Source organism: Argentina anserina, chromosome 6 (assembly GCF_933775445.1).
Source record: "Argentina anserina chromosome 6, drPotAnse1.1, whole genome shotgun sequence".
NCBI classification, from domain to species: Eukaryota; Viridiplantae; Streptophyta; class Magnoliopsida; order Rosales; family Rosaceae; genus Argentina; species Argentina anserina.
The window spans coordinates 33,780,692-33,922,623 of record NC_065877.1 but is presented as its reverse complement, the minus strand read 5'-3'; the positions used below and the strand labels follow the sequence as shown (position 1 = coordinate 33,922,623).

The 141,932-nt window shown below is 37.4% G+C and overlaps 14 protein-coding genes, 2 non-coding genes and 2 pseudogenes across 25 annotated transcripts; 11 read left to right on the top strand and 7 right to left on the bottom strand.

Annotated features, from left to right (window-relative positions):
* Nucleotides 1–14,331: 14,331 nt before the first annotated feature.
* Nucleotides 14,332–14,405, top strand: TRNAE-CUC (transfer RNA glutamic acid (anticodon CUC)). The gene has a single exon. It is a non-coding gene; the product is annotated as a tRNA-Glu (tRNA).
* Nucleotides 14,406–14,468: 63 nt separating this feature from the next.
* Nucleotides 14,469–18,193, bottom strand: LOC126799033 (PI-PLC X domain-containing protein At5g67130). The gene is made up of 7 exons (XM_050526143.1): nt 17,828–18,193; nt 17,610–17,732; nt 15,652–15,888; nt 15,257–15,560; nt 14,925–15,148; nt 14,740–14,826; nt 14,469–14,606 (listed from the first exon to the last, which is right to left on the bottom strand). The coding sequence occupies exons 1-7, from the start codon at nt 17,927–17,929 to the stop codon at nt 14,577–14,579; spliced, it is 1,107 nt and encodes a 368-aa protein (XP_050382100.1). The 5' UTR covers nt 17,930–18,193; the 3' UTR covers nt 14,469–14,576.
* Nucleotides 18,194–29,153: 10,960 nt separating this feature from the next.
* Nucleotides 29,154–30,826, bottom strand: LOC126799999 (uncharacterized; annotated as a pseudogene).
* A 2,057-nt stretch (nt 30,827–32,883) lies between these two features.
* Nucleotides 32,884–34,797, top strand: LOC126800940 (COBRA-like protein 4). Its single transcript, XM_050528373.1, has 6 exons — nt 32,884–33,012; nt 33,115–33,194; nt 33,326–33,782; nt 33,869–34,016; nt 34,114–34,391; nt 34,492–34,797. The coding sequence occupies exons 1-6, from the start codon at nt 32,961–32,963 to the stop codon at nt 34,773–34,775; spliced, it is 1,299 nt and encodes a 432-aa protein (XP_050384330.1). The 5' UTR covers nt 32,884–32,960; the 3' UTR covers nt 34,776–34,797.
* Nucleotides 34,798–35,132: 335 nt separating this feature from the next.
* LOC126800939 (protein COBRA-like) lies at nt 35,133–38,410 on the bottom strand. Of its 2 annotated transcripts, none has more exons than XM_050528371.1 (6): nt 38,198–38,410; nt 37,169–37,248; nt 36,556–37,012; nt 36,305–36,464; nt 35,941–36,212; nt 35,133–35,775 (listed from the first exon to the last, which is right to left on the bottom strand). In XM_050528371.1, exons 1-6 carry the CDS (start codon nt 38,280–38,282, stop codon nt 35,483–35,485), a joined length of 1,347 nt encoding a protein of 448 aa, XP_050384328.1. In that variant the 5' UTR covers nt 38,283–38,410; the 3' UTR covers nt 35,133–35,482. The 2 variants fall into 2 exon arrangements, with proteins under 2 accessions (XP_050384328.1, XP_050384329.1); XM_050528372.1 differs by lacking the exon at nt 38,198–38,410 and adding an exon at nt 37,996–38,131.
* Nucleotides 38,411–39,607: 1,197 nt separating this feature from the next.
* Nucleotides 39,608–44,568, bottom strand: LOC126800938 (probable tRNA (guanine(26)-N(2))-dimethyltransferase 2). Of its 2 annotated transcripts, none has more exons than XM_050528370.1 (12): nt 44,247–44,568; nt 43,402–43,720; nt 43,207–43,294; nt 42,800–42,921; nt 42,423–42,562; nt 42,252–42,324; nt 41,880–41,968; nt 41,678–41,783; nt 41,001–41,213; nt 40,626–40,820; nt 40,367–40,444; nt 39,608–40,169 (listed from the first exon to the last, which is right to left on the bottom strand). In XM_050528370.1, the coding sequence occupies exons 2-12, from the start codon at nt 43,669–43,671 to the stop codon at nt 39,927–39,929; spliced, it is 1,617 nt and encodes a 538-aa protein (XP_050384327.1). In that variant the 5' UTR covers nt 43,672–43,720; nt 44,247–44,568; the 3' UTR covers nt 39,608–39,926. The 2 variants fall into 2 exon arrangements, with proteins under 2 accessions (XP_050384327.1, XP_050384326.1); XM_050528369.1 differs by having other exon boundaries at nt 43,402–43,701; nt 44,247–44,567.
* Nucleotides 44,569–50,184: 5,616 nt separating this feature from the next.
* Nucleotides 50,185–52,602, top strand: LOC126797367 (pentatricopeptide repeat-containing protein At4g02750-like; annotated as a pseudogene).
* Nucleotides 52,603–55,230: 2,628 nt separating this feature from the next.
* Nucleotides 55,231–56,555, top strand: LOC126797366 (transcription factor WER-like). Its single transcript, XM_050524006.1, has 3 exons — nt 55,231–55,378; nt 55,616–55,745; nt 55,829–56,555. The coding sequence occupies exons 1-3, from the start codon at nt 55,231–55,233 to the stop codon at nt 56,553–56,555; spliced, it is 1,005 nt and encodes a 334-aa protein (XP_050379963.1).
* Nucleotides 56,556–56,941: 386 nt separating this feature from the next.
* Nucleotides 56,942–57,015, bottom strand: TRNAI-AAU (transfer RNA isoleucine (anticodon AAU)). Its single transcript has one exon. It is a non-coding gene; the product is annotated as a tRNA-Ile (tRNA).
* A 79-nt stretch (nt 57,016–57,094) lies between these two features.
* Nucleotides 57,095–57,964, top strand: LOC126800069 (uncharacterized). Its single transcript, XM_050527352.1, has 2 exons — nt 57,095–57,227; nt 57,587–57,964. Exons 1-2 carry the CDS (start codon nt 57,115–57,117, stop codon nt 57,804–57,806), a joined length of 333 nt encoding a protein of 110 aa, XP_050383309.1. The 5' UTR covers nt 57,095–57,114; the 3' UTR covers nt 57,807–57,964.
* Nucleotides 57,965–73,324: 15,360 nt separating this feature from the next.
* LOC126800985 (agamous-like MADS-box protein MADS2) lies at nt 73,325–82,223 on the top strand. The gene is made up of 8 exons (XM_050528416.1): nt 73,325–73,509; nt 78,287–78,365; nt 78,551–78,612; nt 78,786–78,885; nt 81,404–81,445; nt 81,575–81,616; nt 81,896–82,041; nt 82,130–82,223. The coding sequence occupies exons 1-8, from the start codon at nt 73,325–73,327 to the stop codon at nt 82,221–82,223; spliced, it is 750 nt and encodes a 249-aa protein (XP_050384373.1).
* Nucleotides 82,224–92,058: 9,835 nt separating this feature from the next.
* On the top strand, nt 92,059–97,122 carry LOC126797576 (truncated transcription factor CAULIFLOWER A-like). Of its 2 annotated transcripts, none has more exons than XM_050524228.1 (8): nt 92,059–92,513; nt 94,579–94,660; nt 95,511–95,575; nt 96,151–96,250; nt 96,385–96,426; nt 96,500–96,541; nt 96,639–96,766; nt 96,877–97,122. In XM_050524228.1, exons 1-8 carry the CDS (start codon nt 92,329–92,331, stop codon nt 96,989–96,991), a joined length of 759 nt encoding a protein of 252 aa, XP_050380185.1. In that variant the 5' UTR covers nt 92,059–92,328; the 3' UTR covers nt 96,992–97,122. The 2 variants fall into 2 exon arrangements, with proteins under 2 accessions (XP_050380185.1, XP_050380183.1); XM_050524226.1 differs by having other exon boundaries at nt 96,857–97,122.
* Nucleotides 97,123–97,264: 142 nt separating this feature from the next.
* LOC126797575 (uncharacterized) lies at nt 97,265–101,320 on the bottom strand. The gene is made up of 8 exons (XM_050524225.1): nt 100,701–101,320; nt 100,420–100,613; nt 100,275–100,322; nt 99,706–99,778; nt 99,020–99,191; nt 98,005–98,436; nt 97,728–97,919; nt 97,265–97,593 (listed from the first exon to the last, which is right to left on the bottom strand). Exons 1-8 carry the CDS (start codon nt 100,936–100,938, stop codon nt 97,536–97,538), a joined length of 1,407 nt encoding a protein of 468 aa, XP_050380182.1. The 5' UTR covers nt 100,939–101,320; the 3' UTR covers nt 97,265–97,535.
* A 955-nt stretch (nt 101,321–102,275) lies between these two features.
* On the top strand, nt 102,276–104,971 carry LOC126799012 (uncharacterized). Its single transcript, XM_050526119.1, has 8 exons — nt 102,276–102,568; nt 102,769–102,911; nt 103,031–103,153; nt 103,271–103,314; nt 103,468–103,593; nt 104,241–104,325; nt 104,470–104,526; nt 104,607–104,971. Exons 2-8 carry the CDS (start codon nt 102,774–102,776, stop codon nt 104,685–104,687), a joined length of 654 nt encoding a protein of 217 aa, XP_050382076.1. The 5' UTR covers nt 102,276–102,568; nt 102,769–102,773; the 3' UTR covers nt 104,688–104,971.
* A 471-nt stretch (nt 104,972–105,442) lies between these two features.
* On the top strand, nt 105,443–106,858 carry LOC126800105 (uncharacterized). Its single transcript, XM_050527396.1, has 6 exons — nt 105,443–105,709; nt 105,806–105,855; nt 105,951–106,076; nt 106,273–106,357; nt 106,648–106,701; nt 106,781–106,858. The coding sequence occupies exons 1-6, from the start codon at nt 105,443–105,445 to the stop codon at nt 106,856–106,858; spliced, it is 660 nt and encodes a 219-aa protein (XP_050383353.1).
* Nucleotides 106,859–107,333: 475 nt separating this feature from the next.
* Nucleotides 107,334–110,611, bottom strand: LOC126798852 (E3 ubiquitin-protein ligase At3g02290-like). Its single transcript, XM_050525920.1, has 5 exons — nt 110,441–110,611; nt 109,353–109,703; nt 108,741–109,167; nt 108,254–108,363; nt 107,334–107,663 (listed from the first exon to the last, which is right to left on the bottom strand). Exons 2-5 carry the CDS (start codon nt 109,470–109,472, stop codon nt 107,637–107,639), a joined length of 684 nt encoding a protein of 227 aa, XP_050381877.1. The 5' UTR covers nt 109,473–109,703; nt 110,441–110,611; the 3' UTR covers nt 107,334–107,636.
* A 2,369-nt stretch (nt 110,612–112,980) lies between these two features.
* Nucleotides 112,981–118,494, top strand: LOC126798143 (AUGMIN subunit 5). The gene is made up of 10 exons (XM_050524993.1): nt 112,981–113,697; nt 113,919–114,461; nt 114,789–114,924; nt 115,171–115,329; nt 115,458–115,667; nt 116,057–116,242; nt 116,597–116,756; nt 117,401–117,596; nt 117,867–117,999; nt 118,123–118,494. The coding sequence occupies exons 1-10, from the start codon at nt 113,195–113,197 to the stop codon at nt 118,249–118,251; spliced, it is 2,355 nt and encodes a 784-aa protein (XP_050380950.1). The 5' UTR covers nt 112,981–113,194; the 3' UTR covers nt 118,252–118,494.
* A 3,590-nt stretch (nt 118,495–122,084) lies between these two features.
* LOC126799836 (uncharacterized) lies at nt 122,085–137,364 on the top strand. Of its 7 annotated transcripts, XM_050527098.1 has the most exons (5): nt 122,085–122,266; nt 122,399–122,785; nt 122,951–122,968; nt 123,134–123,481; nt 136,701–137,360. In XM_050527098.1, the coding sequence occupies exons 1-5, from the start codon at nt 122,089–122,091 to the stop codon at nt 137,123–137,125; spliced, it is 1,356 nt and encodes a 451-aa protein (XP_050383055.1). In that variant the 5' UTR covers nt 122,085–122,088; the 3' UTR covers nt 137,126–137,360. The 7 variants fall into 7 exon arrangements, with proteins under 7 accessions (XP_050383055.1, XP_050383050.1, XP_050383053.1 ...); XM_050527093.1 differs by having other exon boundaries at nt 122,399–123,133; nt 123,272–123,481; nt 136,701–137,363; XM_050527096.1 differs by lacking the exon at nt 122,951–122,968 and having other exon boundaries at nt 122,399–122,803; nt 122,987–123,481; nt 136,701–137,362.
* The last annotated feature ends 4,568 nt before the right edge of the window (nt 137,365–141,932 follow it).

Here is a 141,932-nt window from a genome sequence, read left to right as displayed (position 1 = left end):
TCTGAATCTCTTTTACCCGTACTCCTCTCTCTGATCGATGTTTTATTTTTCTGGGGAAGACTTCTGTCTCTTTCTCGCTTCCTTGTTTCTTACTTTTAATCACGAGGTAATTAACAACTCATGAATCCTTTGAGTGCTTTCTCTTCAACCTTTGCAGTTCTTACTCCGGCAAAGTCACCGTTGGTAAAGAAGCCATATATAAGTAGTAGTACTGGTAGCTCATGCTCATCAACTACCAATTTACCACTGGTCTGGAATTCTGTCGTCCCATCTCGACAATAGGGTACTATCATTTACCAAATCGGACAAAGGTGTTAGTTTCTTTCGACAAGTCACCTTATCCCTAGCTGGTCTGGTGTTTTACTTTTAATTTCACTGTGCCAAATCAAGTGTCAGATTAGTAAAATTTTGCAGTTCACCTTATTCGAGTGTCGCATGCACACTTTTCTTCGCAAAATTATAGGGTAGTTTCCTCCAGGAGCCAGGATAGCACCCTGTTTATTGTCGAGCAATTTTGGATATCATGTAAAATAATCATTATTTCCTCCAGGAGTACGATTACTGTAAGTTTATATATAATCCAGCTACATTTTTCATGATCTATAATTCATAATATTTGCAAGACTAGTATGGGTTAAATGGAAAACCATTAAGCCACCCAAATTAATTCATTTCCGGAGAGACCTGTTGTTGAAAATGCCATTTTCTATCCTATTGTACTTGCTCTGTGCTAGCTACTCGCAGCAGTACTACTCAGAGAACTGATCACAGATCACGCGTGCTGGTCTATGACTATACTACGCCCATGCATGGACCGGGTTATAGCCTCTAATTGTTTCAGTTGGACGTTGTACGTATAGATATTAGGGTTAGGTATCAGCTAGCTTGGCATAGATAGAATGAGTTCAATTGAACTTTCGGCTACTCGATGCCCACAGTAGCAAGTAGTAACCGACGCTACTCTTCCAGAAAACACCCAAAAACCCTAAAGCCAATCACCAACTTTCCTCTTCGAGAAAACACCCAAAAACCCTAAAGCTCGTCGTCAATAATGCAGACCTCACTCTACTGATATGCAAACTCGTGCGTTCGTCCCTAGCTATATCCCCAGCGTCAATCTACTACCTTTCTAATCTACAAAGTCCAGACAAATCTGTCGAGCTAGTGAGCCACCCCAGCTCTAGCTTCACAATTCCCAACTTATGGGTGTAGTGATGCACTGATGCTCCTATCTAGGAACTAATATGACGCGGTCGGGACTAGATTTTCGGTCGGAACTAATATGCACTGATTCCCTTTAGTACGCAATTATTATAGATTTCTGGGATATCATTTGTCAAAATTTTAATTTTCAGATCCAAACTTTATGAAATGCTCATCAAATTCTTTTGCGACAATAATTATGTACGTGTACAACAATAATTATAAAATGAATGTATGATTGAACTATGAGTGCCCTTGAACTATATAGTCTATATGTATCTTCCATGTTACGTGGTTAAATGTTTTGCTTTGTAATGTATCTATAATGCTCTAGGCTTTAAGCACATATGTCCAGTTGGTTAAGCTATGTTAAGTTAAAGATCAATTAAAATCGGATCTATGGTACGGAGGGACTTAAACTTAAGAGAAAGATGTGTAGATATACTATATATTAGTTAAGCTTGATTATGATGTTAAGTGAATGTAGTAGTATGTATGTGGTTCCAAGCGACATTTTGCAAAAAAGATTCTCACACGAAGCTTTAGGTAGAGACTCGCACCCCCACCCCATGTGTGAAAGGGGTCCCCTCGATTGGCCCTTGCATATATTTGTTTGGTGTATAATTGGATCTTTGTCTTTGCTCTTGTTTCTTTCATTCCCACTTTACATTTTTAATCCTAATTAATTCTCTTTGCTTTGAGTTTAATTTGAGACTTGATAGCTAAGGGTTCGTCCGCAACTCAACATTAGGTAACCTTGTATGTTGTGGCAGGCCGGGGCTGCCCCAAAACCCACGTGATCGGGTGGTGTGCTTGGCCACAACAGGGATCGAAGGATGGAGATTTGAGCTAGGGCATCAAATTCCATTGTAAAATGTGTGCAACTATGGTGGGGCTGGAATAGATCCGACAGAGAGATTGGGGTAGGGACTCATGAGTAGTCTTAGTTTCTTTAACAAACAAGAATGGAAACGATGGAGGATGATGATGGTGGTGCATGCCCCAATGGCATGTTACCCCCTCGTGGGTGTATCGTAATCGTCCTTGGTACGTTTGTGCATGTTTTGACAAGTTCCTGACAGCCACTTAGATATGTGTATATGGCTAAATGATCCATCCTCCTTCACCCCAACCCCCTTACCATCATGCCAAACCGTCAATTCCAAATCACTTTTGCTATGATGATCGAACAACAAAGTAATTCCGGAACGGAACAACGTACATGTACAATATATTCCATGTCGATCGTGACCATATATGTTGGGTTATGATTATTTTTGTTTCTCTTTTCACAAGAGCAATACATACCACTTCACACCAATCGTTTGTTTTGTTCGTCTAACTCTATTTCTTCATGAATAATTTGAGCAAACTATGTATTGATAATTGATAATTGATCTCATCTTATCGAAAATAGCAACATGTAGATTGCAAGATTCGACTGTATAGACAAGTGCACATCGATTAAATCAAATTAAGCGAGGAAATGCATCTATATAAGCACTTTTTTTATGTAACTAGATGAAACTTGCATTCTTCATGCATTCAGTGATTTGTGCGGTTATGAAGCTAATATCCCTCACAAAACACCCGTAAAAGATAGTTAAACCATGAAAACTTCTCACATCTGAAACTGTCTTAGGTGCTGGCCACTCTCTAATTGCACGCACCTTCTCCTCATTAACATGTATACATGTTAGATCATAATTTTCATATATTCTAATGCCCTAAAACATGGAATTTACTTATTCTATGTGTTTAATTTAATTTAGACTAATTGATTTCTATGTTTTGTAGAATATGTTAACAAAAAGAGAAAAATGTGAAATTCCGACAATTTTCCGAGCACCACCACTTTTAGCGGTACTATTATGGCTGAGTACCACCACTTTTGGTGGTGCCATGCATTTTCCGGCTAATTTTATGGAGGAGAAACACATTGTTCTATCACAACTAAATCTCATCTTTTTAGTTGAGATTTAACTACACCACTTTTCTCTATTTCTTACAAAATCATGGCTCTCCATTCTCCAAAAATCCACATCTATATTATGCAAAAATCTGATTTAATTTTGGATATAATCATCACCTCTAGACCCATCATTACATAGTCATTCACCCACTTCCTCCATGATCACCTACTTTCTTCTTTATCACTCACTTCTTCCATTATCATTCACTTTCTTCCATGATCACTCACTTCCTCCATGATGACCAACTTCCTTCTTTTATCATCTACTTCTTTCCATGAACACTCACTTTCTCCTTTATCACCCACTTCATTCCATGATCACCCACTTTTTTTCATGATCAATCACACACTTACTTCTTTTATTACTCACTTTTTCCATAACCAACCACCTCACTCACTACACCATTATCTCTCATTTTCTCTAATTTTTCCACCACCATTCTCCTCTATAAAAACATTCATTACCATCATCTTAAAACACACCATTTCCACCACCAATCAAGAGAAAGAGAGGAAGAGAACATTTCCAATTACCCATCTCATTCTAAAAACACCAAGTTTCATCACTTCATCATCCACTATTTTTAATACACCATCATCAAATAAGGAGGAAGAAAATGAGTCTAGCATCATTTGAGGATCTTCATCACCACCATGTCAAGATCTCCATGAGTTCATCCACATCATCCTCAACTTGAGATTCACTAGTCACCTCTCTACCATCTTTTTACTTTGATGTTCATAAACATGTTGAAACTTGTGTATTTGTTTATGAGTGAGTAGTTAATTTGTTGGGGTTAGGGTGAAAGCCCTAGCCAATATTGTATGACATTGATATAAATATTTTGTTTGATACACTTTTCATTAGCACTTCAATATGCTAGTTCAAATGTTAAACATTCATGCTTAAACTTAATCAATTTATGTATGATTTTTTTCCATGACATGATGAATGATTAAGGCTTGATTAACCTTAATTGTTTGAAATATGATAGCATATCATATGTGCATGTTAGAGTTGTGAACTACAATCACTAAGAGATAAACATGGTTGGTTTGCATGATTTATTCATCTCCAAACTTTATGCACTTAGGGTAATGCATTTGATACTTAACCGGATTCATATGCATGACTTGAGTGGTTAAGTACTACACCCGAGAGGGATTGCTTGATACCAGCAAATGATATTGTCCCTTGTCATACCCGAGAGAGATACAAGGAGATAAATTGGTTAGTTAGAGTGACATCATTCAATTTAGTAGCATCATTGTTCACAAGAGAAGCTAGATGTGGAAACCTTAAGTCCTAACTCTCATCTATTTCATCACATCTAGTTTAACATAGCCTAGTTTACATTTTAAGTGGTCATTTAGTTTTTAGAAGTAACTCCACATCCGAAATAAATTTAAATCACTACACCATCTTGCATATATCCACCATGAATTTAGGTTCACTTGTGAGCCTTAATTTGTGACTTGTACATTTCCATATTTTTCTAGCATCCCTTAGGTTCTCCTAGCTAGAGAGGGTTTTCCAATCCCTTAGGTATGACATCCCCTACTCACAATCTCACTACACTATAATTTGACCCTTATACTTGAGGGTGACCTTTGAGTCGACAATATCATCTTCTCCAACCACAAATCCTAAAAACAGTAGTTAGTGGGTGCAAAAAGTGCACTTCTTTAGGTTAATATATAACTTGTTAGCTTGCAACACTTTTAAGAACATGTCTTACATGCTCCAAATGCTCATTCTTCTCTTTACTAAAAATAAGAATGTCATCAAAATAAATAACAACAAAAGATCTAATGAATGGATGAAGAACCTGGTTCATAAGCCTCATTAAAGTGCTAGGGGCATTAGACAACCCAAATGACATCACCAACCACTCATATAACCCATCGTTGGTCTTGAATGTTGTTTTCCACTCATCTCCAGGCTTGACTCAAATATAGTGATATCCACTCCTTAAGTCTATTTTGAGAACCACTTCGACCCATTTTACTCATTAAGCATGTCTTCTAGGCATGGAATGGGGAACATGTACTTGATAGTTATCTTGTTAATAGCCCTACTATCTACACACATCCTCCATGTTCCTCCTTTTTTAGGCACCAACAGGACCGGAACTGCACACGAACTCATACTCTCTCTAATGAACCCCTTCCTCAACAGATCTTCAACAATCTCCCATAATATTTCACACTCCTTAGGGCTTATTTTGTAATGTGGCAAATTTGGTAAGCTAGCTCTTGGAATAAAGTCAATCTACTATTGAATGTCCCTCATGGGAGGAAGTTCATTGGGATCTCATCAGAAATTAACTCTTTAAACCCCTCCAACACCTCCAACACCTCCTTAGGAACCTCCTCACATTGCTTTTCTGATGTCATTAAACCATTAACCACTATAGGAAAAATGGTTTTGGATTTTTTTAAGGCATCATTTATCTCATACTCACTGTTGGTAATGGTAAGGAAACTCGAAGTCTCCTTTCTGGAACTGGTGGAAGTGCTTGTGGGGTGCCATCGCAATCTTGTGTAGATTCCAGGTAAACAACATTACATTATCCCTAACCTTTTGAGTAACATCTAGATCATATTGCCAAGGTCCTCCCTAATAGTATGTGACAAGTATCCATATCAATCACATCACATATAACCTTATCACGATAGTGCTTCCGAATTGAAATAGGAACTCTACATGACATTGTGACTTCGGCTTGAGGACTTTTCTTTACCCAACCTAATTTGTAAGGCCTAGGGTGAAGTTGTGTAGGCAATTTCATAAAATCCACTAGTTTATGCGACACAAAATTCTCACAACTTCCATTGTCTACAATTATCTCACATACCTTGTTATTCACTGAGCAGGCAGAACGAAATATGTTGTGTCGTTTTCCTCCCTTGGCGCCAACATGACTCTCTATAACACCAAAGTAACTTTCTCCAGCCCTTCTTCGATAGCAAACTCAGCCCCGCAGTAATCATCATCTTTTTTATCCTTTTCCTCTTCATCGTTCTCTCCTTCATTCTCTACTAAATTCACCTTCTTTCTTTCTGGATAAACATTAGAACAATGACTAGGTTTATTGCAACGATAACAAATATCTCCAAAAGGCTTAGCATAATGATTCGTCTTCTGGTTCAGATTAGGGTTCCTGGTCTGATCAGGATTCCCGGGCTTTTCAGCAGCTTTGCTACTTTCTCCTATCTTGGTAGGAATGATAGTCGTCTCATATGTAGGATTCTGCCTTCCTCGTACGGATGAGTAGAAAGATTTCTTTGCCTTCTCCATCATCTAAGACTTTAATGCTAAATTTTGAGCTGCAGGTACAGTCCACATAGTCTGCAGTCTGATTCTCTCGGGAATGGAAGGTCTTAATCCACTCAAATACCTCGCCACCTGTTGAGCTTTTGACTCTCTCAATTCATTACGTTTTGTTAGCCTAAGAAACTCATCAGTATATTCATCTACTATTCTATTTCCTTGTACACAGTCTATGTACATGTGATAGAGTATTTGTTCATAATCTACAGGGAGAAACCGATCCCTTAAGAGTTGCTTCATTCTCCACCATGTCTGAACTGGTTTCTTTCCTTGCCTCCAACATTGTTGTTGTAACGTATCCCACCACACAACATGACTACTCTTCAATCGAAAGGCCACCATTTTTACTCTCTTCGTCTCTTACACTTCCATCATATCAAAGAATCTGTCAACTTCTACCAGCTAATCAAGGAAATCCTCAATTTTCAGATGCCCTGTGAAAGTTGGAATTTCAGCCTTCATCTTATAATCAGTTGGATTAATCGGATTATCACTACCAACAACCGAAAGTTCTCCCTCCGACTCAGAGCCATCATCCTCTTCACGTTTCAGATTATTGTTGTTGTTTTGGCCTAGCAACACCAAAATCTGACCAATCTGATTTTGTAACTCAGTTATCTGAGCATTGAACTTAGCCTTCGTAACAGGTTTAGGGTTTATAAACAGCCTTCGTAACAGTTTGATCAACCATTGAATACGAATTGAAAACCACGAGGAAAATAACCTTCTCGAGTACCAACTAATGCAGCGGAACTAATCCGTTAAAATCTACTAACGACAATCTTGAATCCAAAAGACTAGGGTTTCTGGAATCCATGAGAAATTCTGGAATCCACCAGGAATATTAAGAGAACTCAAAAAATTTATAATATGGAAAATGTCTCATACAGCCACAAGAGGTAGCTTAAATATTAAAACGAAATCTTAGGGCGCTAACAAAAGCCTAATCAAGTCCATGGGTTAAAATAAAATAAAATCCAAAACAAATAAATTCCAAAATAAAATTAGAAAACACTAAAGTTATTTTTGAAAGCCTAAACAACGTCGGATGTCCGAAAAAGCACACACGTCGTGGCAAATCGACGAGTTTGGTTTCTAGCGCCATTCCATTTCTAAAAATGTATCATTCGCCTTATTATGAGCTCGTAGCCCAAACATGAACAATACCGGCTATCCCTTTCTTGCGTCGGTCCATTTGCTCTTCGATTCTTCATATCATATGTTCTACATCATTTTGAAATGTGCGACTATGAATCTTACAAATTCTTTCAAGATTTTTGTATGATTCCACTTAATGATATCTTTTTATTAGTATTTTAAATGAAAGATGTAAAGTGAAGTAGAATAACTTCTTGTAAGAGATTAAGTTTGCATGTAATAATTCAAACACTGTTTGTATAGTTTGTTTTTGAATTATTGCAAGGGAAACAATTTGATAGCTAGGTATCGATAAGATAATACCCTACCCGTACTATTCAACGCTTTTGAGCTATGCTTTGAAAATTATTTCGCATAATTGATGTTTTGGTGCATTTCTTAATCAAACTAGCTATTTAGTAGTGCGTTGACGACAAGAGTACTCCACAAACAATGCGCAATAGTCAAAATAGCATAAAACAACACGAGTACTTATATAATATATACTATTAAATCAAATCCACAGTATCCACTACATGCCCATAATCACATACATTTGAATCCAATTAAGAAAACACAGAGATCTCCCTCTTGTTCGATCATTGGCTCCCTCTTTAATTTCCGCAATTTATCTACACCAATAACATGAAGCCCATTATTCTATATTGCAAAGCAACATCGAAGCATGCATGTTACAAACTTAACTAGTGAAACAAATCATAACTATCAGATTAGGTAATCAAGCAGATCTCATCTCACTATTATTCCGATAACAAAATCCTAAATCACTAATAGACATTGATATTATAAATATATTACATTTTCAAAACTAATTTCTATTGATCTGTAGAGATTGTTAGCATGTGTTGGATGCCTCCTAACCTACCAACTCACATGCTGTTCACCCATTAAGCTTTACTTATTCCTATAATTAACCAATAATTATAAGTCTCATCAGATCGTGTATTATCTTTCTAACTTGTGATTCTGTTTGTAAATTCAACGATTATTGATCCAGGTGATGTCATGCCAGGAGAGCAGGATCTTGGATTACTAAAACAAGTTATTTATCCTAATCCCTAATTTCTATTTTCTGTACCAAGTCTAAACATGACTATCTAGTTTAGCGCCAAAGACTTCAGACTTTTCGGGAACAATGCGGCAACTCCATACTGTGTAAACAAAAATGAACTAGCTAGGCCAGTCACAGTCGTGATTCGTGAATTTGTTGCACACAAAATTCAAAGTAGACGGCCGTGGTTCAAACAACGTTTTTGTAGTTGTTATATCTTTTACCACTATGCTTCTTCGTTTGCCGGTTGATAAGTTAACTGGTTTTACCTTGACCACATCTGGGATGTGCCTCCTCCCAACTATATTATATCAATTAGTTTGGTGAGATGTGTCTTTTTCATTTATTGTATCTCACTGTTAGTGATTTTATGGCTCACTTACATTTGAATAGTTTTGTTATTTTGCTAGTAGAGTGTTAGGGGGGTTGCTCCTTTTCACTCATATTTTTGTAACATTCATAAATTCAGAATAATAAAATTTTCGAATTTATGGATGCTAACACTGATATAACTTCAATAAATGAAATTATGTTACAACAGCTGAATATAATTACCAAGTTTAACAAAACACTTTGATTACAAAATGTAATTACACGAATGTAAGTTGTACATAAATCACTCTCACAAGTCCTCACCAAAAACAGACTCAACGCTTTGCTATCACGCTGCTGAAAACCGTCCACCTATACTGTCTCGCATAACCTGCAGTACTACCCCCTGCACCAATAATAGTACACCAAGATTATAAACACAAACCTGGTCAGCTACAAAATTGGTATGAATAAACTAAAAGAAATACTTAAGGTAATGTAACATATTTCTAAACTTAGAAATATATATAAAACACTAACAACGTCAACCTCGCAACCAATGCCACAACAAACGCCACATATCGCAACACAAACATAATCACAACTCACAATCACATCACAACACATGCATAACATTTTGGGTTAATGTGACCCTCAAGTCGCACCCAGAAGATTGACATTAATACTAGAGCTCTAGATGATCATCCACACAACCAGCTGATGAGTGGTTCTGACATATACCTACGCCACTAAGGCAGAACATTGAAATACATTTTGTCACTTGGGCCGCCTCTAAGGCTAAATCATATGTGATGTGTCTTAAAATGTTACTCGCAAGCGCACAAATCTATTGTAGCACAAATATGCAAGAGCGATGTCGAACCCACAAGGAATATATGATATTAGGAAAAAGCTAATCATATATAAATTAATTTAACACTAATCTAGTTGAATACAATTTGGTTATGAAGTAGCTAAAATAAAGACAAAATAAAGAGATAATGATTATCTTGATGACGAAGTAACTAAGGTATCGGATTCCACCACATTAATCAATAAGTCTCGATATATTATCTACTAATTCCCAATTAGGAGTAGCAATCTATAAATCAATCTACTATTTTCTCAAGATTTTTCAATGAAGCACACATGAATAAATTCTAATATAGACTCTTCTTCGCTTCTTAATTATGAACACTAAAGCATCACTTGTACACAAACTTATTGAAACTATAAAAGATCAAAGTGTTTGCTAAGCATCAAATGTGAAACAAGCTCATTTGAATGACAAGAAATCAAAGGATTTCATATTAACATGATACAAAATCAAGCATGGATTAATAAAAGTGACTTTAGAACTACCAAAAATACATGACATTAGAGGTGAAAAGAACAAAGATTTTATTAATGCATATTGAAGCAAGATTCATAGGCATGGAATATGTGATTATGAGAATCAATAGATAATTGAATAAAACTTATTTCATAATATGGTTTCCTCCTTAACCTTAATTAAGGAAATTTAGCAATACATAATACTAACTAAAACACATGCTCAAAACTATAAAATGCAACATAGGAAAATAACTAAGAAAATGGAAGAACAAAGAGCAATAATGTGTCTCTCAAATTCTCCTCACTCTCCTCTTTTTATTCTCATGAAACAACATGTATTTATAGGGGAACAAAGATCTTCACTATAGCTCCATCTCGAAATTCTCAAGCTTGATGGTAGTAAGTCTTCACTCATAAATGCTTACATACATCACTCATCTCTTCATCAAATTTCATTTGCTCTCTCTCTCTCTTAATTTTCATGTGGAAAAGATGAATGCTAAGAACAAAATCTTTGAAAGAGTGAAAAGTTAATTCATTCTTTTCAAGCAAGCTTGCTTCTAGCCACCTTAGTTCATGAGAGATTATCTCATGCATCCTTCATGCTCTAGCTAGCTTCCATTTTTATGTATGTATCTATGATTTAAACAAGCAAAAGTAAATTCAACAATTGATGGCTAAGGTAATATTTTCAATACAACACACTTAATGCAATGAGAATGCATTCTATCAATTGTAGGCTACACATGTTATGGGAACAAGAAGAATGTGGTGAACTTATTTGCTTATTAAAATGGAAAAACACTCATGTTAAATCAAGGACTCAATTTATCACATGAAAATAGATAAATTGCTTCAATATCTTTCACTTTTTATTTATGTAAGACAAATACTTATAAGGATACAATATCAAACTAAATGACTCAAACTAATAAAAATGAGTCACTAACAAATATAAATAAGGGAGAATAATATGATATATAATGTGCTCATCAATATGTATTTATGTTCTTTTGCCAAACTGGCCGCCACTAAGGCAGAACAACTCACACAAAGTCTTTTGTCTCAAAAGGCCGCCACAAAGACAATACCACAACCCACCAAATCACACACGCAACAATCATACTTGAAGGTACATTTTTTCCCTTCCGGTAACAACATAACAACAATATAATTCAATAATGCTGAAAGGTACATTTTATTCACTTCCAGTCAAACAAAACAAACAACATTATCAATAATACTGAAAGACACATTTTCTTCCTTTCCGATCAAACAAAACATACAACACTTCCACGATACTATTATCCTCCACAAACCTCCAATTTACCGAGATGTACATTTTATTCTCTCTCGATCTCATCCTCCACGATTAATATAAACCAACTAAAAATACACAATATATTTTACAAACATAATAGCTTTATATACTTAGTGATAAATATATGCATATCCTATTACCATTTAGATATACGTACATAAATCACCAAATATATACACATTTATAGTTCAATCACACAACAAGTAAAAATACAAAATGTAAGTTCACACATCTAGTTACCGCCAAGGGTAGCTAGACCAAACGTGAGGTTTACTCACATTTTCACTCCCGCTTTTCAACTTGTAACTCCAAATGAGTTTACTTATGCGCTTCGATGAACTCCAAGTACCTAACTGACACAAATCTCACTTAGTAACAATTGAGTTCAAAACGCTAAACAACTCAACAAAACCTCAAAACTACTAAGGCCACCCAAACCAAACGTTTGGTGCTTTCACTCTCTCTCTACACCACTTCCAACACCCTTAACAACTCATACTGCTCCCTTACTCCCCTAACACTACTATCTCGGCCTCTCTCTTTCTCTCAACTGTCCCAATACACCAACAAGAACCTAATCCACTGCACAAATAACAACTTCACAATCTACCACAAACCTACAACCACTAGACTCATAAATCCCCCAACTCAAAGCCAATTAATAAATTTAGTAACTCACTGCCTCACGGTTCTAACCAAAACAAACAAAATAACAGTGGAAAACAAACCGGCTAAGCACAACACAAATTCCCCTCTTTTACACAACAAAAAACCCCCAAAATCTCAACTTTTATCAACACATCCACCAAAACATCACCAAACTAACTCCAACTCAGCAACACCACACTTCTACCCACATCTCAACAAAAAGAATCCCAAAATCTACAAGTCTAACTAACCAAATGATTGTGGAAATGACTCTCACTTTAATGACTGTCTAGTTGACTGAAAAGCTGTCAGAGACTCAGCTGTGTGTCCTTCCCAAATGCTGCTACAACAAGCTCGTGATGCAGCTCACAACAACCTCCCTAACTTGAAGGGACTTGAGCCAAGACTGCAAGGCTCAATGTCCTAGTGACCTTGAGCCCTATGACTTAATTGTGACAGAAACCCACAGTGGTGGAGACAAGGGAAGGAGCTTCAGTTACTGGTGCAGCTTCCATGTGGCGAAGCTGGGTGCGCCCCCCACTCCAAGCTTGAAGACCACTTCAGTGTGATTCCACAGTGACCAGCAACAGTAGAGAACTATGGAAGAAGAGAGAGTTTGGTGAAATGATGGTTTGCCGATCTGAGAAGAAAGAATGAGGAAAAGAGAGAAGAAGAAGAAATGAAGAAAGAGAGAGTTTTGGTGAGTGAAGAGGGGGACTCGGCTGGGTGAAAAGAAGAAAGGAAAATATCAGTTCGGTGGGAAGCTTTGGTGGGAAAAGAAGAGATGATAAGGTTAATTAGATATTTCCATAGTTTCTAATTTTCTTTTCCCGTAATACCTTTTTCACCAACAAACTTTTGTAATTAATTTCTCGTTCCTCCGACTTCTTAAAATTATGTGTTGAATGTCTTTGAACTCTTTTTGACAAGCTCTACAATTTTCATAAATGAAGTTTCCTAGAACGAGTGACGGGTTAAAAGTCAACTCTCGAGTCAATGAATTAAATAGTAAAACGACTTATTGGTTCTCGAACTAATTTCTACTTTGAATGAAGACTATTTAAAAGGCATAGAGTATGGATATAACCAAAATATTATTTCATTATACTCCAATAAATTACAAGAAATGAATAACGAAATTCAGGTTATTACACTTTCAATTAAAAAAAAAGCTTAAACAAATGAAAATAGATGGAACTGGTTTTGGATGTAAATGTAGCTAAGCATTACTCAATTATTGGTAGAGACACAACCTCGACTAACCAAGGTTTTCTAGAGGTCATCTAGTACTAGTTAGTAGTGGTTGATTCCCATTATACTGAACGAAAGGATTATTTAACTATCTCAACTCTTTCATTTGTAGCCCATTGTTTGCACAACACAACATGGAACATTCGAAATGTACTATAATATATTTGAGACCTTTAGAGACCTGCACATAAGTATTAAATGCTCATCCAACCGTACATGTTCATGTATATTAAAAAGTTATCTCCAAATACCTTAATGACCTGCATTCCACAAAATCCACCAAGTATACACTAGTAGAAGGTTCACTATTTTCTAAATTCCATCCACTGAAAAATGAAAAATTGTTCATCATTTGAAGCAGAACAACCAAGATAAATTTGTTTGAATGTTCTAGTTGTGTTTGTTCTAGCCGATATTTGTTTTCTTTTTAGTTACATTAAAATGATAGCTGGATAAATTATCACTCTAAGGTTGCGAGTAAATTATGGCCCTTCTTAAGGGATTTACCTTTTCGCAAGCTTGAGGTTCAAACAAGAACCTCGATCCTATTTCTAGGAGAATCCCCTTGCAGTGTTTTCCCTAAACTAACATAGTTCCACTAGACAAACCACATTGAATTCATCTGTTTCTTTACTTATGGGATCTTCCTATTCTGGTTCTGGGAAAATATTGCTATCCGTCGTAATGTCCTGATTGACAGAGAGAAGCCCGGCCCAGAATTAGAATTGTATGTAAATAACATTTAGTTTTATGTAGTCTAGTTGGTCAGGATATTCGGCTCTCACCCGAAAGACCCGGGTTCAAGTCCCGGCAACAGAATGAAGATATTTTTTTGTTCGTCTCTATTATTTTCGCGTTCGATTTCTCATAAGTGAAGAATAACCAAAATGTGAGTAATATATCTGATTCTGATTGTTAGGAGAGAATACATATGCGTGATAAGCTTATTGATAGATTACAACGCTCCCTTCTACACCCTGCACGCTCCCTTCTATACCTTGCAGGGTGTAATTGACCCAGTCTGCAAGCAAGAAAGAACCACAATTAGCTGAGTGATAATCTTCACGACCATCTTTTTGCTCCCTTCTAATTGCTCGTCAATTATATCAGATGATGAAATGGAATACGGTGAGGAATAATATTTCATAGCTTACCACACATGCATGGACATCACTACATCCGCATATTAGTTCTCCATTGAGTGTGTCTGTAGCTTGAAACGATCCTCCGCCTGCACTCCTCTGCATCACAAAACCAACAGAAATGTGAACTCCGATTACATTATCGATCTTCGGGTGGTCAATAATCACTAAACCAAGAGATGAAGTATGTACATTACTTTGTAAAAATCAACCGCGACAAAATTCGCCCATCGGTTTCCAGCAGCACCATAACAAGTGTTAAGCATGCTAACCAAATCCTCAGAATTGAATTCACATGAGAGCTGCTTAATAGGAACCGATCCAAAATAGTTAACCAACACCAATGATTTAGTCTTGTCATTTAGAGGCGACGATTCAGCTCTGTTTGAACAGCTTCCCGCTTTCATTCCATCATTTCCATCTGCAAAATTTTGTGCTCTTTAGTAAGTTAGACACAGAAATGATACAATAGCACTGAACCAACCGAAAAAAAAAGTCCCTAGTTGATTCGTTTTCAGTTGGTTCTTACACTGGTTTTCAACCATGTAGTTCCACTGGTATGCAATCCCTTCAGATTGTTCCTTCTCTTGTTTTGAAGTGAATACGAGTAGCCTTTGGTTATTGGCAACCATATCGCTAACCAGCGGCCAATCCTGGCCACTTTTGGGCATTTTTGAAACCGGAAACCAGTATTTCATCAATCCAGCAGCTTTGAAAACATTTGTCAATCCGTTTGGAGCTTCAACATAGTCCTCTAATATCAATGTCACGATTTCTTTTGGGTTTGCTGATAAAAATGCTTGGATTTCGTTCAGTGTATCTAGAGCTGGCTCCTGCAGATTTGAGATAACTAATAAGCAACACAAAATGGCAACATGTACGTACTGATACGAAAGTGAAATTAGGAAGTTTGGGTTTGCTTACAAATGCAGTGTAGTCATGGCATTTTCCTTTGAAGGAATGACACAACCAGATATTATCATCAAAATCATAGGTATCAAGCATTAGGGCTCTAACTCCATTATTCAGTTGTTGAGTGACAGTGTCTTCTTGATTTGTGAAGGTAAGGCGAGGGATTCCAGTATGAGATGGTTCTCCGTCGATAGCAAAAGCATTGTGGGTTGTCAAAAATGCATATTTGTTGAATGGTAGAGAATTATTCTGTAAATCCACAAAAAATTAAGCAAATGTTACTTCAGTACTACTTGATATTAGCAGTGGCCGGTGCTGGAAGAAAAGAAAAAAAAAACAGGTACCGAGTTTGTAATAGCAAACAATATCTGGGGACATGTCATGTATTCAGCTATGATGCACTAGTACGGGTACGGTACGACATGATATGGAGATACGCTTTTTTTAGTATGTAGTTCTTTGAATACGTTTTGTAAAATAAGATTTAATATATAAATATGTAAATTCTAGAATTTGATTAAAAATTTTCTAAAACTATTTTTTAGTCTTGGGTTGCTCAAAACCAATTGGGAGAAGCCCAAGTCTTCTCTCTTTTTGACCCGAGCCCAAGCTTTCAACCCAAAATCCACTTATTTAATGCCAAGATGGCCACATCATCACTTCCTCTTCTTCTCTTCTACGACAACAGAGAGAGAGAGAGTCTCACTTTTCTCTCCCACCGAACCACCGTCAATATCTTCAGCACTGCCTAGCACCGCCGCCAAGGCAAGTGTGACTCATGAAATCCCACCACCACCTCTATCTCAATCTTTCTTTCCAACCATACCAGCAAACCGTACACTTGTTCTTGTTTTCTCCAAATCGGTAAGTGAAGCAGAGCGGATCTTCTCTGGCCATAACTGGTAAGATTAATTTCGATTTCTTCCTCTCAATTTGATTCTACCATCAGTTCCATTAATTGATGCTTAACCCGAGTTTCCTTTAACCACCGCCGTGTTACCGTTGATGTTCTCCTTCCTCCTTGGCATCATTTTGGAGTTCCAGTAAACTCAATTTATCCTTTAAGGTGAGCCCAGTTCTACTCTTCCATCTCCAATTTGAAATTTCCTTTCATTAGCTTTGGGAAGAGTCTGAAACGTATCCAAATCTTGTTCGGATCGTATCCATTGAGTTGACTTTACACTATATAGTTAGGATACATTTTTTCGTTCATGGATACGTGGATATGGCGTATCCAAACCGTACCCGTATCTGACACGGGTACGATACATACACACCCAATTTTTCTTGTATCCATGCTTCATAGGTGTTCTGATCTCACAAACTAAGGTAAGACGGTATAGGCATATCATTTGGCACATCTATTTGATAAATCATACAAAAGCGCAAGTTATCATCACCAAGTATGTGATATAATTAATAAAACAAGTGACCACGAAATCTATGGTTTTCCGATAGAAACAGATGTAACTAGGACTAAATCGATCCAGTGATGTAATGATAGATCGATGCTTCGCCTTTATATTGCCCGGATCCAGAATAATCTGTCCTTAAGTTTAACCTCAATTACCTCATCGACGGGGAAGCTAGAAACTCTTAAATCAAGATGGATTAACAAAACCAAACATGCTGTATGAGTTTATCTGATTGCTAACTCTACCACGTGAAATCTAATCGGTAATTTCGGCAACATGAAATAGTGAAACAGCTGCTAACCCTAGATTTTGAGTGCTACTGAATTTAACATAAACATGGCTACGAGTCCATTTTTGACAAAGCCTATATGTGACGAGAAGTCCTTATAGTTTTCTCTACTGGTGGAACTTGCCCCGAAAAGTCGCTATTTTCAGTTTGATGGGCAATCGTACGTTGTGGAGAGTTGGAAACTAAACAAAGACAAAAGAGTGTGACTCACTAACTCGTGTGTGTCTGTGTTTGTGTCCATAAAGACTAAAGAGAGAGTAACGTACCAAAAGCTGGAATTGGTTGGTGGTGGTTGATCTCACACATTTGGAGCCTGAATACTCCAAAGCGCAACCGAAACAGTAAAGCCCCGCCGCACAGTCTCCGTCCACCGAGCACTGATCTAAGAGCTACGTATACCACGTTCGAACCAAGTTATATCCTTTGAAAAACTTATCATTATGATTGTAACCAAGAAGAATGAGAAGACAAGGGAGGTGCAAACCTTGCACTGTCCATCGGAGCAAGCCATGACGATACATGAAAACGTAGCAAGTGCCGTAACTAGAACTAAAACCAGAAGGAAGCTGCGGCGAGTTGTCTTCATGTTAGAAGAAATCTGATAGGGAGTTGCCGGCTGGGTTTGAGTTTTGAAAAACTTAAGTTTCTCAGATTTTGATGTGGCTGAGAAAACGAAGGAGCTAGTAGTACTGGTCTGCAGAGGTTTATTTGAAGTTGACAAAAATGAAATAATCGAGAGCTAAGCTAGAGAGAGTACTCCATATCAAGTTTATGGATTTATCATAGATGCTATAAGCTAAAGGAGGAGTCAGACCCAACAAATTTTATGGGAATACAGGGGATGATAAGATCATCCAAATACATTGACAACAAAAGTGTCGAAGACGTTTGGAAGTCGAAGGACATGATCAAATTAGAATGTTAATTAATAGTGTTTGATTTTGGCCACGAGGGGTTTTTATTTTTATACCAAAAATCAATGCAATCGTTACGGAACTTCCATCTCTCCCATGACTCATCATCAATTCTTATTTTGACTTTTAAAGTAAAAACAAAATTGTGAATCTAGGATATTCGAATCAAAGACGATGCCATTTATGAGGTTGATCCTTACCGTTCTAAATGGATTGTTTATATTAAATGAGGTTTTAGGTAAAGCCCAAAATCTCTAGCAAATGAAAACCAAACAAAACATCGATCTTCATTTCTTGTAAACAACCCAACGGGAGAGAAGTAAATTTACTGACCATAACTTGATCTCTAAAAAATAAAACTGAAAAGATCAACCATAACTCATCTAAGTTCAATGAGCCCTCTTTAAAAAAAAAAAATTCAATGAACCCAGATAACATCGGTGGAACTCTTCTCCCCCATGTGGCCATGTTCAAAATCTAAACCTTAAACCACACACAACTCATCCTAAACCTATCTCCTTAATAACATACTCCCAGCAAAAATCCTATTCCTCAAAATCAAGCCACCCCAACCTCAAATTGTCAATGTAACCTGAGTGGTAAGATACTGATTGTTTCTCTTGAATTAATTGATTGTATATACATATTACAATGGTATATATAGACTAATTCACACTAATCACTAATCACTCCATTACCCGTGATTTCCTCCACTATCTCTTCATTCACCTATTATCCTCCACTCACACTCCCCCTCAAGTTGGCGCATACATATCAACCATGCCCAACTTGCCAAGTGAGTCATAAAAAGTTTTTTTAGATACTCCTTTTGTGAGCATATCGACAAGTTTCTCATCTGTATGAATAAAAAGAAAACCAATGATCTTCGCGTCTAGCTTTTCCTTTATAAAGTGACGATCAACCTCCACATGTTTTGTACGATCATGTTGTACATGATTCTGTGAAATATCAATAGCTGCCTTGTTGTCACAGTACAGCTGCATAGCACATTTAGGTTTAATACCCAAATCTTGTAGCAAGTTTCTAAGCCATAACAATTCGCATACTCCCTGAGCCATACCTCTGTACTCTGCTTCAGCACTAGATCGAGCTACCACCTTTTGTTTCTTACTCTTCCATGTAACAAGATTACCCCCAACAAAGGTAAAGTACCCTGATGTGGATCTCCGATCTGTAATATTTCCATCCCAGTCTGCATCTGTGAAACCACAAATTTCAAGGATTTTATTGTGATTAGAGAACATTACTCCTCTCCCCGGAGCTGACTTAAAGTACCTCAAGATCCTTAAAACAACATCCATGTGGTCCTCGCTGGAATTATGCATGAACTGACTTACTACACTTACTGCATACGCAACATCTGGTCTGGTATGTTATAGATAAATCAGACGGCCAACTAGCCTCTGATAACGAGGTTTGTCAATAGGGACTTGATCTGGATACTCTGCTAACCGATGGTTTTGCTCGATAGGAGTATCAATAGGAGTGCAGTCCAACATACCTGTCTCTGTTAGTAGATCAAAGATGTACTTCCTCTGACACAAATAGATACCATCACTACCCCGGGCTACTTCAATGCCTAAGAAGTACTTGAGTGTACCTAAGTCCTTCATCTCAAACTCTGTGGCAAGCTGTTTCTGTAATCTATCCACCTCAACAATATCGTTCCCAGTAACTACCATATCATCAACTTATATAATTAGGGCTGTTACCTTTCCTTGTTGATGTCTGAGAAATAATGTGTGGTCTGAGTTACTCTGTCTGTAGCCAATTTTCGTCATGAATTGTGAGAATCTTCCAAACTAAGCACGATGTGACTGTTTAAGACCATACAAAGACTTTCTCAATCTGCATACAAATTTACTTGGAGAAGCAGATGCATATCCAGGCGGAAGATCCATGTACACTTCTTCTGTAAGTTCTTCATGGAGGAATGCATTATTAACATCAAATTGTCTAAGTGGCCAATTTAAGTTAGTAGCACAAGAAAGTAATACCTGAATAATGTTTATCTTTGCAACAGGTGCAAATGTCTCATCATTGTCTATGCCATATGTCTGGGTGAACCCCTTTGCTACTAGGCATGCTTTATACCGGCTCACTGACCTATCTGGATTATGGTGTGGATAGTAAGGCTGGAAATGACAGCCGGTGCCGGAAGAATACTCTCCTGCTGAGACTCATCCTTTCGGATATAGGTGAAAGCGGCGAGTAGGCTAAGTGGTTCGGTCATTCAGAGCAATTCGCCTTTCGCACTAGTATGCTTGGCGTCAAGACCTTTAAGGAAATGGTGAACTTGTTCAAGCTCATTCTCCTTGTGATACCAAACAATATCCTCTTGATTTTTTTATCATGCAAGGACGTTTCACATCAATCTCAGTCCAAATATTTTTTAGCTTGGTGAAATAATGCGCCACCGGTTGTCCATCCTGGTGTATGGCCAAAGATGTGCACATTAACTCATGAACCTGTATGAAATCAGAGTTATTAGTATATAAGCCAGTCAGTGTCTCCCATATTCCCTGTGCAGTAGCACATGCCTCCACCAGATCAACTATCTCATCATTCATAGCTTTCTACAAGATGGACATGACAAGACCATCGTCGTCGTCCTATTTATTGTAGGCAACAATATCCTCAGGACTAGGAGCCTTAGTGACGCCCGTGACATGTCTCATCTTGTGCATGCCTCGAAGATGAGCAGCCACGAGTCGTTTCCATTTACGAAAATTGGTTCCGTTGAGTTTGGTGCCCCCAAATGAACCACTGTCAGAACTTTTGACAGATACTTCGAAGGTCGGAACTTCAGGGAGCTGAGAACCCTCAGTTTCATGTGCAGAACCTATCGAAAAAGAAACAATGTAGTTAGACAGCAAAAAAACACAAAAAATGAGAACAATCTGTCACAGGTGCACGTGCACTGACGGTGAATATGCACCGACAGAATCTGGTCGAACCAGATCGTGTCGGGTCGAGAGCGGGCCGGGTCAAGAGCGGGCCGGGTCGGGTCGGATCGAGAGTTGATAAATGTAAGGGTTTCGCACTTTCGCCGAAACTTTCGTGAAAAAAAGGAGAGAGAGGGACAACGATGGATTGTCTCATCGATGGAGCGGACCACTGGAGGAGAGAGAGCACCGAGGAGAGGCAGATCCGGGAAGAGAGGGACCACCGGAGGATGGCGTCTCGGAGAAACAGCGACGGAGCCGGAAGAACAGAGCGACTTTGGAGGGACAATGGGCGATTAGCTCCGGGGAAGATCGACGGCGACGTCGAGCGGCGAGTCCGAGTGCGGAGCGGCCAAGCAGAAGCAGCAGAGAGGTGCCGGAGGTCGACCTGCCGGAAAAAGGAAAAAAAAGAAAGAAAGAACAGAGCAGGAGGCTCTGATACCAAGTGGTAAGATACTGATTGTTTCTCTTGAATTAATTGATTGCATATACAGATTACAATGATATATATAGACTAATTCACACTAAACACTAATCACTCCACTAATCACTCCACTACCCGTGATTTCCTTCACTATCTCTTCATTCACCTACTACCATCCACTCACAACCTAAAGATCAACACCCTCACCAGGTCAAGAACCACCGTACCTATATCGATTAGCAATCTCACCCATTACCTGCCAGTCTGCCACCAATATTATAAACACAAATCTACAACTAATAATGGGTGAGGTTTAAGGTGTCGATCAGAGAGCTAGCGCGGGACGAAGGTATCGAAGGCCAAAGGCAGGGCTTACCCAAGTTTTTCTGGAGTAGAAGAGTTCAAAATTAGGGTGGTTCATGAGGGATGAGAGAAGACCGAATCTGGTACATCAACCTAGAATTAAATGAGTTGAGGGGATTTGATTTTTATAAAAATAAATTTAAAATAGAGATTAAGTCAAATTTAAATCAGAAGAAATTATTATAATTTTATTATAAAAAGAATATATATATAAAGCTTCTATTCATATATCTCAAAATAATACTTAGATTTTTTTTCTATATAGTTATGACTTAGTCAATGCATATGAAATTACCAAAAAAAACAATTTTTAACTTATCTATTCTAAATTACAAATATAGATAATTATCTTTTATATTATTGCTAGAAAATCACAAAATGAGATATCAAATTGCATAAAATAATTTAATTGATTACCTTATTTTTTTGATAAATATCATAAGTCAAAAATTAAATATAGATGTTATTCAAAAAAATTAAATTAAATGTAGATGATTAACATCAAATTGAATGTAGACGATTGTCACACCCCGGGACCATTTCCAGTCCTGAAATACAGCAATAATCATCGTAGTCCTAATTAGTACCAATCAATACGAGATCATACGCATTGACAACGGCAACTTACGACTACAAGGCTATGAAATAAGTAAATAATAGTAAATTTCAGTTAAAAAGAAAGGAAGTTCAATTTACTAAATAAATACGAATAAGCGAAAGGTAGCAAATAAAATGAAAGTTCAAGTATGACATGAGAAAAGTGTGTCATCATAATAAATATAGGCCAAAGGAAACAACTGCACGATTGAAATCAAAAGTAACAGATTACGCGTCGTGCAATTGTTGAAGTAGAAACGGAGATCGGGTAACTAAGAAGTTACACCAAAAGCTGGATCCTCGGTATCGAAAGTGAACCACAAGCGATGCAACGCCACTAGCACCTAATCCAAGTCCTCGTGAACCGGTTGCTAGTGTAACAACCCCAAAATTTCGAGCATAAAAACTCAAAATTTCAAGGTCGTGAAACACCAAAATAATCTCAATAAATCGAAATCGTTTTAATGTCGCAGTGGATCATTACTGAGTTCACTATACAACTCAGACAACCAATTATTACAAACCAAATTATAATTTAACATTACATAAAATGGAAATGTAATAATCCTCACAAACTCTCACACAAATCCACAATAAATCCTCACCACAAGCTGGAAAGTGAACGACTTCGAGTTCTCAGAGTTGTCATTCGATTCCCGCTAATCGACAATTGCGGAATTATCCCCTACACCATCGAATTCGTGCACCGGGATTATAAACACAAACCCGGTAAGCTTTACAGCTCGTATGAGTAAAATGAAAATATAACTCGCATATCAATATATACGAAAATCCACAATTATAAATGCACTCATGAGTCAATAGACGGCCCATCTAGTTGTCCCAAAAATATGAAAATGAAAGTACTCATGAGAAATTGGGCAACCCCTATGTTTACCTAAATGCATATATAATACGGGTACTAATGAGCGCTGGTACACCTCTCTTACCCCTCAAGTAGTACACCACCGACATTGGACAACCTCCTCGCTACCCAACGCCCGACATTGGGCAACCTCCTCACTACCCAACGTCTAAAAATATGAGTACTCATGAGCTGATAACTCATATGTTACCTCACATGCAGTACTCCGGCAGACAGACTAGAGCTCTAACTGTATCGTAACTTTCGCCCGGCCAAAGGCTAGGTTCCGACATGCCAAACACGTCCGAAGACAAAAAATCGTCCGAAGACACAACGTTTTAACAAATCTCAACGTTAAAACCACGTATAATAATCTACTCATTATTTGTACAAATCGCATCAACATGCTCAATATATAATTCTCATCTCCACTGTGATCATATTCACAAACGAAATCCTAACAGTATATAATATAGCAAACTATATATATATGTATCTATTTACCATTTATACGATATATATATATATAATCCACTATATCATATACCTGTCATATTTCGTTCTTTAATATTTTGCAAAATGTTGAATCTCCGGAAGGGTATATTCGTAAATAAGTGATATTTTACGGTGGTCATGGGCTGTGCGGTGTGGTCCACGGAGGGACGATCGGCGAAATCGCCGGTGAAGCTAGGGAGAGAGGTTGAGAAATCGGGGAGAGGCGAGAGAGAAGAGAGAGAATGAGGGGAAAAGAGGGAGGGAGGCGGAGAGAGTGAGGAGAGAGAGGGATTTCCACAAATGGAAACCCTAATCAGAAAAAGTTCTTTATATATTCGTTTCCAAAATCGGAAACTAACTTCCGACGTTAATAACTTCCACGTTCGACGTCCGATTAGAACGCGTCACGTACTCACAAACTCGTATCGACGAGCTCTACAACTTTCGTGAAGAAAGTTTTCACAACCGAGCGACGGAATAAAAGTCGATATATAGGTTGCGGTAACGTCACGTTTTTCTAATTAAACGATCCGAGAACGTTTCCGTTTTCGTTTAGAAATGTCGCGAACCACCAATTCTCGTCTTGAATTAATTTCACAAATTTAACACTTTGAAAAATACTCGACATTTAGTTTCGAAAAATTCGGGTTATTACTTGAAAAGTATGGGTGATCACTCGTCCTCGCTAACACGATGCGGGTGAGACCACCCAACTGTAGTTAGGTTTGACAACCATTTATATATATATATATATATATATATATATAACAGTATATATATAGAATGTTAGCATAAAAACACGTAACGAAAGTCAAACTAAGACTATGACAAGTCTCGTAAAGTTTAGGGCAAGTTAAGTAAATCATACAAATGTAAAATATGCGACTCAGCTCGAAATATCAAATGTGCCGATGGGGTATATTCAACCCGACCGGCTCTAAGGTTCGCATTCGGGAATATACATTTTATATATAGAAAACCATAACCCGAAAGGTACTAGATCACCATACCTGATATAGCAGGGCCAAAGTCTGCGCCCCAAGTCTTGCTCCGCGTAGAATTACGTTCCTCAAGCTCGTCTCGTAACTAAACAATAATGAAAAAGGGAAAAGTAAGGTCCATGGCGTTTTTAGTCAATTTAGTAATTGAACGTCGGTTTGACTAGTTTCACTACCCGAGTCGAGGTCTCGGGATGATCGGTTTACTTTTCTAAAGGTGAGTATGAATTTGTTTTATAGATATTCGTATCTTAGATTTAAGACGCGAATGATCGATAAATAGAAATCTTCAATTTATTCTTCCAGCATTTAAATCTCTCACATTTAAGAGTTTCTCGATTTCCGATCTGGGCGGAAATCGAGTTTAAGGTTTAACCGTAAAGCTAAAATTACGCTTTAGCGAAATGTTACTAATTTTCTTTAATCCGATTTAAATCGAGAAACCAAAAGATAAAAAGGTTGAAATGAGATTTAAGTAAAAACTAAATTAATTATTGTTTAGGTAAAACAGTAACTTTTAACTTATTTACTGCTAGGGGCAAAACCATAATTACAAAAAGTCAATATGGGTATTTTGGTCATTTCACAGGGGCAGTGAAACAATAAAATGGTAACTTTAGAAGCGGTAAAACTAGGGTTTTTACCCTTTGATCTCCGATCAACTACAAAACTCAGATAAAAAACCAACAAAAATCAACATGCAATTATACCAAACGAATCGAAACAACAATACGATCACAACGACACCAAAACCAAAGGAATCGAAGTTCGATTGATACCTCGATGAAGCACCAGAAAGATCTCGTCGGCTCTGACGCTGTTGTGCCTTTGTCCGACGTGCTGCGGCATCGTCGTTGACTCCAAGATGCCCCTGATGCCTCTGCAAGCTTCTCTTACCACCTAGGACTTCGAACTCATCATCGTAATCGAAGGATGAGGCCGCCAGAGTTCTTAAACACACCGGCGACATGAAAAAAAGGAAAAGTTAAATCTTTGGACACCAATCTCGTTTCAAACCACCAGATCGAATATGAAATGAAGAAATAATAGAGTTTTTCCGAGGAAAGCTCCACGACGTCGTTGGAGCTGGGGATAATCGACAGTGGTCGTCACGACACTAAGATTCGGATTCGTCTGAATGAGGTTGCATGTGAGTTCTGCTGATATCGTCAGAGACATGAGAAAGAGAGGATCATGGCGGTGGTGGTCTCGAGGGAAGACGTCGCAGGATGGCGGTGCTAGGTGGAGGTCAAGTTGACACAAAGGGAGAAGAAGAAAAGAATCAGCGAAGGAAAGTGCGGAAGGAGAGAGAGAGAGAGCGAGAGAGAGAGAGAGAGAGAGAGAGAGAGAGAGAGAGAGAGAGAGAGGGAGCACGTGAGGGAGAAAGAGAGAAAATGTGAGGAAGGGAGAGAAGATTGTGTGTGGGAGAGTCTAGGGTGAAAGAACCAAATGTCGTAATGCATAAAAAAAAACCAAATGTCAAAAAAATATTCCGCGAATACTCCCACGCTCATGATGACGTGTAGTTCAACATGAAAATAATAAACTACATTTTGACATTTCGGAAAAATGTCGATTAGCATGGCAACTATGCCGGAAAGCTAAAAAATGTTTTCAGGGGCTCACAACGATTGAATGTATAAACTATATGACTATCTAAAATTTTTCTATAAACTTTGATTTGAGTCAAAGAACAAAATTCATTCATTAGAGGTTATAATATTTCATATATGTTGATGTTAATTCTTGGTGAGTTGTATATATATATATATATATACACACATGTATTAGTGAATGAAAAAATTAGTCTACAAATTTTATTATGAATTTATAAAATAAGTGGAAAAAAAATGAATTAATTCGAGAAGATAGTTTGTTTGATTATTATACATTTTTCAAGTTGTATATAATAAATGAATTTGAAACAGAATAAGAAAGAAATTAATTAATAGTAGTTTGATTTAATATACCAAATTAGATATTGAACATTTTAGGAAAAATATGGGGGTCTAAATAGCATTTTAGGTATTTCTAAAAACAAAATAAAGGTTCACTGAGTAAGAAGTTCTAAATACTATTTTTAAAGGTATGAATAGAACCTCCCTATATATATATATTTTTTTTTTTGTTAACTCTTATTGATCTGGTGTATGGGATAATCGATCTGGTGTTCTTAATGAACGAAGATTCTCTATGAAGGTTTATGTGGGTTGGATGGGAGAACTTGTGGTGGTTTTCTGATCTTGGTTTCGTCTTCTTCATGCGGTTAGGCGCGTTGTGCCGGTGTCGGGGTTTTGGCTGTGGCTTGGGGGTGGCAGAATCTTGGCGGCACAAGGGGCCATCGTTCTGCTCACTTAGATCTCACAGGAAGCGCCCATGACTTTCCAAGTCCAATCGATCGTTCCAGAAAGCGGAAAGGCACCGGTTCATGGCATGGGCGACGGTCGTGGTGGAGTACGAAGCTCGGAGGTTGGCTGCAAAATTTCCTCCTCCGTTGAATATGGCTCGAGTTTGGGCCATGTTTTTGGGTCAGGTCAGTATGTTTGGATCCAACGTATTGTATTTAATTTGGTTATGTTTGTCGTGGTTATTAGCTTTAGGTCATTTAGTTGGTAAGGCGTACTCCATTGTTGTTGGAGGGAGTCGGGGTGGTGGCCACAATATATGGGTTACCCGATGTAGATGATGACTGGTGGAGGATTGGATATGCTTTATAATAAAATGATCTTGGATCATAGTCCAAGTGTCATGATTTTCTGGTTTATGCACAATTGTTTTTGTTACTTTCGTTTATTTGAAGTTTTTAAGAAGTAGGGGTGAGTGGTGTCTCGGGATATGCACCTTGTGTGCTGGGTCTGCTCTAGGATGGCGGCGAGTGCCTTACTTTGTCAATTGGTCGATGCCTCCTAGTTGTAAGATGAAATCTAAGGTCACTGGATTTGTTGTTTGGTGGCCACATAGTGGAGAAACTGTTTGTATTAAAAACTTATCGCTCTAGTGAGCATTATTTTTCCATTATGTTGCCAAAATTGTAGAGCAAATGGAGTTGTCATTGTTGCACTATTTGCTGGTTGGTGTGTTTTAATAGAGTACATCAGTTGTTTGGTTGAGATCTCTGCTGAAGTTTTGGGGTTTTCTCTTTTGAGTGACTCTAATTTAGAGTTTAGGTTCTATGTTTCCCATTGTATTATGTGATTTCATCAATAATTATTACCTAGGGTTGTCGTTTGGCCCTACTTAAAAAAATATATTGTTAACTCTGGTTAGACGAAAATTTAAAAAAAAAATGCCATTTATTTGTTAAGTAGACATGAAGTTGATAAAGAAGAGTGATCAGTGAATTTGTTTTCCAAGACAACGACATCACTTGTGTCAAACCCCTTTATGTCAAACCTTGTCACCTATAACATTGCGCCATGTGTTACTTAACTTACCAGAGCTTAACCAGAGTTAAAACCCTCGTTATAATTCAATTAATCAATTTCACAAAACCCAACATGACTCTACCTCTTTCTCTTCCCAGAGGTACGTCTGTTCTTACCCTCCTTTCTTCTTTCTCCACATCTCTCTGCAACAACCCATCATCTGTGATCTTTAAGGAATATTTAATTTAGTTAGAAACCCATTATTCCAATTTCCCAATTGTGATTTTCGTCTCTTTTGACCTCAACAATGAGAGACATGATTCCAATGGGAGGAACTGCAAAGGTAATACCAGGAAGAGGACGAACCGATGAAGCACTAGTGCACTACAGAGATGCGTTGTGAATAGTTTTGAGTTTTCACAGGAATGATAATTACGAATTGGGTTGAACTTGTTGGGTTTAATTGCTTAATGAGCTACTGGACATTTTGTTTATGAATTAAGAATCATGATTTCGACTGAGTATGATTGGAATAGTTGGGATGCTAAAGTTCCCTGAGGAATTACTATCTTAGTTTTCTGGAATAAACTTTCACTAAACCCATCAGCTCTAAGAACAAAGATCAAAGCGTTTAGCAGTAAGTTGATGTCCCTTAATCCAGAGGGTCATTTGAATGATTTTATTTAACCGAAAAATAATGATGGCTTAAGTGAGTTAACTACGGTTAAGCTCTTTGGTAAGTTAATTAGTAACACATGGCGCAATGCCGCAATGTTATAGGCGGCACATGTTTGCATAGGGGCCCTTCGCACATTAATTTTTCAGATCAAATTAAAAATGAGTGCATACATGACTCATTCTTATTATATATATTCGAAACATACATGTAGAATTTCATCAAGAGGTCCAAATTAAGACATGTAGACCTACAAATGCAAACAACACAATCTAGTAAAACTAAATAGATATTTCAATTTCAATCATTTTCTGTAATGTACGTGCCTGCATGGATTGTAATCATTTATCTTCTTGAGAATGAGAGAAGAAGTGATTGATGGTGGGCCTCCGGCGGTCGGGTTCGGAGGAACTTCCGGAGGCCATGTTCGGCATACCTCTCTCCCTCTTCTTCGTTTTCAAGCACTGCCATTCTCCGGTGAGTTTTGTTTACTCTGCAACGCAATCACCACAGAATGAAAGCAAATGTTTAGGGTAATACTCCTCCTCCTCACCGATCGATCGATATGAATTAATTACTATGGAAGGATTATATATATTGTACTATACCTGACATCTGGGTTGAGGAATACATTCCTTGTAAGCTGAAATGCGCACAAACTCGTCACAAATGTCATCGCAGCCATTAGCGGGTAAACCTGTATGATTAAGTTTGTCAAAATTTCTATCATATCACAAAATATACATATGCATGTACTGAACGATGTACGTGGATATGGATATCTTAGGGCTGGATTGGTTGGTATACCAGTCTTAATTTTCCAATACCATATACCAACCAATATATATTTGGTATGAAAAATCCACAATTTATACCAACCAATAACGTTGGTATACCAATTAAGTGGTATGGTTGGTACTCGGTTGGTACGGTTGGTAATGGACTTGTACCAACATATTTAAGGCCCAAAAATTTTAAGGCCCAACCCAAATAAATAATAATAAATAAGTGAAATAACAATAGAATTCCAAAGTCTTATATAACTTCAACCAAATTACCAAATACAAAGTCATAAATAGAAAGTCAAAGTCCAAATAGTCAAACTGTTAAAGTACTTATGAATTCTCAAAACAATTGAAAAAATAAATGATAGGTTTAAATGCGATATATGTTGACATGTTGTAAGCAGTGATGGTGCTACTGATAGGTCTAAGCATTTGTACTTGGGAATTCGATTGAATCGATTCATTCATAATTAAATAAAGAAATTGAAGACGAGAAAAATAGTGTACTTGAGAAAGAAACTCAGAGAGATTAGATTAAGGTTAGTAGATATATATGGTTTGGATTTATTTTTCAATAAATCTACAATTGAAATTTAAAGATATATATATATATATTTTAATTAAATAATTTAATATAATATAAGTTGGTAGGTACGATATACCATGGTATATGGAAAATCTATACCACCTACCTACCATATTTTTAATATTGGTACGGTATACTGTACCATATACCATGTACCAAGTATTTGATATACCAACATATTTGGTACGGTTGGTATACGAATTGGTTGGAATGGTTTTCTATACCATTGCCACCCCTAGGATATCTTGCTCACCTCAGGCCTAATCCAACGCCCCATCTCACCACGCCCTTCTTCGGCTCTGGAACAGAAGTACGTTGGGTAGCTCTAGCTAGTGCTTCTTAGTGTGACCAAACTAATCACAACACCCCAATAGTAGTTTGCTTTTCTGATATTTCTTCTTTCTTTTGCACTGTTTGGAATGAAGTTCTATGTGACCCTAGTGTTGGTATATGTAGTAGTGTTTCATCGGATTGGAGAATCCGAGCAAATTAACAAGGAAAGGAATATGGAAAAAATCTTCTGCGCGCTATAAAAATCTTATTACTGTGGGCAGCATAGAGTTTTGACTTAACAGAAACCAGCGGCTCAGCCTCTGGTTTTTTCATTTAATCCTCCACTTTTGAAATCACGCGCTTCCAATAGGCCAATGGTGTTTGAAACTTTGAATATTATGGCTCTCGACCCTATCACTAGAATGTTCCAAGCAATATATCCTCAAAAGAATGAAAGGTGAACATCTTGGAAAATTGAGTTGGGAAATTTATTAATTTCCTGATTTAGACCCTTCATGCATGTGGATAACGATATGGTAAACCTATGTTTTCACTAATCCAAAGCCAGGCTGTTGCTTATTATCTCGAGGACAGCATCATAGATTGCAAAATTCCAACAAATGAAGTACAAAAACCTCAATTCCAACCAACATAAAATAGCAGACAAGTTTGCAAAATTTTAAAATTGCCACTAATTCGTGAGGAACATGTTCTCGGCCATGCCTTCTCGGACCGCTGTATCCCGATATAGATTCTACTTCTCTCTATCAAACTCTATTTCTCCATTTAGTTTGAATAAAAAATCACGGTTCTGTTAGAAGTTTTCCTTCGTTTCTAATGTATCACACAATACCTGTTTCACAAGGCCTGATCGAGCTAGGCTATAAACGTCTGCACCATCACATTTCACATCGGGGCAACATTCTAGAACATTCCACAGAGCAAGATGACTAACTTATGCTCAAGATACCAGCCAAGGACGGCCAAGAGGGTCGAGGTTGATGCGGCGGATTGGGGGAGTAAAACTTGGAAGTCGCCGGCCGGTGTGTGGAATTTGGGTGCCGAGAGTTTGAAATAGTACGTGAGCAATGGACCAATAAATAACAAATTTTGATGATTTATAAGGAGCTTTTTTCATAATTAAGGAAGAAAGTTAATTTGAATAATGACATATTCTCTTCATGTTTTAGTTTTGGAAGTTTTCTTTGAAACATGAATTGGACTTAATTAGCATTGTGGGAGTGGATTTTCGGAAAGGTGTTCAAGTTGACACCTAAAAGAAAATGGTATTGATTTGAGTTCAAGTTTGAATTAACTCCAACCTTTCATTTTCATTAAATATAGTTATAGATCAAATTAAGTTATCTTAAGATGTTCTCATCAGATGAATAAAAGCAGTGTATTTATTTATCACCTAGTTGATTCAATATTTTTGTGTGCTTTGCACACTAACATTTGATGCTAAGTTGCACCTAATCTTCTAAAAAAAACCCAACAAGTTGAATGATGGTCTAGAACAATTGAGACCGTTTTAAACTCATAACTCAAGGAACTGTACATATTTTCCTTCATGTACTTGTTCATGGGTTGGTCATGAACTCATGATTTTGATGGAGGGCCCAAATCATGAAGTGGCCTAAGACTCTGGAAAAAAAGAAGGTATAATCAATTTTAGTGCTCAAGCAATCCAATTCTGTTAATTGCAGATTTGCTGAAGTTGTTGAGTACTTGAGTAGTCTTTCTATCAGAAAAGGACTGATTACTCGTCCCTACTTTGCTTCCATGAAACTCATGCTTCTAAGTTTAAACATAGAGACCTGAACATAGTTCTAGACAACCTTGGAAGGTTATCAGTTGGCAGCTTTCTTAAAAATGATCAGTATGATCAGAAATCATATAATCAGTCAGAAATATTAGCATGTGTGGTTTGATTAGGCCTTAGTTTATTTAGCAATCTAGTTTCTTAGCTTCGACTGCCAAACTCACAACCTGTCAACTTCATTCCACATTATTTTTTTCATGTCTGGTTTCACTTAGAAGTTGCTTTAAGATTTGGAAATCCAAACAGAAGTCTCCAAATGAGACTAACATATGGTAGAACTTTGAGGAATGTTACAAGTGTCCAACAACTATTAGGTAACCGATCTGTATAGAAAAGCAAACAAAGTTTCCTTCATACAGTCTTTATATTCGTTAAATTCATACACAGCTCCTAATCGGTCTGCTACATCTTCAGCTTAGCAAGTTCGCATGAGCATACCATCATAGTTCAATAATCGACGAATTAACAGTCAGTCTTTGGGCCTAGATATGAGGTTTTTTGTATCAGCTCTATTTCTTCTTGTCATTTTTTCATATGCAGGTAAGCTCTTGCTCATTAGACTTCAGTTACATTATACAGGAAAATCATGACTTCTATGCTTGGTTATTAATCTTTTTTTTCGTTCTTTTTGAATCGACGCAGCTGCATATGATCCCTTGGATCCAAATGGAAACATAACCATAAGATGGGATATAATGTCTTGGACAGCAGATGGCTATGTGGTCAGTACACATAATTTTCTCACACAGAAGTTGTCTTCTCTCAAATTAATTTCCATATGTCCATCACTATTGCATAGTGATATTGTATCAATGACAGTGTTGTAAGCAGAATACTACTTTGTATTTTGCAGGCCACTGTAACCATAAACAACTTCCAAATGTATCGGCACATAATGAGCCCCGGGTGGACATTAGGTTGGACATGGGCTAAAAAAGAAGTGATATGGTCTGCGGTGGGGGCGCAAACCACCGAGCAAGGTGACTGCTCTAAGTTCAAAGGAAACATACCTCATTGTTGCAAGAAAACCCCCACAGTTGTGGACTTGCTTCCAGGCGTGCCATACAACCAACAATATCAAAACTGTTGCAAAGGTGGAGTAATAGGTGCTTGGGGCCAAGATCCTTCAGCTTCTGTCTCGGCTTTCCAGCTGAGTGTTGGAATGGCTGGTACTTCAAACAAGACTGTAAAACTTCCCAAGAACTTCACTCTGCTAGGACCAGGTCCAGGCTACACTTGTGGCAAGGCTAAAGTTGTGCCTCCCACCAGCTTTTTCTCACCTGATCGTCGTCGTAAGACTCAAGCTCTCAGTAAGTTCATCTGATTCAGAAGATCTTATTTTCACTTCATTTTATTCTACAATGTTTGATTCTGATATGTATCATATGTTGTGCAGTGACATGGAATGCGACATGTACTTATTCACAGCTTCTGGCCAGGAAAAACCCAAGTTGTTGTGTATCACTCTCGTCCTTCTACAACGAAACAGTTGTTCCTTGCCCATCTTGTTCTTGTGGTTGCCATAACAAGGACAGGTGTGTCAAGTAAGTCACCCTTTTGCATACTTTGGAAGATATATATAATCAGTGCAATTGTGCAAAGATAGGCACCTAAATCACATAATTCTTGATGGTATTGCAGAAGCAACTCCAAAATGTTGAGCATGGTGGGAGTTAACACACCAAAGAAAGATAATGCCCCTCTAATGCAGTGCACACACCACATGTGCCCGGTGAGAGTTCACTGGCATGTAAAAGTGAACTACAAGGAGTACTGGCGTGTGAAGGTTTCGGTTACAAACTTTAACTATCGGATGAACTACACGCTTTGGACTCTGGTTGTTCAGCATCCTAATCTCAACAATGTCACACAAGTTTACAGTTTTGATTACAAGCCTATTGTTCCGTATGAGTCCATAAGTGAGTTTGCTAACTATGCATTTTCCTTAATCTTTTTACAGATCATGTTCCGGGCTTAATGCTAGAGCTAGACTAACACAGTGCATTGTTACATGTGCAGATGATACTGGTATGTTCTATGGATTGAAATACTTCAATGACCAATTAATGGAAGCCGGGCCATTAGGGAACGTTCAGTCGGAGATTCTTCTTAAGAAGGACACAAACACATTCACATTCAAGGAGGGGTGGGCATTTCCTCGCAAAGTTTACTTCAATGGTGATGAGTGCCAGATGCCTCCACCTGATGCATACCCATTTCTTCCTAATTCTGCCCCTCAGAATCTACTTTCTTTCCCTGCGTTGGTTTCCACATTAATTTTGTTGTTGGTAGCTATTTGGTGATGTGGGTACTTAGAGTTTTTTACAGTGATTTGATTACATAGAATTTGAAGCTTAAGGATATTCTAACACTGTAACACAGAATGATGAAACACAAGTACTAAAAAAATCAATTAAACATGACTAATTGATATGTATCTTGTGCATAGAGATATTTTGTATAGGCTGGTATGGAATTTTCGGTGAATATTTCGTAATATGAATCATTTAGCCTCACCACTTAGAAGAATAAATCTAAAGACATTTTAGTGAATATTTTAAAGCTGCAAAGGTTCAATTTTAAGCAGATTCACTAGCAAATGAACACTCAATTAAAAGGCAGATATGAATCATGAGAATGGTAGAGAGATAAAAGCTACTTATATCCATAGAAACATCTGATTGAAATCCCTATCTTTTTTTGCCTGTTGACCATATATTCAAATCCTTCTGAAACATTGTAGCTGATACACAATGACAATTACAACACAGAATGGTAAATTTACAACTAACAGAGTTGCAACAAGAATGATGACTATACATCAGAACAGCTAAGCTGCAACCTTTATGCAGTCCAACATATGAGCATCAGTGGCACACTCACTTACTTCCAGTTTCATAGTTGAAGCTCTCCATAAAAGTGCACAAAAATTTAAGTGGCCTTTGTGAATTGCAAGGTCAGACCAATCCCTTTTAAAATCTCAGATATGATGCATTTGCGCGAGTAGAGTCTAAGCATACGCGTATATGAATGCAAATGTTGATACTGAAACCATGATCACAGTAAGCAGAGAAACATACTGTCGGAAACCAGCATTTGGCAAATGTGGAAAGGCATCCGGAGGTGGCATTACACAAGTATCACCATTAAAATAGATCCTTCTCGGGAACGCCCATCCCTTGTCAAAAGTAAAGGTTGCTGGATTCTTCTTAAAAAGCAGCTCTGACTGCACATTGCCGAGAGGTCCAGATTGCACTAGCAATTCATTGTAGAACTTGACTCCCCATAGCATTACGGTATCATCTGTTAGAAAGACAACATATTACAACTCCAAACTGCCGTACTGTATAAAAAAAAGGAAACTTAACATGTGCAGATGTTCTAGAAAATCCTTAAAACTTCAAATATCAGCTCAAATTGATTGCAAACAACGACAAACAAAGGAACTAATAAGTGAGGATAACATACTTATACTTCCATAAGGAGTCAAGGACTTTGCATTGAAGCTGAAAACTTCGGTCAGATTGTCAAAATTAGGGTGTTGGACAACCAAGTTCCAATTAGAATAGTTCCTCCTGTAATCAAAGTTTGTAACTGTAATCTTTACTCGCCAGTATTCCTTGTAATTCAGCTTGACATGCCAATGAACTCTGATCGGGCACATATGGCTAGTACATCTAACCAAAGGTGAATTCTTATCACCGGCTGAAACAACTGAAGCCAAATATGGAGAATCTGGCCTGCAAATTCACATCAAGTCTTTAGGAGAAATTAATACATCTTCGAAACTAGAAAGAAGTTTAGGAAGAAGTTCATGGCTGAGAGAGCTCACACTACACAGCTTCCAGGATGAGTTATGTTGTTTTGGCAGCCACACGAACATGTTGGGCAGGGAACTACAGTGTCATTGTAGAAGGAAGACATTGAGACACAGCAAGGAGGAGCTTTCTGAGCCAAGAACTGTGAATATGTGCATGTCACATTCCATGTCACTGCCACCAAAAAGTGAAGGTTAAGCCAAAAGGTATTTCTTAGCTAAAGTACTTGCACGTCAAGAGATTTATAAGACATTGATCAACTTACTCATGGCCTGAGAGACTCTTCTTTTATCAGCAGTGTAAAATCTAGTTGGTTTGACAACTTTTGCAACACCACAAGTGTACCCCGGCCCAGGTCCCATTAGGGTATAGTTTTTCGGAAGTCTAACTGTCTTGTTGGTGGTTCCAGATCTACCAACACTTAGTTGAAAAGATGATGCAGCACTCGATGGATCCTGCATCCATGAGCTCAGCACCCCACCTTTACAACAATTGGAATACTGCTGATTGTATGGAGTTCCAGGGAGTAGATCAACAATGGTTGGGATCTTTTTGCAGCAATGTGGCGGAGTTGGCTTGAATTTCGAACAATCCCCTTGCTCGGTGGCTTGTCCTCCCACCATGCTCCATATTACCTCCTTCTTTGCCCATGTCCATCCAACCGTCCAGCCTGGTGCTTGAATGTGTCTATACTGCTGGAAGTTAAAAAGCGTAACAACAGCCTGTTCATACAAAAGAATGCTCATTACCTCTTCCTATTACCTCGAATGCAAATGAATCCATGTTGAGAATCCTGATAAGAAGCCGTCCATGTTGAACATGCAACTAGTGTAAGATTGTACCATATATCATTTGCTAAGAACTCAAAAGGTACTTACAACATAGCCATCAGGGGTCCAGCTGATGATATCCCACTTGATTGTGATGTTGCCATTAGGATCAAGAGGATCATATGCATCTGGACATCAACAAGCAGGAAAAAGAAGACAGTGAGCATGATGGGAATGTGAAACTTGAGTGAGAAATTGTCCATAGCTGTCCATAGCTGAATTAATTTTTGTATTTCAGTATGTCTTCCTTTATTTAAACAACTTCAGAATTTTATATAGAACTCGCGACTGGTAAACAGCTTCAAACTTTTTATTGAAGTGAGAACAAGAACAAAACCATAGTTCACATGAATATCTATTTGCACATTGCACATGGTGCTGTATCTCAAAGAGTGGCATGAAACAGAAAGGATTAAAATCTGTATTGAGTATTGACAACAAACAGGAACAGAGGACCCTGTTTTGAGTTTAATTATATTGAAATGAGCCAAAATTGGCATAAAATTTCTGTTCTAAACTTCTGGTAAACAAGTTATCAAGAGAAACACTTCCTCTCAGAAGTTAATTTATCAGATTGTACTGCCTTTGACTATGGCCTGTGTATTAATAAGAGGTATGCATTTTAATAAGCAATAGAGAATTTTGACTTTAACAACACATTAACTCCAGCAATGGAAGTTAGGACTTTCATTACCGGAGAAAAACAGAGGACAATGAAATTGTGGACCTTCATGGTACTCAACTGTTAAACTTAACACCATACTGTACTTTCTGATACCCAGTTTTGTAAATTGATCAATACTAAAACATATAGATATAGACTAGATTACATATATGTAAAAGCATTACAAAATTTTGAGATGAAGAAAACAAACCAATTCCCCTATCTGTCAAAGTCAGTAGTCAATACCCAAAGTAGCCAAAACCCAGCTGAAAGCCATTGCTAAGAATGAGATACATGCAGGCCCTACAGAATTAACAAGAAGAAACCCACTAACAGAACAGTGATAACCTACACAAAGATTGAAACTTTGGGAACATCAAATGCAGATTCAGGAAGAAGAAGGCTGAACCAACCTGTTGAGGTGAAGAAGCTGCAGAAAGCAAGCCCGAACAGAACAACAGTTGCCAAACTGGATAACTTGGACAACAGGAATCCCATTTCGCTTCTAGAATATCAGTCTTCGAAGTTCTTGGGTTACACACAATTACACAAACAAGCTAGAATGAACAGGAAACCCAGGTGAAAAGAGAAGCTTGGTACGCGGTAGCGTGTGTATCACCCTGCAACTCTATATATGCAAAAATACAAAAAAGAAAAGAAGGTGTTGTATATGTGCCTGCCTAGCTAATCAGTGAAAACTAATATTGTATGAAAAAATTTGCTTGAGAATACTTTAATTAGAGTTTTGAATGGGAAAAAGTTGTGAGAGCCTGATCATCATGAGTCCATCACAATCAGGGGTTTAGATACCAGCATTTTCCTAATAGAGGAAAAGGTTTTGGCACCATGAAAGCAATTTGAAAAAGTGTTTAGGTTGCATTTGGAATCATCTGGGTATTACTGCAGCCATATTTGACTCTATTTGATGTTTCTCACACAGTTAACTTTATCTGGTAAACAGAAGGAAGCTAGCTAGAGCAACAGTCTTACCAGTTACCACATACAAGTTTTGACTTTTGAGATACTGATAGTATAAATTTTACAATATGTTAATGTTGGTGACTAATGTACTTAATCAAAAAATATTTTTTTGAGACTGTCAAATATCAATACTATTAAAATTATAGGAATGTCGACTATCAAGGGTATTTTTGATTGATTCAACTCTAAATTAATCTGACAATACTAAAAATTGACGTATTGATACATAAATGAACGATAGCCTTTCATCGAGGTATCACAATTCAATGTTTCCATGAGCTGACTGTTCATAATATATAGCACTCAGAAAAACATAGAATAGCTTGGTATGGACTAGACAGATGCAATAATATAAGGAATGATGATCCAGCTAGAGTTGGTGTTGATTGATTCAAAATTAGCGGCTGAATCTAATTGTAGCCTATTGTAAAGGTCTTTCGAAACAAATAAAAGGAAACCTACAGGTTAAGCAGTTTCTGTGGTTAAGTAAATGTTTAGGAAGTACAACAAGGTCAAGGCATGGATTTGTTAATCTAAATGTTTAGGAAGTACAAGACAAAGACTTTGTCCTAGATAGCACCCTACTGTTTGGCATCTTACCTCAGTTGGCACCAAATTCTTGTTCAAAAATTAATGTGCCAATCCATAAACAGCTCATATGTGTAAGCAGAAAGCATGGTTGGGATTAGGTCAAACACCAGAACTAGGCTACACGTTTGATTAGCAGTAAGTAAACTCCATATGAATACGAACTTATGGCTATGATCGATGTCACTGTTTCATAGAGACGAATTCTGGATTGATGTCACAAAAAGTCTTCACTGGAAAATGGAAAGTTAAACCATGCGGTAAAGGTTTAGCCTGTGACTGATTCATTTCAAGCAGCGTACCGTAAAACGTATAACCAAATTATTCAACAACAAACTTTGGAAGCTAATCCAAGAAACAATGGTTACAAACTCATATATAAACAAAATTTTGTCTTTCAAAGTCTGAATTACTAAGTTGGCTCATAAATCACTAGAAAGTTGCAGCTCCATTCGATCTTTACTTGATGCATCAAAGAGAGATCTCTCTATCTCTCTCTCCTCTCCAAATAACGGCGGGGAGGGCATGGAGCTCTAGGTCAACTTGATTGCCATACTAAGGGCCTTCATTTCATCAGCAGCTTGAAGCAGGATTATCTTCAGTCTTTTGACGCTTTGCATCATGTTCCTCACCATCTTCTTCCTGGTTAAGAATTCCATTGACAGCCTCTGGACCCAAGAGAGAAATGTGCTTGCTGGTGATTTGACGACCTGCCCTAAGCTTTGGACCCCAATGCCTTTCCGGGTTTGGAAGGAATCGTGCAACCTTCTTGACTTGTGCCTTGCTAAGAGACGCAACAGCTCGAGCAAAATTTGCCTGTCAAAAGGAAATAGAAGCAAATTTCAGCAACATGAAGGTTGAACAAACAGACAAATATGTGCCATCTCTATCACATATACACAGTCATATGACCACACAGAAAAGAAGAAGTTGCAAGAAAGATAAAATGCAAAACTATTCAAAAACAGAAAATCACTAAGCACAGAGAAAATATAACAAAGGGGCAAACATACTTGAAGGACAGGTTCTTTAGCAAGTATCACACTTCCTGAATGTTCCGGAGGTTGAGCTTTAACTGGATGATTTTTTACCTGTACATAAAATCCCACAGGAGTGAACAAGACAATCTCAGGGATAGCCAGTGTATTTAACAAGACGGGAGTTGCAGGATCAACGACAGAAGCACAGTGGCGGATCCCAGATTTGTCAAAGAAAGTATTTATATGCATCAAACAAGAAGCAAGAAAACTAAGCGAGTAAGAGAATCCTTACCCAGCAGCGCATGATGTCCCAAATGATATCCATAGGAGCATCTGACTTCAACCCCAATGGGTTTACATGCGTTCCAGATATACGATATCCTGCATTTATCACAGCAGAACGGAAAATAACCGCGGATGGGGAAGTGCACTTGAGGGTGGCACAGAGGCTGTGCAGACTTAAGAACAGAGGAACATCTGGCAATTCCTGCAACAATACAAACACACTACTCAAACAACTGCTAGCAAACCCGTGAAAATTTGCATTTGTTGCTATCACTATTTATTACTCTCCGAATAAATATACATTTTCAGTAGCATCCAATTTTCAGTCACAATGGCATGACTAAATGACTGTATAGGAAGATTATTAAAGCAATGTTCAGACCTCTGAAATTGTTGTCAGTACAGCAGAGATGCGATCATAAGCAGGATACCGATCCTTCATTGATTTCACATCTGAGAGTATGGAAGTAACCCATTCTTGATCATGGATAGGAGCAGACCATATAGGCCCACCCATGTTGAATTTCTTTCCACAATCAGTGCAATTTTGAGGAACAGTAGGACCAAAACCCGGAAGATATCTCACACTGGTGTTCTGACAAAGCAAACAAGTACCTTAGCAGGAAGAATTTTGCCAATTGAATATAAACTCAGCAAAGTAAACAAATCGACTGATCTAAAGCTATAGGTCCCTTCAATGACCATGTAAATTTCCATCAAAAATCAAAAGGACAGCTACAATATAGACAGAGACAGGTATATCAGTAAAGATAAAAAAGATCCAAAGCACCCCAGCAGAGACACAAAACAAGACAACTATTATAGATAACTATCTCAGACATTTAGTCATAACTTTCCAAGCAGTCTAACGTAACTTATCAAAACAGCGACACGTAATAACTTTCAATATAATTTTAAGGAGATCTTAAGAAATTTAAGTCAGAAATGTTTTCACAGTTTATACATCAAAGGTGGTGTACAAGGAGGAGTATCAACATCATGAAGGGGAGTGTCAACATCAATAGTGGTGTACATGCAAACATATAATATGCAACACACCTTTGTGACAGTCCTTCCAATAGGCTGCAAATGAAAAGAATCACATCCAATGCATTGATAAACGTAGGAAAGCTTAAGGGGAGTGTTCTTCATAGCACTTGCTGAGCTGCAATCAATTTTTGAGTTGTTAGTCAACAATAAAGGAAAGATTAAGTTCCTAGCACGATAATGCAAACAAGTATAAAATAATTAGGCCACCTACGAGTAGACTCGGACAAAAACACGAACATAAAAGTCCATCTGAACCGATAGCACAGGAACAATGTATCTTTTGTACCGATTTGCATGGCTCTGCATTGTACAAAGGTATGTCAGTTAGGCACTAGGAAATACTATGAAGAATTCAATAATTGAAACCTAAATATCATACAGCCGGGGAGTAACATTTTTTAACTTCATCGAAAATAATCATAATTACATACATCTCTCTAGAAAGACAACTGCTTCATGATGATATAAAAACTACATTAGTAGATATTTTCCAATGTGGGTTACACTTCTGGCAACAGTATCAAGAAAAAGTTTTACTTATGCATATACAAGGGACAAGGTACGATCAAGAGCATAATAATACCTCAATGCAGGCTAGGAGGATCCTGAGAGCCATTTCATGGCAATATTTCCCCTTTAATGGATAGGAACCATACCTGATACGACAAACAATTCATGATAGATGAGTCCATGAATCAGAAGTTCAGAACAATGATCACTCAAACTAGATAAGCATAAAGGTATGAGTGCTTACTTTGAATAGCAAACCTCCCCATTACCACCACACAGTACTGCCATATCTGTTGCGGTACACATGAGCATGCCTCCATCCGCAACAGCTTGAATTGCAGAATCCAAGAAGACAGAGGGAGAACCATATGGATCAAGATCAACCTGAAACAATGAACAGTAAATGTAAGTCAGTTGACCATGTTACAAATTAGTACCCTAATAGTTCAAACCTGAAGCTAAGGAACAGAGGTAAAAGTAAATCCACCCAAGCAGTAAAACTCCATAAATATTTACGTTAATTTTCTATTATTTCCAGTTTTAGGTATCGATATTACTCATTAGTCAAATTTAGATAAATAATTCTTAACAAGGTTTTATGAAAATACATCATATGCATACCACATCAAATTCTTTTGCGTGGGTGAGCATATGCACACGAGCATCAACAAGATGTGATTCCACCTTTGAACATGCAATTGAACCATTGAACTTGATGTTTCTCCTACAAGCTTCAACTGATACTGCAGGAACGCAAATAAAAGTTGATTTAGAAGCTAAAAATCAAGTGACACTAAGATATGACTGTACAAAATTTTATTTTATAGGGCGGATATCATTTCCAGCTACACAAATAAGCAATTTATAATGTTAATATGTATCTCCATGGGAACTATCTACTCTTTAGTATTATATATCTATTAATGCATTTCCTTGAGTAACAAACAAATGGTCCTGGAAAATGCCTTGAACCACAAAAATGGCCATGAACTTTTGAAAGGTTATTAAACACAGAATCTGAAAATTACCTTTATCATTGTCTAGGGCCACAACTTGACCAATCCCTTCTACTTCACGAGCATACCTAAGAGCTCTTAAGCCAGAAGCTGACAACGCCTGAAAAGCCAAATGACACAATATAGAACTGAGGATTTTCATCTTCCAAAACTAGGATTGCAGATACAAAATACCAAGATTGATCAAATCAAAAGTCCTGCAAGCACCTCAAGAACTCTTGGTGGCTTCAGCTCCGCTCGTCCTTTTCCCTCTGTGGTCTTGCTTGGTTCTTCCAGAATGCTACATGATTCATTTTGAGATTTATCTTCTGGCATTTCACAATCCCCATTGGAATGTCCATTGACAGCAGGTTCATTAGATGCATTTTGTACAACAGATTCTGAAACATCTTTCTCAGAATCCACTGGCGCTATCTTTTTCTTCTTGGATAATCGCGCTTCATGCTCCTCTTTGCGTTTGTCTACAAATGCCCGCATAACAGCAATCGAGATATCTCTATTGTTAACCTATAACAGAGAGCAAGAACTAAGGCCAAGTATATAAGAAATCTCAGAGCCAAGAAGAATTTAAATTAACATATCGCAGAGCAGTCAATAGCTATACTTATCACATCACCATCCATCTAGGCACTACATTGTATCTAACGATAAATAATGTGTTTGAGTGATCCTTTGCTCCCAATTTGTAACTTCACAATATTGCACTTGCACTCCATATCCTCAAAGTATAAACAAACTCCAACGATACTCAACGTAAATCATAAGCCAATCAAGCATACATAACTCAAAAGGCTACTACTTCACCCCAACCAAACATTCCCCCAGCCAATATTAATACCACAAAGACAATCTCCAAACTTGGGGCTTCTTCAATTCAAGACTACATATTTCTCCTCTTAATTTTCTACACTACTCTACCATAACCCAAAATTCTAATCTTTCCAAACTTCCAATCCAGAAACAACAAAGCTCACAAATAGCACAATCAATAACACCACCAATCCAATAAGCCAAAAACACAAACTCATCAAAAAAGAGAAGATTTTTCTCACCTGGGTCTTGTTGTAAAAGACTTGGTTTTTAGTATGCATGAGAATCTCAGCCTCCCCTTCCTTGATGACAATGAAATCACTGAGATCCGTCGACATTGTTGCTTCACTTTATACAGAAACAAGTTCTGGGTCTCTTCCCTTTAACTCAGCTTTGGGTTGGGACTGAAAAACCAGGAGGCTTTGTGTTCCTAGTTGAAGGTTCGGTCGAGTCTGAGAGTCTGTGCATCAAACTGAGAAGGGTTTTATATGTAGAAGAAGTGTTTGATATTTTATTAAAACCCTATCTTTGAAAACTGCTGCTCGATTTTGATTTTTGTTAAACCCTAATCTCACACGACTTGTCCAAATTTGGGCCGAGTGCTCAAACAGTCAACTCAATTTCCTTTTCTAAAATTATAATTTTTCAGGTGAATCCTCTATGACTTTCAAGCATCCCACTATTCGTCTCACGAATTATGATTAGCATCGATGTTATGATATCCTTTGAATTAAAGATCTTTTAATACCGGGCAAATTAGAGATTAATCAAATGATTTGAATGAAATATAATAAATGAATTAAGAGTATTCACGCTCTTTGTAATTTATTTTTTCTATAAGAGAATGTGTTCACGCTATTGCATTAAAGTGGCATGATGATTTCGTTATAAATATCATTTGTAAGATGGATTCTTTGATGGCTATTGTTTTCCCACGTAACCAGCGTCAACTCGTGCAAAAGAGCGTAAGTTGTTTATTAAAATTACCATACGTTACTTTTTTTAGAATAATATAATATATTAACATAGAATCTAAAAAATACAACCGGAGGGAGATTATAATGGTGAACATAACCAGTCACATATCCCTCCCTACTAAAACCAGCGATTACAGTGGACAATAACCTAAAAGATTCAACTATAACCTAAATAAATTCAGAAGCAATCGATACCTCCTCACAGTCAATCCTCAAAAAGAAAACCGCTTTAATAAACATTATATACCAAAACTCCAACACAAATGCATAAACAACCATCACCATTATATCAACAATAAGAAAGAAACCAAAGATTAGATAGTCCCCAGAGATGACATGCACCATAAAATATGGCGCACATGACCAACGACTCAACCTACCGACATCCTAAACCCCCACTCAAGAAGGAGAGACTACATGACGCCTTAAAAATAAACAAAACCTAAGGTCTGAGTCGATGACCCAAACCCACCTAATTAACCCAATCTTAGGCCTAATGAGCCCAGGTCCCACCTAAATTACCATACGTTACTTGTTATGTTTAGATTATGACTTTTATTAATCAAACTAATTTAAGCAAACTAATTTAAATAAACTATTACATCGTTGTAATAACCCGAATATTTTAGAAACTAAATGTCGAGTATTTTTAAAGTGTTAAACTTGTGAAAGTAATTCAAGACGACAATTGGAGGTTTGCAACATTTCGAGACGAAAACGGAAACGTTCTCGGATCGTTTAATTAGAAAACGTAACGTTACCGCAACGTATAGATCGACTTTTATTCCGTCGCTCGGTTGCGAAAACTTCCTTCACAAAAGTTGTAGAGCTCGTCGATACGAGTTCGTGAGTATGTGATGCGTTCAAATCGGACGTCGTACGTAAGAGTTATTAACGTCGGAAGTTAGTTTCCGATTTTGAAAACGAGTATAAAAGGGTATTTTTGTGATTAGGGTTTCCATTTCAGGAAACCCTTCTCTCTCTCTCCCATCCGCCTCCCTCCCCATTCTCTCTCCCCGATTCGCACCCTCCCTCCCTCAGAAAATCCATCACCGGCGATCTCCCTCACCGCTCGTCCGTGTCGCCCACCGCCGGCCTGGGCAGCTTCGCGCGACCCTCCACTACCGACCCCGAGCTCGACACGCCGTCCCACGCAGCGCCGAAGCTCCACTAGCTACCCCTGGATTCGGCAGAAAAACGTCTCCATCCTAGGCGCATCTCCGACGAAGCACGAGCACGGAGGAGGGCTTCTCGACGTCGACCCTCGCCTTGGTGCCCTCTGCCTTCAACTTGGAGGCCGAACCCCGTCGATCCGAGTGCTTCCCGAAGAGTTGAAATACCACCGGCGATCCAAGCTCTTCCAGAACCAAATCGGAGTTCTTGGCTTCGATTAAGGTATGAATCGATGTAATTGATGGATTGGTTGTGGATTTTTGATTGTTTTGATTTGATTTGGTGGAGATCGAGGAGGAGGAGGAATAGGGGGAAACCGCCTCTTTAGGCGGCGCGTGAGTAGTCAGGCAGGGGGTAGGGATGTGGCCGGTGGCATGAGGAAGAAGAGGGGGAAGAAATAAGGAGATTAGGGGCGGCGGTGGCGTGATACGCGCCGTTGGTGGTGTCGGCGCGTGAGCCCCACGCGCAGCCTGCCGGCGGGTGGCGCGTGTACCCCACGCGCCGCCACGTGCGGCGGCGGGAACGATGGTTCCGAGAAGGGTAAGTTTGTAATTTATTACGTACGGTAAATGTAAATATAAATTTTATTTACGTACGGTAAATGTAAATGTAAATTTTATTTACGTACGGTAAATGTAAATATAAATTTTATTTACGTACGGTAAATGTAAATGTAAATTTTATTTATGTAGGGTAAATGTAAATTTTATTTACGTACGGTAATTGTAAATGTAAATTACTTTTAGTAAAGGTAAAAGTAATTTTGAAAAGGTAATTCGATAATTTTTATTTACTGAGACAGTACGTACATTTAAATAGTATTTATACGTACAAAAATACGTAAACAGTATGTACTTGTACAGATATATGTATTGTATGTGTATTTGTACAGTAATGTACAAATAGTAAATACGAAACAGTGAATAGTGAAAATGACCGGTAATTTCATAAAACCGAAAATTGCTGAACAGTAACTGATTATTACTGTTTCAGCATTTTAAGGTTTACGAAACGTTTCTAAAATTCTTTTCTTATCTTTTCAAGGTGATCGATAAATCGAGGAAATGAATTATCTTCGGAAATTGTGGAATTACGCTCGAGTCGATAAGGTGAGTAAAATCTCACATATTTACGAATCTACCCTTGTGGAGATTCAGGATTTTACAAGAGTTTTTAATATTGAATTACGACATGTATACGATATAGTGGATTACATATATATTGTATAAATGGTAATAAGTACATATATATATAGTTTGCTATATTATATACTGTTATGAATTCATTGGAATTGGTCATTTCGATGACGAGAATTAAATATTGAGCATGTGATTTGATTTTTGTACAATAAGATGTGTGATTATTGTACATGGTTTTAACATGAGTTTGTTAAAATGTTTTGTCTTCGGACGTGTTTATGAAATATGACATGTATATGATATAATGGATTATATATATATTGTATAAATGGTAAATATGTACATATATATATAGTTTGCTATATAATATACTGTTATGATTTTATCGTGTTTTATGTCATTTTGATGACGAGATTTATATATCGAGCATGTGATTTTGATTTGTACAATATGATGTGAGATTATTGTACGTGATTTTAACATGGAGATTGTTAAAATGTTGATTTGTCTTCGGACTTGATTTTTGGTACAATATGATGTGAGATTATTGTACGTGATTTTAACATTGAGATTGTTAAAATGTTGATTTGTCTTCGGACGTGATTTGGTACAATATGATGTGAGATTATTGTACGTGTTTGGCAAGTCGGAACCTAGCCTTTGGCCGGGCGAAAGTTACGATACAGTTAGAGCTCTAGTCTGTCTGCCGTAGTACTGCATGTGAGGTAACGGGTGGTTATCTGCTCATGGGTACTCAGATTGTTTTGGATGTTGGGTAGCGGGTGGCTATCCAATATCGGCGGTGTATTACGAGAGGGGTAACAGATGTGTACTAGCGTTCTTGGTACCCGTAATATAAATGCATTTGGGTAACCAGAAGGGTTACTTAATTTCTCATGAGCGTTTTATTTCATATTTCTTTGGGACGACCAGATGGGTCGTCCATTGACTCATGAGTGTGTTTATATTTGTTTGATTTCTGGATTTTCGTATATATTGATATGCGAGTTGTATATTTTCATTTTACTCATACGAGCTGTAAAGCTTACCGGGTTTGTGTTTACAATCCCGGTGCACCAATTCAATGGTGTAGTGGATAACTCCGCAGGTGTGGATTAGCGGGAATTGACGGACCGCTCAGAGGACTTGAAGTTATTTATCTCCAGCTTGTGTGAGGAATTTGTGTGACTATCTTGTGAGGTTGTTGTGAGGATTATACATTTCCATTTGTTATAATGTTGAATTATAATTTGGATTGTAATAATCGGTTTGACTGAGTTGTATTTTGAACTCAGAGATGATCCGCTGTGGCATTTTAAATGATTTCGATTTCATCGAGATTGTTTGGTGTTTAACGACTTTAAATTTTGAGTTTTTAGGCTCGAAATTTTAGGGTCGTTACAATCGTGGTTGTTCAACGTTCTTTAGCATTGTCTCATACGTCATTTGTTTGACATGTTCTCTTGTATCACAAAGAATTTCTATCATTTCTTGTGTAGCAAAACTCGATCATTTTTTAGTACTATTATTGATAGATTTTTACTTTTGGTCCTGTTAAGTATTTTAGTTATTATAATTGGAGCCTTATTTACAAATTGTGAACCAAAAATTATCTAAATTTTCAATAATCAATATCACTTTGATGAAAAGTAAGGTTGTGTTTGGTAAGACTTATGACCTCTGGTGATTATAAGCTAAGCTCCCCATCATGTTTGGTAACTTGGCTTCTCCCTTCCAGCTTCCAAAAGCTGTGCCTTTTTCTTCATATAAGCAGAAGCTGCTCCCCACCTCATTTTAGAAGCTGAAGCTGAGCTTACACGTGGAATATTGTAGCGAAACTTAAATGAAATTTTCAAAATCTCATTGGGTACCCTCAACAACGTGATATAATTACATTATGTACCTAACCTCGAAACTCTCTCTCTCTTCCTCCACCATATGTGATGAAACTCCGAAGCCATAACCAAGCGCCTCTCTCTGTATTTCTCTCTCGCTTGCCTCTGTGATCCATCGCTCTGACGACGCATTTGCTGGAATCGAGGATCCGAAATCCCACCAGAATTAGATCCGTACCAGGAATTGAAGGTCCGGCCGACCCGATCAGATCATGCTTGGTATACACCACCCTCTCACCTTTCCAGATTTCTCTCTTTTCTCTCTTCTCCGATCACTCATTGGATTGTTGTTGTTTTTGTTACGCAATTGCGCAGCCTTTGACCGGAACACTCGTCGATTTCCAGCGTTTTCATCCAAACAACTACATGTGCGTTTTTGATTCTAGACTTCGGGTAGTTGATCATGTATTGATATGGTGTCTTTGCTAGCATGTTGTTCTTGTATATTCATTTGCTTTGACTCAGGGTTTGAAAATTTGATTTTATTTCGTGTTGGATTATATGCTCATGTATGAATTTTTGTACATAACCCAATTGGTCAGGCTTTTCTCAACTCAAGATGTATACGCTTGCAACCTCAAGATTGGCTCTTTGTTTCGAGCAAGTCAAATTGAAGATGCTCACCAAGTGTTCGACCAAATGCCCCAAAGAGACGTGGTCACATGAAACGCTCTAATCCCAAGGAATCCATCTCCATCATTGCATATGGGAATATAGAAAGTAAAGAGGAAAAGGCATGACCAGAAGAATTGTGTGAAATACGTGAATTTATCAAGTTGAGGCATTATTGATTGACAAACAATGATTCAATTCCCTCTAGAAAAGTAAGTTCTTCTTACCTTCTTGTACGACTAGTGAAGAACTATAGAGCGGTGTAGTTGGGTTTTGACCTCAGAAAAAGCATGGGAAAGGGGATGACTTGTGGCTAGGGGTGAAAGGCCAACCAAGATCGGATATAGCTGGTTTTCCGCGAAATCTATTTCAGTAGAGCGTATGATGTCGATGGCCCGAGGTAGAGCACTCAATGGGCTAGGGTGGCCCCATTTCGCCTTACCAACCCCAGGGAAACTCCGAATACAGGCCTAGATCGTTTGTACAGACAGACTTTTGGGGTGCTAAGATCCAAAGTCGAGAGGGTAAAATGGCCGCTTTCGAGAATCAAAGCGGTTGTTTGAAATGATGCCTTTCAGGAAAGTGGTGTCATATAACTCAATGGTAGCCGGGTGCATCGAAAATGGGATGGTTGATGAGGCTTTTGACTATTTTAAAGCCATGCCCAAGAGGAACACTGCTTCTTGGAATGCTATGATACCTGGGCTTTTAAAGTGTGATCGGGTGGAGGAAGCTAGTATGCTTTTTGAGAAGATGCCTTGTAGGGATGTTGTTTCTTATACTGCAATGATAGATGGATATGGGAAGAGAGGAGAGATAGAGAAGGCTAGGGGTTGTTTGATGTCATGCTGCGGAGGAATCAGGTTTCGTGGACTATGATGATTAGTGGGTATCTGGAGAATGGGAGGTTTGATGAAGCATTGGAATTGTACAAACAGATGCCAGAAAAAAATGTGGTTGTAATGACTTCTATGATAATTGGGTACTGTAAGGAGGGTAGTGTGGAAGAAGCTAGAGATTTATTTGACGACATTCGGTTCAAGGATGATGCCTGTTGGAATGCTATGATAACAGGTATGCTAGTCCATTAGAAAAACCATCATTCGGTAGTGTGTGTTCATGAGCATGATGTAGTGATGTCTAGTACTCTACTTTAACAAAGTGAACAACTTATAGATCGAGAAACACCAGTATCTAGTTATTGTACTGTTGTTGAGATTTGGATCGAGTACTTAAAATGTAGTTCAACTATATCTCCAATAGTTTGATGTATCAAGATATTTTTCATGATTTTGAAAGCATTTACTTAGCACCTTTTATGCATACTTGGTTTGACTATAATCCTACTCATTTGTCTCGCTCTTTTTATTTGCAGGCTATGCACAAAGTGGCAGGGGAGAGGAAGCATTGAAGCTACATTCACAAAAGTTGAAGATTGGTTTGTGTCCGGATAACTGGTCCCTTGTTTATGTTCTTATGGCCTGTTCTATTCTTGCGTTACTGAAAGATGGAAGACAAGCTCATATGCTCATTATAAAAAAACGGCCTCGAATCAAATGTCTCCATGTGTAATGCTTTGATTACCATGTACTGTAGATGTGGTTTGATTCTTGATTCTGAGTTGGCTTTTAAATAAATTGAGAGTTCGGACCATGTCTCATGGAACACCATTGTTGCTACATTTGCATAGCACGATCTTTATGGGAAAGCTGTTGCTTTTTTCAACCAGATGAGGCTGATTGACTTTGAACCCGATGACATAACATTTCTCAGTGTCTTATCTGCTTGTGCTCGTGCAAGGAAGGTGAATGAGAGCATGGATTTGTTTGATTCAATGGTAAATAACTATGGCATCAACCCTATGTCAGAGCACTATGCTTGCTTGGTTGATGTATTGAGTCGAGTAGGTCAGTTGGAGAAAGCTTGCAAGTTGATCTAAGATATGCCATTTGCAGCAGACTTTGGGATATGGGGTGCTCTTCTTTCAGGGTCTAGTGTTCATTCAAAAATTGAAATAAGGGAACTGGCTGCTAAGAATATGATAGATTTGGATCCTCTAAATTATGGGCCTTATGTCATATTGTCTAATATATATGCAGCTGTCGGAAAGTGGAAAGATGTTGCTAAAGTGAGGAGTTTGATGAGAGAGCGTGGAGTCAAGAAGCAAAATGCATGTAGTTGGACAGAGATTGGGAATAAGTTGCACAATTTTCGTTGGAGGGGATATTTCGCATCCAGATGTCAATGAGATTCATTTGGTGCTCAAGAAGATCAGCCTGCACATGACTGTTGCTTATAATTTTACTGACATCAGTGATTTTATGAACTTTTCTTGTTGACCAACAGAACGACACAATCAGAATTATTAAACGTATGAAGGGTACTGTTTGATATGTTTTGTGGACTAGTTGATGACTCGGAAAGGCTCAAGGCGCAACTAAAATTCAGTTTGGGATGTGTCCATGAATTTTCTTATAACAAAAGGCTGGTTAGATGAAGCTTCATCGATGAGTAATATATATAGACTTGGCATTGACAAAGGGGGCACGTTCACTGATGTTATGCTCAGATCCCGGGTCAGCCTGATGGTTGTGTTTTGAAACTTAATATTTCACTGATCTTCTTTTTGTTAAAATGTTTGTGGTTTTTGTTTTAATATTTAGTGAACATATGAATTGGCTGCTCAGTTCGCAAGTTGCAATCAAAGACAATGAATATTTTATATTTTATGTGTTGGGAAAGAAATGACACTTGCAACCTCTAGTGTTACAAGTGTATATAGCAGAAGTGATTGCATTTTAGTTTGAGACCAATGATTTATGTCCAGATTCATATTCACATTTATGTATTGAAAATATATACTAATCTTGAATCAATATCATTTATGTATTTGAAAGCTAAAAGTGAATATCATATATGTATTCCTATGTTCTTCATTTTGGATAGGAATATAATTAATGTAAGTTTGTAAAATTTCTGAATATCTCTTCATATATATAGCATGAGTCCCAAAACTCTTGTGGCAAAATCAAAATACGCAAACGGATTATTATGTAGTTACATAATCAAAATCAACTTGTAATGTTAAGAATATATTGAATTAACAAATTTTAAAACTATTCAATATTAATCATATGAAACACTATTTTACAATAATTTATTTATCTTACAAGTCTAAATTGATCATTTGACAAATTAAAAGCATAAGCCCGTTTGAGTTTACTAAACGTTCTGGTATGACTTATGCTACAAACAGTCACTTATATAAGTCAGTTTACCAAACAATCAGCTACTTTACTTATCAGCTATTTATTTTTTAAAATAAATCAACATAAGCCAGTTTTTTCTATAAGCTCAGCTATACCAAACACAACCTAAGTCACCAAATTAAAAGTTCATGGTTTAGCAATGAGAAATTGACAATTCAACCTGACTTACTGGTAAGTTATCTAATCCAGTGTTTGAGCTAAAAATTCAGATGCATCACAACTTCCCAAAATATGTAAACACTTCAGCACTAGCAGATTGTAGGTGAAGCAATGAAACATAAAGCACTGCTATAAGAATACATTGAACCCATGACACTGCTATAAAGCAGTTGCTAACACGTTAATTCATACAGCTCAGCACCTTGTTTCTCACTAATGATCATCTTCTAGCATGCCTAGCTTTCAACTCTGATCCCCTACAGAACCCAACTCGATCGCCAAAACCTAACCCACCAGCCCTACACCTTGCATATCTCCTTCCTCCCTAGCCTTAATCCCTTTCCAAGCCACAGTGTCAGACATATCTCACCCTGGCACTGCGCGTGCATCACTTAAAAGTTAAAACCCCAGAATCCAATAAGCCATTGCAATTTCATACTATGATTTCCTTAATGAACTTGTCCATCGACCGGTTCAACTATGAGTCTATGATCAGCTTCATAGACTAACCACGGCTAACAAGTTTTTTGCAGTCCTTAACATCAGCATTGTTCTTTTTTGTGTTGCTCTTGTTGTTATTCTTTAGCATCCACTAGTACTACGTGTTAATTCGTCATCTTATAGTAGTGGAGTGATTTATTAGGTATTATGAGATTTCTGTAAATTTGAGAGGTTCCCAAATTCCCAATCATCTACATTATACTGTGCAGAATTATTATGCAAAACTAGGAAAGGGGGACCATTTCTTCTTTGAGACTTTGATTTACTGAGTTGTTAGCCATCATCAAAAGGAGGAAGACCAAAAGGAGAGATGAATAAATAAACTGAAGTTCTAATTAACTAGTGGTTTGCTGGGTCACAATATGCAGGTCTTGCCTAGTTAAATCCTTCTAGAACATATGTACTATATGTCATATACATTTAGCAAAAAGAAATGGAAGATTGATCACAGGAATAGTCCCCAGTTTCCCCAACAAAGAGTTGTACGTGTTTCATGGTAAGAAGTTAAGTAATTAATAATATGACTCAAAAGTTTGGTGGAGCAGAAGTTCTCTTGATGTCTAGCTGTCTGTCATAATTCCAAACTGATTCTGATGATTAATAAGAGATTAGAGAACATCAGCAAAACTTTATAGATTTTCTTTTGGAACAATCAAATCAAGCATGTCATAGTGTAATCTTCAAACTTTACAAGATCTTGAAGTCTCTCTTATTAGTTATTACTAATACAAAGTTTCTATTACCAGCAATACCTATAAAAAAGCATTCAACACTTGCCTTAAACAAATGACTCAAAACCAATTGAAGTGCTCAAATCTTTCCAAATAAGCCTACTTAGATATATTTTAGAAATTTAGAGGACAGGTGTAGGATACGTGACTCATTATCAAAGCCATTGTTCCTCCTTTCCCGTCTTTACAGTCCCCATTACCTGAAATGGCATCCCAGAAACTTCTATCTCTTTTTAAAAAAACAAGGTCAGTACCAGAGTATGGTACTGTTACATTACAGATGTGGCAAACTGATTGCAACAGCAGCCACTTTCAAGGAGACATCAACAACCCCACCAGCTATCTTATTTCAGCTAAACTAAGAATATATGTGTATAAATCTTGGTTTGTCTAATCTTACGGAATATACTACTGTGAGTAGGAGTTAGAAGATACACTTGTAGTAATACAACTGGATCACAATTGTTGAGCTGGTGATAGAAACCGTGTCGGAACACTTAGACTCAAATTTGCTGATGGAAAGGTCAATTCATGAAGAGACTGAAACAGAGATTTGGTTCAAAAATCTTGACCACTGAGATAATCAATTGGAGTGCTTGCTGTTGCTCTCACTGATTCTGACATGTACATCTAAATATATATATATATAGAGGGATTAGGCCATGCATTGATATGCAATATCGATCCAAGTAATAGATAGATTAACACAGAGAGCTAGAGAAAGATATACAGAGCATCCAATTGTGAACTTGCAAGAAAAATTGAGGAACATGGCTGGTGTGATGATGGCATGGGGCAGTGTTGCGGAAAGAGGCGGCTGGAGGAAAGGTCCTTGGACTCCTGAAGAGGATAAGCTGCTCAGTGAGCATGTCAATTTGTATGGAGAAGGAAGATGGAGTTCTGTTGCTAGGTGCACGGGTAATAATTACTTCATGCATTCAAGTCTTATACTAACTTGTTGGCTAGTTAATTCTCGTACAAGAGCAAAATCCTTTTTGCCTATTACATTGCAGGTTATATATATATATATTGACAATGCCTACTCACCCTCACCACTTGAGTCAGATAGTCCGAAGAATTAACAAGCACTTGCTCTTGCTGTTATGAGGGTTTTGTTATATATTCGATCATGATGAGTTGGAATTTGTTGATCAGGGTTGAACAGAAGTGGGAAAAGTTGCAGACTTAGATGGGTGAATTATCTTAGGCCTGGACTGAAGAGAGGTCATTTAACACCTCTGGAGGAAGGCATTATTATTGAATTGCATGCTTTGTGGGGTAACAAGTAAGTAACCTGACTTTGATACTACACTATTTTCCTCTAAAGTAGAATAAGTATTCAGTTCTTTTATGTCCAAATATTTGCAGGTGGTCTACAATTGCTAGATACTTGCCTGGGAGAACAGATAATGAGATCAAGAACTACTGGAGAACTCATTTCAAAAAGAAAGACAAGTGCACCGAGAAGCAGCAAAAACGAAAAGCTCATATCCTCAAAGAGAAGCAGCAACAACTGGAACATATAGCGGATGATCAGGAAAACAAGAAAATAAAATCAGCCAGTAATAATACTGCTCCACAAAGACATGGTGAAGCCTTGGCCTGGAGCAATGCATTACGAAATGATAATTCCATCACTGATGAGCTGCAGCAGCTGGCACAGGCAACTCAAGAGATGAATGTGGTTTTCACATGCCCGAATATAGACGAGGTTCAAAGCTTTCCTGCACTAGTGTCGATGAACCAATTAGATGGTACTACTAGTGCTGTTGAATCTGCAATATGGTCATCAGATAACACTGCCATCATCAACATTGGATCAGAAGATGATCAAGGGTTATGGGGACAACTCTGGAATCTAGATGATGATCATGGTCACGCTGTAGCTAACCGCATGGAACATCACACGAGCTATAGCAATAGTGAGTGCCGGAACATATTAGCCTTGCAGCAGAATCAAGTAATAACAGCAAAATCTTCTGGAGCCGCAATGCCCATACGCAATGGAGCTACAGCTACCAGGGCAAACAATTTTTCTTGGGGAGAGAATATTCATTCTGATAAGTATATCTATGGTTCAGGCTACATATTTTGAACTAAAATTTAAAGATCCTTTATAGTCATACTGTAGCTAGCTATAAACACCATGAACTTATGCATAAGTTACTAGTGGCTCTGTATGCTGTACTTGTGCTAGCTAGTATGTACGTATAATATTATTCATAGAGTTGGACCTTTCTGTGACTCTGTGAGCCGATTTTTATTCTCACATTTATGTTCTTCTTTTTTTCGATACAAACACATTTATGTTCTTGATGTTTATCTTCTTCATTAGAACTGCCTTAAAGAGACAGAAACCAAATAACTGCAGAGGAAAATTATGTCGTTGTCAAACAAACACTTGGGCAAATTCTAAATGATCTAATATACCAAAGCATCAGAAACTGAAAAGTTTTAGAAGAATAAAAAAATGAAAAAGTTTGGCCCATACAGGTCTCGAACCTGTGACCTTCGCGTTATTAGCACGACGCTCTAACCAGCTGAGCTAATAGGCCATTGTTGGCACTGCTTTCTCATAACATTTATTTAAACATATTAGAGGATATAGTGTTTATACTTATCTGCATTCTGGGAGCGGATAGCAGTACAGAGACATGGACAACATAACTGCAAGCGAACTGGCGGGTTTTGGAGTTGGAACTCTGCTTCTATGCGCCACCATTGCTGCTCCAAAGTTTGATGCTTTCATCTCTGGCTCTCAACGCAGGTAATACACCATACCCATCTCAAAATTCTTCATTTTCTTAATGTGTTTCATTAGCTTCGACAATTTCAATTTTAAAATCCAAAGATTGCATCTTTATTATAATTCAAGGATTTCATCTTTAAATTAATCTAAATATCGCATCTTTATAATAATGAAATATGATGATCAATGAGATTCCAATATTTGATTCTGCAAGTTCAGTAAAAGTAATCAGTATAATGTATTGTTTAGTTGTTTTGAGCTCTACTGGAAAACTGTACATGTTACTGATTCTGTTACATTTGGTAGTTCACAATAGTAGTTTCATATTGTGATTCTATAATTGGTGCTAAATATGTGACCTTTGGGTTGATGTTCAGTTCATTGGGAATGTGCAAGAGATGCGGTAATGTGAGGAAGCTAGCATGCTCAACATGTAAAGGAACTGGATTAGTTAAGGAAGGTCAAGTAGCTGGTTTTACTTTCATTGATGACTTGTATCAGTCGCTAGGGGGTGATGAATCGAAAGAGAGATCCATTGCTTGCATCAAATGTCAAGCTAAAGGTTATTTTAGCTGCCCTGATTGCTCTAAAACATAATTTGTTTGAGTTGCTGTGTGTCCTGTGAATCAAATTACACGGTTTTTTTTTTCCTCCAAGGATACTTTCTTTTGGTTTTAAGTAGTGAAAGTGAAAAACAAGTTAATGATCCCAATTTTAGACTGGATTATACAGTGGTTGATAATTTCATATGTTCACATGGTAAACGATTTTTCTAAATATTGTCATTGCTCGCAGATAATGTCCTGAGTTACAGTTTGCTAACCCTGTTGAGGGACCTCACTTTATATATACTACTAAAAATCGAGTAATGCAGTTAACATTACCTTCTCTTTAACAACATGAATGTCATGATCAAGATAGATTTCACTACCTTGTGTCATTTCTCCCTTTTGTGGAGTATTTGTGGTTGAAAACTTGGTTTTGGATACAAAGGAATTTTCTCCTTTAAGGGAGGAATATGTCGAATTTATTTGGATCTTCGTAAGTGATCAGTGGCTCATAGTTTCTGAAGGTGTTTCTTCTGTTCTGTGCTTTATCCACTAAAAGATTTCCAATTCTGTTAACCTCCCACCACCACTACTGTAAGTTTCAAGTACACTGCAGGGTGGCCCTGATGATGTCCCAAGAAAGAAGCTTTTCCTAAAGATAGCACGTACCTCTTCTTTATATATACTTTTTTTTAGAAGAAAGATAATACATACCTCGGATCAAAGTATATATACTCTTCAAATTAGCAGGACAGTTCTGTTTCTAGATCGATTCCACGTTAGTTGATCATACAAACCCTACATGATTTATATGTATTATTGCAATCTGTTGTGATTTTCCTACCTCCATGGTCAGTAAAGCGGTTTTCACTTCAACGCAATGTGATTATAGTAACTTCTGCAATACTGTCTTTAGTTAGTATACAGAAGTATGAAGATTTGGTATATATTCTAAGTCTCTCACCCTTCTTTAATGTTGTCCTTCCATAATTGTCTTTTTACAAGTTTGGGACTTGTATCAATAGCCCCTTAACTGGGTTGGGCAAGGCTTAAAAGCATTGTTTTGCTAGTGGGGGAAAAGCAAGCCTGATTCATGATAATATGCATGAGCAATTGAGCATATATTAAGGCAAGAGATGTTGGGAAGTGACAAGGCACCATGAACCAGTTATTGCTCCATTGTTGAATGAAGCAGCTAGAAATGAACTCCATGATGACTTATTTCACTGATTGGATATGTACCACTTTATCCTTCAATATTTGATAAGCTCAACTTTATAAACAACACAACTGGTAGGAGAGTTCTGACCTATGATGTAAAACTAAATTTCTCTTAAATACCTTTCATTACTTAACGAAGGGTGCAATAACTAGATTTATGCGACTCGAATTCTGGATAAATTACAAAAATAATCAGTACTGGATTACTGGACTTCATAGATCATAGATCAATATTTACCCCTAACACTTGGGAATCCATGTATCATTTGCAGAGATTTTTCTTTCACTTCACATATTAGCCAAGATCCTTAGTGGACCCATAAAAGCCAAGCACCATCAGAAGAAGATAGAATAGCTTTTTAAAACAGCAAGAATTTTGGGTGCCCTCCTTTTTCCTTTATTTTTTTGTTATGCACAGTTCTCTACTTGCAAATTGCAATTCAATGAACAAGAACCATTCAATTTTCAAGTACCTTCCCTTTCAAAACAGGTTCAGTTGATTTTAAACTTTCAAGGTTTCATGATTTGTATCATTGTACGTATACTTGAAATTATTGTACTGAACTGAAGATTTTGTAGTGATGGACTATAAAAGATGTTCTTAGATAGTAAATCTATAAACCTTTTACCACTAGGGAAAAAAGTAAAAACAAAAGTTTAAAACAATTATAAAATTACAAATATTCATTGTTGGAGCGGTATTTTGCAGTGATCGGTGAATATTCTAAAAAAAAAAAGTCGTCAATTAACACTTATTATAATGACTAATCTAACAACTCTTGATCTCTCAAGACCATATTAATTCATTCAAGAAAATTACATATTTTTTTATGATAATTTTCTTGGAGAAATTATTATATATATCCGCCACATATCTCATGTGACGTACCCCCTTAATGTTATTGGTTTATTTTTTTACTGTATTTATTTCTGATTGATTACTTATATGTAAATAATTTTTTATTATTTTCACCGCATGCATGTTAATTATACCATAACGTAATATAATTGGCTAGATATATCACATGACAGTATCACGTGGTGTGATGTGTACATAGAATAATTACTCATTTTCTTGTTGACTTTCCGGTAGTCATTTCAAACATTATAGAGCTTCAAGTCTTCAACCACACAAGTGATAATATCAGTCTGTCCCGGGGTGCACAGTACCATGGGTGAAAATAGACCCATAAGGCCACTATCCTTTACGTACTAGAAGCTCAACACCATTATCACCAGCCAAGCCAAACAAGTCCTTTGCCCTCTGCTTTATTCAGCACGCCTCCGACAAGACGTCGTCGATCAATGTCGCACCACCAAAGTAACTCCGTTCCACCTCCTACAGTTACAAACGCCGTTCGAGAGCGTCGCCATCAATCATGTCCGATCCGTCACCTGGCACTAGTGTTCTTCCCCCCAATGGATGCTCGACACGTCGTCCTGTTCTAGCACTCTTCACCGGTGACGTGCAGTTGGCCCTTGCGAAACGGCGGGGCTTTCTGATCGGAACTGACATGTGTGCTGGGAACATAAGACGGACCTTCGATGGAAACATGCGATTACCTGGACTGTGTTCGTTTTCGTCTGCATGTCTTGGACAAAGCACTGCCCTTCAATCGACTCTAATCATCACAGCAAATACTTTGATTCTTTCTGTTTAAAATCTTGTTAATTGCAATCATTGATATCGAAGATGGTTACTCCAGAGTCCAGACCGTACCGGCCAGCTAGGGTTTCGATTTCTTCTTCTTGGAACTTAGAAGAACCATAATCTCCATGATTAAGATGCTTGATAGCTTCTCGTACTTACTACTTAGCTAGCTAGTTAATTAGCTTTACTCTGTACTGTTTACACAACGAAGTTATGTAGAGGCGTAGAGTATGTATGTACGTACAGAGCATAACTAATCTTTTTTAACTCCCATACTAGCTAATTGAAAACTATTGGTACGTACGTGGTATCAATTCGCATTCTCAAAAACCGATCATCAGCCTAATTGAGCAGATCCAAACCAACAGGAAAGCTATAACAGATCCTAAAATGTGCCCATTTGGAAATCTGATCCAAACTCAAGTCTTTCTTAAGTATATACACAAAGTTTAAATGGTTTACTTTTCACATATATACTGTACCAATGATACCATAATGTTCGATCGATATGGTGATGAGTAATTTAAATGGGCGTACGATTACAATTGTACTCGTATATGCATCTTCGGCTACCCATGCACGACTGTTTTCTACCACATATATAAGTAGTCCATCATGTCCGTTAAATATCGACAAGCGTGGCTCATTGAGCAATTATACTTATAATTGAGTAGTATAATTAGCCACTTTATAATATCACAAAAGGTTTCGGTATAATTGAGTAGTATCCACCCACTTATAATCTCTATTTTATTTATTACTTCTTATATGTGGGATATCTCCTCTCCAACATGTCACTTCACGTGCAACCTAATTTTTAAGTTTGCACGTGACATATTAACACACTGAGACAAAATAAACTAAGGTCAAGTAACCAACGATACTTGGTGACAATCCAATCGGAAACTCTCCGATGACATGATAATAGAACCCAACTCGGGCACATGACAAAGTGGCACCAAACTGTAGTCCATGACAAATTGAAAGCGCGACTAGAGAGGGACATGCTCTGATACCATGTTAAAATGATGGCCACATGAACTCCACGTCACCCAAAATGTTGTCCACGTGTATGGCTTGAAATTCGCTACACGTGCGGGGCGTGTTAAAAATATCATCTCACATTAGGAATTGAGATCTAGCCTATGAGATAAGGGTTTGGGTCACTACATCTATTGTCAATTGGTTTTAAAAAAAAATGTGAACCCCATATTATTTTATCACTGTCATACCTTGCATATGTACCTCCTTGGCTCCATAGAGGATCCCTTAAGAGAAATGGGCGTTAGCTCATAAATTAACCTAATGATTAGCACATATTAATGTCTATATGTAAAAATCATATAAATATATACATGTTGTCAAATTTTAATAACTTTGCAAGTGCACGAATCAATCGTAGAATAGCTGATACAAGTACGAGGTCATTCCAATTAGGGATTGATAATCAACTTCTAATCCTAACTAATTGATAAAAAATAAAAAACACGCATAGTGAAAAGCAAATCAAAATTATGGAACATGATGATAGAATTAGGAGTTTTGAGAAGAGTTTTGAAATGTAATCTAGGACAATGATAACAAACACTAGGGCTTCTAACTTCACTCCTATTCGGGTTCTATTCTTCTAATTACTAACTATTAAACTAGTATCAAAGAATCTATCATATAAGCCTTATGACAGAGTACTTATACGCATAAGTTCTCCAAATTATGAATACTACATTATGAAACAATATAGTATTCAAGTTACTCTCAAAAGTATGACATCTACTCTAAGGGTCGATAAAGGTCGAAGAGAACAAAAGAACTCACACAAACTGAATAAAACATGGCACCTATTTTTTACCAATTTGTGGTCTTTAATCACAAGAAGCATTCAAGATTCAGCATAGACATCTACCTATTCTTGCATCATATAGCTTAAACCAAAACTTTAGAGGTCGCGAGTCAATAGTATTTTAAAATAGGCATAAATGCCGATTTGCACCTCAAACTTGGCTGAGATTGTCAATTTGCACCCCGAACTTGCATTTGAGTCAATTTACCTCCTAAACTTGGTAAAAATTTCCGATTTACACCCCGAACTTGTATTTGAGTCAATTTACCTCCTAAGCTTGGTAAAAATTGCCGATTTGCACCACATCCGTTAAATTTAACTGTTTCTATCCAATTTGTGTCACATGTCATGCACATGAGGGGTAATGTTGTCATTTTCTATTTATATTTTTCTTAAAAACAAATAAAAATATTCTTTAAAATGAGGATTATTTTGTTAATTAAATTATTTATTTACATCTTTTTTCTACCTACTTAATCCTACTTTGAATTATATATTCAATATACACACCCATTCAAATATAGTGTGTTGTGTATAAATATATTTTTATATGTACACATTGTTGGAGGATGAACAAAACGAGAATAATAACGACGTAATAGAACAGAACGTAACCGTTTATTGATTGATAATGGAGCCAATATATAGGCATTACATAACCACAATCCCATAGGATTCAGAGTCCTAATCTATTACAGAGATGCGAATCTATCTCTAACAGGAAACCTAATAAGGCTAAGACAGACACAATGTTAGAATAGTAATTCTCTCGGAACACACATTTATTTTTAATTTTCAATGTATTTATTTATTTATATTTTTTCTAATATCTTTTAACATACCATATCACATAAAATAATAAATATATAAATCAATAACATGTTTCGCAAAAACAAACATTGTAGCAAGTGTTCCTCTTAAGTAATTTTATTAATTTATTTTATTATTCAATATGAATAAATATATAATGACAATACTACCCCTTAAATGCATGATACGTGACTTAAAATTGGATTGAAAACATTAAATTTAACGGATATGGTGCAAATCAGCAATTTTTACCAAGTTTAGGAGGTAAATTGACTCAAATGCAAGTTCGGGGTGTAAATCGGCAATTTTTACCAAATTTATGAGGTAAATTGACTCAAATGCAAGTTCGGGGTGCAAATTGACAATTAAGACCAAGTTTGGAGTGCAAATCGGCATTTATGCCTTTAAAATAAGTAACAATTATCATAGAATATAAAGACTTCACACCAATCTAATAATCACGTAATCATCCAACTAAAAATATCAAAATGTCATGCTAAGGATCCATTATGGTCCTAACAAAAGTACTAGCTAAGAAAACATAGGAAAAACATAGAAGAATGGAAGGGAAAGATGGATGGCTGGATGGATGGTCTCTGCTCCCTTAGGCATTTACATTGTGATCCAGAGACCTCTCTTTCATATGAAATTTGTGCCCCCTTATATAGGCAATATTCCTGGTCATCTTTGACTTCAAGTCTCATTATAAGACTTGGATTCAGACTCATTCATTGATATGTAATGGCAAAATCTTGAACTATTACTTGTAGAAGTAGGAATAAGCTCATCATTGAGTCCACATCAGAATCAACTTATGTGGAGCATTACAATTTGATGATCTTGTGCCACATAACTTGAAAACTCCATGTGTCAGCAAATCCGAGAAGAATTCATGATGTGACATTCTTTCACTTAAATGATCATAACTTTCTCTTAGAGTAACGAAATTGAGATCCGTAAAATTTCACATAAAATATATTTATGTATATTTCCAATGGTATAAGGCTTATAGTCTAACTCAATCTGGAACTCTCTCAGTGGCTCGGCAAAGTTGGATCTTCTGCACTGGCAGATTCTAAAATATGAGATTAAATTGTCTTTCAATCTTGGCTAGCTCATTTTAGTTTATTTTCTTCTCTCTTAACACAAACTTACAAAAATACTAAAACAATGTAAAATAACCAAAATAACAAGAACTAAACATATATTTTAAGGATATTATGCATAGAAATATAAAATATTATGAGCACATCAATACATCATGTGAAATATTAATTTCCGTATGTCATCCTATTAACATAAGTCTTGCTTGGTGACCTAGTGTTTAACATATAAGGCTAGAAGATTCATAATATGGCCCTCTTCTTTTGGTCTCAAGCTGATTGCTAAAAAGTTCAATGCTCTTGTGGTATTGAATTAGACTCAACTATTCTTGTTCAGTTAATGCATAAAGATAATGTGAATATGCACCCTCTGAGATCTCTCCTTGCTAGCTGCTCTTCCATGATGTATAGAATGCAGAATGTGAAGCTCACTCATGTCTTTAGAGAATGCAACATGATTACTGATTCTTTTGTAAAAAAATAGTATATGTCATAATTTGGGGCTTCTCACCTTTGATGATCCTCATGTCCATGTTGCTCAACCTTTTTTGGATGACTTGGCTGGAATGACTAGAGCTAGAAGATCTGGAGCCTGCTCCAATATTTAGTTTCTTTGCTTTTGTTTTCTGGGCCTTTTAGGTCCCCAGCACACACACACACACACACACACACACACACACACACACACACACACACACACACACACACACACACACACACACACACACACACACACACACACACACACACACACACACACACACACACACACACACACAAACCATATGTGTTCCATCAATTGTTGCAACCAAGTCTTTTCCTTTTTCAGCCCTCGAGTTATTGTGCTCCATATGGGGCTTGTATCACTACCGTAGAAATTGAGAGAAATTATTATATATATCTGGTACATAGTCTACGTTGTGTACCACCTTAATGTTATTATTATATATATTCGGTACATAGTCTACGTTGCGTACCCCCTTAATGTTATAGTTTCATTTTTTTCTGTATTTATTTTAGATTAGTTACTCATATTTAAATAATGTATTAACATTTTCACCGCGTGCATGTTTACCATACCATGAAGTGTCACGACCCCGAAATTTCAAGTATGAAACTAAAAAATCGAAGCCATGAAAAACTCTAAAACAATCTCAATAAATCGAAATCATCTTATCGTCACAGCGGATCATTACTGAGTTCATAGTACAACTCAGTCGAATTGATTATTACAAATTAAATTTATAATTCAAGCATTATATCAAATGGAAATGTAAAAATCCTCTCGATCCTCACCACAAAATAAAACAAGGCAACTTCGAAGTCTTCAGAGTTGTCCGTCGATTATGCTAATCCACACATGCGGAACTATCCCCTACACCATCGTATAGGTGCACCGGGATTGCAAAACACAAACCTGGTAAACTTTGCAGCTCGTATGAGTAAACAACAAAATAACATGCATAGTAATATGAGAGTAAATATTGAAACATCCAATTATAAATGTACTCATGAGTCAAATGACAGCCCATCTGGTCATCCTATAATATCTGAAAATATAAGTGCTCATGAGAAATCAGTCAACACATCTGTTTACCCAATTACATTTATAATACGGGTACTCATGAGACCCAGGTACTCATCTGTTACCCCTCATGCAGTACACCGCCGGTAACCCATCTGTTACCTCACATGCCAGTACACCGACAGACATAATAGATCTCTAACTGTATCGTAACTGTCGTCCGGCCAAGGCTAGGTTCCGACATGCCAACATGCAACATGTCCGAAGACAAAAAAAAACGTATTAACATAACTCAAGTTAAAACCACGTACAAAACAATCCTTACATGTTGTACAAAACCAAGTAACATGCTCAAATAAATAAATATCAATGCCATAAATGAACTTATTTGAAAACGGGAATATGATAGTATCTAATATAGCAACCCATATATGTATCGATTTTACCAATTATACACATACATAACCCACTATAGCATATACATATCATAGTTCAATCTTTTAAAATAAGTGTAATGAATGAATCTCCGCTAAGGGTAGATTCGTCACTGTAAGATTTTACTCACCTTAGTTTCCTGAGCGTATTTCTCACAATACTAAAAACAATTCCTTCACTCGATTAATCGATCACCTAGATTGAAGAAGAAGTGATTAGAAACATCACATAAAACCTCAAATGCTGAAACAGTATTAATGTTTTACTATTCAGTAATTTTCGGTTTTTACGAAATTACTGTTCACGTAAATTACCATTAATGTATCACTGTTCATATACGTACTGTCTGCGTATTATTTTTCATATACGTATTGTTTACATAATACTTAACCAGTAAATACAAATTACTAATTTACCTTTCAGAAATTATTTTTACAATTATTGTACGTAAAATAATTTTACATTCACAGTACGTAAAACAATTTTACATTCACCGTATGTAAAACAATTTTATATGTACTGTACGTAAATTACTTTTTACATTCACTATACAGAAAATCACTTTTTACAAAAAATATTGTTTGAAAATTTACTGTTCACGCGCCGCCGCACGTGGCAGCGCATGGGGTTCACGCGCCACCTCTGGCGACCGCCTGTGGCGCTCACGCGCCTCCCCACAGTGGCCGCCCAAAACCCCTCATTGTCTTCCCCTCTTCCTGTCCACGGCCTATGGACTCCTCCAGCACCCCTCACCCTCCCTCACACGCCGCCTAAGGCGGCGGTACTCCCTATTTCTCCTCCTCCTCTGATATTCCCCCAAATCAATCCAAATCAACCACAATAATCACATTAAGCTAACCCTCACCTTGATTGGACCTTGAAACCGTCGGAGTGTCGCCGGAGAAGCTCGAGATGCCGGTGGAGTCGAAATTGAGCAGCGGCGATGCGATTCGAGCTTCAATCGCCTCGCTGGTGGCACCAGGGTGTGGAGCGGCGATGGCGAGCTTGTCCCCGTGCCCTAGTCTCGCCGGCGACAAAGTTTGGACGGTGGAGAGGATATCAGGAGGGCTCGGGTGTCGCGCGGCTTCACGGCGGCAAGGTGAGGCGTGTCAAGCTCAAGGGTTGCTGCGGTGGACCGCGCGAAGCTCCTGGAGCAGGCGGTGAGGGCCACAACGGCCTGGGTCTAGAGATCACCGGAGGCGATTTTTGGGAGGGAGAGAGAGTCAGGGGGAGCTGCGGGGGAGAGGAGAGAGAGAGGAGAGAGAGAGAGAGAGAGAGAAATGAGGGTTTCCGAAATTGGAAATCGTAATTCCAATTTATTCCTTTTTATACCCTTTTCCAAAATTAGAAACTAACTTCCGTCGTTAATAACTTTCACGTACGACGTCTGGTTAGAACGCATGACATGTCCCCGAAATCGTATCGACGTGCTCTACAACTTTCGTGAAGAAAGTTTTCGGAAATGAGCGACGAAGTAAATCTCGACTCCCGCGTCACAGAAACATAACGTTTTTTATTTGACAACGTCGCAAAGAGAAAAAAAATGCGGTTTATTAATTTTACAAACTTTATTAATTTCTAAGAATTCAAATAATTTAATTCCGAAAAATCGGGTCATTACATGAAGTAATATGATTAACTGGGTACACCACATGACAGTGCCACGTGATGTTCAAAAATAGATACAATGTAACTTTATTGTATTGAAAAAAGCTATGTGAAAATTTCATCTCCAAGGTACACTGAATAATTACTCAGAAATTGAATGCCTTTATTTGCAAAATTGATTTGCACTATCAGGAGTTTCCAAAAGAATTTTACGTTGAATATTATTTTCTCTGATCCCCAAGAATTTCTTCTCCTATTTATTCTCATAAGACATATATAAGTAAAAATTTCATTAATAGCAGCCGCCGTTTCTAGCCATTTTGTTAATATATATACTTAAAGATTTCAGCAATGTACGTATATCAAATTATTCATCTTCATTGGAAAAATTTGAAATTAAACTTGTTAGGGTGACTAGCTATATATTAGTCGATCTTAGGAATTGAGGGCATACGTGGAGATTGGATTTGTAGCTGACAACGTTGTATGTGATAGTATGATACCAAGCTCTTTCATCTCTTTTTATCTCAAGCAAGGTGTGGTTATTTCTCAATAAGGTTAATTCCTCCTATGGTACCTGATGTATGACTACTTGAATAATTAGGTACTTGATGTATGAAAATAAATAATTTAACACCTAAAGTTCTCATTGTAAGACATTTTAGTAACTCTATCAATTTTGTTCATATTTTCAGGGTTATATTCGTCATTCTAGCCATAAACTCATTAAATCCATATTTTTTTTTCCTATAATTGCTTCTCTTTGGAGATAATTAAATTGATATATCTACTAATCTACTCCACTTAGAATCCACTTTGCATATTCGAATATAATTTTTTCTTAATATACTTATTGCATCCTAATTATTTTCTGCAAAGGAAATAAATAATTTGTATGCAATTTTTTAGTTTTTTTATTCAGAAAAATATTCTTTTAGTAATTTAGATTGATATCTACATAACGAAAACTTATATACGTAAATCATCACATATGTTAAGTGAAGGAGTTTTCAAAATTTTGGTGATAATTTAAAGACAATTTAGAACTAAGATGAAAAAATGAAGTAGAGCTAGGATGACGGAAATAACCCTGAACATATAGTTAAAATTGACATAAGTACTAAAATGGCATAGATTTGAGAACTTCATGTATCAAATTGTCCGGTTTCATACATCAGGTATCAAATTGACCAAATAGTCATACAACAGGTATTATAGGAGGAATTTACCCTTCTCAATATATACACCTATACCCACGAGCCCGTGATGCATATAATAACTAGCTACAAGAAGTGTTTTTTTTAGAATCGATGATAATCATATATTACAACCGAGTAAAGTACGATACAACATGAATACATTCCGCATTCTCGGACCATGAAATGATTGACATGTGCAAAATATAAAAAAAACCCAAGCAACTAGATTTTTGAATACTCCTATGTTGAATCTCTGAGTATAGACTCATAAATTGACACCAAGGAATCAGAGTATAGACTATAAACATGGAACGCCCTTTTAGGCCACCGAAGAACCATGTGAAAATACTGAGGAAACTCAAGTAATCTCAATGCTGCAAACCCTAGAATGGAATACCACACATAACACCAGGATCGAAAACAAGTCCACCAACACTGACCACTTAGGTCCCAAATCCGAGCCCAAGTGTGAATGAGCCTTGAGTTGTAATGACCCGATTTTTCGGAGTCAAGTAATTTGAAATTTTAGAAATTTTTAGAGTTTGTAAAATTTATTAAACGACATTTGGTTATTTTGCGACGTTGTAAACTGAAAACGGAAACGTTATCGGAATTTTTATTTAGAAAAACGTTACGTTTCCGCGACGTGAGAAACGACATTTACTCCGTCGCTCGTTTGTGAAAAAATTCCTTCATGAAAGTTGTAAAGCTCGTCGATATGAGTTCGTAGACACGTCACGCATTCGAATCGGACGTCGGACGTGAAATTTATTAATAACGGAAGTTTGTTTCCGATTTTAGAAGTGTGTATAAAAGGAAATTTTTAGGAGTAGAGTTTCCATTTTCGGAAACCCTTTCTCTCTCCTCACACCCCACCTCCCTCTTCTCTCTCTCCCCCCGATTTCTCTCTCTCTCCCTCAGAAATTTTGCATCCCGCGATCTGTGTCCCTGGGCCGCCGTGGCTCTCACCGCCTCGCCCAAAAGCACCGCACGGCCTTCCGCAGTCGACCCCAAGCTCGAGACGCCATCCCACGCCGCATCGGAGCTCAACTAGCAACTCCAAGAATCGGCAGAAACTGCCTCTGTCCTAGGTGCTCCTTTGGCGACTCTCCGGTGCATCCAAGGCACGAATTAGGTAACGGTTTGTTTGATTTGTTGGTTGGTGTGCTTTTGTTGATGGATTTGTGGTGTCTTGGTGGAAGGTCGGAGGAGGAGGAGAGGAGAGGATACCGCCGCCTTAGGCGGCGCGTGAGGAAGTGTGTGAAGGGTAGGGAGGCGACTTGAGGCCGTAGGAGGAGGAGGGGAAGGAAAGGAGAGGCTGAGGGGCGGTGGCGAGCTACGCACCGGTTTTAGAGTCCCACGCGCCGCCACGTGCGGCGGCGCGTGAATAGTGTTTTGAAACAGTAATTTTGTAAAATTTATTTTTACGTACGGTGATTGTAAAAAGTAATTTACGTACAGTAAATATAAATTTATTTTATGTACGGTAAATGTAAAATTACGTACATTAATTGTAAAAGTAATTTCGAAAGGATAAATCGGTAATTATTATTTACTGAGACAGTATTTACAATTGAATAGTACATGGATGTACAAAAAATACGTAAATACTATGTAGTTTTACACAAATACGTAAATAGTATGTACTCGTACATGAATACGTAATTAATATGTATTTGTACAGTAATACGTGAATAGTAATTTCGTGTTCAGTAATTTCGTAAAAACCATAAATTGCTGAACAATAAAATATTATTACTGTTTCGGCTTTTAAAGTTCTGTAACGATTCTAAATTCACTTATGATCTTCTCTAGGTGCTCGATATATCAAGTAAAGGATTCACTTCGGAATTGTGGAAATTACGCTCATGATTATAAGGTGAGTAAAATCTCATAGTGACGAATCTGCCCTTGCGGAGATTCAGGAATATGCTAAATTTTAAAGAATGAACTATGATATAGTGGATTATGTATGTGTATAAATGGTAAAATAGGTATATATATATATGTGGTTTGATATATTATATACTGTCGTAATTTCCGCGGCAAATAAGTTCATTTTGGTGGTGATATTTATTTATTGAGCATGTTGATTCGATTTGTACAATATCATGTGATGATTGATGGTACGTGGTTTTAACATTGAGTTTTATGTCTTCGGACCAGTCTTCGGAACCTAGCCTTGGCCGGGCGAAAGTTACGATACAGTTAGAGCTCTAGTTTGTATGTCGGGTTACTGTATAAGAGGTAACAAATAGGTTATCAGCTTATGAGTACTCATACTTTTGATATTGGGTAGCAAGTGGTTGTCCAATGTCGGAGGCGTACTACATGAGGGGTAACAGAGGTGTACCAGCACTCATGAGTATCCGTATTATAAATGCATTTGGGTAAACAGAGGGGTTGCTCAATTTCTCATGAGCACATATATTTTCACATTATTAGACAACCAGATTGACCGTCTAATGAGTCATGAGTGCATTTATAATTGATGTTTTGTGGATTTTCGTATATATTTTTATGCGAGTTGTATTTGATGTTTTACTCATACGAGCTGCAAAGCTTACCGGGTTTGTGTTTATTTTATCTTGTGGTGATGATTTGTGAGGATTTTTACAATTCTATTTGATATAATGTTGAATTATAAATTTGGTTTGTAATAATCATTTTGACTGAGTTGTACTATGAACTCAGTAATGATCTGCTGTAACATTAAAATGATTTCGATTTATTGAGATTGTTTTAGAGTTTTCATGACTTCAGAATTTAAGTTTCGTACTCGAAAATTTGGGGTCGTGACATGAGTACAAAGCCCACCCACTACACAAACTTACAATGATCAAGGCCCACATTTGAGAACCCACAAATGATGTGGACACCCAACCCAAACCAGCCGATTTCCAACGCCGACATATATATCGTCTTCTGTCGTTGGAGAGATGCATCGCACCATAGACCACCTCGCAGATCTCATTGCGCACCATCTGCCAACATCAGCAGTCGTAGAAGCAATATCACTGAAATTGGAGTTCTGCTCTCGCTGGGCAATCAGCCGAGAACCACCACATATCAGGCCAATTGGATCTGAATTCTGTCGTTGCACCACTTGACCCCTATCCAACCACCAGACACCTTGGCCATCAGGGAATTGATGTCGACCCGGATCCCAAATCCGGATCTAGGTGTCCTAAAGTTGATCACCTGTGAGTCGGGTCCTATGCCCCACCCCCAAACCGATGGAACCACTCCTCGTCGCTCCTCCGACTTCCCAGCAACATCTTTGATCCGCGCCAAAAGTCGGGAGAGAAAGCTCCTTAACAGTCTGACAAAATCTCCCTCCTTCTGGGATTTTGAGATTGAGATCCGCTTCGCTCCCCAATAAGAAAACAGAGAGATGCCGGAGTGGCTAAACTACCGATGGCCGCCACCCCCTAACCCTAGCAGAGAGCTGCTAGCTTTCATCTAGGGTTTAGTTAAAGACTTAAAAGTCTTGTATTATCGTTTTGTATAGAAAGTTAGATACTAGCAACCAGAAGTTAATTACCGTCTTCTCTTTGTTTTCAGCTTGTGGGGCAAAAGTCTCTTATAACCCTTACGAATAATGGAGTAGTGGGGTAAAAGGGGCGTAGGTCCTAGACACGCAAGCACCACGCGCTGAAAACTGAGGTTGGTTCTCCAACATAGCGAAAGAAAAGCCAAACAGATGGCAAAGAAAGGAAAGCGAGACTTGTATAAAACTAGAAAGAACACCAACCCTAAGTTTCTCATTCTGAGTTTTCTTGGTACACACATTGTGGAACCTGAGGTTAAAAAAAGCCTATGAAAAACTCTTGGACAACTCTCTCTTTCTCTATCACTCTCTAATCTCTATTCCCCCTCTATCTATATATCTATCTATCCGTCCCAGTCTAATATCTTTACTGTATCTTTCTTTAGGGCTAGCTTGCACTCAGTGAGTATCCCTATCTTTCTCTAGTTTTTACACAAATTTGGTTATAGTTTTGGTCCTGACAAAGAAAAGGAGGATAAGCTAGCTCCAAATATAGAACACACGAGAAATAGCAAAGAAAATATTGAGGAGATCAAGAGAAATTGGTGTATTCTAGAAAAAAAAGGGAAAGAAAAATTAAAGGCCAGGGTGTGTGTTGGATAAGACTAGTTTTACAATTAAGGAAATGGGGAGGGGAAGAGTGGAGCTGAAGAGAATAGAGAACAAGATAAACAGGCAAGTCACGTTTGCAAAGAGAAGAAATGGGCTCTTAAAGAAAGCTTATGAGCTCTCTATTCTCTGTGATGCTGAGGTTGCTCTCATCATCTTCTCTAACCGTGGCAAGCTCTATGAGTTCTGCAGCAGCTCCAGGTAATTCAGTTACTTCACATCACTCTCAAGCTAATTCTTTCATTAATTTCTTCATATGGGTTTTCATTGGGATCCATGAAATTAAATTCAGTTTCATACATCTTTTAAAATGCAAAGTCTCTATCTTTCATGAGTTTCGGCTCAACTGCAATGTTGGAAACATTCATCAATTAATTAACTAATTTCATAAGGCCGTTGTGACTTGTGAGTATATATTATGAGTCCCTTCATTATCCAACAGAGCTCTAGTTTTTTGCTCGTTTTTCCTTCCCTCTTGTGATTTATTGATTGGAGCTTATAAAGGTGGAGTTCTAATTTAAGTCTATATACTCATCCGTGTCACAAAATGATAGTTATTTTGTTTTTGATTGTTGGATCTGAACTCTACATCATAAAATACAATGATATATATTCTGAATTTTGTTTTTTCTTGTTTCTTCTTAATTTCTATTCTGACAGCAAATATTTTCTGTTTCATTATGTAATAACATAATACAGACATTTGAGTATTTGATGCATGAAATTTCTGATGAATCTGCATATCTTTCAAGCTTAAACAGCAGGAGATCTTTGCTTTCTTTACCACCAGCTAATTTGTTTTCTAGCTTCAAGTATATCTCCTTATAATTAGTGTCCTGAAGCTGAGAAATTAGAGTTCACTAATTATAATTATCTTTGCACAATCTTGTACTGGAAAAATAGAAATGCACATCTCAATAATTGAGAGAACGAGACTAATTTAGGTAGATTGGCGTGTTACAATGAAAAGTCTGAAAACGTGGATGATCATTTAGACACTTCTTTTTTGTACAGAATTTCGGATTCTAAAATGTTCTCTGGCTTGGCAAAGAAAGTTCTTTCTTGTGATTGTCCTGCAATTCGCATATTGACACATCTATCAACGAAGAAGATCTATCTATTGTACAGTGGACTAGTTGTGACTTCCTTTTAAGTTATGAAGGACTCGTTTGATTAGACCCTTAAAGCGTTCTAACAAGTTATTCATATTTTGACTTGTAATTTTTTTGAAGAAATTGAGACAAGTGATATAGTATTGTAGGGAGTCTAGCTTTTATTGTTTTATGGCTAGGGAACTGTTGCAATGGTGCATGCAGATCATGTTTTGTTGTTTGGTACTCCGGTTAATCTACTGTAATAATCCGAATTTTTAGAAACTAAATGTCAAGTATTTTCAAAGTGTTAAACTTGTGAAATTAATTCAAGATGACAATTGGAGATTTGCGACATTTCGAAACGAAAACGGAAACGTTCTCGGATCGTTTAATTAGAAAACGTAACGTTACCGCAACGTATAGATCGACTTTTATTCAGTCGCTCGGTTGCGAAAACTTCCTTCACGAAAGTCGTAGAGCTCATCGATACGAGTTCGTGGACACGTCACGCGTTTGAATCGGACGTCGGATGCGAAAGTTATTAACGTCGGAAGTTCGTTTCCGATTTTGGAAATAGTATAGAAGGAAGGAGAGGAGATTAAAAATCAGAAAATCAGTTTTTTTCTAAAAATCAGCTCGGGTACTGTTCACCCGAGCTCGGGTACTGTTCACCCGACCCAAAAACCTTCTCCGGCCGATTTCTCCACCATCCGACGTCGCCTCGTGTCGTGCCACCTATCAAACTGACGGGCTCGACGAGCTCCATCTTTTGGGCTACGCCTTGCACTCCGGCGACAACCACACACGGCGTAGAAACCGCCGGAAGTTACTGCTGTGGCGGCGCCACCTCCTCCGGCCACCATGGCTCGAGATTCTTGGGGGGTTTTGCTTGTCTCAGTCCCAGCAACATTCCCACAAAAGGAATTGAGCCAAATCGAAGTGTAAGTACCCGAATCAAAATTTCAATTTCTAGGGTTTGTGAATAGTGCCGATTTCATGTTCTTCGTTGTTTTGACTATTTAGACTCGGATTTAGACCTTGGTGTCAATTAGGAAGTTGTTAGAAATGTTGTTTAGGTTGTGGTGGTGAAATTTGGTGATGATTGGTGGCGGTCGGTGAACAGTAACGCCGAATGAATAGTAACTGTGAATAGTAACTCCGCATGAATAGTGTTCTGTAAACAGTAACTGTGAATAGTGATCTGTAACAGTAACTGTGAATAGTGACCTATAACAGTAACTGCGAACAGTGCGTGGTAAAACAGTACTATGAACAGTGTTTTGTTAAAACAGTTACTGTGAACAGTGGTTTAATAAAAACAGTGATTAGTAAACATGAACAGTGTTCCGTGAACAATGTTTTATGAACAACATTTAGCTGTGCTAAACTCGTCACCTGATATTTTAAGTATCATGCTATTAGGTGACTGACGAAACGAGTGAGGAAATTACTTTCAGGGTCGTGGAAGTTGCACGCAGGAAAAAAAGTGAGTAAAATCTCACATATTTACGAATCTACCCTTGCGGAGATTCAAGATTTTACAAGAGTTTTTAATATTGAATTACGACATGTATACGATATAGTGGATTATATATATATATATATTGTATAAATGGTAATAAGTACATATATATATATATAGTTTGCTATATTATATACTGTTATAAATTCATTGGGATTTGTCATTTTGATGACGAGAATTAAATATTGAGCATGTGACTTAATTTGTACAATATGAGGTGTGATTATTGTACGTGGTTTTAACATGGTGTTTGTTAAAACGTTTTGTCTTCGGACGAGTTTTGTTTTCGAATGAGTTTCGTCTTCGGACGAATTTTTGTCTTCGGACGTGTTTATGAAATATGACATGTATATGATATAATGGATTATATATATATATTGTATAAATGGTAAATATGTACATATATATATATATAGTTTGCTATATAATATACTGTTATGATTTTATCGTGATTTATGTCATTTTGATGACGAGATTTATATATCGAGCATGTGATTTTGATTTGTACAATATGATGTGAGATTATTGTACGTGATTTTAACATGGAGATTGTTAAAATGTTGATTTGTCTTCGGACTTGATTTGGTACAATATGATGTGAGATTATTGTACGTGTTTGGCAAGTCGGAACCTAGCCTTTGGCCGGGCGAAAGTTACGATACAGTTAGAGCTCTAGTCTGTCCGCCATAGTACTACATGTGAGGTAACGGGTGGTTATCTGCTCATGAGTACTCAGATTGTTTTGGATGTTGGGTAGCGGGTGGTTACCCAATATCAGCATAGTACTACATGTGAGGTAACGGGTGGTTATCTGCTCATGAGTACTCAGATTTTTTTGGATGTTGGGTAGCGGGTGGTTACCCAATATCAGCGTAGTACTGCATGTGAGGTAACGGGTGGTTATCTGCTCATGGGTACTCAGATTGTTTTGGATGTTGGGTAGCGGGTGGCTATCCAATATCGGCGGTGTATTACGAGAGGGGTAACAGATGTGTACCAGCGTTCTTGGTACCCGTAATATAAATGCATTTGGGTAACCAGAAGGGTTACTTAATTTCTCATGAGCGTTTTATTTCATATTTCTTTGGGACGACCAGATGGGCCGTCCATTGACTCATGAGTGCATTTATATTTGTTTGATTTGTGGATTTTCGTATATATATTAATATGCGAGTTATATTTTCATTTTACTCATACGAGCTGTAAAGCTTACCGGGTTTGTGTTTACAATCCCGGTGCACCAATTCGATGGTGTAGTGGATAACTCCGCAGGTGTGGATTAGCGGGAATTGACGGACCGCTCAGAGGACTTGAAGTTATTTATCCCCAGCTTGTGTGAGGATTTTGTGTGACTATCTTGTGAGGTTGTTGTGAGGATTATACACTTCCATTTGTTATAATGTTGAATTATAATTTGGGTTGTAATAATCAGTTTGACTGAGTTGTATTTTGAACTCAGAGATGATCCGCTGTGGCATTTTAAATGATTTCGATTTCATCGAGATTGTTTGGTGTTTAACGACTTTGAAATTTTGAGTTTTTAAGGTCGAAATTTTGGGGTCGTTACATCTACAGTGAAAAAGAAAATGTGGGGTTCATGCCATTTAATAATGATTAATTGCACATTTTATTATCTAACTACCATCACAGAACAGTGGATTAAAAACAAAAAATCAGTGGGATTCAATAATTCAATGTATTTACAAAATTTTCAATATAATTTTTTTCTGTGTTTGATAGATTCTGATTAAGTTGCATGGAAATCAGACTAAGTTGCATAGATTGATTTCCAGCTACTATTGCATGGTACTTGCTATAGAATTAAGGTTATTTTATAATTGTTTTTCTCTGTTTCTACTTGTATTAGAGATAGAAATTTCAAGCCTAAAGCCTCATTGGATAATATACAGCATACTAAGAAGTTGATAGTTTCGTGATAGTTATGAAAATTGATTCTATTTCTTCTAGTGATTGATAAAACAGCAAAGTTGGATTGGCTGCATGATTTGTATATATTAGAAGAATAACAGAGCTGTCAAAAACTTAAATACGTTCAGCTTGGTTGAAGTTCAGATAGAATGCATTTGAGTATATCCTTAGCTAAGCAACCAATATTTAAGTCAGCTAATGGTTGATCTATGTTTTTTATCGATCAGGATATACAAATAGCTTTAAAAGGTCTGCTTTTAACTGTGATGGTGTATATATATATGATTTCAAAGAGCATATTCATTATAGTTTCTGGACTTTCTTCTTGTATTAGTTGTATATTCTATTGTATTGAAACTTTTCATTTATCTATGTACTGCATGCTAATGAGGTCATCAAAAACCTCTTTTCCTTTTCTTCTTCCTTGAATTAGCATACTTAAAACCCTTGAAAGGTACCAAAAATGCAGCTATGGTGCACCGGAAGTCCACAAACCCGCCAAGGAACTTGAGGTAGCTAGGCCTAAAATTACTGCCTTTCTGTATTTCGGATCTAGTATTCTGGTATATGCCCGGCTTAAAATTTGAACTTTTCACTTGAAATCAAATGAGTTTAAAAGAAAGAAATACAATAAATCAGTTATAGAATAAACATTTGTTGTTTATAATGCTTGGTTGTTACGTTGCACATGTAGCAGAGCAGCTATCGTGAGTACTTGAAACTAAAAACTAGATGCGAGTCTCTTCAACAAACTCAGAGGTAATCTCTCAATGATATTAGTACGTACCAATAATAGCTGGCTTCGCCTCGCTCCAATAATTAGTACGTAGTGTATAAGCAGGTGTATCACAATGATTAAAGTCATTAAACAGATGTTTAATTATCATTAATAATCAGTCGGGAATTAATCATTTTCTGAATTGGTGCTATAGAAACCTTCTTGGAGAAGACTTGGGCCCATTAAACACGAAGGAGCTTGAGCAGCTTGAGCGTCAGCTAGAGTCCTCCTTGAAGCATGTTCGGTCTACTAAGGTATGTTGCGAAATAACCAATTAAAGACTTGTAATGTTAGTTTTACATCTATATATGCACTTGATCTCCATATCCCATTGAATAATATCGAGATTTCTTAGGCCAATATACGTACGTATAATTATAATGTACTCTGTCTTATATCTATCACTTGATCGATCTCCATATCCCATTGAATAATATCGAGATTTCTTAGGCCAATATACGTACATATAATTATCACGTACTTCGTCTTATATCTTGTCACCACCCCAAAATTTCGAGTATGAAACTCAAATTTTGTAGTCATGAAAAACTCTAAAACAATCTCAATAAAATCGAAATCATTTTAAGGTCACAGCGGATCATTACTGAGTTCAAAATACAACTCAGTCCAATCGATTATTACAAACTAAATTTATAATTCGACATTATATCAAATAGAAATGTAAAAATCCTCATATAAATCCACACAAATCCTCACCACAAGATAGGATAAAAACATCTTCGAGTCCTCAGAGTGGTCCATCGATTTCCGCTAATCCACACCTGCAGAATTATCCCCTACACCATCGAGTAGGTGTACCGGGATTGTAAACACAAACCCGGTAAACTTTGCAGCTCGTATGAGTCAAACAAAAAATACAACTCGCATAAAAATATATACGAAAATCCACAAAACATCAATTATAAATGCACTCATGACTCATCAGACGGCCCATCTGGTTGTCTAATAATGTGAAAATACATATGCTCATGAGAAGTTGGGCAATCCCTCTGTTTACCAAAATGCATTTATAATACGGATACTCATGAGCGCTGGTACCCCTCTGTTACCCCTCATGATAGTACACTGCCGACATTGGGCAACCACCTGCTACCCAATATCCAAAGTATGGGTACTCATAAGCCGATAACCCATATGTTACCTCTTATGCAGTACCTCGGCAGACAGACTAGAGCTCTAACTGTATCGTAATTTTCGTCCGGCCAAGGCTAGGTTCCGACATGCCAACACGTCTGAAGATTGGTCCGAAGACATAAACACGTCAGAAGACAAAAATGTTTTAACAAAACTCGATGTTAAAACCACTTGCCATCAATCATCTCATGATATTGCACAAATCGAATCAACATGCTCAATACATAAATATCATCACCAAAAATGAACTTATTCGCAACGAAATCACGACAGTATATAATATAGCAAACTATATATATGTAGCTATTTACCATTTATACACATACACATTCCACTATATCATATACATGTCATATTTCATTCTTTATAATTCAGCATAATCCTGAATCTCCGCAAGGGTAGATTCGTAAATGTGAGATTTTACTCACCTTATGATCATGAGCGTAATTTCCACGATTCCGAAAGTAAATCCTTTACTTAAAGTATCGATCACCTAAAATAGGTAAGAAGTGAATTTAGAATCGTCACGTAAAACCTTAAATGCCAAAACAGTAATAATGTTTTAGTGTTCAGTAATTTCTGATTTTACGAATTTACCCTTCTGAATTTACTTTTACAATTATTGTACGTAATTTACATTTACAATTACCATACGTAAAAGAAATTTACATTTACTATACGTAAATTACTTTCTTACAATCACCGTACGTAAAAATAACTTTTTACAAAATTTCTGTTTCGAAAACACTATTCAGCGGCGCTCACGCGCCGACTTCGACGGCGGCGGCGTGCTGCCAAAACTCTTCCTTTCTTCCTTCTCTACCCTCCTACGGTCTCAGACCGCCTCTAGGCTACCTCACATCCCCTCACGCGCCGCCTAAGGCGGCGGTATCTCCCCCCCTCCTCCTCCGATCCACCACTAAAACCCCACCAAATCAACAAACAAACACACCAATCAAACAAACAAGCAAACCCTTACCTTGTGAGGGTGTAGAATCGCCGAGAAGATCGCCGGAGGTGGAGCTCGACAGCGGCGGAGAAATCGTAGAGGCTTGGAGACGTCGCGCGGCCTCACGGCGGTGAGGCAAGGTGCGGGGAGCTCGAGGGTTGCTGCGGTGGTCCGCGCGGTGCTCCTGGGACTGGCGGTGAAGGCCACGGCGGCCTGAGGCGATTTCCTGAGGGCGAGAGAGAGAGAGAGAAAAGAGGGAGGCGGGGTGAGGAGAGAGGGGTTTCCGAAAATGGAAACCCTAATCTCAAAAACTTCATTTTTATACTCGTTTCTAAAATCAGAAACTAACTTCCGACGTTAATAACTTTCACATCCGACGTCTGATTCGAACGCGTGATGTGTCCACAAACTCGTATCGTCGAGCTCTACAACTTTTGTGAATGAAGTTTTCACAAACGAGTGACAGAGTAAAAGTCGATTCTCACATTGCGAAAACGTAACGTTTTTCTAAATAAAAGTTCTGATAACGTTTCCGTTTTCGTTTCACAACATCGCAAAGCAACCAAATGTCGTTTAATGAATTTCACAAACTTTATAAATTTAAAAACAATCTAATAAATTGTTCCGAAAAAATTGGGTTATTACATATCTATCTTTGGTTTTTGCAGACCCAGCATATGCTCGATCAGCTTTCTGACCTTGAGAGCAAGGTACCTATATATATACATATGTTCTATCCATCTATCTATGTTCTAAAGATAGCTAGGCGATGCAATTTCATGTTTGAAGATGTCATGGGGAGTAATGCAATTCATGTGCTTATATGGTTTTGATCGTAGGAACACATGCTAATAGAAGCCAACAGAGATTTGACAATGAAGGTAATTGGTTAATTGTAGTTGTAACTGGATTGAGACGTACGTCTGTTATAAATTCATGAGTACTCTGCAAAAATATAGTATTTGTATATAGGTTGTGAGTGTACGTTTATACAAATAATTGCATGTAGATCATCGAACTTTTGGATTTAATTGAGTTCTTTGAGAGTTGGCCGGGAATAATGTACAACTCTCATCCGGATAATGATCAATCCGAAAGAAAAAAATACCAGCTTTGAATATATCCGGATCTTCTTACATTTACCGTACCTGTTATTGCAGTTGGATGAAATTAATTCAGGGACTCAACTTAGACAAGCATGGGAACGTGGTCATAATCAGCAGACTATGCTATATGGAACTCAACATGCTCAAACTCAGGGACTTATTTTCCAGCCTTTAGATTGCAATCCCACCTTGCAAATAGGGTAATAAATATATTCATTATAAAAGTTACATTCTGTCCAATTATAAATTTACCAAAGTAATTTAGTGCCAATTATTTACTTATTGCAGGTACAATATTGCTGTGGGGTCACAGCAGATGACTGCAGCCACACCAGCCCATCCTCAACCAGTCAATAGTTTTATTCCTGGTTGGATGCTATGAGAATTGAGATAGCAGCAGCAGCAGCTAGCCTAGCAGATGGTCTTATACTCTTATATAATACCTACCAGTGATCATTGTTGAGTCTAGCACCATCTGACCATCATATAATAAGTCTCTTCACAAGGGCTCTTTGCCTTGAAATGAATGTATGCCTAGCTTGGTCGACCTGTACGTTACTTCAATTCATGCACCATTTCTATCCAAATGCATTCATGACTGGATGTGGTTGAACTATTTGTATAACTCCTATTTCAATATATGCTTATATGACTATCCTCATTTTTAATGGTCGATAAAGACCACTTTAATAAGGCATATATATATATATATATATATATATATATATATATATATATATTTTTAATGGTCTAACTTTTGGAAACTGCATATATATGATCGTTTGTGAATATTATTTTATTAATTAAGCTCCTCTCTAGATGAAGTCATAAACTAAAGAACAAAGATCACTCAAATAATAAATCATCTAATTAACCATCGATTGTCATTATACGTACTGTATAATGACCATATCACTCTGATGTGTATGTCAATTACTTGATCACACAGTAGCCAACTTTTTCAATATTATAATATGCAGGGGCATGCACATATATGTTTGAATTACAAATCATATAGACGTATGAGGGTTCGTCTGCTGTGCACGCGGTGATGGTGAGGTGTCATAACATGCACGTGGGGTGTAGGGATGTAGTATATGGAGGAAAAATGCAGCAGCGCATGATATAATTTTCTGACGTATGAGACCTTGTTTTAGTTTTCGAGTTCACCTAGTTGGCCTTTGATCGAAACACTCCTGATTGCCAGCCTGGACTTCTCATCTAGAAAATCTAGTATGACTAAATGTATCAAATGAGCTTCTAGCAAACTACAAATGTTTAGCTTCATATGTATTTGTAATATCCCAGAATTTTATAATTATTTTCTAATTATTGTTCGGAGATATTTAAATTGATGGTGATCAGATTATATAGTACAAAAGAGAAAACGAAAGTGTTCGAGCGTTTTATACTCAGATACGTTACCATGAGAGGTCAAGAGTTGACTTTTAATCTGTTAGGAATCTCAGAAAACTTTATTCATGAAAGTTGTAGAGTTCGTCAATACAAATTCTTGGACACACGACACTCCTAAATCGGAGTTCGTATGAAGAAGTTACGAATTAAAATGTATTTGGACATTTTTGGAAAATAGTATAAATAAGGGAATTAAAGAGAAAAAAAGGAGAAAAATCAGAAATTCGGATAGGTACTGTTCATGGATACTGTTCACCCGAAAATCCAGAAATTTTCTCCCGAGCAGCCAACTTTGGGCCGCCGGACCTCCGCCGTCCGGCCAGCATAGAACGGTGCACCAGTCCTGTTTGAAAGGTTGATGCGTCCCCTGTCGATTGGTGGCAGCGCCACCCGCCATCTCGCCGCCGTTTGGGAGCGGTGAAGCCCGGAAGTTCCCCCGAAAGTGCACAGTTCGCCGAACTTCAACTCATCGGATCCCCTTCCTCCGACAATCAATCAGTGAGATTCTTGTCTCATTTTGAAGGTCTCCTTCCATACTACAAACCCTCCAAAATATTTAACCCAAATCGTTATGTGCTAGGAGAATCAAAGAAAAGAAATTCTAGGTTTTAAATTGGGGTTTTCGGTTTTTGTTAAATTGAATTGTTTAGGCACACAATTGGACTTTGTGGTGAACTAGAAAGTTATTAGGAATGTCATTTAGATTGTGGTGCTGAAATTTGGTGGTAAAGAAACAGTGGCGCCGCATGAACAGTAACATTGTTATGTAAACAGTAAACCCGAACAGTGTTCTATAAAAACAATAAACACGAACAATGTTATGTGAACAACATTTAGTTGTAATGAAATCGTTAACTGATATTTTACGTATCGTTTTCAAAGTATTTTATCATGGTATTAGGTGACCGACGAAATGAGTGAGGGAATTACTTTTAGTGTCGTGGAAGTTACACGCATGAAATAAAGTGAGTAAACCTCACAATGATCATCATGATCGAAGTAGTATTATAACTATTGAATTTAGTTTGAGTTGTTACCATAATCGTTGCATCACTAGTTTATAAAAATTATTTTAAAATATGTTTTGGTTTAAATTAGGTGAACTTGATCGTTTACGGTTCATGGATAAGTGAAACGCTATTTTAATAAATGATTCTAAAAAGGTTTTAGTGATTATGGACTATGGTGAATGTGAGTAAATCTTACCATGACAAGTCTACCCTTGGCGGTGCTTATATTTTTGAATTATTAAAAAGAGTGAATCATGATATTTATATAATATAGTGGGTTATGTATGTGTACGAAAATGGTAAATACGATACATATATATGAGTTGCTATATTATATAATGTTTCGGTTTTATTTCAAATGTGAGATTATAATGTTGTGACTATATTCATATTGTTGTGCAAGAGTCATTCGAATGTAGTACAATAACATGTGTGGATTGTTATTGTACGTAGTTTTCACATTGAATCTTATTTAAACGTTTTCTATCTTCGGACGTGTTAGCAGTAATCAGAACCGAGCCTTGGTCGGGTGTCGTTTACGATTTAGTTAGAGCTCTAGTCTGTCTGTCGGTGTACTGCATGAGGGGTAACAGATGGGTTGCATGGGTCTCATGAGTTTCTATATTTTTGAGTGATATTGGGTAACAGATGGGCTGCTCAGTGTCTGTCAGTGTACTGTATGTGGGGTAACATATTGGTACCTGGGTCTCATAAGTATCCATGTTTTACATGATTTTAGGTAACCAGATGGGTTTCAAGTGCCTGTCGGAGTACTGCATGAGGGGTAATAGATGGGTTGCCTGGGTCTCATGAGTATCCAAATGTTTGTGTGATATTGGGTAAGTGGTAACATATGAGTTGCCCATTATCTGTCGGCGTACTGCATGAGGGGTAACATATGCGTACCTGGGTCTCATGAGTACCTGTATTTTAAATGTAATTGGGTAAACATATGGGTTGACCAATATTTCATGACTACCTATATTTTCAGATGCTATTAAACAATCAAATGTGTCATCCAGTTTTTTACGAGTACATTTATCTTTAAATGACATTGGTATTTTATTTTGTATAAGATGTGTGTTATACTATTGGTATACTCATACGAGCTGCAAAGCTTATCGGGTTTGTGTTTACAATCCCGGTGCACCTATTCGATGGTGTAGTGGATAGTTTTGCAGGTGTGGATTAGCAGAATTTAAGGGCTTTCTCTGAGGATTGTCGAAGATTTATTTCTTCTGTTTGTGGTGAGGATTGAGTGAATTTTACATTTCCATTGTTTATGTATTATTCAAGTCGACTGAGTCGTGTTGTGGACTCAGTTTTGATACACTGTTATTATAAGATGATTTCAATATATTTGAGATTGTTTTAGATCGTTCTATTTTATAATCTATTTTATTTATACTTTTGTAAACAATACTTCAAACTATTACAAATTGCATTGATCGATCGGTCGACCCTGAATATATTCCATCACATACGTACTTTGGACAGTTTCTCTTTCTTTTTTGATCCGATCCAAAGTGAAAACATAACGTACAATGATCGATCTTAATTTTATCATTACTAAGTTCATGAAAGAGGCCTTTGCCTTCTTCCCGAGCTAACGGGTTCGAAAGCTGGTATGGTGGTGATGGTAAAGGAGATGGTGGCAAAGGAGGTGGTGGCTTATTGTGGTCTTGTGCATCTTGTTTGATTCCCAAAACCCAAAAATAAGAAAAAAGAAATGTTCATGGAGGAACAATTTATCAATCGTTATTCAAGAACTCGCCGAAAACGAAGATATACGTACGTGAATATGCAATCCATACTAATCTGATTCAACACACGTACTACTCGCTGGTCTTATGAAGACATCTTACTTACATTTGCATGACAAAGTTCTGAAATTATATCTAGAACACGGGAATGCAATCCATATCTAGAAATTAAATGAGTTTTTGCACATTACAAAGAATTGAGGCAGCTCAATGATCGGTTACTGTTTTTGTTTATTGATGTGATCGATCGATCATGCATGTACTGTTGCATGCATGAAGAACCTTAATTAAAAGTCTGAAACTTTGTTGAAAGGAAATAGTGTAATACTATGAATTTTCGGGTTAGTTTTGTTTAAATTCTCTTAAGTTATTAAACTTGGAAATTGAATAAAATTGCATTTTTTTCGTTCCCTCGTCGTTGTCAAACGAAACGAAACCGAATTCGGAAATATAAATTGGAAAAACGTTATGTTTTATGTGACTTGAGAGTCGATTTTTATTTCATCGCTCATCTCTGAAAACTTCTTTCACAAAAGTTGTAGAGCTCGTCGATACGAGTTAGTGGACACATCACGCATTCTAATCGGACGTTGTATGAGGAAGTTATTATCGACGGAAGTTAGTTTCCGATTTTGGAAATTGTATAAAAGGAGTTTGTTTGGAAACCCTAGTTTCCAAAATAAGAAAATCTCTCTCTCTCTCTCTCTCTCTCTCTCTCTCTCTCTCTCTCTCTCTCAAAATCGCCTCCGTTGATCTTCTGTCTCCGGCCACCGTGGCCCTCACCGCCGGTCCCAAAGGCACCGCACGGCCTCCATCTCCTACCCATGAACTCGACACGCCGTCTCACGTCGCTTTAAAGCTCTATCGGTGATCCTAAGATTCTACAGTTTCCGCCGCCGTCCAAGCTTCTTCTCCGGCGACACCAGAGCATGGGGCCAGCTCATCTTCACCGATTCTCACCACCGGTGCCAACTGCAAGCGATTTGGGGCTCAAATCGCGCCACCACCACGTCCTCCACGAATTCGACCACCATCGGCATCTCGAGCTCTTCCGGTGACTTCCCGAAGATAATAGGGTCCAATATAGGTACGAAAATGTCTATAATCGTGTGATGTACATTTTGTATGTTGATTGTTTGGTGGTTTGAAGAGTTTCGGAGGTGAGAAGGGACAGCTCGTGCTGCCGCCTAGGGCGGCGCGTGAACAATAAATTCTGAACAGTAATTTTGTAAAAGTAATTTCTGAACAGTAAATCTCACTATGACGAGTTTATCCTTGGTGGTGACTCATATTTACGTTTATTAGAAAAATCGAACTATGACATGTATATAATATGGTGGGTTGTGTATGTGTATAAATGGTAAATACGATACATATATATGGGTTATTATATTATATATTGTCACGTTCTTATTTCCAAATGAATTATACTGTGGCAACTATATTTATTTTATTTGAGCAAGAGTCGCTTGGTTGTGGTACAATAACATGTGTGGATTGTTATTGTACCTGGTTTTAACTTTGAGTTTTGTTAAAACGTTTTTCTATCTTCGGACGTGTTGGCAGTAATCGGAACCAAGCCTTAACCGAGTGTCAGTTACGATTCAGTTAGACCTCTAGTCTGTCTACCGGTATACTACATGAGGGGTAACATATGGGTTGCATGGGTATCACGAGTACCCATATTTTTGTACGATATTGGGTAACAGATGGGTTGCCCAATTATCGGGCGGCGTACTGCATGAGGGGTAACATATGAGTACATGGGTCTCATGAGTACCCGTATTTTAAATGTAACTAGGTAAACAGATGGGTTCCCCAATGTGTCATGAGTGCTTATATTTTCAGTTGTTATTGGACAACCAGATATGCCGTCCAATGTTACAAGCACATTTATTTTTAAATGCCTTTGGTATTTTCTTATCATGCGACATGTGTTATACTAGTGGTTTACTCATACGAGTTGTAAAGCTTACCGGGTTTGTGTTTACAATCTCGGTGCACCTATCCGATGGTGTAAGAGATAGTTCTGCAGGTGCGTATTAGTAGAATTGGAGGACTTTCACTAAAGATTGTCGAAGTTGATTTATTCTATTTGTGGTGAGGATTGAGCTGATTTTACATTTCCATTTGTTATAATATTTGAATTATAAATTGGTTTTGTAATAATCAAATCGATTGAGTCATACTTTGAACTCAGTTTCGATACGCCTTAACTATAAAATGATTTCAAATTATTTAAAATTGTTTTAAGGTTTTTCATGGCTTCGATTTCAAGTTTTATCACTCGAACAAATAGCATATGGTAGTTGTTCCGGTGTATTTTGGGGACCTCGATCAATTAATATCTAATAAGCGGGTGTAATTACAGACTAGCTAAAGGGTCTCTCTCTCTCGCTCTCTCTCTCTCGCTCTCTCTCTCGATTCCTTACAAGTACATACAAATAATATATACCTGGCTAGCTTTCCAGAGTCGTATGGGAGCTGGCCAAAGCTATCGATCAGTCATCAGTGAAGCTGTGAACTGATCCATCTCCAGCTAGTTTATAGAGTATATATTCGAAGAAAATAGGGTTTTGCCTATAAATAGGAACCGCATTGATAACCAATCCTCCACACTCAGATATAAAATTAGTCACTAACTATGCGAGGGATCTAGTTTGTACCGAAGTTGATCCCCGACCTATGTCGTATATATAAAGCAGGTCGATTGGATTATTAGAGAGGACTTCAGCTCGATTGTTTGAAGGCTAGGGTTTGAATCCACTAGAAAAAATAGATCAAAAAAAAAAAAAACTAAGTCTGGACGTACAATATTTACCAAGTTTTGATATACCAATATGACTTACGTACAATTATCACGAGATAAAACTATAACGCAACTCAATTCTTTAGGGATGATCAAATTAATGAAAAGCTATATCAATATTTTTAATCGACACAAACTTTCAGTATGGAGTATACGCATGTAAGTGAATGTAACTGATACAGTACGTATTTTGATACTTATTAGTCCGCATGTAACTGATATTAGTTATTTGCTTAAGTTTTATACACAAAGTAAATTTAAAATTAACAAACTACTAATAAGTGACAGACAACCTTTTGGTTTACAAAAAACTCACTTCCTAATTTGATAGAGCAAATTATGACCAAAAGTTACAAATAAAAACCACGTAATGGCAAGTTGCCACATGTTATATGATATTTTACTTTTTTTACCCCTCTTTAGCTTATCACGTTTAAGTGAATTCAAAATTTATTTTCACTATCACATATCATATCTACATGTGTACCTGCTACTGTAACTAAAACGTTACCCGCTACTGTCGACTAAAAAGCTACATGTTATTGTTGACTGAGAAACTAGCCGCTATTGTCGATTATGAGACTAACTAATTAAATAATTTGCTACTGTCAAGTATGAAACTAGTTGCTACTGCCAACTTGAGATGTGTTACTGTCGGCTGTGAAGATACCTACTACTGTCGACTATGAATCTAACTACTACTATTGACTGTGGTTTTTGGTAATCAAAATTTGAAATTTTAAAGTTTCTCAAAAGATATGCAATATGGTATTTAAATGAAAGCCTATGACGTAATGAACAACTTTATATATTAGCTCACCGTTAAATTGTCGGTGGTTTGGCCGGAAAATTAAAATTGTCGGAAAAAAAAAACTAAAAAATGAGGAGATATAAACTTGTTAAATCTAGGAGTGACATCTTGGTAAGTTTTACCAAAATAGTGGCAATTTAGACATTTCAGCATTAATTAATTAATCAGGTTTGAGTTCACTCATTTTTGGGTTTGGACTTATGTCCAAATTTTTATAAGAAATATGGAAAGTGAGTTTTTAGTTAACTAATCAAATGTCTAGTACTACTATATAATTTTCTAATTTAAAATATGTTTCCATTACCAAAGTTCAATATCTTGTGTGTTAATTAAGAGTTTTACCAAAAAAAAAAAAACAAAATCATAGCGATCCAAACGATTGTGTGTTTTCTTTTATACTCATGAATCTGAGGAACATATACGTGGTAGCTAGGTAACTAAAACACGTACGTACGTTTTGCATAAGAACATGAATTTTAAGCTTATAGTTGAATCATTTAATTTCAAGTATATATATATATATATGTATACATATGTATATATATATATATATATGACATTATATAAATCCATGCATGTAACCTATAGCAAGGTTACCCCAACTGATTTCTATAAATCAATAAACTTCATCCAACATGCAGCAGATAGACGATAGAGTGGAACATGTTGTGTATGCGAGAGAAAAGTTCAGAAATCTGCAAAAATATTGTTTATGAGTTCTTGTAGATGCAGCATTGCCGATACTCGAATTGAAATGCCCTAGTGCGCACGACGAAAACTGATTCTTATATCTATCATACCAACATAAGTTATATGTATTATTATTACATTGCAGCATCAGAAGTTGGACCACAACATTATGTTAATTCCTTAATTGTAGTACGATTTACTGTGCCAATGTACAGAAATTTGAATTCCAGAAAATTATGGTGCTCCTTGTCTGAGATACCGTAAGAGATTATATCAATAGTTGAGTTCTATGATAAATTAATATGGCCCTGAATTCTGATAAGTCGTAACATATTGAATCTGGAGAGTACATGTAGCCGGTGTTGCCGGGATTTACTCTGGTGGGGGCCTGGCGTGCCTGCCACTTGTTAAGAGCTAGTAAGAGGACGCTGCAAATTCGCCGACCTTCAAACCAAATTGGCTTAGGTAGTTAGGTACATGTTTGCCAGTACGTGTTAGCAGCTTGGATTGTTCATGTCTATGTCTTCCCTTCTTCGGTGTCGGCCTAGCTCTCTGAGGTGTGTCTTGATCGATCGGTGCATGTCGTCATGTTGAGTCGACTGGTTTTCTGGCTATCGCTCGGATTTATAGTGCTAATTAATTCTCATGGTCCCGACATATATCCTAACATGCAGAATATTCGGGGATTTTATACGCACATGATATACATGCGCTTATTAATTCCTTTGTATTGCACTTGATATGAGGTGTATTTGATTAATTATCCCAGATCGATTGTTTTCGAAATATCATCTCATTAGCTAGAGATGTTCGAGATATAAGTCATATAACAAACCTTTTTGTTGTACTTAAAAATATATTATGATTTACATATATCTCACTCATAATAGATTGAGTCTGTAAGAAAGACTAATTAATATGAGATTATATATTTACTTATATAGAACTGTTAGTGTAATTAAATCACTACTCCCCTATATATGTCGATTTAATGCATCAAATAATACGATTTATTCAGTGACTGCCTTTCCGCCTACTATTCCGATCACTAGAAAACTAGCCGCGCCGTCCATGTCCTAGTTAGAGGGCCGCGCCGGTATGTGGCACGTACACATGGTCAATGCCGAGCAGGAATATTGGAATCGATGAGGCCTATAGCTCTTGCTAATTGCTATATATCTTTTTTTTTTTTTGCTATATATATCCTCGAGGCAAACCAACGTCGATTGTATTCAACGAGGCCCCAACCGAGGTTTTCATGTATTTACAGAGGTAGAATTAAACTGCCCTTAGCACCATGTCTAACACTTGTGACATCGGAAGGGATAGGAGTGCTAATACAACTGGATGTGGGTCGAGTTCGACCACAAAGAGCACGCCCTCCTCCTCTTTTGTATGAAAGAATAGAGCGTATTATATTCAGAGACTCGCCTTCATTCCCTTCAAGGAACATATCTTTGGTCCCGCGCGCTATGATATATCTAAAATAATTTAGTAATATATCATTGTATGGACATGTCTCTGTTAGCCTTGTGTGAATAATTCGAGACATGAACAACTGTTTCCCTCACATCATCGAAAAAAAACAACTGTTTCACTCCTTTCAGCCAATGACAACTCGACAACGCACATCCCCCAAACTACCCTGGTTTGCGAAATACCAGTCTTTCACTCACAGACTCTCCTGGTTTATTTTCCCATATGTACGAGCCTTTTGTTCCCAAAAACTCCACCCCAACACAAAAATAGACAGATACCCAAAGAAACTCACATTTTCACTACCAGTCTACCATTACTAGGAGAACGACAAAGATACCAAAACCCTCGTCATGCTTTCCTTTTAAATCTTCTTTTCCTGAACCAACCGTATTAGGGTTTTTCCATAATTTTTGCTATTTTGGTGATAAGTTTCCCTGTAGGAACTGATATCGTCTACAGCCTTTTCTTCCTTTTGTTAATCAGAGAGAAAGTTTGCTTGATTGCTCAAAATGGGAAGAGGCAAGGTTCAGCTGAAGCGGATCGAGAACAAGATCAGCAGACAAGTAACGTTCTCGAAGCGAAGAACTGGATTGCTTAAGAAAGCTCATGAGATCTCAGTTCTCTGTGATGCTGAGGTAGCTTTGATTGTCTTCTCCACCAAAGGCAAGCTCTTTGAGTATGCTACCGATTCCAGGTATATATATGTATATGCTTCGTGAGTGCTTAAACTAAGCCTCTGTGTTTGTATATTGCTCTTGTTCCACAGATTCAATCAACACATGAGTGTTTAATATTTAGTTTTATCCTCGATCTCTCCACTAAAATCAACCCACAAACGCTTTTCCGAAACCACATCCGCTCCATCAAACCACAACCCTTTTTCTTCTTCCTTCTCTGAATTTGTTTTTTTTTTCAGACCTCTTCACATCACCCTCTCTAAATCTTCACAAATTTTCAAGGTACTAACTTTCTTTTACCCTCCCGTTAGTTGTTATCAGCTGCTATCTTGTAATGGATTTGTTTTCACTCTGCTTCGTTTTTGTCTAAATACCTCTCCTTAACCGGGTTTGAGTCTGTGTATTTTGACTATTTTCATGTCTGTCTTGATATTATTGGTTTATGGAAAATTCAGATGGGTGTTTGATGGGGCTGAAAGTATTTAATTCATTAGATGGTTCTTTACTGAAAAGGCTAAATCCTGGTTTTATGCACTTTTGCTATGTTGTTGTCCAGTGAAGAACCATGTACTTGTAGTGTAGCTGGACTGTGTTCACTCCGAAAAATAAAAAAAAAACTAGCTAGAGGACAAATCATCAGATGTATGAGCAGTAATAAATTAACAAGCCCTGCTAATTAGTAATAAGTAATAACAAGCCCTGTTAGATGTGTTAATTTGTAGCTAGTATAATATTTCCAAAAGGATGTGCAAGTATGTTTCGAATAGACGACTCAGAACTCGAAAGAAAGAAAAGGGAATATATACAATCCAAATATATATCCAATCCAAGTAATAGTAGTCCATGAGCATGTGATGCTTATCAATCAAGTACATCTAAGATTAGTAGCACTTCTTATTAGTTTTAAATAAACAACTCGTTTGCTGTTTAAAAAAAGTACATTAACAATTTGTTTACAGGTAAAATGTGTCGTGATTGTATATTCGTAATATTCTTTTTCATGTATATATGTTTATTTTGATTTTTGGTAGTACGTTTCTGCTCAGTAGTGTAATCGATTTCAGAAAGGTGTCAAGGAAAATAGAGGCAGCTAGGTTTTCCAAATTAGTATTGCATGGAAGTTGACATTTCACAAAGTTTGGAGTTTGGACAACATATGGTAAAAATCAAAAGCATGAGCTGACTAGATCTGAATATGATCTTGGAATATGAGTAGCTATAGATTCCTGAGTTAATACCGAAACTAGTCTACCTAGCTGCAAAAAATTGAAAGTAGCTCTATCTGCATTCTTGTTCACGTGCATGCAGAATCAGAATCATCCCTATACGATTTGGAATTTTAATCTAAAGTCCAGCTTCCTTTCAAGAAAAAAAGAAGAAGAAGATCGACCTCGTCTCATAACTCAAACTATCCCGGCTATCTGCTAGTTACTACTATGAAATTATTCTTATCTATCATTCACATCTTCATAACATGCATTAACTAAAATGGTTCTCAATACATCTAATTGGATCCAATAGCTAGCTTGGTTTTAAGTTTTTTTTTTAAATTTTTTTTAATTTTTTTTAATTTTTTTTATGCCTTAAAGGTTTTAAGTTCAAACAGAAAGATGGACACCAAGTATCTTCACCAAACATGATAGAATTAGATTTTTGTTTCGTATATCTCTCACTCTATTCTCGTCCACATTATTCATGTTCAAGAATTTCACTTTTCTTCGAGTTGCTCCTATTTAGCTTTGGTAAAGTTATTTGTCCGGCTATGTCCTAACAACTTAATCATTGACGAAGCGTACCTGTTGTTTGATATCTACCTCATCTGTCAAGAGGCATACCTAATAAATTTCTATCTTTTGGTTGTGATATATGATATACATCTGCAATATCAGCTAGTATTTACATACAAATACTGCATCCCATGCATGATCAATCATATATTTGAGCTTCCTAATTAACTTGTTCAATAATGAGCGATATGAGTTTAAGAATTGTGTTCAATGACTTCAATCCCATACTTCTAGTTCGATATAATGTCATTATTAAATTGTGGTTCTGATCTTTTCCTTCTTTCTGAATATTTAGCATGGAGGGGATCCTGGAGCGGCATGAGCAGTACTCCTATGCAGAAAGGCAAAGCATGTGTTTTCCTGATTCAGAATCACAGGTATTGTTCCTATATATTCTACCTAGCTAGATAGCTGGTGCTAGTTAGCTAGTATATATGTATTTGTGTTTGTGCCTTCAATGTATGTGTGTGTCTACATATATGCCTTAAAATGATGACTTGATATGGTTTTCTTAGGTAAATTTCATTTCTTTTAAGATAAGGATCTACGTTTCCATTAAATTGATCGATCATGTATAATAACTTAATAATGCATAATATTTAAACTAATTAAACCATTCAATACAACCATTTGCTTAGGAATGCAGACAAGTTTATACCTAACCATTTATTTGTCTTCATGGTTTTTCTGCTAGTTACAATAATTTGCTAAGACTTAAAAATTTTGAATAATTTATTTCCCATAAACTGGACTGGAGATGTTTTTACGTTAGTAGTCGTATGCATTCTAAGTCGTGCTTTATAGCAAGCTTGTATTACTTTAGGCTAGTAGAGAGTCTACACTCCAAGTTTTTTTTTATCCTTTTAAGGGATTTATTGGACCTGGTACAGTGGTACATTCATTGTTTCTTGAGTTCTGTTTATGTGAATTTTGGATTTTGATCAAGAAGGCTTCACGAACATGAGCATCTTTGATCGGCTTTGAGTAAAGTTCATAATTAGCTAAAGTAAAGATAGAGATTTGAACAAAGCTAGCTATTAAAAAGGAGCTCCTAATCTTGAAGGGTACGTACAAGTACGTGTGTTCAACCTAAATTACATGTTAGTCGCTGTGCAATAATTGCAATTTCTGTTTATGTGAACTTACATGATGGTTATTAGCTGATTAATTTGAAATATGCTTTTTATATAACCCTTTGTTGCATGCATGCTGGTTTTGGGTATATAGGGAAGCTGGTCCATGGAATTTCCCAAGCTAGCGGCAAGGATTGAAATCTTAAAGAGAAAAATAAGGTATTTTTTCCTTAAATGTTAATTAATACATACATGAATGAATATGCAACGAGTTAGGATCGATGATTATAAGTTTCTGTTCTAACAGTTCTATTTACCAATATTTTAAAAAACTCGTCTCAAGGCTCGCCTGAGGCTTAAAAAGCTTAAAACTACTTACATAACGCCTATGTTTTTCGGTTTGGGCACCGAGGCTCGCCTTTTACGCCTTATGTTACGTTTTTTACGCATTTTACTACGCCTTAGAAAATAATCTTTTTAAGTATTTTTTATATTTGTTTATATAATGTGTTTAATTTGGTGAAAACTATTTAAAACGTTTGGATTATGATTTTCATTATATCTAAATGCAATAAATTAGTAAGTTCTTATGTATACATGTTCTTTTTTTATATGTTTAATTATATATTTACACATTTAGCTACTAATTTTTTATAACATAAGGCTTACGCCTTATGCGCCTCAAGTTCTAAGGCTCAAGACTCAAGAAAACGTCTTGGGTACGCCTTCGCTTTTTAAAACATTGCTATTTACTCTGAATCTCTGATGGTCTCTATTTTGATCAACTTCTCAAGGAATTACACGGGAGAGGATTTAGACCCCTTAAGCTTGAGGGAGCTTCAAAGTTTGGAGCAACAGATTGATATAGCTCTGAAGCGCGTACGAGCAAGAAAGGTATGTAGCTAGCTTGATTTATCCTAGTCAACATAAACACTGAGCAAGAGTTTATCTAACTGATCTAGCTAGCATAGTTTCCAACCTATCCCATTTATAATACTCATATCATAGTTGTTTTTGGCTTTGTTCAGAACCAAGTAGTGCACGAATCCATCTCAGAGATGCAGAAGAAGGTATGTTTGTATTAACTGCATATAAATGCATTTTTGTGTGGAAGTCTTCTCACATTATTCGTGACAATTTCAGCAAAGGACATTGCAAGAGCAAAACAACTCGCTAGCAAAGAAGGTAATATTAAATAGGGAAAGCATACTGGATGGGTTCATAGCTATTTCTAATTGGGTTACAGATGAATAGTACATCTAAAGTGTAAATTAACCAACAGCTCAAGGAGAATGAAAAGCTTCTACAAGGAGAACATAATGATAGTCAGCAGGCAAACCCCTCAACCCTTGTGTTAATGCCGCCTCAGCAACCTCCATCACCAGCACTGCTCTCTTCTCAAACTGTTGGGTACGTATGCACATACTTGTGTTATGTTTATGTTACAGATTGCTCCTAATACAGTCTGTAATTTGCATTGATACATTTGAGTACTGACAGTACTAAGTATGCAAATTCAGTGGGGCTTTCCAAGGTAGAAGTGATGCAATGGATAAAGATGATGGGAGAAGAATTCAGCCTCAGCCTGCTAGTAGCACAGTCATGCCACCATGGATGGTTAGCCATTGGAATTAATGATGACTGCAAATCACATCAGAAACATATGTAATGAATAACATCTTAATGTCTAATTTGGGTTGTGTATCAACTGCAAGATTTATCAGGACATCCGCTAATATTATTTACCCGTCTTTAAAGAATAAGAACGAGAACGCTTGCAAAACAAAATTGCAATTATCTAACCATATTTGGATCATATATTTAGGTGTTGTACCGTCTTGATCTACCCTAGCTCATAACAAAAGTTGTTTAACTTCTACATACAGGGCACCGACTGCAGATTACCAAAGAACCAAAGGTTTCAGGTTCAGTCTAGCTGAGTAGCTGATCGTGTAATAAATATTTCAAGTTCAATTTTATACAGCTACTGAGTAAATTACAGAAACTAGTCTAACATCTCAATCCGACGTTTTGACGTAAATACATACAGTACATACAAGTTCTCAAGAGCCTGCCACTTAACAGCTTTTATTACTTAAATCTCTAACTAGATTATAAATCAAGTGATGTAGTACAACCATCTCATGAGTTCCATCTAATTACTCCTCAATTTCTATAACTAGCCATTTGGCTCATCATATTCACATTCGTAGTCGCCACCATCAAGCATGTGCTGCCTGCATCATATTGAAACTAAAAATGGTCATCTTCCGTAAAATGAAAGGAAATTAAAGAATAAAAATAAATAAAAAGAATGAAAAATTCTAAACTACTGGGGAAAATGCTACACAAATTATTGCTCAGTACATACCTCAATCTTTCACAAAGGCGTACTAAATTATCTGAATCTGTTCTAGACGCAATGTCCTCAATAATGGAAGCATTGGTTGGAGTCACGCTATCTGCAAGCCTAAATTCGCACAATTCCTTCAAAGAACATGCATCAGTCATAACAGCTGAATGTCCCCCACCAGCTGCAAGTTTTCGAACTTCCCCAACACACCTGCAATGTGCAATGTGCACTTCAATTAATGTACAAATTAAAGACAGATACGAAGAACCTGCTGAAGAACTTATCTTTATCATACCAATCAACTGGAGATGGATACCAAGCATATGTAGATTTTTCATTAGATGCCTGACCATAGCTATTGTAGCCCCATCCATGAATTCTTCCTTCCCTTGTAGAAATTAGTGTATGGGAATGTCCACATGCAATGAGCTGCACACCAAGCGGAATAACCAAAGCAGGGATGTTACGGAAAAAGCTTGCAGACTCATTAGGATTACATGAAAAAAATCCATTTTCAGGGCCGAGGCCTAATTGTCCTGCTCGACTGCCACCCCAAGCATAAAGAGCTCCCTTCTGAGTCACGGCACATGTATGCACACCACCACATGCCACATCCTTCATGAAGATTCCATCAAGTGCCACCACTCTCCTTGGCAATAACTCTTTATCAGCAGATTGTAGGGAACAATGACCAAGTTGCCCCATGCTTCCCAACCCCCAAGTATACCTGTGAGGGCCAAATCAAATTCTTTCAAGATATATGTTGAGGTCTCTAAAAGTAAAAAGCAAGTGAATGTAAACTACATTAAGAACTTATTCTGGGAAATCTTCATCATACTTGAGGATTGCGTGAGTGACTATCATTTTTATAACATAAATGAAGTAACCTCTTTTATCTGTTGGATCATTCTGTCGCTTAGTAAAAAAGAAAAAAACCAACACACACACACACACACACATGCACGCACACACACGCACACGCGCGCACATATATATATAAATGTAAGCCATATCAGTGTTCCTTTAGCTGCTAAAACCACTGCTGAGGATATGAACCAATATTATCCTTAAAAAACAGGATAATCTAGAGGAATCTATAGTAGTAGGATGCAATTTATAGGATAATCTAGAGGAACCTATAGCAACAGAATGCAAATTAGAATGAATCCATTTTCATAGCATCCTGTTCCACCATGTAAGATGGGAGAATCCCACATGAAGTTATCAACTCTGAATTAATGCTATGCGGATAACCCCAACAATAAATATATGACTTAATCTTCAACTAATAAGCACTATAGATCACTTACACCTCGCCATCTTCAGATAGAGCTGCTGTGTGGTACTCCCCGCATGACACTTGGGTAATCTTCACAAGCTCAGGGGCTTCATCAAGGAACTTTGCATAAACATTTATTACACGAGCCCCTTGTAATCCTTCACATGTAACGCCCCTGCCAAGCTGGCCAAATTCATTGTATCCTGTGTATCCAGAATAGTAAATAAATTTTGATTAATTAGAGGTGGGAAACAAGAGCCTGAGCTTTAGTTTTCTGCTTATATTTTTTTGATTAAGCGTTATTTTCCATCTTTTTTTTAAGTATCTATCACAAAATTGCAATGGCCTAACCATATGTAACTTCAATTCCTATAATAGACGATTTCATGCCTTCTCCAACTAAGGGTTACAAAAACAAGTTTCATCCAATGCAACCTCATTTGACACTATACATCTACATAGTAGGCTGTACAACCAAACTTACTCCAACCAACAAGGTCTATAGTACAAATCAGAAATCATTAATGCATATGAGGGGCCCGCTTTTCCTTTAGCTTGAGCATCCAGATGTACTATTCCATGTTTCAAATTTGGAACTACAATTAGTATTTCAGAATTTAAAAAATGGAACTGTAATGTTCAATTCTATCACATAAAGACGTAAATTTTGTTTAGAGATGGAAATTTTTCAAAGGGACCACATAGAAAAGCAATTACCCCAAGCTTGTAGCAGACCATCCTCTGATAAAGCCATCACATGAGCTGCTCCACAAGATACTTGACGGATAGCCTGTTATGATCCTTCCAATAAGTAATGTTAAGACTAAGTAATAACCGACATAATTCAAGGAAGGCCCATATGCTTACACCTATAAATTAATACACACAAAAAAAAAACAAAAAATCACTCCATCACAGGATGTTCCATTAATGGAGTACGCTACACAAATGCAGTTTATTACTAATATCCTCTTGTGCATTCTGGAGTTAAAATCCTAGTCCAGTTGTCTCACTTGTCTGCTAATAAAACACATTGTTTGCTGCGGAAGCAAAGCCTAGTTGGACTTGGATCAAACAATGCAGGTTATGCAGCTAATGACAATCAATCAAGGTTGATTGACACAGTAGCAAAATTGAGCCTAACAACCACAACTTGAGTAACTAGCTTCATCATCTACCGTTTTCTCTTTAACAAACTGTCTATCAAAATACCATGACAATAAAAACCAAACACCACTGATGTCCACAACTAGAAAGATTATACAGCAGGAAGCATCACAACATACCGTGGTCGGAGCAAATGCACCCCAAAACAAACGCGGCAGATTTGAACCCTACAATGACAACAAGTAGCAAAACATTGGCAAGCTCATGAAAATCAAGAAAAATAATTTTGTTCAGAGACATTGAAAGGGGGGGCATTGCATTAACCTGATTCTGTCCCCAAATCCAAAGCCTACTAGTCGAAACCGTCCCATCGTTGTCTCGAGGTTCCGCAATGGCAGCTGTACAATGTGCACCACACGACACAGACTTGACAAACTCCGTCTCCAGATGCTTCACTTTCCTCGGATGCTTACTCCTCTCCTCAGTGCCATCTCCCAATTGACCAAACTCATTCGCCCCTAACCAAAATCAAATCCAACAACATTACAAAAATCGAAGACAACAAACTGAAATAACTAATTGGAAAAACAAACACAAATGTATACCCCAAGTGAAGAGGTAGCCATCGGAGTCAACAGCGGCGGTGTGCTCGCGGCCGCAGGCGATGTCGAGCCAGCGGGAGTTAGAGCCGAAGAGGTCGGGGGAGAGCTGCTTGGGGATTCGGAGCTGGCGGTCACGGCCGTTGCGACCAGTCTGGCCAGACTGGTTGTAACCCCAGACGTAAATCGCGCTTCTCGCCTTAATGCTCGGCGGTCGGTTATTTCGGCCGAGAAGTTCGTCCATGTCGGATAACAGTGATTTGGGCTTCTGTTTTTTTGTACCTCCTACAAATTGGGTCTCAATTTGGAGAAGGAAAGTTGAGAAATTTGGGAAGTTTTTGGGGGAAAGATTTATAGTTTGGGCGGGTGGAGATGAGGAGGTTGGTTCTCTCCTTCAAATGAATGAAGGAGAGAGAGCAGAGGATCTAGAGATGGAGAGAGGCCAGAGGGATTTTTGGGAGGGAAGAAATGTTGAGTTTGGGGAGATGATTGATCGATTGATAGGCTCCTGAGTTGGTCAACTGAGAGAGAGAGAGAGCTGATAATTGATTTGGCAGTTAATCGTTGAGGTTGGATTTTGTATGTTCCGACAAACTGGGAGATACCCGGCTCCGGGTCGGGTACCACCTGCGTGCCGGATAACCACCGATTATTATTAGTAAAATACATCAAGAATGTCTACTAAGAGCGAGTAGACTTATCGCAAACTCGATCATACTATTGAGCTAGAATTAAAAAAAGAAAAAAATGACTGAGCTAGCCAGCCAATCATGCACCAAATGCCACTCAAACATCATAAGCTATTAAGAAACGGCTGTTCTAGCTGGTAATCAGCTTTACTAGCCTAATGCACTTATGTACGTGTTTTGATCGTATGAGTTTGTATAATTTTATTTAAAGTGTATTTTTGAAATGCATTCTTTTTATGTAATTCTATTTCTTACAAATAAAAATTTTGATATAACACATTAGTGATATATTCGTATCTTTACATAATTGTCTTTTTGTTTCCTTGTGAGGATAAAATTATAGATGAGGAATTTGACAATTCACAATTTAGTTAAATTTTTGGGTGCTCGCTTTATAATAGTAGAGATATCAGGATATAACCTCAATTACAAGCTTAAAAAAACTACTCATTAAGGCATTTGCTCCTCAACTAAAGCCTTGTCAACACTTCCGTCATTGGATTTCAAATTACTTTTTGAATGTTACATTAGATCTAAGAATACGGTAAACATCTTAACACTTTGTGATACACCAAATTTTGTACGATCAAACTTTAAGATTGAGAACTTTCAACTTTGATGTTGTAGCTTTGTATTATTAAAAATATACTATACACAATATTAATGAGAGAAGTGACGATATAACTATTATAGACTTTATTGGGTTGGTTGATTCATGAAAACCTATCAAAGCAAGAACCCAATGAATCGACCAACCTAAATCTTGAGTAATTTGTCACATCAGAAAGCCTTGTGACATCCCGGCCCAATGAAGATTATATCAACACGACCGCTCTGTTTCCCATCGTAAGACAACATCAACAGATTGTACAAGGACCATAAGAACAAACAATCCAGATTCCAGAAAGCCTTGTGATATCCTATGACATTAACCAGCCGGATGACTTTAATTTTTAGTAGGTGATTGCACCAGAAGAGAGAAGAAGAAAAATAGAATAGATGATGAGGTGCCCCTTTCCTTCTGACTTTTGTGGGACGTGGTAGGTGATGAAGCACTAAGCAGAGACCACACATAAGAACTAGAAAACGTGGAACCAATTCGAAAACACGTTGCAAGTCTCTGTGTTCGGTTCCTTTCTATCGCAGCTTCGAAGTCTCATCAGCTAAGACTCGCACACAAAACAGGCAAGTAAAGCAGCAATCTTTACTATCAAAGCCTCTTTCTTTCATTTGTCTCATCAATCTTTGTTGTAATCCATGTATATCCGGAAGCCATGTCTCTGATGTGAATAGTGGATTTAGATTCTATGGTTTCATAGTGAATTTCGTAGTTCCAGGAATTGTGTGAGCACCAATCTCATTTCTAGAGTTTAATTTTCTTATAGAAAAAATGGCTGAGGGAGCCGAACCTGCGAAGAAGCTCGTGGAGATTGATATAGTTTCGGATACAGTATGTCCATGGTGCTTTGTGGGCAAGAAGAATCTGGACAAGGCTTTGGAGGCATCCAAAGGTCAATATGACTTCAGGGTACTCTTCTATCTTTACTCTATGATCATTCTTGCTCTTTTAATTGTGGATTTTGATGATGATGATGATGATGATGATGATGTTGTTGTTGCTCATTCCAAATCGTTTATTGTTTGCAGATCAGATGGCACCCATATCAGCTTAATCCTAATGCCCCTAAAGAAGGTGTTGATAAGAGAAAGTACTATGAGCAAAAATTTGGGTCTGATATGTCTGCAAAAATGGGAAATAGGATGTCAGAGGTATTTGCTATGATTCTGTGAATCTAACCAAGTCAATTTTACATCAAGCGAAAATACATGCTTCATGTTCGATATGCTATGCATAATGCATTCACTATTTCGTTTGACAATTTGCAGGTTTTCAGAAGCCATGGCCTCGAATATGACCTGTCTGGACTAACGTATGTGTAAAAATTGATTTTGTTTTCCTTTTTCTTACTTTTTTAATCTTTGATTGTGGAAACGGTGAACAAGGAGTTCATATTGTGGAAATGAATGTGTTTTATTAGGGTTACAACTTCGATTAACGTGTGTCGAATGTGTAATATGTCCAGGGGAAATACTCTAGATAGTCACAGGCTTATTTACTTTGCCGGGCAGCAGGATCTTGCTAAGCAACATGATCTTGTCGGTGAGCTTTTTCTTGGGTACTTCACACAAGCAAAGTACATTGGAGACAGGTAATGAAGTTAACGGTTAACCTTTCATGAGCTTTTTAAATTTGCTTGCTTTGAGGTCGGATAGATTGAGTTGTGAAAATGAGTTACAAACCACTGCCACTCTATGAATAGACTACGGAAGTTATGACTTTGTATATATTATGTGGCATGGATGTGTATTTCATGTGGCATGATCTACAACAGTCCTAATTCATTAACAAACTCAGCTTCAAATGAGAAACAAGATTTGAAAATGTATCAGTCTACTGCTTATAATACCAATTCTGATGTAGAGAATTGGTTGCCATGCACGAGAAAACTTGAACAACAGAAAAGCAGGAGCCATGAGGGAGGCCATTTTGAAGGGCCCATGGAAAAGATTGATTAATGATCTGACTATCCATAAAACTTAGTTAAGTAATTGTTTTTACTTAAATTGATCCATGAAAACAGTTGTGATTGATCAGGGGTAGCATGAAACGGTAGCGGTGTTGTAATATGACTCATCCTTGCTCCCAAGAGGAGGTGAATGAGTAATTTCAAAACATGTATTTTCTTTTTAGACGGGAGAACTTTATTCTTCATTGCCCCCAATATTATGAGAATCAGTATTATAAGACCTTCCTAAATTGAATTATGAGGCACAAAGATTTGCAATTTGGATACAGGGAATATCTTCTGGAATGTGCTAGGAAGATTGGCGTAGAAGGAGCAGCAGAGTTTCTTGCAGACCCCAACAATGGGCTCAATGAGGTTTGTACTTCACAAGTTTCTCCAAGTGAATGAGTTCAGGAAAGCAAACAGTTGAAGCATTTGACCTTTAGGATCAGTGTGGAACAAACCGTAAGAAAGGGAGGTCCCATATTGACTGACTTTGCTTGTTGTGATTAATTGCAGGTGAAAGAAGACCTTAAGAAGTATTCGGGCAATGTAAACGGAGTCCCACATTTCATGGTGGGTGATGACATTTTAACTGTGGCTTGATTTCTTCACACCTAGATCCACTCAATATTGATTATCTGATTATTTGGCAGATTAACAATGGAAAGCAAGCATTAAGTGGTGCTCAACCGCCTGAGACTTTCTTGAAAGCTTTCAAAGTTGTGACAAAGTGATACGGCCATTCAACAAGCATTATTCTCTGTGATCTCCAATAAGAATGCGACCTTGGAAATATGTATACTAAGTAATTTGTTCTGTGAACCAGTCTTTCTGTAATGTTTTCACTGTGTGCGTCAGGATCATTGATTAGGCAAAGCCATGCCTGTGGTATTGAACTAATTATTCACTGTCTATTTAGAGAAGTTCACATCTCCTTGTAGGAGACCTGAGTGCAGGTTTCCTGTCCCGACAGTGTATCCTATATACTCCTGGATTTGTTATAGCTTGTTTGTAGTTCTATTTGTTTTACCTACTTTATATATATAACGGTATTACCTAATTATATGTACAATACCGATTATACGAGCAACAATGAGAGATGGAAAATGAACATGCAGTAGCTTATCCAAGTCGTCCTGAGAAGATCACAGATTCAAAATATTTGTAAGCCCTACTTGTTGTGACACGGTATCAAATTTGTAGTTTTAATTATCAAAGAAATTAGGTCTTAAAATTCTTCTAAAAAAAGACATAAAATAAGAAAAAAATGAAAATGGTGCAACCGTAGAAGCAAGTCTACGTCCACAAAAGTATCCGTAACTCGCTACATAGCAACTGGCTTCTCTCCTCTCCAAGTGGTCAGCTATTATGAATCAAGAACAAAAACCACTCAATCATCCCATGGCTTGGTTTGATTTAGTTTGTGGCTCTGATATGATAATTCCAACGAGCAGTTGTTTTAGGACGCACCACAGTTCCATACACAAACATGGCTATGAAGCATCCCTTCCGAGTTCCCAAAAAGCCTTGCACAATCGACATCATTTCGGATCCGGTATGCCCTTGGTGCTTTATAGCCAAGAAAAATCTGGACAAAGCTCTAGAGGAGGCTGATCCCCTCTACGAGTTCGAGCTCCGGTGGCATCCATTTCAATCTGATGACATCCCTAAAGAAGGCATTGATAAGAAGAAGCATTCTGAGGATAAGCATGGCTCTGCTCAAATATCTGAAACTGTGGAAATGCGCATAGGAGATGTATTTAATCAATTAGTTCTTTCATTTCCATATTGTCATTTGCTACAAAGCCTATACGATCCAAGATCATTCACTATGTCCCCTTTCACTCTGCAGATTTTAAGAATGTCCTACGATGAGATTGAATACAAACTTTCTGGTATCATGTAAGCATAAACCATGTTTAATTTTGAAGATGGTTTATGGTTGTTGCATACTTTTCCCCTTGTTTTTTTTTTTGCTTAATGTATCATTTTTACAGGGGAAATCCTCTAGATTATTTCAGGCTTGTACATTTTGCTGGGGAACAGGATCATGATATGCAACATGATCTTGTGGATGAGATATTGCTTGGGTACTTCACAGAGGAAAAAGACATTGCAGACAGGTAATAGTAAAGTAAATCACAAATTAGTACAAGTGAACAACCTGACCCTAAGCGGTTAGATTAATAAAACAACATTCCTAATCTAAGGAGGACAAGATCCTTCCTGGACAAATAGTGCAGACTAGTTGATATGGTTGTAATTGGTGATTTGTTACATCTGAATTAAGAGGCACAAGCATTTGCAATTTGTATGCAGGGAATATCTTGTGGAATGTGCTGGCAAGATTGGTGTAGAAGGGGCAGCAGAGTTTCTTGAAGACCCTAACAATGGCCTCAATGAGGTACATCTTTATCTCAATTTTGACTAAATCCATTTATGTAGCAATTAAAATGATCAATAAATTTGAGAAATCTCGAAAAGAAGGAAATTTAAATCCTTCAGTCTTCGTTCTGGAGTCTGTTCTTCATTTTGCTTGAAATCTTTACTCACTTCCATTCCACAAATTACATTGACCTTGAAAGAAGAAAAACTCTATGTTGGAATCGTTAAGCAACTGATTCACATTCTGGAATTTGAGTTTTTGGCACCCAAGAATGTTGAAAGTGACATTGTTCTTGTGACAAACTGAAGGTCACAGAAGAGCTCAAGAAGTACTCGGGAACGAAACAAGTCCCATATTACGTGGTGCGTCAGGCAAATTTCGCATTTAGAACTCCAGCTTTGCTGCATTAACGAATTAAACTGTTAATTATTACTGTTGCAGTTTAATGGAAAGGTAAACTGCGTCGGTGCTCAGCCGAAGGAGGTGTTCTTGAGAGCTTTCGAAGCAGCCACAAAATGATACAACCTGATCTGGAAGCCTTCATTCTCCATCTCAGTGGTGACGGTGGAGCCTGGAAATATGTACTTCTCTACATGTGAACATAACAAAGTACATTTGTTGTATGTATAACCAAAATGTAAATTAGCATGGTAAATTTGGCCTACATATACGATCTTCATATATTCATTCTGACAAGAAATATTGTAACCTACGTTTTGCAAGAGATCATATTTTAACCTAAGTTTTGCATTGGACAAGATCAATGTTTGGACTTCATTGCATGCCGAAGTAGAGGACATGGTGTAACTGCAGAGCTTACGTGAAAGATGACCAACATTACAATGACAAACGATTGTCAACACTGTGTGACAAGCATTTCCTCAGCAAAACCTTACCATAACCGTAACACTGTTTCAGCTTTCAGGCTGATAGCATCGATGAGTTAATTCCATGATTTCATCAATATAAAAGGCCCAAAGATCAACCAGCAAAATAACACCCCGAAAAAATAACACTGGAGACGTATATAAGCTGCACAGAAAGTTTTCTCTGTACTGGTGTAATGTTATACTTGGATGACTTTTGCCAAATGCAAGTATAACCGCAAGAATCAACACATTTTTTCTTCCATAGGAAAACAAAAACATTTGGATAATTACAACATCGGTTATCAGAAATTAACTTATGTACTAGGAATGACACTTTTTTCAACATGCAGTATTCACAGTGGCACCACGTTCTTTAGTATTCTATCTTCCTGATGTTGCTGGATTCATCAACGACGAGTCAATCAAGATTAAGTCGTTTCATCGAATGCCATGACCTACAGAAGCCAAACAATGATTACCCAGTTAGACTCTACACATTCATGATAAAAGACACTTTTCGCTCATTTCTATCTTTTTGTATTAAAAAAATCTAACAAGATTGGCTTTTATTGGCCATTTTAATTCTATGTATCAATCATAATATCAAGCTATGTTACATTTATCCCTCCGCACTACAGAACTGTAGATTTCCAACTTTCAAGACAAAGCAGGATAGTGTATAACTTTTACTTCCCCAGTCAATCTTCCTGCTTGATTATACCTTGACTGAGCAGGAATCAAAGATATTCAACACTACAAGACCAAATTGCTTGATCTTGCAGCTCTAGTATTGTGCTAGTGGATCTACTCCAATACATGACATTTTAGTGAAAATTATATATATATTACCTTCACATTCTTTATTGCAAAGGAATTTCCCAATAATATAATAAACTAACACTAACCTACAACTACAAAAACATTATTTGGCCATGTGAGATATATCTGGAAGGATGCCTACTAGAAACTATGCCTGCCAAAAGTATTATCATGACTCATGAGTATGAACAAAATCTGCTGAAGGAAAAGTACTTGGTAATGTTACCTTGCCACAAACAGGACAACTTTCACTTCTCTCCATCCACTCATATATACAACCAAGATGATAATGATGAGAGCATTTTGTAATTATTTTGGGGTTTTCTGGAGTATATTCTGCATATAAAGGAGTATGGTAAACAAGTGAGAAGTCATACAAGACATGGGTATACATTCCAGAATTATAAATCAATCAAAAGTGCAAGAAACATCAAAAGTGCGCGAGTTCTCTACCCTAATAAAACTATCATCTAACTTTGAAATCAAGATCTCACTCTCCTTTTACATATACAGTCAGTTTAATGACTTTGATCCAGCTCAAGAAATAAACACAGAAACCGAGTCCAAACAGGATTGGATTCATCATTAATATTGAGCAACATGTGGTGTAAGTAGTCATAGGAAAATGGTAAAAATCCAATGGTGAGAAGTTGTATTCTTATTGAGAAAGACAATAACATCAATCAAATGAAATCCAAAACAAATGAACATACCTTCAAGACATGTTGGGCATACATCCTCTTCTTCTGAAGATGTATAGATGATACCGAATCCAGTTGTTGCTTTTGCCGATGATAACTTCAACGAGGATCTGGAACGATGTTCTTTTGATCCCTCTTCACAAGCAGATCCATTCCATTTGTCTCCTGTACTCAAATACTCTGAATCTGCATCGGTATCACTTCTTAGAGGTTCGGTCTCCTCATGAGAATGACTGGTGCCTTTCTCACGCCTAGAAACCAATCCATCCCGCTGCAAGCGGATGAATCTTGGGTCAGCATCATAAGGCAAGGGCCTTGGAGGAGAGCGATACATGTCAGATAAAGAGCTATCAAGTGAGGCTGCAGAAGTCATTGATGCAGCCCCCTGAATGGATGAGGGGAGAGACTGCAATTCCCCTCTGCTGAACAGTGATGAATACTACAAATTACAGAAGATAAAGGATAATAAGTCCCACCTAAATATGAAAGACCGCACAAACAATACTACATATATTTCTCCACACAATGGCGAACAGTTTATGATTTTGAGAGAGAATTTGAAAATAAAAAGAAAAGATAAAAAAGAGGATTATTAGTTCATTAACAAGGATCAGCATAGCATACCACATTCACAAAGTTTTGAACAAAGCAACTGACACACGGACAGTGTCTCAATGCGGAGCTATTTGGATTCACATAATCTTCAAAATCATCAGTATTCAAACAACAGCAGACAGCACCCATAATGCCAGGAGATACACCTCCCCAAGAAGTTTACACTCGCATATGCCGGATAATTTAAGTTCCACTTGTGCACTAAGAAAACCTCTGCGAGCACAAGTGTGCTTTGACAAGAACAAGAGAGGACACAAAGCTCGCAGAAGTCCGACTACCTCCGCGGACCAGCACCCTCCCTCTTCTGACTAACAATGCTGGCCGGTTTGTTCTGATATAATCTAACGTTGCATTCCTCACCTGCAAAATAGAAGACAGTCGTGTTTAATTTTCACAGAATCACATTGACAAACTGAAACAGTAAGATTCTAGAGACTTGTCCTAGTGCAGTAGATAAATTAACTCAAGCACAAACCGCATGAAATGGATTTCAAATAAGCTTAACCAGGAATTACTTCAAATTATAATTGTCATATTCCCTGGAAAAGATTGCAGGGCACATAACTAACTGCAGTTGTGAAGTCGAATGACATGTTTCTAAAACAATGAGAACAAAATGACAGAAATGAATTGATAAAAGTGATCATGATAAAATTTCACAAAACAAAATCTCCAGGAGAAAATTGTCTCACTTGTGTTAAAAGGTTGCCATCTTTCATACCTGTCCTCACAATAACCATAACCAACACACAGAATTAAATTTGAAGCCTCACCAAATTGAAACTCATCCATGCAAATAAGGATTTCTCTTCTGTCAAGGGAATACAAAGTTAAGAAGATCAACCCAAAACACAGATAAATCGAGTAACCAAGATCAACCCAATTGAAAAGATCAAATTTTGAAGCAGTCAGGAAGTTCAAAACCAAAAACCCAATATGCAAAAACAAATTGTGCAGCAAACCCATTATCAGCAAAACACCATACAAAACAAAACCCTGTTGCAGATATCAAGTATGACACAATCAGAAGATTCAAAGCTACTCTAACATAAAGCAACAATTACAGAAAACCCAAATTACAGAGAGAACAAAAGTACCTGAGGAAAGGTGGAACGGAGAGATAGAGAGAGAGAGAGATTGATCTTGGTGGGTGGACAAAGACAGGGAGGCACCCAGGAATCGGAAATTCAGTAGAAAAATTTGGATTCTTTGGATAAATTAGATGATTCGAAAATCAGATACTAAAAATGGCTTGGTAGGTTTTTTGGATTTTTGAGCCACCAGCTTTAATCTTTCTCTTGACTGTGGGTGCCTGATGTATTGTTTTTGTATTTTTATGAATCATAAAGAATGCTAATTTAACTTTATTAGAAAACGACTTTTAAAAATATTAGAAAACATAGAGTAATGATTTATTTGTTTTCCAATTGGCTGGGGCTTTTGATATCATTTTCTTTGTATGTTTGCAAAGAAATGTTCACGACGGATGAAAACAGATATTTTTTTTTTGGTCAATAATGAAAACAGATATTGTGAATGCACATTTTACATATTTGAAAATTATTATATCAACTTATTAGATAGAACATAACACAAAAGATAACTAGTTTCAACAACACTTAATTTTAAAATTTTGATATTATAATTACGATAAACTGGTATAATATGAAAATAAACAAGTCCACATCAGCTTCATTATTGCCTTTTGTGTCGATAGTGTGATGTAATTTGAGATTTAAAACAATCTCAAATCAATAATTTGTTACACTGGCCTACATCAAATTAATGCATACTTGTTTTTTTGTTAAAATTATATTGTAGTGCATACGTAACAATAAACTGAATAAAGTAGGACATTTGAGATAAAAAGCTCTCCAAGAATTAGCATAGTGCTCAACTATGGAATTTCTTTTCTGATATAGTAGTGCTTTTTGAACATGGAGTGGTGCAACCCCCATTTAGTTGAGAGGTTTAAGAAATAAGACACTATCCTTTTTTAAAGGGTTCACAGCAATGATTTTTGCTTCAAATCAAAGTAAGTTTGATATACCAAGATCCTCATAACTAACCCATAACCTCATTGTAGTTTTGGGTTTAGAGACAAAAACAACTATAAGATGAACTTGACAAAAAAATCATCATTAAGAGCATCATACAGTTACAGTATACAGCAAGGACTAAAAAATCGAAATTATCGTCGATATTTCGGCGATAATTTCGATTTTTCGGGGTAAGGATATATCTTTCACATACCATTGTAATTTCGGTCGATATTTTGGAAATTTTCACGATATATCGGGATATTATCGATATTTTAGATATATCCGCGATATAATCACTCATTCCGCCACATGTCCTTCACATGCCATGGTAATTTAGATCGATATTTTGAAAATTTCCACGATATATCGCGATATTATCGATATTTTGGATATATCCGCGATATAATCACTCATTCTGCCACGTGTCGCCACCAGAAATTAAAACTCAATTTGAGTTTGAGGGGAATTGAACCGTGGTCATTCATTTGCAAGCAAAGATGTGTGCCAACTCTACCAAGCATAGTTATTGTTCTATATGACTATTTTTAATATATATTTCATTCTATGTTACAAATAAAATTCAAATAAAACCTAACTTGTTGTTGAGGGGAATCGAACCATGTTCACCTCAATAGAAAATGAATCACTTAGCTAACTCTACTAAGTCAATTTGTGTTATATTTTGACACTTTATAATATATATTATATGTGTAATAAATTTGATAAACAAAGAAAATTGGTTATATGTCCAATCCCAACTAACTTCATCACATTATTTACCTACAATTATTTACCTACAATTCAATTTTTAACTACTTTTCAAATTAAAACTTTATAACACTATAAATACATTTGGATGTTAGTCCTTGGTTGCACTTTGCATCACTACTCAACTCTATTATATTTCAAGTTCTAAATATATTAGCATCAAATTCCAAATATATTAGTGAGTGAAGCTTTGTTGATATTCTATTTTCTTCCTTGTTGGTAAGTATATTAATATTATTAAGTTCTAATTTGTACCTCATAGATCATCTATGTGGTTCTAAATCACTTATGTAATTTCATATTTAATGTATCATATATATATAAGTCGTGATGGCCTAGTCTCCCTTTGGGTTCCCAGCCATTAAAAAATTAAAATAAATTTTTAATAATTCTCGACGATTGTTTTACCTTAAATTACTATAACTCATTACAGACTAATAGTTATATAATAATTTCTTATGAAATATAGTAGATAATTGATCAAATAAACATCTCTCAAAATTTTATTCAAAATTTATATGTTTTTATTTAAATTTCCATCAATTTACTCAATTATTTTTTAAAATCAATATTTCCCCGATATTTCTGTCAATATTTCCGTTCTCCTCGATATTTTAGTCCTTAGTATACAGTATATGATTTTCTTTGATCTAAACCGTTCACACTAACAAACCGATTGTCGTTTCATTTGAAAAAGAACAAAACTTTACCGTCGTTTCGATTGCGTGCCAAATACCGTAATTTTAAAATTTTCAAAATCCCATATATGCATTTTCTTCTTCGCCGGCCATTTCCTCTCAGATCTCAATCGTCTCTCTAATTTGTTTTCCCCCAAATTCAAAACCCTAATCCTTCAAAATTCAAACTCATGCACCCAATTCACTAACCCCCCCCCCCACCTCTTCTCTCTCTTCAAAATCTTCCTCATTGTTCAAACCAGTCCAACACTCTCACTCCAGACGACGCCGTTTTGGCCAGGAACACAAATTAGGGTTTTCCAATTATCTGCTACACAAGCTCCAAAAGACTCAAGCTTTAACAATGCAGGGCTCGTCGTCGAGCTCTGCGGCTCAGCCGGAGGCCATACTGGAGTGGCTCCACAAGGAAATGGGGTACCGACCCCTGGGCAGCTACGCCGGAAAGTCCCAATCGCCGTCGATCGACGCCGTGAGGAAGATTTGCAGGGGGAACATGATACCTATCTGGAGCTTCTTGATCACGCGCGTCAAGTCGGAGAGCACTGTGAAGAATATCCGGAGGAATATTACGGTGCACGGCGACAGCGGCGGCGCGTTGGTGAAGAAGGAGGAAGGGAGGAGTAGAGGAGGAGGGGGGAGGAGGAAGGAGAAGGCTGGAGGGGAGAGCTCGAGTGCGGCGGAGGTCAGGGAGGCGGCGCTGGTGGAGAGGGAGGCGGCGGAGAAGGAGGTGGAGAAGCTGAGGAGTATGGTGAAGAGGCAGAGGAAGGATTTGAAGGCTAGAATGTTGGAGGTTTCGAGGGCCGAGGCCGAAAGGAAGAGGATGCTTGATGAGAGATCAAAGAAGAGGTAGTGATTTTGTGCAAAGTTTGGTTCTTTTGTTTTGTTTTGTTTTGTTTTTAGAGTAAATGTATATGTTAGTTAACCTACATTGCTAGAAATGTTAATGTTAAGTCTGCGATGGAGTATAATGTGGAGATATATAGGCATGTATTTTTGTAAACTGCGAATGATAGATGAAATTAATGAGGAGACTAATTGAGACTCTGTTATGCTTGTTTGTAATGTAGGCATAAGCAGGTGATGTTGGATGCATACTATTTACAGTGTGAGGAAGCAGAGAAGATATTTGCAGAGTATCATAAACGTCTCTGTTACTATGTGAATCAAGCCAGGGATTCTCAGAGGTTAAGCGTGGATTCGTCTCTTGAATCGGTTAATAGCTTTAGTTCCAACAGTGAAAAGGAGGCTGTTTATTCAACACTTAGGGGAAGTAAAGCTGCAGATGATGTGCTTCTTATTGAAACCACCCGGGAAAGAAACATAAGGAAGGCATGTGAAACTCTTGCAGCACATATTATTGAAAAGATACGTAATTCTTTTCCTGCGTATGAAGGAAGTGGCATTCATTTAAGTCCTCAGTTAGAAGCTGCCAAGTTAGGAATTGAATTTGATGGGGAATTACCTGAGGAGGTCAGAGGTGCAGTTCTGACTGGTCTGAAGAGTCCTCCTCAGTTGCTTCAGGCAATTACGTCATACACATCACGATTGAAATCTGTAATTTCCAGGGAAATAGAGAAAATCGATGTAAGAGCTGATGCAGAAACTTTAAGGTAACAATACTCGGAACTTATGTTATGGCACCTTATTGTTGTTATTTGCTATCTATCTTTGCCTTGCATTCTACTTAATTTTTATTTATGCTCATCCTTCCTGGGTCTTCTTTTAATAGTTTCATTAGCATAATAGTTTTTGCTACTTGATTTAAAAACCAATGTGCATGGTTATTATATTTGTTTTCATTTGATCAATTTTATGTCTCAATTCGTCAGATCTTCTTCATATCCTAATAAAGTCAAAATTACTCACTTAGAGGGATTAGCTCTCCCTTGATTTTCTGTACATAGCCTTGACTATGATTTCTTAAATCGCCTAATCAGGTATAAGTATGAAAACAACCGAGTTGTGGATGTTTCGTCTCCTGACGTGAGTTCACCTTTACACTATCAACTTTATGGTAATGGAAAGATAGGAGTTGATGCACCATCTAGAGGAACACAGCTTCTTGAAAGACAGGTTATATTCTTTTCTGGATAGTATCCCTTATATACCGTTTAATTTTTCTTACGCCCTTCTGAAAGAATTGGTTTGTATTCATTTTGGATGGGTTGGCTTTAATTTTTAGAGTATTTGGCCAAAACCCAGTGCCACAGAAGATCTTTCTGGTTTAAAGGAATGGGCTTGATTCAACTTTAACCCTATAACATGTGTGGTTGTATGTGCATAATATCAGTTATCTTAATTGCCATATGTTGTTTACAGAAAGCTCATGTTCAACAATTTTTGGCTACTGAAGATGCACTGAACAAAGCTGCAGAAGCTAGGAGTCTATGCCAGAATCTTATAAAGCGTTTGCATGGAAATAGTGATGGAGTTCCTTCAGGCATATCACAAAATGTTGGCAGTCTTAGGCAACTTGAGGTAAGTTCTATTGGATATAAATTGAAATGAAATTAGCTAGACTCTTTACTCTTTTGATCAGGAAAACTATTTGGTGGGGCTCAATGGTATCATCTGGTGTGTTTCATGCTTCCTTTCTCTTTTTGTAGTTGGAGGTTTGGGCCAAGGAAAGAGAAGTTGCTGGCTTAAGGGCTAGCTTGAATACACTTATGTCTGAAATACAACGCCTGAATAAATTATGTGCAGAAAGAAAAGAAGCTGAAGATTCTTTAAAGAAGAAGTGGAAAAAAATTGAAGAATTTGATTCCCGCAGATCTGAACTGGAAACCATATATACTGCTCTACTAAAAGTTAACATGGTAAGGATTGAGCTTCAATTTTGCCTGTAAAACTTCATGATCTACATATATTGCTAATTTGAAGACCTCTCAGTCATTCGACGAAAAAATTATGTTCCAACTGGGAGGTCTTATGTATCATATAATTGCAGTCAATGAATGCAACCTTATTATCCCACGGACTAGTTAATGGTCTGTGTTTCATGATGAACTACGGCACTGCCCTTTTTCAGACCTTGATGTTATTATGATGGCCAAAGACCCTATTTGTGGCCATATGCATGTGCCAGTGGATACTTTTTTGCCCTGAAAGACTTTTACATATCTAATATCCAGTTACATAGTTTCTTTTATTATAGTTTTTTTTTTAACTTGTAGTTATTTTTCATTGTGATTTTGACGATGTGTAGGATGCTGCCGCCTTCTGGAGTCAGCAGCCTTTAGCCGCAAGGGAGTATGCATCAAGCACTATTATTCCAGCATGCACAATAGTTATGGATCTATCAAATAATGCAAAAGATCTTATTGAAAAAGAAGTATCTGCATTTGATCAAAGTCCTGATAATAGTCTCTACATGCTGCCAGCAACTCCACAGGTTAGTATATTTGCATTAGTATTGGATGCTGTGTCCCAATTAAATACCTTTATGCTTTAAATATCAATTTTAATAGCTTGAAATCGGTGATATGATTGTTATCGTGAATTGTAAATTATCCTCAGCATACAGAGTATCGTATTAAGTTTTTTTTTTTCCATTTAGTCTGACCAATCTCAACTAATCTAGGTCTTGATTATGAATAAACTATTCTGATTTTTTTTTTGCTGGCTAAAAAGTATAAAACTATGTTTTTCTTGATTTGGTGTGAACTTTCCTTAGTGTCCATCTACAGTGCTATATATATATACACAGTGCTCTGTGTTCTCGGCCTTTCATGAAATTTTATTTCAGGCACTATTGGAGTCAATGGGTTCACACGGTTCTACTGGACCTGAAGCTGTTGCTGCTGCAGAAAAGAATGCAGCTATATTAACTGCAAAAGCTGGTGCTAGGGATCCATCAGCAATACCATCCATATGTCGTGTGTCAGCTGCCTTACAGTATCCTGGTGGTGAGTCTTCATTTAATCTGTGAAAGTTAAGAAGCATGAAATTAGAGGCCTTTCTGTAATATGATTGGTTGAGGAAGAATTAACATATTATCCAAAGTTCTATCGGAAAACACATTTGCCTTCAACTTTTGGTTCTTTTCATAATGGCTTTCCATTACAGTTTGATGGCAAAAGTATAACCAAAAATAATAGTTTATCAATGATTGGTAGTCCAGTTACTGATTTCATTTTCTGCTGATTGGTATGGAGGAGTTAATACATTGCTGCCTCAGAAACTTATATTGTTGAATCTCAAACTCCATAAGAACATCGTAATAGGTTCTTTCATCCCCCTGCTGGATGTAGTGCTTATCTATAAACAGAAATGGTCATTAGCACATACTCACTCCTGAAGCTTAGGTATCAAGAATTTATGGTCTGGAAATAAAAAGATAATAACGATTATCGAATGTGCATAGTTTTGGATATTCCCTCAGCTTCAAGGATGTCTAGTAAACATACTTGCATTCTTTTATGACGTTTGTTTTACTTCATTTGTTGTTATCTTTAGGGTATATATTTGGATGACATTGTATGCTAGCTTAGTGGGTGTTTTCCACTTCGCTATCTTTTACATGCTCAAACTAATTATATACAATAAACAGGTCTGGAGGGTTCAGATGCTGCTTTAGCCTCAGTGCTTGAATCGCTGGAGTTCTGTTTGAAACTTCGTGGTTCTGAGGCTAGCGTATTGGAGGACTTAGCTAAGGCAATCAATTTGGTCCATACACGACAGGACCTTGTTGAAAGTGGTCACGTGTTGTTGAACCATGCTTATAGAGCTCAACAAGAATATGATAGGTAAAACTACACATGGCCTTGGTTTAACTTCCAATTGTCATCTTGCTATTTATCTCCCGTGTTAAATTCATATTACATGCCACAGCTTCCAAGTCAGTGATGTTATCTTAATATATCAAAATGAGTTACATAATTAACTAATTAAGCACATATATAGGATTTGTGCATTTATATTTATTTATTTATTTATTTTCAGTTTTCTTGAAGTACTGACATATATGATAATATCAAAGAATAAACGTGTTACATAATTACACATTTACTCTACAGGAAAACGAGTTTTTGTTTAAATTTGGCTGCTGAGCAAGAGAGAATTGTCACAGAGAAATGGTTGCCAGAACTTAAGACTGCAATTTTGAATGCTCAAAAGTGCTTGGAAGATTGCGATTATGTTAGGGGATTGGTAAGAGACTACAATAGGCTGAAATATTTGTCAGTGCATTGCATATCTACCTACATGAATGTGAAGTTGCTGAACTAGTGCTTTTAGCCTTTTAATTCCCTGAACTGCAATCTATCTATGCAGCTTGATGAATGGTGGGAGCAACCAGCGGCAACAGTTGTTGATTGGATTCTCGTTGATGGATTAAATGTTGCAGCATGGCACAATCATGTGAAACAGCTTCTTGCATTTTATGACCAGGAGCACATGTGAATATCATAATTTGTAGATTGGTTTCTAGTGGGTATTCTCATGAGGCTTGATTGTAGCAGAAGATGGAGGTGCTACTGTACTGGTCTCATTTTGTACTTTATTTTGAATCAAACGGCAGCTGCTTCACCATTGTTGATAGTGATACGTCGATTTTTGCCTGTAAATATTATCAGAGTTCTGCATTTCTTTTTACCCAAAAAAGAAAATATTACCAGCAATTTTTTTTTCTTTGCCAAAGTTCGTTAACAGCTTGAGAGCATCATACTTATTTAATTTGTCTAACATAATTTTAGAGCTGCATTTGGGTTTTAATTAATTATTTTTAGATGGACTCGAGATCTAACTTATGTTAATTATTCGGTTTGGGTTTTGTATTTTTCAAGATAAGACCCAAGTGGATCCGGGTCCGAAATAAATTGGTTGGGTTCTCAGTTTTATTAGTTTCCAAAATAAATACGTAATTATATAATTGTCGTAATAAATTCAAACTTTTAATGCAATATATAATTATATAACTATCAATAAGTAAGTCAACCAAATTACAAAATATCCTACAACATAATATATAAAGTCTTAGACAATTAAACTAAAATTCAATTTTAAAGTAAAAATAAATGACAATCCTCAATAAAATTCTTAATTCTTTCAATTAAAGCCTCTCGCATGAAATCAAGGCACTATGAGATTTATGAAAATATAATAGCATGTTTGATTTTAAATAACACATCACAAAAATTGCCCTAATAATCTAACGATTCATATCATTTTTGTATAAATCTAATAGTAATCGGTTTTTATAATTTTTTAAAATATGATCCGACACATACCCAAATTTTCTTAATCGGTTTGGGTCTTAAATAAAAAAAAATTTAAACCCAACCGACTCGCCTCATTTGACTCGGATCGGATCAATTCTGTTTAGACCTGATCCAAATGCACAGCCCTACAGAATTTATTGAAGTTATTCCTCCATTGAAATAGAAGGAGGTGGAAAGGTTTCACTCACTTTATTGACCTTATCACGGTATCACCGTTTCAGTGATTGAAATTAAAGGGTCTTAAACTTTTTTGAGGGACGACATAAAGTCTTAATTCTTCATCACAATCTTAAGCGGCGATAAGGCGTTCTAGCATGTCGGCTAGTTCTTACAAACTGAAGCGATGCAAAGTTGAATGAGTTGAACGAGTTGAATCAAACTCTTACAGACTGGCATTCTTGTCATGCTGCAAATCTATGATATAGCATACTATTGATTGTGCTAGGAAAAATAAAATATCTAGTAGACCATCTTATCTGTGCAGGTAGCTGCTAGCCCGCTAGCAAGTTCAACTGAGTCGACAAGTCGTACCAGGGGATTCTATCATGATGCAAGTAGACAAAACCAATCCCTTCATGAACTGCGAAAGGCTTTCGCTTAAACTTACTGCATTATTTACCACCTTGTGAGAGCCATTGCGGTGCTCATTACTATAGTAGAGTATGGAATATGGACCCAAAATGGGTGTCGGTTCATGGATTATTGTTCTAACAACCATACTCATCATCCTCACAATTATAATTCCCAAAAACAGGAAGAAAAAAATATGGACAAAGAATCGTGATACAAGATCGACACACATGGGAGCAGTGGCGGAGCCACGTTAGCGCACACTAGGTCACCGTGCACCAGTCGTATATATTTAAGATAGTCTTGAAACTTGGTGCTGTTTGCTACTTTGCTGTAGAGGTAAAGCCAGCCGATCAATTGTTATTTGCTAATTAGGGTGCCTGAGTTCGACGCCCAGCTAGCCCCCATTTTAACACCTCTGTTTTTCCTGTTTCTCCTACTAATGATTTTCTTTAGTCAATTCTTTTTTATTTGTTTGTGTATTAAGGTTCTCAACGTTTATTTTCCACCCTTAACATATAATATAATCTGCTAGTTGTTTGGATATTATCACTCTTTCTTTTATTAGATTTAGAGTGCACCAGCTGTAATTGAATCATGACTCCGCCACTGCATGTGAGTGTCCTTCAAGGCCTAACAGTTCACATCAATTGAAAGACCGATCCAACGTACAGTTTGATACAAGAAGAGTGGGAATAATGGGCGAAGATGATATCCTCAAGTAAATCATATTTAGGATTATTTAAAAACCAAACCAAACTGATCTGAAATTCTGAACTTTGGACCTAAATCATGCATCCATGCACGTACCCTTAAATTCAACATGATGAGAATCAATATAGGTTAACATAACAGTCCTTACTCCTTAATCCTCAGAGCAAATGCGCCAGCAGAGTTATTGGGTGATTGATTTGCCCAGAATCAGCAAAATAAGGAATGCAGCGGCAATTAATTGATCATGCTGATTCGTGGTCCCCACAAGGAGAATTGCTGAGTTGTGAATGGGTGTGCTGATTTTTTGGCAACCGAATCGATCAATGCTAATTTCTGGTGGCTCCCCACATCTCACCCCCAATGTGTTGTTGTCTGCCGTATCTCTTTTCAATTTTTGTTGTTGCCCCTAAGCCATTGGATCTCAATCTAAGGGCTACAAATCAGTCAAAACAGTAGGAAAAAAAACACTTTTGATTCTTCCTCTTCTGTTTATCACTTCAAAATTACAGAAAAATCTGAATTTTTTTACAAAAAAAACCCTATGTATACCTTATAATTGTGTGTCCTTAGTCCTTACCTCTCCCTCTTCTTCCTCCATCAATAATTTTATTTATATGTTATTCACCCCCCCCCCAATGATATTAGCAAAAGTGGTAGATTGTATTAAAAAAGTGATAAAATAATGTATAAAGTGTGTTGATAATAATTACATATTAATTAATCTTATTATAATTTTGCTATTTATTGAAATTTAGAATGTGAATTAAATTTACAAATGTGAATAATGAATTAGAATGCAAATAGCCTTCAATCAGTGCATTGACAAAAGAGAGGCAATTTCCACTATCCAATGAATAGTAAATTAGCACTACCAATTTAATTGGCAAATCAGCAATTGTCCTTCCCCGACTGGTGCATTTGCTTTAAGAGAGCGGTCTAGCTAGATCGCAAATATGACACCTCCAATCAAGTTATTTTCTTGGTGGGACTTTTCAAATGATAAAAGCGACCAGCAGACATTTTCAGCAGAAAAATATCTTGAGGAGTACAATAGAAACTTATCAAAACCTAGCTACAATAATAGACTTCGAACACTCGATCCTAACGGTTAATTATAGCTTTAACAGTTTAACCTTGTCTATCCCCTCAGATGACAATTTCTAAAAGAAATGAAACTCGTAATACTTTGCTTGTTGCAGATAAGCTACTTAATTGGGTGAACTGTATCCAGAAACACCTTCAACTAGTTGATCGATAACATTTATAGCTTTAACCTTGTCTATCCCCTAAGATGACAATTTCTAGAAGAAATGAAACTTGTAATACTTTGCTTGTTGTAGATAAGCTACTTAATTGGGTGAATCGAACTGTGTGCAGAAACATCTTCAACTAGTTGATCGATAACAGTTAACAAGTACACAGCTCCATGCCTCCATCACTTCAGGCTCAAGATATTTGTGGGATGTCCTCCTCGTGAAGCAACAGGGACCCCGAGTATTCCTTTTAGCATTCTTACAATCACAAAGTTACAAATCACTTAAACATATTCGATCGATACCTCCCATCAACCATAAGAAACCGGAAGGTACAGTGTATAATTATGATACCCCACAGAGAATTTACGTATATCATAATTCCCACTTGAGCCTGACCAACATCTATAAAAAGCCAACCTCTATCAACTCATTTTTACATACTTAGTAACCAATATCTTTGAGGAGTGATCGAGTACTGCATGCATTCTATAATGTCTTGGTTCTTAACCATATTATTCCTTCTCATTAGTCTAGCAGTTACCACTCCCTCAGAGGCTAACCATGAGGAGAAGCTTCAATCTGCTGTTGTTGCAGGCAAAGTCTACTGTGATACATGCTTCCAAGACGGGTTCGTGAAAACAAGCCACTTCATTTCTGGTAATACAAGTCTTTTCACAGTTTTCTCACTCAAACTGGTTGTGCATGTGCTAGCTATAGTACGTAGAACATGAATAACATGATCTTATTAACATGCACTTATTCGAAATATTGTGGGTTTAAATTATGCAGGGGCATCTGTTGGTGTGGATTGCAAAGATGGCAGTTCATCAAAACCTAGCTTTCAAGCACAAGTGAAAACGGATAACCAAGGAGTGTTCAAAGTCCACTTGCCTTTCTCAGTGAGCAAACATGTGAAGGAAATTGAAGGGTGTTCTGTTAAGCTAATCAGTAGCAGTGAACCGCATTGTGCTGTGGCCTCAACAGCAGCCTCATCTTCGCTTCCCCTCAAGTCCACGAAGCTTGGAACACACATCTTCACGGCTGGATTATTTTCCTTCAAGCCCCTAAAGCAAGGCGACCTATGTGACCGAAAGCTAAAAACCAACAAGCTGTCATTTTCCTCACGGGTTCAAGAACAAAAGTTGCTCGGACTACCAGGTCTGCCGGGACTCCCTGGTCTTCCAGGACTCCCAGGTCTTCCAGGACTTCCAGGAATCGGTGCACACCCAGAGAAAATGGAAACCAAAGCTACTACTTCTAAGGTGGAGAGGCATCTCATTGCCCTAGTCCCAGGACTTCCAAGCCACCAGGTTCAAGAAGAAAAGTTACTCGGACTACCAGGTCTGCCGGGACTCCCTGGTCTTCCAGGACTCCCAGGGCTTCCAGGACTTCCAGGAATTGGTGCACACCCAGAGAAAATGGAAACCAAAACTACTACTTCTAAGGTGGAGAGGCACCTCATTGCCCTAGTCCCAGGACTTCCAAGCCACCAGGTTCAAGAAGAAAAGTTACTCGGACTACCAGGTCTGCCGGGACTCCCTGGTCTTCCAGGACTCCCAGGGCTTCCAGGACTTCCAGGAATTGGTGCACACCCAGAGAAAATGGAAAACAAAGGAATTCCAAGCCACCAGGTTCAAGAACAAAAGTTGCTCGGACTACCAGGTCTACCGGGACTCCCTGGTCTTCCAGGACTCCCAGGACTTCCAGGAATCGGTGCACACCCAGAGAAAATGGAAACCAAAGCTACTACTTCTAAGGTGGAGAGGCATCTCATTGTCCTAGTCCCAGGACTTCCAGGCCACCTAGAGCAAGCTCCAGAGTCCAATTCTGAAACCAAAACTTTCAAGGTAGGGAGACACCTGACTCAACTAGGTCTCCCGGGTCTCCCAGGTCTCCCAGGTCTCCCAGGACTCCCAGGTCTCCCTGGACTCCCAGGACTCCCAGGACTTCCAGGAATCGGAGCCCACACAGAAGAAGTTACAGAGAAGAATATTAATGGAGACCATGTCACCCCCGTTACTACTTCTGCTCCTTGATTAATCTAAACTCTTGATGCATAACTAAATGAATTTATATATATAGTATATCTTAGCTTTCACGTTTTTTTAAAGCCTTTATGAAGCTTTCTAGCTAGGTTTTGTAGTTTTGTACTGTGTAATTAAGGACTAAGCCACGAGCATAAGGCGGTGGACGCAAATAATTACACAAAGTATTTCCTTTACCTTACAGATCAACTCTGTAGAGTTGTTCTTAAAATAAAAATGTCATCAGTTACTGATTAGTAAGTACTCTTGTTTATATTACCCATATGTTCACAGAAAAAGCTCATGTGTTCATGAATCTTTGGCTACTGAGTACTGAAGACAAACTGAACAAAGTTGCATGCAAAGGCTAGGAACGAGTCTGTTCCATGCACAATGATGATGTAGCTAGTTGAGGCATATATATCAGAAATATAGGTCATGTGTATCATACTCAATTTAGTAGCTTCTGAATTTCGATAGCTTGCCACTCAAGACTCACAAAGAGTTCTTGGTTTATTCCAATAATACAATCTGGTGTGTTTTTCTTATTACATTATTCCCTTCTTATTTGGATGTTTGGTCCGAGGAGAGGGCTTGAACACGCTAATCGGTTAATGTCTGAAATACAACAGTAGAAGAATTTGATTCCCAAAGATCTGAACTTGATGTATCAGTCAAATCATGATTACAAATCTGTTATGAATACTAATTAACATGGTAATTAAGGTATGTGATCTTCCTACCTTGGTGCTTGTAAAACTGCAAGAGACTGGATTTTTAAGGCCACTAAAACAGACATAACTACAACGTCGATCGGGAAGATATAAACAGATATATATCACATGTAGGTGATGTAGCAATATATGGTTACACACTACTCTTGCTAGTACTAGCTAGGTTGCTTGTTATTATATTATTAGTGCTCTTTTGCGTAGCTAGAAGTTTATGTAGGAGGGTCAAAGTATATATATAATTACGACGTGAAAAAATACAATTGTTTTTTTAAGGGAATACAATTGTTATTAAACAATAGTGTTCATGTATTCATCTGTACAAATTAACTTGGTTACCTAAATTTTTTGAAAATAATAATTGTGATTTCCTCTATATTATACTATAAGCTAGTTGAGAGATATTTAGAGTATCAAATAGTACAAACTAAAGGAAAAGAAAGACATAACATTATGCATCTAATTGTGTCAAAGGTTCTTTTTTATTTTTTAGGAGGGTCAAATCAATGTATTATATTCTGTATGGGAAGCTTAAAGAAAGGAAGATTGAGAAGGGTCAGCTGATCCCTCTCGCCCCCTCTCCCTACGCCAATTTACTCCAATCTCTAGGCAAATGGCTCTAAGGCAATCTAACATGTAGTTGGTTTTCCAGAAATCGAAGCGAAGCAGAGCTGAATCGGATTTAGTAAGTCACGGCGGAACAGCCACGCAGCAGCCGTATAAATGGTGACCGTGCATGGCACAGTATCTGTCACCGTGCATGACACAGTATCTGTCACCAGCAAAACAGGAGTACGTGCATAAACAATCTTATCATGTGCTTCAGAAGTCCAGATTTTGCAGCCATTCATTTGGAAATTGGTTTCCGAGGTTGACAATGAAGATAATTCCATTGTTGTAATGAGTTAATAATAAGAAACTAGTACAGAGCTTCAACTCTCCCGTGATAGATAATGACTTAATGAGATGTATATATAGAGTCTCAGAACAAGTATAGACAAAACCATCCCTTTATGAACTGTTACAATTAATATCTCTTTCATTCTTCACGAGAAAACAATGACATTTAAAGATAACTTGAACCGTCGACAACCCGCCTTATACCGTCAAAGAATACAACGGTGAGGTTTTGGGAAGATTATTGTTAGCAGCTGAAAGAAAAACAATGATGACCTTTATGTACATCGCGAATGCAACGGTACAATGAGATAATTTCAGAATGTAACATAATGTGGATAAGGGAAAATTCTAGTGTACATTGATGAATGTTATACATCGACGATCAACATTTTTGTGTGAGTGAAATCATAAAAATAATATCCGTTGTCAACTGTCGGATGTGAGATGTATATATAACATATATCGGATATGTAGTATATAAATTCACATAATGCAGAAATTTGTTATATTGTTGTGTTGTGTGACTTGTGTCCTTTTGTTGCCTTGTAGTATAAATTTTCACGTGAAATGGTGTGCAATTATTAACGGTCCATGGGTAAGTGTTGTTAACAACCATTACTTATCCTCACAAACTTGATATTATATATCAACAAGTGAGAATGGAATCATTGATGCAACAACAACACATGGGAATGTCCTTACATTCTTGAGTTGGCGGGAAGATGCTCAATTGCATAAATCTGTGTTGACTTGATATACATGGTCGATCTTTTCCCTAACAGTCTTGTCTATATAGAAAGTGGCGGACTTCTTTGCCATGGCCATTAGGCTTAAATCCAACCGCGACGCCCTTTCTCATATGTTTTGTTGGTTTGCAAGGCGAGGCTGGGAACCTGTATGCCTGTATTAGCTTCTCAACTTACATTTTTGTTTTCTCTATATACATCAGTACATAGTTCGTGATTTCGATCATTGGATATTGACTTAGCTACTTGCCATAGTGTTCTAGCTCACCAGGTACCCAATCTCTGTTACTAATGATAGGCGCAAAAACACCTACAAAAATATTTTATTATCGAATCAATTATATCAATGTAGTAAATGGTAAATAAGGGTCATTACCCCATAGGATTGGTGAAACTAAGACTTAAAAACACAAACATACGCATAAATCAGAAATATGACAAACTCGACCTAGGAGCGGAAACCTAATTAATTAGCTAATCTAGACTCAACCAAAAATTAGGAAATTAAATAAACATAACTAGACACTGTGGCGAACTATCATAAAAATTGTGAGGGTATTCGGAATTGGTTTGATTGGTGAACAAAAATAAATAAGACAGAAGTATTGTTAAAAATAGAATATTAAAAAGTAAATATGGATGTAGATATTAGAAAAACAATAGCTAGGAACTTCTCTCTACCACTAGATGTATTAACCCGATTTTTCAGGGCCAATTTGTAAGGATTCGTTGAAATTTATAAACTTGATAAGTTTATTAAACCGCATTCGGAAATCTAAATCGGAAAAACGTTATGTTTTTGCAACGCGGGAGTCGACTTTTACCCCGACTTTTACCCATTCATGAAAGTTGTAGAGCTCGTCGATACGATTTCGTGGACACGTCACGCGTTCTAATCGGACGTCGTACGTACAAGTTATTAGCGATTGAAGTTAGTTTCCGATTTTAGAAAAGGGTATAAAAGGGAATTAATTGGAGCTAGGGTTTCCAATTTCGGAAACCCTCACCCCCGCAGCCTCTCTCTCTCTCTCTCTCACCTCTCGTCGACGATCTCCCTCCACCGGCCTCCGTGCTCGACACCGTCGGTGTCATTGGGATCGCACGACCTCAACGCATCGACCGGTGGTGATGGCGTCGAACCCCAGGCTGAGATTCAGCGGCGCCGACGAAGCACAGTCTCGGCTCCGTCGATCTCGACATAGCCGGCGTCGCAGGAGCTCGGAGCCACGATGACGAGCTCTCCCTCTTCCTCCTCGACGCGATTCGACCTACAGTGAGGCTCGAATCGAGCATCAACGCTGTCGACGTCCTCCCCAAGAACCCGAGACTTTGCGGCGACGATTGCAGCGGTCTCCGGCCGGTTATGGGCAAGCTGAAGGTAAGGTTGTGATCTCCTCCTCCTACTCTTCAATTTTCATGTTTGTTGTATGTTGATTTGGTTGGGTTTGCCCGGAGGTGTTGGAGGGGCGCGTGTCGCCGTCTGTGGCGGCGCGTGATGGCATGTGGAGTGGTGCAGGGGCGTCAGGAGGCCGTGGAAGGGGTGAGGAGAGGAAAGGGGTGAGATTTGGACGGCGGTGGGCGATCTATGCGTCGGTTTTGGAATCTGCGCGTGGGCCCCACGCGTTGCCACTGTGGACGGTGCGTGAACCCCACGCGCCGCCACGTGCGGGGGCGCGTGAACAATATTTTTCAAAACAGTAATTTTTGTAAAAAGGTGATTTCTGTACGGTAAATGTAAAAGTAATTTATATACAGTCAATGTAATGGTAATTTACGTACAATAATTGTAAAAGTATTTTTCTGAAAGATAAAACGGTAATTAGTATTTACTGAAAAAGTATTTACGATGGATTAGTACGTACATGAAAAGTAATACGTAAACAGTACATATATGAAAAGTAATACGTAAACAGTACGTATACGAACAGTAATGCATGAATAGTATGTATACGAACAGTAATGCGTGAATAGTATGTATACGAACAGTAATGCATGAATAGTATTTATGTGAACAGCATTTTCGTAAAAACCGAAACTTGCTGAACAGTAAAACATTAGTACTGTTTCGGCATTTGAGGTTTTACGTAACGTTTCTAATCACATCTTATCCAATTTAGGTGATCGACGAAACCAGTAAAGGATTTGCTTTCAGAATTGTGGAAAATTATGCTCAGGAATATAAGGTGAGTAAATCTCACTATGACGAGTCTACCCTTGGAGGTGATTCAGAGGTACACTTATTTTAAAAGATCGACTTATGATATGTATATGATATAGTGGGTTGTGTATGTCACGACCCCGAAATTTCGAGTATAAAACTCAAAAATCGAAACCATGAAAAACTCTAAAACAATCTCAATAAATTGAAATCATCTTATCGTCACAACGTATCAAACCTGAGTTCATAAAACATCTCAGTCGAATTGATTATTACAAAACCAATTTATAATTAAAGCATTATATCAAATAGAAATGTAAAATTCATCTCAATCCTCACCACAGTATAAAATAAGGCAACTTCGAAGTCTTCAAAGTTTTTCGTTGATTCTGCTAATCCACACCTGCGGAACTATCCCCTACACCATCGAACATGTGCACCGGGATTGCAAAACACAAACCCGGTAAGCTTTGCAACTCGTATGAGTAAAACAACAAAATAACATGCATAGTAATACGAGAATAAATATTGAAACATCCAATTATAAATGTACTCATGAGTCAAATGACGGCCCATCTCGTTGTCCAATAATATCTGAAAATATAAGTGCTCATGAGAAATCAGGCAACCCATATATTTACCCAATTACATTTATAATACGGGTACTCATGAGACCCAGGTACTCATCTGTTACCCCTCATGCAGTACACCGCCGGGTATTGGGCAACCCATCTGTCACCAATAACCCAAAAAATATGGGTATTTATAAGCCGGTAACCCATCTGTTACCTCTCATACCAGTACACCGGCAAACAGACTAGAGCTCTAACTGTATCGTAACTGTCGCCCGGCCAAGGCTAGGTTCCGACATGCCAACACGTCCGAAGACAATAAAAATATTTTAACATAACTCAAGTTAAAACCGCATACAAAACAATCATCACATGATATTGTACAAAAGACAAGTCATTCATGCTTAAATAAAACAAATATCAGTGCGACAAATAAACTCTGTTGGAAATAGAAATGCGATAGTATATAATATAGCAACTTATATATATGTGTCGATTTTACCATTTATACACATACACAACTCACTATACCATATACATATCATAGTTCGATCTTTTAAAATAAGTGTAACTCTGAATCACCTCGATGGGTAGACTCGTCATAGTGAGATTTACTCACCTTATATTCCTTAGCGTAATTTCCACAATTCCGCAAGCGAATCTTTTACTTGTTGTGTCGATCACTTAGAATAGATAAGCAGTGATTTAGAAACGTTACGTAAAACCTCAAATGCCGAAACAGTACAAATATTTAGCAATTTTCGGTTTTTACAAATTACTGTTCACATAATTACTATTCATGTATTACGATTCATATACATATTGTCTACGTATTACATTTCATGTACGTACTGCTTTACGTATTACTCTTCAAATACGTACTATTTACGTATTACTTAACAAGTAATCACAATTTATTAATTTACCTTTCAGAAATTATTTTTACAATTACTGTACGTAAAATAATCTTACATTCACTGTAATAACCCTAATTTTTTCGGAACTAATTATCCAGTATTTTCAATTTGTTAAATTGGTGAAATTAATTCAAGACGACAATTGGTGGTTCGCTACATTTCGAAACGAAAACGGAAACGTTATCGGAACGTTTATTTAGAAAAACGTTACGTTTCCGCAACGTAAATATCGACTTTTATTCCGTCGCTCGTTTGTGAATACTTCATTCATGAAAGTTGTAGAGCTCGTCGATACGAGTTTGGGGACGCATCCCGTGTTCAATTCGGAAGTCGTACGTGAAAGTTATTAACGACGGAAGTTAGTTTCCGATTTAGAAAATGGTATAAAAGGAAACTTATCAGAAGTAGGGTTTCCATTTCTGGAAACCCACTTCTCTCCCTAACCCGCGCCTCCCTCCCTCTTCTCTCTCTTACCCCCGAGCTCTCTCTCTCTCCTTCACTGTCAACGCCGGCGATCTCCATCACCGGCCGTCCGTGTCACGCACCACCGGCCCAAGAAGCAACGCGCGGCCCTCCTCAGTCGACCCCGAGGTCGACGCACCCTCACACGCAGCGCCGGAGCTCCACCAACGACGCCAAGGTTCTGCGATTTCACCGACGGCATCTCAAGCTCTCCGGCGACGATCCGACGGTCCAAAAGCTCGTTTGAGGTGAGGGGTAGCCTAGGTTGATTGTTGTGATGCCTTGATGTGATTTTTGTGGTTATTTGATTCGTATTGGAGGAGATCGGAGGAGGAGGGTTTTGGGGGACATGCCGCCGCCTTAGGCGGCGCGTGTGGTAGCATGGTGGAGGCTAGGGGCGGCGTGAGGCCGTGGGAAGGAAGAGGAGGAGGAGAGGAAGGTTTTGGGGGGGCGGTAGCGTGCTACGCGCCGGCCTTAGGCTCGGCGCGTGTGCCCCACGCATGAACAGTAATTTCAAACAATAAATTGTAAAATTTATTTTTACGGCGGTGAATGTAAAAATGTGATTTACGTACGGTAAATGTAAATTTTGTTTTACGTACGGTAAATGTAAATGTAAATTACTTTCAGTAAATTGTAAAATTTATTTTTACAACGGTGAGTGTAAAAATGTGATTTACGTACGGTAAATGTAAATTTTATTTTACGTACGATAAATGTAAATTTTTTTTTACGTACGGTAAATGTAAAAAGTAATTTCAGAAGGGTAAATCAGTAATTAATATTTACTGAGACAATATTTACATTTGAATAATATTCATACATACAGAAATACGTAAACAGTATGTATACGTGTATGAATACGTAATTGATGTGTATTTGTACATAAATACGTGAATAGTAAATACATGAACAGTAATTTCGTAAAACCATAAATTGCTGAACAGTAACTTATTATTACTGTTTCGGCATTTAAGGTTTACGAAACGATTTTAAATTCTTTTCTTATTTTTTCAAGGTGATCGATAAATCAAGGAAAAGAATTATCTTCGGAAATTGTGGAATTACGCTCGAGTTGATAAGGTGAGTAAAATCTCACATATTTACGAATCTACCCTTGCGGAGATTTAAGATTTTGCAGAGTTTTAAAGATTGAAATACGACACGTATATGATATAGTGGAATATATATATATATATAATTGTATAAATGGTAAATATGTACATATATATATAGTTTGCTATATTATATACTGTTATTATTTCATTGTGAATATGTCATTTTGATGACGAGAGTTACATATTGAGCATGTTGAGTTAATTTGAACAATATGAGGTGATGATTATTGTATGTGGTTTTAACATGGAGTTTGTTAAAACGTTTAGTCTTCGGACGTGTTTTTGTCTTCGGACGTGTTTATGTCTTCAGACCAGTCTTCGGACGTGTTTGGCATGTCGGAACCTAGCCTTTGGCCGGACGAAAGTTACGATACAGTTAGAGCTCTAGTCTGTCTGCCGGAGTACTGCATGTGAGGTAACATATGGGTTATCGGCTCATGTGTACTCATATTTTTGGATGTTGGGTAGCAGGAGGTTGCCCAATATCGGCGGTGTACTACGTGAGGGGTAACATAGGTGTACCAGCGTTCATTAGTACCCGTATTATAAATGTATTTTAGTAAACAGATGGGTTGCCCAATTTCTCATGAGCACTTTCATTTCATATTTTTTTTGGAACAACCAGATGGGCCGTCCATTGACTCATGAGTGCATTTATATTTGTGGATTTGTGGATTCGTATATATTGATATGCAAGTTATATTTTCATTTTATTCATACGAGCTGTAAAGCTTACCGGGTTTGTGTTTATAATCCCGGTGCACCAATTCAATGGTGTAGGGGATAATTCCGCAGGTGTTTATTAGTAGAAATCAGAGGACAATATCTGAAGACTCGAAGTCGTTCATTATCCTGTTTGTGGTGAGGTTTTTATTGTGGATTTGTGTGAGAACTTGTGAGGATTTATTTGTGGGATTTTTGTGAGAGATTGTGAGGATTATTACATTTCCATTTTTATGTAATGTTGAATTATAAATTTGGTTTGTAATAATTGGTTTGTTTGAGTTGTATTGTGAACTCAGTAATGATGCGCTGTGGTATTTAAAATGATTTCGATTCATTGAGATTGTTTTGGTGTTTCACGACTTCGAAATTTGAGTTTTTATGCTCGAAATTTTGGGGTTGTTACATTCACCATATGTAAAATAATTTTACATTTACTGTATGTAAATTACTTTTTACATTCACCATACAGAAATCACTTTTTACAAAAATTATTGTTTGAAATTTATTGTTCACGCGCCACCTCCGGCGACCGCGCGTGGGGCTCACGCGCCTCCCCCAGTGGCAGCGCGTGGAGATCACGCGCCGCTCAAACCGGCGGGCGTGGCTTGCCTACTGCCGCCCAAAATCCCTCATTTCCTTCCCCTCTTCCCTTCCATGGCCTATGGCCTCCTCCTACACCCCTCAACTTCCCTCACGCGCCGCCTAAGGCGGCGGTACTCTCTCCATCTCCGATCCTCCACCAAATCGACTCAAATTCCATCTACAATCCATCTCAACCATCAATTACAACAAACCTTACCTATCTTGCATGTTGGAGCCACCAGAATGTCGTCTGAGAGGTTTGGATTACTGATCATGCTCGATTTCTTGAAGGTTGAGGAGTGGCGCGATTCCGAGTTTCAATCTCCTAGCATGTGGCTTCGGCGACGAGGATCGGTGATGGTGTGCCGGTCTCCGTGCTCTGGTCTCGCCGGCGACGAAGCTAGGACAGAGTATGTGTATAAATGGTAAAATCGATACATATATATGAGTTGCTATATTATGTACTGTCATATTTCGATTTTCGAATGAGCTATTGATAGCAATGATATATATTTTATTTGAGCATGAGTGGTTTGGTTTTGTACAATAATATGTGAGGAATGTATTGTACGTGGTTTTAACTTGAGTTATGTTAAAATGTTTTTCTGTCTTCGGACCTGTCTTCGGACGTGTTGGCATGTCGAAACCTATTCTTGGCCGGGCGATGACTACGATTCAGTTAGAGCTCTAGTCTATTTGCCGGTGTACTGGCATGAGAGGTAAAAGATGGGTTACCGGCTTATGAGTACCCATATTTTTGGATATTGGGTAACAAATGGTTGCCCAATGTATGGCGGCGCACTGTATGAGGGGTAACAGATGAGTACATGTATTATAAATGTATTTGGGTAAACAGATGGGTTGCCCGATTTCTCATGAGCAGTTATATTTTCAGATATTATTGGACAACCAGATGTGTCGTCCAATAACTCATGAGTACATGTATAATTAAATATTTTCAGTATTTTCTTTTGTATTTATATGCGAGTTATATTGTTGTTTTACTCATACGAGCTGCAAAGTTTATCGGGTTTGTGTTTACAATCCAAGTGCACCTATTCAATGGTGTAGGGGATAGTTCTGCAGGTGTGGATTAGCATAATTGACGGACTACTCTGAAGACTTGAAGTTTCCTTATTTTATTTTGTGCTGAGGATTGAGAGGATTTTAAATTTCTATTTGAAATAATGCTTGAATTTTAAATTGGTTTTGTAATAATCCATTCGACTGAGTTGTACCATGAACTCAGTAATGATACGTTGTGACAATAAGATGATTTCGATTTTTTTATTGAGATTATTTTTGAGTTTTCATGGCTTCGATTTTCGAGTTTCATACTTGAAAATTTCGGGGCCGTGACACTATCTATATATGCTTCAATCACCCCAAAACAATGTCAATAATTATAGATGAATGCACTCACAGTTAAGCCAATGTCGTTAGGTTATTAACCGTATTACATTCTCTTACTTGTCATGTTAAGCGAAATGTCGGTATCGACTTAACTATATTCTCAATTATTTGATCTATGAAATGTCGGTATCCAGACCAAAACAATTAAAATCATGAAATTCTAAGAATGTTTGAGTAACAACAAAGAATCTAATGTCAATGTCGGTAGCCTTAGATTACTAAGGAATCACTTCACACAAATACTGGCAAAGAACTTGTTATCTCTCACAAAATATGCAACGAAATGTCGGTCATATACATATTCAAGATAATAAAACCCTAAAACATGCATCAAAGTACCGACCAATGAGACATGCAATAGAATTATCAATGAACAATTAGTGAATAAATTCTCATCTAAAATTATATAAATCAATTGGAGTTTGAAATCGAAGACATATCTAGAGCTTTAATTAGCTCTTAACTATTAAGGAATTTAGTTACACATAATCTTGAATAAAAGCATCAAAAAATACGTGAGAGATGAATTAAAGGAGAAGAGACCAAACTTCCTTTTTCTTGTGGAAGTTTGATGAGATTTTAGGACCTTGAGGAGATGCGAGTTCTAGCTTGAGGAGATGCGAGTTGTAGCTTGAGGAGATTGAAGGTGACTTCGCTTTGGCTCTCTATATCCGTCTTCTCCCATTTCTCTTCTCTTCTTCTCTCTATTTTTTCTTCCTTTATCTCTCTCGCTCTTTCTCTTGGTTGGTTGTGGGAAAACGGTGTGTTTAGATATGGTGATGATGGAGGTTTTTATAGAGAAGAATGATGGTGGAAAAAGTAGAGAAAATGAGAGATGATGATGTAGTGAGTGGAGTGAGTGATCATAGAATGAAGTGGAAAGAAGTGAATGATCATGAAAGGAAGTGAGTGATCATGGAATGAAGTGGAAAGAAGTGGGTGATCATGAAATGAGGTGGAATGAAGTGAGTGATCATGAAAGAAGTGAATAATCATGGAGGAAATGAGTGATAAAGAAGGAAATGAGTGATCATGAAATGAAGTAGGTGATCATGAAAGAAGTGAATGATTATGGAGGAAGTTGATGATAAATAATGAAGTGATGGACCTAAAATGTGATGATTACACCCAAAATAAAATCAGATTTTTGCATGATTTTTCTCTTCTTCTTTATTACACTTCAAAATACCTAAAAACAAATAAAATTAATTAAAAATATAAAAACATAACAAAATAACTAAGTAAAATGAATAATTAATACAATAAAAGCCAGAATAAATATGTGACATCAACTAACCTCACATTTTGACAATTTGACTCAACCAGAACCCATTCTCTTCTCAAATGGCATATTCAGATATTCTAACACAATGGAATGATAACAATAAACTTTTTTTAATTGTCTCTATATATATAGAATTATAGAGCATGATATATGTGGTTTCTCTATACTAAGTCTCGTGAACCAACAGGGATCCAACTATTCTCTTTGGCATATTTCTTACACCAACAAAGGAACAAACTCCATTAAATTATGATAAACAAAAACAACCAGCAAAGCAAAACGTACTAGGCTCCTTTTAAATTTATCCAACTTCACATAACCTCACCAATTATACCACAGAAAATAATTACCTTCTCATTTCGGTCTGGTTTGTTTGGTGGTAGGAAAGGAACCTACATTCACTACTTTTAGTTTGCAGTTCACTGGTTTTTCCATGAGTGAAATAAATTAAAAAGCTTCATGAGGTCAGGAAAAGCTAGATTTTAATTTAAGTCTCCAAACAACCAAAAGAAAACAAGAAGTTTACATATCATACAGAGAATTTATACATAACTTACAGCCCCATGCCAGCAACTAGTATAAAGAACCCAAACCTCTCGATCAACTCATTCTTAGAAACTTGGAAGCAATAGAGTTTCTCAGAGGGATCTAAAATGTCTTGGTTTCTAACCATATTTTTCCTCGTTAGTCTTACATTTAGTACTCATTCAGAGGCTAACCATGAGAAGAAGCTTCAACCTGCTGTGGCTATAGGCAAAGTCTACTGTGAGACATGTTTCCAAGATGGGGTCTCAAAATATAGCCATTTCATTTCAGGTAACAAGCCCTTTTCATATCTCGAACATTTCTCAATCAAATTGTATGAATAAGCAGCATAGGTGAGCATGCTCACTGTAACATGGTCATATCGGATTATCGGGATCGTTGGGATATAAGAAGCTGTGGGCTATTCTTTTTCTATGCAGGGGCTTCTGTTGGTGTGGAATGCAAGGATGTGGCTTCATCAAAACCAAGCTTTCAAGCACAAGTGAAGACCAATAATCAAGGAGTCTTTACAGTCCAATTACCTTTCTCAGTGAGCAAACATGTCAAGAAAATTGAAGGGTGTTCTGTGAAGCTGATTCGCAGCAGTGAATCGTATTGTGCTGTGGCCACAGCAGCAGCAGCTTCATCACTTCACCTCAAGTCAAGGAAGCGAGGCACTCACATTTTCTCAGCTGGGTTTTTCACCTTTAAACCCCTAAAGCAACCCAACCTATGTAACCAAAAACCAAGCCTCATCCAAAACATCAACAAGGAAGTCATCAGTAACTCAAAAACACTCTCATATTCTCAAAATGAGGATTTGGCATTTCCCTCACCAGTTCAAGAACCCAGGAATCCTATTGCTCCTTCTCTCCCTACACTCCCTAATCTTCCACCACTACCACAATTGCCTCCTCTCCCAAGCCTTCCAGGACTCCCAGGTCTGCCAGGACTGGGATTTCCAACTTTACCCCCTTTCCCAGGAAAAGTGACGAAGTCTAATTCCAATACCAAAACTACTACTACCTCTTCAGAAACAGAGAGACACCTGACTGAAGAAGAAAAATTAACCAATCCAGAGTTTTTCTTCCCACCAAACCCTCTAAATCCACCATCAATTTTGCCTCCAAATCCTCTTCTGCCGAGCCCACCTCCACTAATCCCAAACCCATTTCAGCCTCCACCAGCACCATTGATTCCAAGTTTGCCCCCATTGCCTCATATGCCACCACTACCAGGTTTAACTCCACCATCTCCACCACCACCCTCATTCCCAACAATCCCTCCATTACCTCCATTCCCATTCCCACCTGTACCTCTCATCCCTGGAATTCCCCCTGCTTCTTCGTCTCCTTGATCAGTTGCTATGTAAAATCATGTATAAGATTATTAAGATATATATATTTTTCGAATAATTTATCTCTTGGCTTTCACATGTTGGCACCGAGTTTTCTAGGTGTGTAAATCTTGTACTGTTGTGCAACCGTCGGAGGATATATATAGTAGGATTTGTAAGGTTATGAGTTGTAAGGACAAAGGAGCTTGTAATGTAGTGGACACAAAATAATATAACTTTCTGTGGCTCCCATATATATTATCAGATGTTAGAGTTTCGTTTTCTCTAAATCTCACCAATCAAGTTATTATCAGATGTTGTTCATGTCAGCATTATGAGCTCTCCAATTTCCAGAATACATTCAATATTGTCATGTTTTCGGTTAATGCTCCAATGAGACTTCAAATTGATCAATGGATCGACAAAACAAAATTTTACAGTTTCAACTGAACAGATAGATGAAACGATACTAATGGAAAGCAGAAATTACCTGACATCTGTTGATATTGGATCAAATATGGTTTGTGTAATACCCCGAAAATTCATATCTAATTTCCAATGAGTTCTCTGATATTATTAAGTTGGTCATTGTCCAATTTTATTTTTACGAGGATGAAAAACAAAAGAGTTTCGAAAGATTAATTGTTCGAGAACGTTCAATTGGACGAGTCTAAGAGTTGACTTTTGACTAATTGGGTTTCTTAGAAAACTTCTTACATGAAAGTCATAAAACTCGTCGATACGAATTCGTGGACATGCGGTACGCCTAAATTGGAGTTCGTATGAAGAAGTTACGAATTGTCACGGCCATGAATTTCAAGTGCTAAACTCAAAACCGAAGATGTCAAAAACTCTAAAACAATCTCAATAAATTGAAATCATCTTATCGTCACAGCGTATCAAACCTGAGTTCATAAAACATCTCAGTCGAATTGATTATTACAAAACCAATTTATAATTCAAGCATTATATCAAATAGAAATGTAAAATTCATCTCAATCCTCACCACAGTATAAAATAAGGCAACTTCGTAGTCTTCAAAGTTGTCCGTCGATTCTGCTAATCCACACATGCGGAACTATCCCCCTACACCATCGAATAGGTTCACCGGGATTGCAAAACACAAATTCGGTAAGCTTTGCAGCTCGTATGAGTAAAACAACAGAATAACATGCATAGTAATACGAGAATAAATATTGAAACATCCAATTATAAATGTACTCATGAGTCAAATGACGGTCCATCTGGTTGTCCAATAATATCTGAAAATATAAGTGCTCATGAGAAATCAGGCAACCCATCTATTTACCCAATTACATTTATAATACGGGTACTCATGAGACCCAGGTACTCATCTGTTACCCCTCATGCAGTACACCGCCGGGTATTTGGCAACCCATTTGTCACCCAATAATCCCAAAAATATGGGCACTTATAAGATGGTAACCCATCTGTTACCTCTCATACCAGTACACCGACAGACAGACTAGAGCACTAACTGAATCGTAACTGTCGCCCGGCCAAGGCTAGGTCCCGACATGTCAACACGTCCGAAGACAGAAAACGTTTTAACATAACTCAAGTTAAAACCACGTACAAACGATCTTCACATGTTATTGTAAAAAAACCAAGTGACTCATGCTCAAATAAAATAAATATCAATGCTATAAATGAACTTATTTGAAAACGGGAATATGACAATATATAATATAGCAACTCATATATATATATATATGTATCGATTTTACCAATTATACACATACACACCCCACTATATCATATACATATCATAGTTCAATCTTTTAAATAAGCGTAATTTCAACAACACCGAAAGCAAATCATTTACTTGTTTTGTCGATTACCTAGATTGGATAAGAAGTGATTAGAAACGTTACGTAAAACCTCAAATGCCAAACTAGTACTAATGTTTTACTGTTCAGCAATTTTTCAGTTTTTACGAATTTACTGTTCATGTATATACTATGCACATATTACTATACAGTACATGTTTACGTATTCATGTACACCCATGTATTATTCCATCGTAAATAATGTTTATGTAAATACTAATCATTGATTTACTTTTACAATTACTGTACGTAAAATACTTTTACAATTAGTGTCCGTAATTTACTTTTACAATTACTGTATAAAATTTATTTTTACATTTACCGTACAGAAATGAGTTTTTACAAAAAAAACTGTTTAGAAATCACTGTTATGCCACCCCCCACAGTGGCAGTGCGCCGCTCAAACTGGCGCGCGTGGCTTGCCCATAGCCTAAAAGATCTCATTTCTTCTCCTCTTCTCTTCCACGGCCTAAGGCCGCCTCTATCCCATCTCACCTCCCCTCACGTGCCGCCTAAGGCGGCGATACTCACTCCACCTCTTCCTCCTCCGATTTTCCACCGAATCGACACAATTTCAACCACATTCAATCTCAACAATCACATTAAACAAACCCTTACCTAGATTGAGCCTTGAAACCACCGGAATGTTGCCAGAGAAGCTTGAACTAGGCAACGGTCAAGTTCGAGTAGGGGGCGAGGCGACGACGCAAATCGAGCTCCAATCTCCTAGCAGGTGGCTTCGGCGATGGTGATCTGGTCCCCGTGCTCTGGTCTTACCGATGACGAAGCTTGGACGGTGGTGGATTTGTTGCAGGAATCGTCTCTTGTCAGCGAAGCTTCTCGGAGGCGAGAGAGGACGTGTCTAGCTCGGGGAAGGGAGAGGCCGAGCTCGCGATAGCCTAGTGACCGGCGGTGAGAGTCACGTCACCCGGAGTCGAGAGATCGACGGCGAAATGTTTTTGAGAGGGATAGAGGCTCAGGCCGAGGGGGAGAGCTACGGGGAGAGAAGAGAGAAAAAATGAAGGTTTCCGAAATTGGAAACGCTAGCCTTTAATAATTCATTTTTATACCTTTTTTTTAAATTGGAAACTAACTTATGTCGCTAATAAATTTCACATATGATGTTTGATTAGAACGCGTGATGTGTCCACGAAATCGTATCGATGAGCTCTACAACTTTCGTGAAGGAAGTTTTCGAAAATGAACGACGAATTAAAAGTCGACTCCCGCGTCGCGGAAACGTGACGTTCTTCCAATTTAGCTTTCCGAAGACGGTTCCGTTTTCGATTCGACATCGTTGTGAAGTGAGAAAAATGTGATTTATTAAATTTACCAAGTTTATAAAATTCAACGAATTCATACAAATTGAACCTGAAAAATCGGGTTGTTCCACGAATCAAAAGGTATTTCGACATTTTTAGAAAATAGTACAAATATGGGAATTAAAGAGAAAAATGGGAAGAAAAATCAAAAATTCGGATCGGTACTGTTCACCATAAAAAATCCATAAATTCTCTCCTCGAGCGGCTGATTTTGGGCCGTCGGATCTCCGCCGTCCGACCACTATAGAGCAACGCACAGTCACGTTTGAAAGGTTGTTGCGTCGCCTGTCAATTGGTGACAGTGCCACCCGCCATCTCGTCGCCGTTTGGGAGCGGTGAAGCCCGTAAATTCCCCCGAAAATACATATTTCGCCGAACTTCAACTCGTCATATCTCCTTTCTCCGGCAACCAATCAGTAAGATTCTTGTCCCATTTTGAAGGTCGCCTTCCATACTACAAACCCTCCAAAATATTTAACCCAAATTGTTGTGTGCTAGGAGAATCGAAGAAAAGAAATTATAGGTTTTAAATTAGGGCTTTTCGGTTTTTGTTAAATTGAAGTGTTTATGCTCAGAATTAGACTTTGTGGTGAACTAGGAAGTTGTTAGGAATGTCATTTACATTGTGGTGGTAAAATTTAGCGGTCATTGGTGGCGGTCGGTGAACAGTGGCAGCGCATGAACAGTCGATGTGAACAGTGTTTAGTAAACTAATAATTGTGAACAATGGTTTAAAAACAGTAATCCATGAACAGTGTTTTTATGAACAATATTTAACTGTATTAAAATCGTCACCTGATATTTTACGTATCGTTTTCTAAGCATTTTATCATGCTATTAGGTGACCGATGAAACGAGTGAGGAATTCGCTTTCGGTGTCGTGGAAATTGCACGTGGGAATTAAGGTGAGTAAACCTCACAATGATCATCATGATCGAAGTAGTATTATAATTATTGAATTTAGTTTGAGTTGACACCATAGTCGTTGCATCACTAGTTTATAAAATTTATTTTAAAAATATATTTTGGTTTAAATTACGTGAACTTGATCGTCTACGGTTCATGGGTAAGTGAAACACTATTTTAGTAAATGATTTTAAAAAGGTTTTAGTCTATTATGGAATATGGTGAATGTGAGTAAATCTCGCTATGACGAGTCTACCCATGGTGGTAACTCATATTTACGTTTTCTTAAAAAATATCGAACTATGACATGTATATAATATAGTGGGTTGTGTATGTGGATAAAATGATAAATATGATACATATATATGGGTTTCTATATCATACACTGTTACGTTCTTATTTCCAAATGAATTATATTGTGGCTACTATATTTATTTTATTTGAGCAAGGGTCGCTTTGCTGTAGTACAATAACATTGATGGATTGTTATTGTACGTGGTTTTAACATTGAGTCTTATTAAAACGTTTTCTGTCTTCGGACATGTTTTTTCTGTCTTCGGACGTGTTTTTCTGTCTTCGGACATGTTGGCATATCGGAACCTAGCCTTGGCCGGGTGACAGTTACGATTCAGTTAGAGCTCTAGTCTATCTGCTGGTGTACTGCATGAGGGGTAACATATGGGTTACCTGCTTATGAGTACCCATATTTTTGGAGATTGGGTAACCGATGTGTTGCCCAGATGAGTGCTC

What these genes read in the sequence shown, in the direction of transcription:
- LOC126799012 (XM_050526119.1), top strand. Translation starts at nt 102,774, where the DNA reads ATGGCTGAGGGAGCCGAACCTGCGAAGAAGCTCGTGGAGATTGATATA. An exon ending in AAGGTCAATATGACTTCAGG is followed by an intron (nt 102,912 to 103,030) that starts GTACTCTTCTAT and finishes TATTGTTTGCAG; the next exon opens with ATCAGATGGCACCCATATCA. An exon ending in GCAAAGTACATTGGAGACAG is followed by an intron (nt 103,594 to 104,240) that starts GTAATGAAGTTA and finishes ATTTGGATACAG; the next exon opens with GGAATATCTTCTGGAATGTG.
- LOC126800985 (XM_050528416.1), top strand. Translation starts at nt 73,325, where the DNA reads ATGGGGAGGGGAAGAGTGGAGCTGAAGAGAATAGAGAACAAGATAAAC. An exon ending in TCTCTTCAACAAACTCAGAG is followed by an intron (nt 78,613 to 78,785) that starts GTAATCTCTCAA and finishes TTGGTGCTATAG; the next exon opens with AAACCTTCTTGGAGAAGACT. An exon ending in AATCCCACCTTGCAAATAGG is followed by an intron (nt 82,042 to 82,129) that starts GTAATAAATATA and finishes TACTTATTGCAG; the next exon opens with GTACAATATTGCTGTGGGGT.
- LOC126799033 (XM_050526143.1), bottom strand. Translation starts at nt 17,929, where the DNA reads ATGAAGACAACTCGCCGCAGCTTCCTTCTGGTTTTAGTTCTAGTTACG. An exon ending in GCTCCGATGGACAGTGCAAG is followed by an intron (nt 17,733 to 17,827) that starts GTTTGCACCTCC and finishes TGGTATACGTAG; the next exon opens with CTCTTAGATCAGTGCTCGGT. An exon ending in GTGATGTCCATGCATGTGTG is followed by an intron (nt 14,607 to 14,739) that starts GTAAGCTATGAA and finishes TCTTGCTTGCAG; the next exon opens with ACTGGGTCAATTACACCCTG.
- LOC126800069 (XM_050527352.1), top strand. Translation starts at nt 57,115, where the DNA reads ATGGACAACATAACTGCAAGCGAACTGGCGGGTTTTGGAGTTGGAACT. An exon ending in ATCTCTGGCTCTCAACGCAG is followed by an intron (nt 57,228 to 57,586) that starts GTAATACACCAT and finishes GTTGATGTTCAG; the next exon opens with TTCATTGGGAATGTGCAAGA.
- LOC126797366 (XM_050524006.1), top strand. Translation starts at nt 55,231, where the DNA reads ATGGCTGGTGTGATGATGGCATGGGGCAGTGTTGCGGAAAGAGGCGGC. An exon ending in TTCTGTTGCTAGGTGCACGG is followed by an intron (nt 55,379 to 55,615) that starts GTAATAATTACT and finishes TTTGTTGATCAG; the next exon opens with GGTTGAACAGAAGTGGGAAA. An exon ending in CATGCTTTGTGGGGTAACAA is followed by an intron (nt 55,746 to 55,828) that starts GTAAGTAACCTG and finishes AAATATTTGCAG; the next exon opens with GTGGTCTACAATTGCTAGAT.
- LOC126799836 (XM_050527092.1), top strand. Translation starts at nt 122,089, where the DNA reads ATGCATTCTATAATGTCTTGGTTCTTAACCATATTATTCCTTCTCATT. An exon ending in AACAAGCCACTTCATTTCTG is followed by an intron (nt 122,267 to 122,398) that starts GTAATACAAGTC and finishes TAAATTATGCAG; the next exon opens with GGGCATCTGTTGGTGTGGAT. An exon ending in GAGACACCTGACTCAACTAG is followed by an intron (nt 123,482 to 136,700) that starts GTCTCCCGGGTC and finishes CAAGCCTTCCAG; the next exon opens with GACTCCCAGGTCTGCCAGGA.
- LOC126800105 (XM_050527396.1), top strand. Translation starts at nt 105,443, where the DNA reads ATGGCTATGAAGCATCCCTTCCGAGTTCCCAAAAAGCCTTGCACAATC. An exon ending in TACAAACTTTCTGGTATCAT is followed by an intron (nt 105,856 to 105,950) that starts GTAAGCATAAAC and finishes TCATTTTTACAG; the next exon opens with GGGAAATCCTCTAGATTATT. An exon ending in GAAAAAGACATTGCAGACAG is followed by an intron (nt 106,077 to 106,272) that starts GTAATAGTAAAG and finishes ATTTGTATGCAG; the next exon opens with GGAATATCTTGTGGAATGTG.
- LOC126800940 (XM_050528373.1), top strand. Translation starts at nt 32,961, where the DNA reads ATGAGGTTTTTTGTATCAGCTCTATTTCTTCTTGTCATTTTTTCATAT. An exon ending in GGACAGCAGATGGCTATGTG is followed by an intron (nt 33,195 to 33,325) that starts GTCAGTACACAT and finishes TGTATTTTGCAG; the next exon opens with GCCACTGTAACCATAAACAA. An exon ending in TCGTAAGACTCAAGCTCTCA is followed by an intron (nt 33,783 to 33,868) that starts GTAAGTTCATCT and finishes TATGTTGTGCAG; the next exon opens with TGACATGGAATGCGACATGT.
- LOC126798852 (XM_050525920.1), bottom strand. Translation starts at nt 109,472, where the DNA reads ATGGGTGCTGTCTGCTGTTGTTTGAATACTGATGATTTTGAAGATTAT. An exon ending in TTCAAAACTTTGTGAATGTG is followed by an intron (nt 109,168 to 109,352) that starts GTATGCTATGCT and finishes TGTAATTTGTAG; the next exon opens with TATTCATCACTGTTCAGCAG. An exon ending in GTTGTCCTGTTTGTGGCAAG is followed by an intron (nt 107,664 to 108,253) that starts GTAACATTACCA and finishes TGGCTTCTGTAG; the next exon opens with GTCATGGCATTCGATGAAAC.
- LOC126797575 (XM_050524225.1), bottom strand. Translation starts at nt 100,938, where the DNA reads ATGGACGAACTTCTCGGCCGAAATAACCGACCGCCGAGCATTAAGGCG. An exon ending in TGGCTACCTCTTCACTTGGG is followed by an intron (nt 100,614 to 100,700) that starts GTATACATTTGT and finishes GATTTTGGTTAG; the next exon opens with GGGCGAATGAGTTTGGTCAA. An exon ending in GGATTTGGGGACAGAATCAG is followed by an intron (nt 100,323 to 100,419) that starts GTTAATGCAATG and finishes TTGTCATTGTAG; the next exon opens with GGTTCAAATCTGCCGCGTTT.
- LOC126800938 (XM_050528369.1), bottom strand. Translation starts at nt 44,342, where the DNA reads ATGTCGACGGATCTCAGTGATTTCATTGTCATCAAGGAAGGGGAGGCT. An exon ending in AGCCACCAAGAGTTCTTGAG is followed by an intron (nt 43,295 to 43,401) that starts GTGCTTGCAGGA and finishes TTGGCTTTTCAG; the next exon opens with GCGTTGTCAGCTTCTGGCTT. An exon ending in GGGGAGGTTTGCTATTCAAA is followed by an intron (nt 42,325 to 42,422) that starts GTAAGCACTCAT and finishes TTGTCGTATCAG; the next exon opens with GTATGGTTCCTATCCATTAA.
- LOC126800939 (XM_050528371.1), bottom strand. Translation starts at nt 38,282, where the DNA reads ATGGGATTCCTGTTGTCCAAGTTATCCAGTTTGGCAACTGTTGTTCTG. An exon ending in GGACCCCTGATGGCTATGTT is followed by an intron (nt 37,013 to 37,168) that starts GTAAGTACCTTT and finishes TTGTATGAACAG; the next exon opens with GCTGTTGTTACGCTTTTTAA. An exon ending in GACTCCTTATGGAAGTATAA is followed by an intron (nt 35,776 to 35,940) that starts GTATGTTATCCT and finishes TCTTTCTAACAG; the next exon opens with ATGATACCGTAATGCTATGG.
- LOC126798143 (XM_050524993.1), top strand. Translation starts at nt 113,195, where the DNA reads ATGCAGGGCTCGTCGTCGAGCTCTGCGGCTCAGCCGGAGGCCATACTG. An exon ending in CTCTACTAAAAGTTAACATG is followed by an intron (nt 115,668 to 116,056) that starts GTAAGGATTGAG and finishes GACGATGTGTAG; the next exon opens with GATGCTGCCGCCTTCTGGAG. An exon ending in TGCCTTACAGTATCCTGGTG is followed by an intron (nt 116,757 to 117,400) that starts GTGAGTCTTCAT and finishes TACAATAAACAG; the next exon opens with GTCTGGAGGGTTCAGATGCT.
- LOC126797576 (XM_050524226.1), top strand. Translation starts at nt 92,329, where the DNA reads ATGGGAAGAGGCAAGGTTCAGCTGAAGCGGATCGAGAACAAGATCAGC. An exon ending in GAGTATGCTACCGATTCCAG is followed by an intron (nt 92,514 to 94,578) that starts GTATATATATGT and finishes CTGAATATTTAG; the next exon opens with CATGGAGGGGATCCTGGAGC. An exon ending in ACAACTCGCTAGCAAAGAAG is followed by an intron (nt 96,542 to 96,638) that starts GTAATATTAAAT and finishes ATTAACCAACAG; the next exon opens with CTCAAGGAGAATGAAAAGCT.